Below are 144179 nucleotides of genomic sequence, written 5' to 3'. Positions count from 1 at the left end.
AGCATCTGAATGCAGAGTTTCAAAGAATAGCAAGAAGAGATAAGAAAGCCTTCTTCAGTGATCAATGCAAAGAAATAGAGGAAAACAATAGAATGGGAAAGATTTTCTCTTCAAGAAACAAGGGAACATTTCATGCAAAGATGGGCTCGATAAAGGACAGAAATAGTATGGACCTAACAGAAGCAGAAAATATTAAGAAGAGGTGGCAAGAATACACAGAAGAACTGTACAAAAAAGATCTTCATGACCCAGAGAATCACAGTGGTGTGATCACTCACCTAGAGCCAGACATCCTGGAATGTGAAGTCAAGTGGGCCTTAGGAAGCATCACTATGAACAAAGCTAGTGGAGGTGATGGAAATCCAGTTGAGCTATTTCAAATCCTGAAAGATGATGCTGTGAAAGTGCTGCACTCAATATGCCAGCAAATTTGGAAAACTCAGCAGTGGCCACAGGACTGGAAAAGGTCAGTTTTCATTCCAATATCAAAGAAAGTCAATGCCAAAGAATGTTCAAACTACAGCACAATTGCACTCATCTCAGATGTTAGTAAAGTAATGCTCAAAATTCTCCAAGCCAGGCTTCAGCAATACGTGAACCGTGAACTTCCAGATGTTCAAGCTGGTTTTAGAAAAGGCAGAGGAACCAGAGATCAAATTGCCAACATCTGCTGGATCATGGAAAAAGCAAGAGAGTTTCAGAAAAACATCTATTTCTGCTTTATTGAATATGCCAAAGCCTTTGACTGTGTGCATCACAATAAACTGTGGAAAATTCTGAAAGAGATGGGAATACCAGACCACCTGACCTGCTTCCTGAGAAACCTGTATGCAGGTCAGGAAGCAACAGTTAGAACTGGACATGGAACAACAGACTGGTTCCAAATAGGAAAAGGAGTATGTCAAGGCTGTATATTGTCACCCTGTTTATTTAACTTATATGCATAGTACATCATGAGAAACACTGGGCTTGGAAGAAGCACAAGCTGGAATCAAGATTCCCGGGAGAAACATCAATAACCTCAGATATGCAGATGACGCCACCTTCACGGCAGAAAGTGAAGAGGAACTAAAAAGCCTCTTGATGAAAGTGAAAGAGGGGAGTGAAAAAGTTGGCTTAAAGCTCAACATTCAGAAAACGAAGATCATGGCATCCGGTCCCATCACTTCATGGCAAATAGATGGGGAAACAGTGGAAACAGTGGCTGACTTTATATTTTTTGGCTCCAAAATCACTGCAGATGGTGATTGCAGCCATGAAATTAAGAGACGCTTACTCCTTGGAAGGAAAGTTATGACCAACCTAGATGGCATATTAAAAAGCAGAGATATTACTTTGCCAACAAAGGTCTGTCTAGTCAAGGCTGTGGTTTTTCCAGTGGTCATGTATGCATGTGAGAGTTGGACTGTGAAGAAGGCTTGGCGCCGAAGAATTGATGCTTTTGAACTGTGGTGTGGACAAGACTCTTGAGAGTCCCTTGGACTGCAGGGAGATCCAACCAGTCCATCCTAAAGGAGATCAGTCCTGGGATTTCTTTGGAAGGACTGATGCTGAAGCTGAAACTCCAATACTTTGGCCACCTCATGAGAAGAGCTGACTCATTGGAAAAGACTCTGATGCTGGGAGGGATTGGGGGCAAGAGGAGAAGGGGACTACAGAAGATGAGACGGCTGGATGGCATCACTGACTCGATGGACGTGAGTCTGAGTGAACTCCGGGAGTTGGTGATGGACAGGGAGGCCCGGCGTGCTGCAGTTCATGGAGTCGCAAAGAGTCGGACATGACTGAGCGACTGAACTAAACTTAACTGAACTGAACCAATGCAGGGAAGACAGGTTCAATCCTTGGTTCAAGAAGACCCCCCTTGGATGCAGGACAACTAAGCCTGTGCACCACAACTCTTGAGCCTGTGCTCAGAGCCCGGGATCCACAACTACTGAGCCACGTGCCTAGAGCTTGTGCTCTGCAGCAGGAGAAGCCACTGCAACGAGAAGCCCGTCCATTGCAACTAGAGAGTAGCCCTGCTAGCCGCAACTAGAGAAAAACCTGTGCGGCAATGAAGATACAGAGAAGCCAAAAAAAAAAAAAACCAACTAAAACAAAGACTGTAATAAGAGACAGACACAGCATTGCTTAGGTATCACTGACACACAATAAACTGCACAGACCTAAAGCGTAGAATTTAAAGTGTAAACATGTTTTGACCTATGTCAGTTCCACTCGCACTCTGAGACAGGTGAGACTGAAATCAGCCCTCAGGCAGCCTCCTGAAAAGTATGAGTGTCATCTGTGTGTTTAGGTCTTCTCTTTCTCTCCTCAGGGATAAGCCAGGAGCTGAGTCTTCCTGATTGGGCTGTGCTGAGTCAGGGTTAGGGAATCTGTTGGTGGAGGACATGCTAATTCAGACTTCTGCCTTATTCTCAGCAGCCTCTAGGCTTTGAGAGTACACTGGCTCTCATCAGCGCTCCGAGACAAGCAAGACAGAAGGCTGTCCCTTGGGAAGCCCCCATCTCTTTCTCTCTCTCTCTCCCTCCCCAGGGAGAAGCTAGGATAGGAGGATTTCCATTTGCTCACCCTACACGAAGCCAGGAGGATGATTGATGCCAAATGCCTGCCGGCTTGTACAAGCTGTTGTCTTTGTTCTCTGTGTCTCTAGATCTGGCATCCCCTGCTGTCCAGGCTTAGATTCAGATAAGACAAAATAAAGTGCCTTGGGCAGTCTCCAGAACAACCAACATGTTGGCTGTAACATCCATTCCTTTCCTTCCGTCCCCAAGGAGAAGCTGGGAGCTGAGAGTGTCCTCCCAATTCATAAAAAAGAAATAGGAGGGGGAAGGCGCCAAGATGGCGGAGGAGTAGGACGGGGAAAACACTTTCTCCCCCACAAATTCATCAAAAGAGCATTTAAACGCCGAGTAAATTCCACAAAACAACTTCTGAATGCCGGCAGAGGACATCAGGCACCCAGAAAAGCAACCCAATTCCTTGAAAGGAGGTAGGAAAAAATATTAAAGACAATAAAAGAGACAAAAGAGGGAGGGACGGAGTTCCGTCCCGGGAAGGGAGTCTTAAAAAGAGAGAAGTTTCCAAACACCAGGAAACCTTCTCACTGCCGAATCCGTGCCGAGCTTTGGAAGCACAGAGGACAACATAACAGGGAGAAAAAATAAATAAACAATTAAAACTCGCAGATTGCGAGCCCTACGGTAACTCCTCCAGCGGAGAAGCAGCGCAGACGCCTGCATCCGCCATTAGCAAGCGGGGGCTGGGCAGGGAGGCGCGGCACGGGCTGCATCGCTTAGAGTAAGAATCTGGCCCGAATACCCTGAGCGCTATCTGAGCGAAATAATTTGGGCTAGCAAACCAGACTGTGGGATATCTACCATGCGAAAAGCCAGCCCTAACCTAAGACACCGCCAGCCCGCGTACGGAACAAAGGACTAAACAGAGGTAGCCGGCTGCAAACCTTCCCCCTCCGCTGACAGGCAGCCAGAGCCGGAAGGGGGCAATCGCAGCCCCAGAGAGACATTATCTATAAAACTGGCTTCTTTGCTAACTAAAACTTATTGGGGGTCTGGACGGTCAACATCTGCCTGAGAAGGTGCGCCGGTTTTACACCCAGATAACCAAGTGGCGGGGAGGCGATAAGTCGCAGCATTGGCGCTCGCCAAACACCTCATCACCTGAGCTGCTCGGACCTGGGAAGAGCACAAAACGCAGCCCCAGCTGAGTCTGCGCCTCTGAGGACTACCTGAGTGCCTGAACCTGAGCGGCTTGGACCTGGGAGGTGCATGCAACCCAGGGCCAGCCTCGGATTGTTCCCGGCGGAACAACCTAGAGCCTGAGCAGTGTGGGCAGGGAGGCTACACGCGCCGTGAGCGGGGGCAGACCCAGTGTGGCTGAGGCACTGCGAGCGCACGCCAGTGTCATTTGTTAGCAGCATCCCTCCCTCCCTCCCCATAGCGCGACTGAACAAAGAGAAGAAATACAGCTCCACCCACCAGAACACCGACACAAGCTTCCCTAACCAGGAAACCTTGACAAGCCACCTCTACATACCCACACACAGCGAGGAAACGCCACAGTAAAGAGAACTCCACAAACTGCCAGAATACAGAAAGGACTCCCAAACTCAGCAATTTAAACAAGATGAAGAGACAGAGGAATACCCAGCAGATAAAGGAACAGGATAAATGCCCACCAAACCAAACAAAGGAGGAAGAGATAGGGAATCTACCTGATAAAGAATTCCAAATAATGATAGTGAAATTGATCCAAAATCTTGAAATTAAAATGGAATCACAGATAAATAGCCTGGAGACAAGGATTGAGAAGATGCAAGAAAGGTTTAACAAGGACCTAGAAGAAATAAAAAAGAGTCAATATATAATGAATAATGCAATAAATGAAATTAAAAACACTCTGGAGCCAACAAATAGTAGAATAACAGAGGCAGAAGATAGGATTAGTGAATTAGAAGATAGAATGGTAGAAATAAATGAATCAGAGAGGATAAAAGAAAAACGAATTAAAAGAAATGAGGACAATCTCAGAGACCTCCAGGACAATATTAAACGCTACAACATTCGAATCATAGGGGTTCCAGAAGAAGAAGACAAAAAGAAAGACCATGAGAAAATACTTGAGGAGATAATAGTTGAAAACTTCCCTAAAATGGGGAAGGAAATAATCACCCAAGTCCAAGAAACCCAGAGAGTCCCAAACAGGATAAACCCAAGGAGAAACACCCCAAGACACATATTAATCAAATTAACAAAGATCAAACACAAAGAACAAATATTAAAAGCAGCAAGGGAAAAACAACAAATAACACACAAGGGAATTCCCATAAGGATAACAGCTGATCTTTCAATAGAAACTCTTCAAGCCAGGAGGGAATGGCAAGACATACTTAAAATGATGAAAGAAAATAACCTACAGCCCAGATTATTGTACCCAGCAAGGATCTCATTCAAGTATGAAGGAGAAATCAAAAGCTTTTCAGACAAGCAAAAGCTGAGAGAATTCTGCACCACCAAACCAGCTCTCCAACAAATACTAAAGGATATTCTCTAGACAGGAAACACAAAAATGGTGTATAAACTCGAACCTAAAACAATAAAGTAAATGGCAACGGGATCATACTTATTAGTAATTACCTTAAACGTAAATGGGTTGAATGCCCCAACCAAAAGACAAAGACTGGCTGAATGGATACAAAAACAAGACCCCTACATATGTTGTCTACAAGAGACCCACCTCAAAACAGGGGACACATACAGACTGAAAGTGAAGGGCTGGAAAAAGATTTTCCATGCAAATTGGGACCAAAAGAAAGCAGGAGTCACAATACTCGTATCAGATAAATTAGACTTTAAAACAAAGGCTGTGAAAAGAGACAAAGAAGGTCACTACATAATGATCAAAGGATCAATCCAAGAAGAAGATATAACAATTATAAATATATATCCACCCAACATGGGAGCACCGCAGTATGTAAGACAAATCCTAACAAGTATGAAAGGAGAAATTAACAATAACACAATAATAGTGGGAGACTTTAATACCCCACTCACACTTATGGATAGATCAACTAAACAGAAAATTAACAAGGAAAAAAAAAAAAAAAACATGTATCTATAAAGCTCACTAAAGCAAAGCACAGTAAAATGAGGTATGGCAATAAAAGGCATTAAATTTATCAAATAAAAAAATAAATAAATAAAGTGCTGAAAAATTAAAAAAATAAATAAAATAAAAAAAAAAAAAGAAAGGGAAAAAAAAAAAAAAAAAAAAAAGAAATAGGAGGGATAAACCAAAACCTCTATCCCAGGGGATAGTCTGGGATGGAGTGTAAAAAATGTAGGAATTGGAGCAAGGTAGAAGGGAAGGGTGGAGAAGGCGATGGCACACCACTCCAGTACTCTTGCCTGGAAAATCCCATGGACGGAGGAGCCTGGAGGGCTGCAGTCCATGACACGACTGAGCGACTTCACTTCCACTTTCATGCATTGGAGAAGGAAATGGCAACCCGCTCCAGTGTTCTTTCCTGGAGAATCCCAGGGACAGGGGAGCCTGGTGGGCTGCCGTTTATGGGGTTGCATAGAGTCGGACACGACTGAAGTGACTTAGCAGCAGCAGCAGCAGAAGGGAAGGGACGGCTTTCCTGGTGGTTCAACCGGTAAAGGATCTGCCTGCAATGCAGGAGACCCGGGTTTGATTCCTGGGTAGGGAATATCCCCTGGAAAGGAAATGGCAACCCACTCCAGGATTCTTGCCTGGAAAATCCCATGGACAGAGAGGCTGGTGGGTTACAGTTCATGGGGTCGCAAAGAGTTGGACACGACTGAGTGACTAACCCACACACCAGAAGGGAAGGGAGGCTAGGTGTGACATTTCTCTGGGTATAACATTCTATGCCCTGAACTTTAGAACCAAATTAAGGTTTCATCTACTCAGAAAATATATATAATTTACAAACCAGGATTAGGGATGCAGGACAGACTAAAACCAGAATAACAACTAGCAATATAAGCAGTATAACCTACATGTGGATTTGGAATCAGTTTCTTTATTTGAAAATTTAAAATAACAACAGTTTCCTTGAAGCACTGTCTTGAGAATTAAATGAGCTAATGGGTTCATTGATTCAAGGACATGAGTTTGAGCAAACTTCAGGAGGTAGAGAAGGACAGGGAAGCCTGGCATGCTGCTGTCCATGGAGTCGAAAAGAGCTGAATATCACTGAGCAACTGAATAACAACAGTAACAACAAAATGCATATAAAGCTATTTATCATGCTACCTGCCCAGTAAATGTTACCTATTATTATTTTTGTTATTGTAATTATGTTGTCAGAAGGCTAGGTTTTGCAACTAAATATCAAAGTATATATATTCAATATGGAAATAAGTATAAAGTAATACAGCTGTCTTTGACCTTCAAGTTTGACTAGTGCTTCAGTTATTCACTTACTCATTCATAAAGAAACATATGTATCAGGAACTTTGTTAGACCTTGCTGCTGCTGCTGCTGCTGCTAAGTCGCTTCAGTCATGTCCGACTCTGTGCAACCCCATAGACAGCAGCCCACCAGGGTCCTCTGTCCCTGGGATTCTCCAGGCAAGAACACTGGAGTGGGTTGCCATTTCCTTCTCCAATGCATGAAAGTGAAAAGTGAAAGTGAAGTCACTCAGTCGTGCCTGACTCTTAGCGACCCCATGGACTGGAGCCTACCAGGCTCCTCCGTCCATGGGATTTTCCAGGCAAGAGTACTGGAGTGGGGTGCCATTGCCTTCTCTGACCTTCGAGATTACAAAGAAGAATAAGGCAAAATCTCTGTTTTCAATGGTCTCACAGTCTTAGGGAAGTTAAGGGATAACCACGTAACTATAATACACTGTGGTAAGTGTAGTGACTGATAAACACAGGGTACTTTGGGAAGTTCCAAGAAGGAAGTATCTAGCTTGGGATGAAGTGAGTCAAAGAAATCTTCCTAGTTGAGGTGAACTTGAGCTAATTCTTAAAATGAATAGCTGGGAGCAGAAGAAAGAGAGGAGGCAGACAGGGGAAAGGTTTTGAAGCTCCTCTGTCTACACAATTCAACTCAAAAGCAAGAGAATTACATGCTTTAATTAATTAAAAAAAAAAAGGTAGGGCTTCCCTGGTGGCTCAGTGGTAAAGAATGCCATGCTTTAATTAATTAAAAAAAAAAGGTAGGGCTTCCCTGGTGGCTCAGTGGTAAAGAATGCATCTGCCAATGCAGGAGACACAAGTTCGATTCCTGGCCTGGGAAGACCTCGCATGCCACGGAGGAATGAAGTCTATGCACCACAACTATTGAGCCTGTGTGCCTGAGAGCCTGTGCTCTGCACCAAGAGAAGCCCTTGCACAGCAACTAGAGTAGCCCCCACTCTCTGCAACTAGAGAAAAGCCTGAGCAGCAGCGATATCCAGTACAGCCAAAAATAAAGAAATAATTATATTTTTTTTAAATTTAAAATGGACTGTCAGCTACAGCCCATGGGGTCTCAAAGAGTAGGACATGACTGAGTGACTAACAATCTCTTACGGACTGGTTCAATTTAAAAACAGGAGATGAAAATAAAAGTGACAATGCATTCACGTAGAATAAAAATAGGAAAGTCATGCAAACTGAAACACTCGTGTTGTCATGACTGGTACATGTGCTCCATATAGGCAGGCTGAACAGTTGTCTTGAGAGCCTGAAGTCAGAGCAAAAGGAATTAGCTAGAACAGGCAGCTGCTTGGTTGAGAATGTGGGCCTGATTTCCTGTTCTTAATCTATATGATTCACTGGATTTAAAAGTCCTCAGGACTATGGTTATGTGAAAGATGAGCTTGGGAAACAGGGCCAGGTCTCAGACTGATAAGCATCAAATGAGAATGTCTTTTGGAACTGGCACAAATAGTACCTGCTGAGCAAGCATCATGAGCTGAGGTCATGTTAAGACTTCAGGGGAAAGAAATTAGCATGGGAACATACACCTGCCAAATTATTAGCGTAACACTGGCTGTGAAATTGGGGTGTCTCTGAACCTTTGAGAGTTAGATAAACCATATTAACACAAACTCAGAGTATTATGCAAATTGGGCTTCCCAGCTGGTGCATTGGTAAAGAATCCACCTGTCAATGCAGGAGACACAAGAGACATGGGTTCCATCGCTGGGTTGAGAAGATCCCCTAGAGGAAGAAATGGCAACCCTCTCCATTATTCTTGCCTGGAAAATTCCATGGACAGAGGGGACTGGCAGGCTACAGTCCATGGAATAAAAAAGAGTTGGATACAACTGAGCACTAATGCATGCATGTATTGGGCATATCATCCACTTAAATAAAATAATTGCGTGTACATGCATAGATGCATAAGTATGGATGTGTATATAAAATATTATGAGTGGTTTTCCTACATAAAGAAACCTAGGTGGAAGCATGGGGTATTCTTTATTTTCTTTTCACTTTATCTGTAATTTCAATTTTTTTTAGAATAAAAATGCACTACTTATACAATAAGTATGTTGTATAAGAAAGCTTGAAAAATTAGCATCAGAGAAAAAAGACTGTCTTCTACATTCACTGGAACGACTAAGAGTGGTGCAGCCTGGATGGTGTTAGATGTGAACAGGTTAAGATCGTAGGGAACACTGAGGAGAGTGGCACATAGCGAGGGCCGTGTGCTGCACAAAAAGGAATTTCTTTTTGGTTTGGACTAAAAAACAGGGAAGGACTATTTTTGGTAGGAGTGTTTTAAATGCCCCTCCCACTGGCACAACTGGCACAAAAATATTTATCTTGCATAAAGAATGCACACATTATTTTTCGAGCACACTCATGTCATTTATGTTCTAGGCTATAAAGCAAGTATCCACAACTTAAAAAAAGTTAATGGTATATACATCACAATTAAATGAAAACAGAATCAATTAGATAAAGGTAACAAAATACTCCCCCAAACATTTAAAAATTTTAAAAATACACATTTAAGTAATTCAGGGATGACAGAATAAATCATGAGGGAACTTTGACAACACTTAGAACTCATAATACTGAAAATGCTGCTTCTTACCACCTGTGGGATGCGACCTTTTATTATGTGTGTTTCCCTTAGGGAAGCTGTGGGGTGGCGCTTCCAGTGTGCCCTTCAGTCCAGTTCAGTTCAGTCACCCAGTCATATCCTATTCTTTGCGACTCCATGGACTGCAGCACTCCAGGCTTCCCTGTCCATCACCAACTCCCGGAGTTTACTCAAACTCATGTCCATCGAGTCACTGATGCCATCCAACCATCTCATCCTCTGTCATCCCTGTCTCTTCCTGCCTTCAATCTTTCCCAGCATCAGGGTCTTTTCTAATGAGTCAGTTCTTCACATCAGATGGCCAAAGTATTGGGGCTTCAGCTTCAGCACCAATCCTTCCAATGAATATCCAGGACTGATGTCCTTTAGCATTGACTGGTTGGATCTCCGTGCAGTCCAAAGGACTCTCAAGAGTCTTCTCCAACACCACAGTTCAAAAGTATCAATTCTTTGGCACTCAGCTTTCTTCATGGGGCTTCCCTAACAGCTCAGTTGGTAAAGAATCCGCCTGCAATGCAGGAGACCCCAGTTCGATTCCTGGGTCAGGAAGACCCTCTGGAGACTGGAGGCTACCCACTCCAATATTCTTGGGCTTCCCTTGTCACACAGCTGGTAAAGAATCTGCCTGCAATGCAGGAGACCTGGGTTCAATCCCTGGGTTGGGAAGATCCCCTGGAGAAGGGAAAGGCTACCCACTCCAGTATTCTGACCTGGAGAATTCCATGGACTGTATAGTCTACAGGGTCACAAAGGGTCAGACACGACTGAGTGACTTTCACTTTCACTTTCTTTATAGTCCAACTCTCACATCCGTACATGACTACTGGGAAAACTATAGCTTTGTTGGCAAAGTAATGTCTCTGCTTTTTAATATGCTGTCTGTGTTGGTCATAACTTTTCTTCCAAGGAGCAAGTGTCTTTTAATTCCATGGCTCCAATCACCATCTGCAGTGATTTTGGACCCCAAGAAAATAAAATCTGTCACTGTTATTATTGTTTACCCATCTATTTGCCATGAAGTGATGGGACCAGATGCCATGATCTTAGTTTTCTGAATGTTGAGTTTTAAGCCAACTTTTTCACTCTCCTCTTTCACTTTCATCAAGAGGCTCTTTAGTTCTTCACTTTCTGCCATTAGGGTGGTGTCATCTGCATATCTGAGGTTATTGATGTTTTCCCAGCAATCTTGATTCCAGCTTGTGCTTCATCTAGTCCAGCATTTTGCATGATGTACTCTGCATATAAGTTAAATAAGCAGGGTGACAATATACAGCTTTCACGAACTCCTTTTCCTATTTGGAACCAGTCTGTTGTTCCATGTCCAGTTCTAACTGTTGCTTCCTGACCTGAATACAAATTTCTCAAGAGGCAGGTCAGGTGGTCTGGTATTCCCATCTCTTTCAGAATTTTCCACAGTTTGTTGTGATCCACATAGTCAAAGGCTTTGCAATAGTCAATAAAGCAGAAATAGATGTTTTTTCTGGAATTCTCTTGCTTTCCCAATGATCCAGAGGATGTTGGCAATTTGATCTCTGGTTCCTCTGCCTTTTTTAAAACCAGCTTGAACATCTGGAAGTTCACGGTTCATGTACTGTTGAAGCCTGGCTTGGAAAATTTTGAGCATTACCTTACTAGCGTATGAGATGAGTGCAATTGTGTGGTAGTTTGAACATTCTTTGGCATTGACTTTCTTTGGGATTGGAATGAAAACTGACCTTTTCCAGTCCTGTGGCCACTGCTGAGTTTTCCAAATTTGCTGGCATATTGAGTGCAGCACTTTCACAGCATCATCTTTCAGGATTTGAAATAGCTCAACTGGAATTCCATCACCTCCACTAGCTTTGTTCATAGTGATGCTTCCTAAGGCCCACTTGACTTCACATTCCAGGATGTCTGGCTTTAGGTCAGTGATCAAACCATCGTGGTTATCTGGATCATGAAGATCTTTTTTGTATAGTTCTTCTGTGTATTCTTGCCACCTCTTCTTAATATCTTCTGCTTGCCCATATTTGTATAAAATGTTCCCTTCGTATCTCTAATTTCCTTGAGGAGATCTCTAGTCTTTCCCATTCTATTGTTTTCCTCTATTTCTTTGCACTGATCACTGAGGAAGGCTTTCTTATCTCTCCTTGCTATTCTTTGGAACTCTGCATTCAAATGGGTATATCTTTCCTTTTCTCCTTTGCCTTTAGCTTCTCTTCTTTTCTTAGCTATTTGTAAGGCCTCCTCAAACAACCATTTTGCCTTTTTCCATTTCTTTTTCTTGGGAATGGTCTTGATCACTGTTTCCTGTACAAGTCACAAACCTCTGTCCATAATTTCTCAGGCACTCTGTCTATCAGATCTAATCCCTTGAATCTATTTGTCATTTTCACTGATTTAGGTCATACCTGAATGGTCTGGTGGTTTTCCCTACTTTCTTCAATTTAAGTCTGAATTTGGCAAGCATTCAAATTAGGGCACATCAATTTCATTTTCTACAGTATTTACATTTAGTATGAAGTGGAACCTAGTATCTACTGCTTTGCCAAGTTAAAAAATGAATTTTAGAGACTTCCCTGGTCCAGTGGTTAAGATTCCTGTCTTCCACTGCAGGGGCATGGGTTTCATTGCTGGTGGGGGAACTCAGATCCCACAAGCTGTGTGGCATGGCCAAAAAACAAAAATAATTTTAATTTAAGGGCCAATTTACAGATGTTAGTTTGATTTCAGTTAGAAGTTGTATGACAATTAGGTAACTGTTGAAGTTTTTCATGAGGAGTCAGGGTGGGGGTGAGTATTCCCTTAGGACTCATTTCTAAAGGAGTATAGAAGCCTAGCTGGAGTGAGTGAGCACGACTGTATCTCAGACATCTTTCAGAATTTTTCAACAGGATTCCTTGAGAAAATCTAGCCCTAAATGGCCAAAGACATCCTTTGTATGTAACGAGTTAATCTCTTTTATGCATGTAGACTAGAGTTAGTTATGTACATCTTTGGGGGAATTAAGAAAATAGTCAAATAATTTTCTGCATCCTGTGATTTAGATGAGGAAGCCAGGCTGTAAAAGGCTGTGCAGTGTCACGGTCTTTGTAGATTGGGACCTGGGGATTGGAGTTGATGAGAAGAGGGATGCAGGGGACCCAAGTCTCGAGTGAAACAAGGGTGCTTTATTTGCAGAAACACATGTTTATATATCTTCATACAAGGCAGCTTTAGGCAGTAAAAAAATTGAACAAAAACAAAGCCAAGCAAATAACAATCTTCAAAGGGCCAGAAAGCATTCAATATCCTGCATAAGAAGGGCATAACTGAAAAGGTCACTGAAGGGGGTCACTGAAAGGAATCCAAACAGGTGAGATCTCATGATCTCAGTCCTGACAGCTGCGTGCAGCTCTGCTCGTTCCTGTTTGCCAGGAACTGATAAGGAATAGAGAGTCCTTGAGAAACAGCACACAAAAGAAGAACATAATTGATCCCTTACAGTTGAATGTCCCCTGACAGTGTGGCAGCGGAATAAATCCTGCACTGGACCTTCTGGGCCCTGATACCTGGGGTCAGCCCAGGGGATCCTCATCCTGGTGAAAAGGCAGGCGACCAGATAGTCAAGGGGAGTTAGGAGGAACGTTTACACCCTGGGCTGATGGAACTCATGCTGGACAGATGTATCTTTGAGCTCATGCTTGAGATATTTCCCTTGTCCTTAAAGCCATCCTGTGTTCTCCTTTAAAATCCTATCCTTGGCTTTGGAGCCAAGTGAAAATAATCCAGTTGCCTTGAATAAAAAAAGAGGACTCTACAGGACATAGGAAAGAATGATCACTGAACTAAGATCGAAACTGTAGCAAGAAAATAGAAGCTTAGACACAACTCTCAGGGTATGTGTCATTTTAAACATAAGAATCATTAGGAAATTTCTGATCGTGTCACAAATATCAGTTCTAACAACCACCAGCATCACAATCACCTGAGATCCTTATAAAAAACGCAGAGTCCTATGTACACACTGCTATATTTAAAATGGATAATCAAGAACAACCTACTATATAGCACAGGAAACTCTGCTCAGTGTTATGTGGCAGCCTGGATGGAAGGGGAGTTTGAGGGAGAATGGATACATGTGTATGTATGACGAATCCCTTCACTGTTCACAGGAAACTGTCACAGCACTGTTTATTGTCTATACCCCAATACAAAATAAAAAGTTTAAAAATACATATATATATTTCAAAAACTTTATAAAATACAGAGTCCTGGTCTCTATGACATCAGAATTTCTACAGCAGGGCTTGGGAATCTGATTAAATATGAAGACTCACTGACTTAAGATTTGTTGGGCACATAGCCTTTACTCAATGTGGCTCAGACGGCAAAGAATCTACCCGCAATGTGGGAGACCAGGGTTTGACCCTTGGGTTGGGAAGATCCCCTGGAGAAGGGAATGGTTACCCACTCCAGTACTCTTACCTGGAGAATTCCATGGGCAGAGGAGCCTGGCGGGCTACAGTCCATGGGGTCACAAAGAGTGGGACACGACTGACCAACTAACAGTTTCACTTCTACTCCATGTAAGATCTTAATTAGGAAGATCCAAAATGGTTTCCTTTTATATACAGAAGACCTCTGTTATTTGTGGATTTTGTAGTCACAGTTTAAATGATCAAAGAGAGGTCCTAAGTATGCATGACATGTAGCCGTTAGGAGTTTCCATGAGGCACAAAGCCTACATCAAATGAAATGAGGTCAGCAGATGACCCCAAAGACACAGCCTCATAGCATGAATTTGTGATTCTCTTCACCAGCCTGCATTCTGCAAGAGAAATTATTTGCTAAAATTGAAATTATATTAATAACATTCATAGGTTATATAATATATTATATAACCTTAGGTTATGTAATATATAATATAACCTAAGGTTGATCATCACTTATTTAACAATGTCTCTCATATAATTTAATATGCCAAATAAGCCTAATTAGTGTAACATCTCTCATTTTATAAAGAGAAAGAATTAATCTTTTGAAATGTTCTCACATGGGTTTTTCTATGTTTGCAGCCAGGACAAACAATACATATTTCTAGCAGAATTAAACAACTTCATGGACCCAGAGGTATCTTCAAAGAGAGCGAAAAAGTTACTACCTTCTCAAGATCAGAGTCATTCCCAAAGATAGCCAAAAGAAGGAACCAACAGCCTGCCTGTCCCAAGGAAGCAGAAAGTCAAGCCAAGCTATTACTTTAAAGGTAACTGTTTAATAGTCTTTTCAGTGTAGAAAGGCAATTCAGACAGAGGATTGTTAGAATAAGTACTCAAAGGAGCATAGAGGGGAGCAGTAGGAATTATATCAGTCCTAAGATCTTTTGTTTTAGGTACCTTTTATGTCCTTAGTGTTTTCATTCTGGCCTTTTACAATGAATCTTCTAATGAGCTTTTTTGGAATTTTGAAACATTTTGGAGGCTTCTTCCTACCAATTAAAATATGTACCCCTTGTGTTTTAATACACTTCTTAAATAATATTATCCAACTGGAACATTCCTCATAATGGTCACTACTAAGTTCCCTGAGTGCTGGTAGCAGTTTGGCAGGACACTTACCAAATAAGTTCAACCCACATTTCTGTCCAGCCACATCTGGCCACAGATTCATGCAATCCAGACTTCTGTCTGGCAATATTTTGAGGCCCTCTAACCTGATCAGTCCTAAAGGAAATCAACCCCAAATATTCATTGGAAGGACCGATGCTGAAGCTCCAATACTTTGACCACCTGATGTGTAGAGATGACTCATTGGAAAAGACCCTGATGCTGGGGAATATTGAATACAGGACAAAAAGGGGGTGACAGAGGATGAGATGGTTGGATAGCATCACCAACTAAATGGAGATGCATTTGAGCAAACTCCAGGAGATAGTGAAGGACAGGGAAGCCTGGAGTGCTGCATCTCACAGGGTCCCAAAGAGTTGGACAAACTTAGCGACTGAATCTACTACTGCAGGAAGGAATCCCTCAGAAGAAATGGAGTAGCCATCATGGTCAACAAAAGAGTCCGAAATGCAGTACTTGGATGCAATCTCAAAAACGACAGAATGATCTCTGTTCATTTCCAAGGCAAACCATTCAATATCACAGTAATCCAAGTCTATGCCCCAACCAGTAACGCTGAAGAAGCTGAAGTTGAACGGTTCTATGAAGACCTACAAGACCTTTTAGAACTAACACCCAAAAAAGATGTCCTTTTCATTATAGGGGACTGGAATGCAAAAGTAGGAAGTCAAGAAACACCTGGAGTAACAGGCAAATTTGGCCTTGGAATACAGAATGAAGCAGGGCAAAGACTAATAGAGTTTTGCCAAGAAAATGCACTGGTCATAGCAAACACCCTTTTCCAACAACACAAGAGAAGGCTCTACACATGGACATCACCAGACGGTCAACACCGAAATCAGATTGATTATATTCTTTGCACCCAAAGATGGAGGAGCTCTGTAAAGTCAACAAAAACAAGACTGGGAGCTGACTGTGGCTCAGACCATGAACTCCTGATTACCAAATTCAGACTTAAATTGAAGAAAGTAGGGAAAACCACTAGACCATTCATGTATGACCTAAATCAAATCCCTTATGATTTTACAGTGGAAGTGATAAATAGATTTAAGGGACTAGGTCTGATAGAGTGCCTGATGAACTATGGGATGAGGTTCATGACATTGTATAGGAGACAGGGATCAAGACCATCCCCATGGAAAAGAAATGCAAAAAAGCAAAATGGCTGTCTGGGAAGGCCTTACAAATAGCTGTGAAAAGAAGAGAAGCAAAAAGCAAAGGAGAAAAGGAAAGATATAAGCATCTGAATGCAGAGCTCCAAAGAATAGCAAGGAGAGATAAGAAAGCCTTCCTCAATGATCAATGCAAAGAAATAGAGGAAAACAACAGAATGGGAAAGACTAGAGATCTCTTCAAGAAAATCAGAGATACAAAGGAACATTTCATGCAAAGATGGGCTCGATAAAGGACAGAAATGGTACAGACCTAACAGAAGCAAAAGATATCAAGAAGAGATGGCAAGAATACACAGAAGAACTGTACAAAAAAGATCTTCATGACCCAGATAATCACAATGGTGTGATCACTCACCTAGAGCCAGACATCCTGGAATGTGAAGTCAAGTGGGCCTTAGAAAGCATCACTATGAACAAAGCTAGTGGAAGTGATGGAATTCCAGTTGAGCTATTTTAAATCCTAAAAGATAATGCTGTGAAAGTGCTGCACTCAATATGCCAGCGAATTTGGAAAACTCAGCAGTGGCCACAGGACTGGAAAAGGTCAGTTTTCATTCCAATCCCAAAGAAAGGCAATGCCAAAGAATGCTCAAACTACCACACAATTGCACTCATCTCACATGCTAGTAAAGTAATGCTTAAAATTCTCCAAGCCAGGCTTCAGCAATACGTGAACTGTGAACTTCCTGATGTGCAAGCTGGTTTTAGAAAAGGCAGAGGAACCAGAGATCAAATTGCCAACATCTGCTGGATCATGGAAAAAGCAAGAGAGTTCCAGAAAAACATCTATTTCTGCTTTATTGACTATGCCAAAGCCTTTGACTGTGTGGATCACAATAAACTGTGGGGAATCCTGAAACAGATGGGAATATCAGACCACCTGACCTACCTCTTGAGAAATCTGTATGCAGGTCAGGAAGCAACAGTTAGAACTGGACATGGAACAACAGACTGGTTCCAAATAGGAAATACGTCAAGGCTATATATTGCCACCCTGCTTATTTAACTTATATGCAGAGTATCATTGAAATGCTGGATTGGAAGAAGCACAAGCTGGAATCAAGATTCCCGGGAGAAATATCAATAACCTCAGATATGCAGATGACGCCACCCTTATGGCAGAAAGTGAAGAGGAACTAAAAAGCCTCTTGAAGAAAGTGAAAGTGGAGAGTAAAAAAGTTGGCTTAAAGCTCAACATTCAGAAAACGAAGATCATGGCATCCGGTCCCACCACTTCATGGGAAATAGATGGGGAAACAGTGGAAACAGTGGCTGGCTTTATTTTTTGGGGCTCCAAAATCACTGCAGATGGTGACTGCAGCCGTGAAATTAAAAGACGCTTACTCCTTGGAAGGAATGTTATGACCAACCTAGATAGCATATTAAAAAGCAGAGACGTTACTTTGGCAACAAAAGTCCATCTGGTCAAGGCTATGGTTTTTCCTGTGGTCATGTATGGATGTGAGAGTTGGACTGTGAAGAAGGCTGAGTGCAGAAAAATTGATGCTTTTGAACTGTGGTGTTGGAGAAGACTCTTGAGAGTCCCTTGCACTGCAAGGAGATCCAACCAGTCCATTCTGAAGGAGATCAGCCCTGGGATTTCTTTGGAGGGAATAATGCTGAAGCTGAAACTCCAGTACTTTGGCCACCTCATGTGAAGAGTTGACTCATTGGAAAAGACTCTGATGCTGGGAGGGATTGGGGGCAGGAGGAGAAGGGGACGACAGAGGATGAGATGGCTTGATGGCATCACTGACCCGATGGACGTGAGTCTCAGTGAACTGCAGGAGTTGGTGATGGACAGGGAGGCCTTGTGTGCTGCGATTCATGGGGTCGCAAAGAGTTGGACATGACTGAGCGACTGAACTGACTGAACTGAACTGAGCGACTGAATAACAATGAACCTGATGGTTACCAAGGCAAGTTCTCAAGACACAAAATTTAGGTTGCCTTTAGTAAGATTTTGACCACATTTGGTAGATAATTACAGCTTCTAGGACCATAGCTTTTAAGCAGGTGTGCTGGAAGGTGGCATGCTTAACTATTTGGATTTTTAAGGATTCCATTGTTATTATTATTTTAGAGAAGGTTTTGGGTTTCTCAGGGCCAAAATAATTCCTAAAAGGAATATACTGTTGGATTGGGAACTGTGTGGTGTTTTGCAGGGTACCTCACTGCACTGATAGCTCAGTTGGTAAAGAATCCGCCTGCAGTGCAGGAAACCCTGGTTCAATTCCTGGGCTGGGAAGATCCACTGCAGAAGGGATAGGCTACCCTCTCCAGTATTCTTGGGCTTCCCTTGTGGCTCAGCTGGTAAAGAATATGCCTGCAATGTGGAAGACCTAGGTTTGATCCCTGGGTTGGGAAGATCCCCTGGAAAAGGGAAAGGCTACCCACTCTAGTATTCTGGCCTGGAGAATTCCACGGATTGTATAGTCCATGGGGACATGACTGAACAACTTTGACTTTCACCGCACAGAAGTCTTCTTGAGGTTGTCAGGTAACCGAGTGCTGATCTATCCCCTTTTGTGACCAAACCGTCCTAACACCAGACTCTTGGGTTACGTGGTGAATATTCTAACAGCTTTTAAATGCGCTTCCCACACCCACCAATTTTGTGACTTTTCTCTTCTGAGATTCCTAATACCAATAGCCTTTACATAAAATCTATCCACTCAAGGCCTCACACTTGAACCCAGTCCAGTTTAAATCAGACCTAGTCTGAATCCAGACCAAGCCTGGTTTTTAAAAGTCTGACCCAGTCCAACTCTGGTCAATAACCACCCATAGTTTGATGTGGAATCTGGGGATCTGGGGACAAAACCAAGGGCTGGGGTTTCCAATCAAATAAGTAACTATGGAAATCTAAATAGATCAGCAGCTCAGTGCAAAGAGGGCAGAGCTGAGAACCAAGAAGGGACTTACCCATGGGCCTCAGAAATAGTGAGAAAGACAGTGAACTCAGGCAGCTCACAGGGCACCACACCTGTGTCTCTTACTGTCTTCGAAGTTGTCGAAAGTCTTCAGTCCTGATGCTGCCATCACACTGTTAAATAACAAAAATTCAACTGAGTAAATTTAAGGATCAAATCTGCTTTCTTAAACAATTAATGAATTGAGCAGTATCCATCCTTGAAAATAGAAGGGACCTCTTCTAAGGCATAAAAAAGAAAAGACCTTTAAATAGGCAGAAAGAAGGCAGAAAAGGGAAATTATTAGCAAATAAAACATTATTTCAGGCAAGATTATCCTCCGAAAGGGAATGAAAGAGCCTACAGGGCAGATTATCTCAGTGCTGACCAGGTAATTCCGGGTTGACTGGTTGAAGATTCCTCAGGGGTTGGGGCTATAATTAGGATATATATTTAGTTTCACTTTGGTGTACATGGGCTTAGAACAAGTGACTCCACTTTGGGTCTGTTGTTTCTTTTAAAAAAGCAGAGACATCACTATGATGACAAAGGTCAATTTAGTCAAAACTATGGTTTTTCCAGTAGTCATGTACAGATGTGAGAGCTGGATCATGAAGAAGGCTGAGAGCCGAAGAATTAATGTGTTTGAATTGTGGTGCTGGAGAAGACTCTTGAGAGTCCCTTTGAACAGCAAGGAGAGCAAACCAGTCAATCCTAAAGGAAATCAACCCTGAGTGTTCATTGGAAGGACTGATGCTGAAGCTCCAACACTTTGGCCCCTGATGCAAAGAGCTGACTCATAGGAAAAGGCCTTGATACTGGGAAAGATCTCTAGTCTTTCCCCTTTTATTCAAATGGGTATATCTTTCCTTTTCTCCTTTGCTTTTCATATTTCTTTTTTTCACAGCTATTTGTAAGGCTTTCTCAGATAGCCATTTGCTTTTTTGCGTTTCTTTTTCTTGGGGATGGTATTGATCCCTGTCTGCTGTACAATGTCATGAACCTCCGTCCATAGTTCATCAGGCACTGTGTCGATCAGATCTATCCCTTAAATCTATTTATCACTTCCACTGTATAATCATAAGGGATTTGATTTAGGTCATACCTGAATGGTCTAGTGGTTTTCCCCACTTTCTTCAATTTAAGTCTGAATTTGGCAATAAGGAGTTCATGATCTGAGCCACAGTCAGCTCCTGGTCTTGTTTTTGCTGACTGTATACAGCTTCTCCATCTGTGGCTGCAAAGTCTGATTTCGCTGTTAGCAATCTGGTGATGTCCATGTGTAGAGTCTTCTCTTGTGTTGTTGGAAGAGGGTGTTGGCTAAGAAGACCAGTGTGTTCTCTTGGCAAAACTCTATTAGCCTGTGCCCTGCTTCATTCTGTACTCCAAGGCCAAATTTACCTGTTGATCCAGGTATCTCTTGACTTCCTACTTTTGCATTCCAGTTCCTTATGATGAAAAGGACATCCTTTCTGGGTGTTAGTTCTAGAAGGTCTTGTAAGTCTTCATAGAACCATTCAACTTCAGCTTCTTCAGCATTACTGGTTGGGGCATAGACTTGGATTACTGTGATATTGAATGATTTGCCTTGGAAATGAACAGAGACCATTCTGTCATTTTTGAATAGGAAGGAGAGATAAGAAAGCCTTCCTCAGTGATCAATGCAAAGAAATAGAGGAAAGCAGTAGAATGGGAAAGATTAGAGATCTCTTCAAGAAAATTAGATATACCAAGGGAACATTTGATGCAAAGATGGGATCAATAAAGGACAGAAGTTGTATGGACCTAACAGAAGCAGAATACATTAAGAAGAAGTGGCAAGAATACACAGGAGAACTGTACAAAAGAGATCTTCACGACCCAGATAATCACAATGGTGTGATCACTCACCTAGAGCCACCCTGGAATGTGAAGTCAAGTGGGCCTTAGGAAGCATCACTATGAACAAAGCTAGTGGAGGTGATGGAATTCCAGTTGAGCTATTTCAAATCCTGAAAGATGATGCTGTGAAAGTGCTGCACTCAATATGCCACCAAATTTGGAAAACCCAGCAGTGGCCACAGGACTGGAAAAAGTCACTTATCATTCCAATCCCAAAGAAAGGCAATGTGAAAGAATGCTCAAACTACCACACAATTGCACGCATCTCACACGCTAGTAAAGTAATGCTCAAAATTCTCCAAGCCAGTCTTCACCAATATGTGAACCGTGAACTTCCAGATATTCAAACTGGTTTTAGGGAAGGCAGAGGAACCAGAGATCAAATTGACAACATCCTCTGGATCATTGGGAAAGCAAGAGAATTCCAGACAAAACATCTATTTCTGCTTTATTGACTATGCCAAAGCCTTTGACTGTGTGGATCACAATAAACTGTGGAAAATTCTGAAATAGATGGGAATACCAGACCACCTGACCTACCTTTTGAGAAACCTGTATGCAGGTCAGGAAGCAACAGTTAGAACTGGACATGGAACAACAGACTGGTTCCAAATAGGAAAAGGAGTACATCAAGGCTGTATATTGTCACCCTGCTTATTTAACTTATATGCAGAGTACATCATGAGAAACACTGGGCTGGAAGAAGCACAAGCTGGAATCAAGATTGCCGGGAGAAATATCAACAACCTCAGATATGCAGATGACACCACCCTTATGGCAGAAAGTGAAGAAGAACTAAAGAGCCTTCTGATGAAAGTCAAAGAGGAGAGTGAGAAAGTTGGCTTAAAGCTCAATATTCAGAAAAGTAAGATCATGGCATCTGGTCCCATCACTTCATGGGAAATAGATGGGGAAACAGTAGAAACAGTGGCTGACTTTATTATTTTGGGCTCCAAAGCCACTGCAGATGGTGATTAAAGCCATGAAATTAAAAGACACTTACTCCTTGGAAGGAAAGTTATGACCAACCTAGACAACATATTAAAAAGCAGAGACATTACTTTGCCAACAAAGGTCTGTCTAGTCAAGGTTATGGTTTTTCCAGTGGTCATGTATGGATGTGAGAGTTGGACTATAAAGAAAGCTGAGTGCTGAAGAATTGATGCTTTTGAACTATGGCATTGGAGAAGACTCCTGAGAGTCCCTTGGACTGCAAGGAGATGGAATCAGTCCATCCTACAGGAGATTAGTCCTGGGTGTTCATTGGAAGGACTGATGTTGAAGCTAAAACTCCAATACTCTGGCCACCTGATGCGAAGATCTGACTCATTTGAAAAGACCCTGATGCTGGGAAAGATTGAGGGCAGGAGGAGAAGGGGACAACAGAGGATGAGATGGTTGGATGGCATCACTGACTCAATGGACATGAGTTTGGGTAAACTCTGGGAGTTGGTGAGGGACAGGGAAGCCTCGCATGCTACAGTCCATGGTGTCACAAAGAATCAGATATGACTGAACCACAACAATAAGAACAAAACATAAGTGTTTTCTCAAGTTCTGTGAATTGCCCTAGCAAATTATTGATCCTGAGGAGAGGGCCATGGGAACCTCTGGATTGTAGCCATTTGGTCAGATGTACTGGTGGCCCTCTGGGACTTAAGACTCCATCTGTAGAGAAGGCAGTCTTGTGAGAGTGAACCCTTAACCTGTGGAAAGTGAAAGTGAAGTTGCTCGGTCATGTTTGACCCATTTCAACCCCTATCAGGCTCCTCCATCCATGGAGTTTTCCTGGCAAGAGTACTGGAGTGGGTTGCCATTTCCTGATAAACTCCTTACTTTTAAACTAGCTGGAGCCGACTTTCTTGTCTGTAGCTGGGAAAGGGCCTTCTTACTGGGGAAGACAAAGGTCTGTCTAGTCAAAGTTATGGTGTTTCCAGTAGTCATGTATGGATGTGAGAGTTGGACTATAAAGAAAGCTGAGCGCCAAAGAATTGATGCTTTTGAACTGTGGTGTGGAGAAGACTCTTGAGAGTCCCTTGAACTGCCAGGAGATCAAACCAGTCAATCATAAAGGAAATCAGTTCTGAATATTCATTGGAAGGACTGATGCTGAAGTTAAAGCTCCAATACTTTGGCCACCTGATGCAAAGAACTGACTCAGTGGAAAAGACCCTGATGTTGGGAAAGATTGAAGGCAGGAGGAGAAAGGGACAGCAGAGGATGAGATCATTGGATGGCATCACTGATTCAATGGACATGAATTTGAGCAAGCTCTGAGAGTTGGTGGTAGACACGGAAGCCTGGCATACTGCAGTCCATGGGGTTGCAAAGAGTCAGACACGACTGAGCAACTGAACTAAACTAGGGAAGAAGTGTACAAGCAACAAGGCAGAATCAAGACAGGAAACTGTGCTTTTGGAGGAGATGGAGGACCTCACAGAGGGGACTAGGTGGTGGAATGTGGGACTTCTTGTTCCCATGGTAACACTGAGTCCTGTCCCCAACTTGCTGCTTAGGATATATGTTCTTTTCCAAGTGGAACTTGTAAGTTTCCAAGAGCAGCCTTTGTTTTTATCAGTCACCATAGACCTCATGGAGCGGAGCCAAGAGTCAGGATAAAACATGGGTCCTGTACAATCTATTCTATGTGTGTGCTCAGTTGCTTCAGTTGTGTCCAACTCTTTGCAAACCTATGGACTGTAGCTTGTGAGTCCACTCTATTCATGGGATTCTCCAGGCAAGAATACTGAAGTGGGTTGCCATGCCCTTCTCCAGGGGATCTTCTTGACCCAGGGAATGAACCTGCATCTCCTACATTGTCAAGCAGATTCTTTACCCAGTGAGATACTACACTGTATCAACAGACTGTCCACATCTCTTGCTTTATTTAAACAAATGCATCAGTACACAGAATGGTTAAAGTTTAAAGTACTATAAAGATCATCTCCAACTCTCTTTGGGTCACATTAAAACTGAGGTCCAGAGAGGTTAAGAAGATAACTAATATGATTATAGGGGCTTCCCTGGTGGCTCAGATGGTAGAGCGTCTGCCTGCAATATGGGAGGCCCAGGTTCAATCCCTGGGTTGGGAAGATCCCCTGGAGAAGGAAATGGCAACCCACTCCAGTACTCTTGCCTGGAAAATGGATAGAGGAGGACAGAGGAGCCTTGTAGGCTACAGTCCACGAGGTCACAAGGAGTCGAACATGACTGAGCGACTTCACATCACTTCAATATGATTATGGTTCTCTGCTCTTTACAAAGCTTTGTGTCTATAAAAACTTTGGTTCTTGCAGAAGCCCTGTGAGGTTAAGTGACTGGTCCAAAGGCTCTTGGATTAGCCTGTAGCAAAGCTGAGACTGAAATCTGCACTTCAGGGGCTCTGCAGGCCAGTCCTGGCTTGCAATGGCAGCTGAACTGTTGCCACATCTAAACATAGGCTTCTGTGTTTTATAAAAGTATCATTCTGAGATCACATTAAAATGAAACAAAAAAAATCTTCAATCGCAGAGTGAAAAATACTGCTTTTTGTAATTTTTGTTTCTCCACAGAAAGGATGACTAAGTAATCTAGGATCTCCTTAGAAGTTGCAGAAGGTTCTGGTGCAATTCCCACTCTTACAAAACATCTATCTTATCACAAACCACAAAATCTGATTATTTATTTCAAAAGAAATACAGAACTGGAAGTGATAACTCATGTTTTTTCTAACAAATGTGGACTCTGAGTCATGATCTGTCCAAATATTAGGACACAAACCAAGAGTGTGGCACTGGTTTCTCTGCTGGGAGCTCTATTTCCCTGTGGTCAGATTAAACAATTTGGCGGAATAATCTACACGATGTTAAATTGCAATTAAAGGTGCTAGATAAGATGTGTTTTAACTGGGGTTGCCTTGTGCAATATATGTGTAAACATATGCACAAAGTTTTACATTCTATAAAAATACAGAAAAAAAGATAATGCCATTTTTAGCAAACATGAAAACAGTGTGCTGTTGCTGCAAATACAAAGTGTCCATGAGAATTCTAGGCTGGAAAGTCTTCTATTTCTATAATGGTTAACTTATAATCACTTAATAGAACAAGGTCATTTTCAGAACACATCATCCAACATCTGGTCTACCATCTGCTGGCTGAATAAAAATTCACATGACTCAGGCGCACAAGGAGCAATTTCCTACCTCATTTCAGTTTTTATTCTTCTCTCAGTTACAAAAACAAAGGCTATATGATCATTTAAAAGACGCTCTTGGAAAGACAATTGAACTTCATTTTGTGCAAAAGTAGGTTCCTGAAAAAAATTGCATGAATTATTTTTTCCCTGTTTTATTGAACCTCATTTCCTTCACATGGGAAATGTCCAAATTTTAAATAAGTTTTATTCTGAATCTTTTAAAAACATAGGAGTTCAAATTTTTATGGAATACTGTTATTTTTGCATTATTTTAAATTTATTCTTTGTTGAAATAGTTGGTATATAACATTATATGTCACAGGTGTATAATATAGGGATTTATCATTTTTAAAGGTTATACTCCAATTATAGTTATTATAAAATATTAGTTATATTCCCAAAATATATAACTAATAGTTCACATCTCAATCCTTTGCCCCTATGTTGCCCCACGCTGTTATTTATTTTTTTAAATAATCTAATTGAAGAAAGTGGGAGAAACCACTAGACCATTCAGGTATGACCTAAATCAAATCCCTTATGATTACACAGTGGAAGTGAGAAATACATTTAAGGGACTAGATCTGATATACGAGTGCCTGATGAAATACGGACAGAGGTTTGTGATACTGAACAGGAGACAGGGAGTAGGACCATCCCCAAGAAAAAGAAATGCAAAAAGCAAAATGGCTGTCTGAGGAGGCCTTACAAATAGCTAAGAAAAGAAGAGAAGTGAAAAGCAAAGGAGAAAAGGAAACATATACCCATTTGAATGCAGAGTTCTAAAGAATAGCAAGGAGAGATAAGAAAGCCTTCCTCAGTGATCAATGTAAAGAAATACAAGAAAACAGTAGAATCGGAAAGACTAGAGATCTCTTCAAGAAAATTAGAGATACCAAGGGAACATTTCATGCAAAGATGGGCACAATAAAGGACAGAATGGTATGGACCTAACAGAAGCAGAAGATATTAACAAGAGGTGACAAGAATATACAGAAGAACTGTACAAAAAGATCTTCATGACCCAGATAATCACGACAGTGTGATCATTCACCTAGAGCCAGACATCCTGGAATGTGAAGTCAAGTAGGTCTTAGGAACCATCACTATGAACAAAGCCTAGCGGAGGTGATGGAATTCCAGTTGAGCTATTTCAAATCCTGAAAGATGATGCTGTGAAAGTGCTGCACTTAATATGTCAGCAAATTTGGAAAACTCAGCAGTGACCACAGGACTGGAAAAGGTCAGTTTCCATTCCAATTCCAATGCTAAAGAATGCTCAAACTACAGCACAACTGCACTCATCTCACATGCTAGAAAAGTAATGCTCAAAATTCTCCAAGCCAGGCTTCACCAATACGTGAATCATGAACTTCCAGATATTCAAGCTGGTTTTAAAAAAGGCAGAGGAACCAGAGATCAAATTGCCAACAGCCTCTGGATCATCGGGAAAGCAAGAGAGTTCCAGAAAAAAACATCTATTTCTGCTCTATTGACTATGCCAAAGCCTTTGACTGTGTGGATCACAATAAACTGTGGAAAATTCTTCAAAAGATGGGAATACCAGACCACCTGACCTGCCTCTTGAGAAACCTGTATGCAGGTCAGGAAGCAACAGTTAGAACTGGACATGGAACAACAGACTGGTTCCAAATAGGAAAAGGAGTACGTCAAGGCTGTATATTGTCACCCTGCTTATTTAACTTATATGCAGAGTACATCATGAGAAATGCTGGGCTGGAGGAAGCACAAGCTGGAATCAAGATTGCCGGGAGAAATATCAATAACCTCAGATATGCAGATGACACCACCCTTATGGCAGAAAGTGAAGAAGAACTAAAGAGCCTCTTGATGAAAGTCAAAGAGGAGAGTAAAAAAGTTGGCTTAGCTCAACATTCAGAAAACAAAGATCATAGCACCTGGTCCCATCACTTCATGGGAAATAGATGGGGAAACAGTGGAAACAGTGGCTGGCTTTATTTTGGGGGGCTCCAAAATCACTGCAGATGGTGATTAAAGCCATGAAATTAAAAGACGCTTACTCCTTGGAAGAAAAGTTATGACCAACCTAGACAGTATATTAAAAAGAGGAGACATTACTTTACCAACAAAGTTCTGCCCAGTCAAGGCTATGGTTTTTCCAGTAGTCATGTACGGATGTGAGAGTTGGACTATAAAGAAAGCTGAGCACCGAAGAATTGATGCTTTTGAACTGTGGTGTTGGAGAAGACTCTTGAGAGTCCCTTGGACTGCAAGGAGATGGAATCAGTCCATCCTAAAGGAGATCAGTCCTGGGTGTTCATTGGAAGGACTGATGTTGAAGCTGAGGCTCCAATATTTTCGCCACCTGATGCGAAGAGCTGCTCATTTGAAAAGACCTTGATGTTAGAAAAGATTGAAGGCAGGAGGAGAAGGGGACGACAGAGGATGAGATTGTTAGATGGCATCACTGACTCAATGGACACGAGTTTGGTTAAACTCCAGGAGTTGGTGATGGACAGGGAGGCCTGGCATGCTGGGGTCGCAAAGAGCTGGACATGACTGAGCAACTGAACTCAACTGAATGGATCTTGCCTGAAAAATTATTAGTCTGGTGTTCCCATAGTCATTTTCTTTTTCCTTCATTTTTCTACATTTCTCAGATTATTCTATAAGGAAGTGTTGTCTCACCTCCAATATTTATTCATATATTTAATTATACCTCCTTTTTATGGAATCATGGGTAATTTTATTATTTATCAGTAATTACCTTCCAGCTGAAACCATTGGGAGTTCTTTCAAGTTGGCTTCTGTGTCATTTTGATATGTTCCATATTTTTTTTTTTTTTTTTTTTTGCTTATTTTTGAGTACTTACTTCATTACTTTCTGTGAACACAAGATGCTCCAGGTTTCTTTTGTATTTTCCCTTCCCTAGTCTTAAAGTCAATCACTTCTGCAGAGTCCTCAGTCTTTTTGACAATGGTATTTAGAAGCCATGATCTGGACACTAGTTCTGTTCATTGCTATTTGGCTGTCATGACTTCTAATTACTACTAGTGGGTTAGTATATAGACACATGTACATTTATGTCTTTCTATCTATCCTGTTTCAAAGTCCACTTTGATATGAGTATCTGTCCCAAACTTTCTTTTCATTTCCATTTGTATGGAATATATTTTTTTAATCCTTTCAATTTCAGTCTGTATGTATCTTTAGCTGTGAAATGAGTCTCCTATAGGCAGCATATAGATGGGTCCATTTTTTAAAATCCAATTAACCACCTTATGTCTTTTGATTAGAGCATACAGTCTGTTAACATTTAAAATAATTTTTGATAGGAATGCACTTATAGCCATTTTGCTACTTGTTTTCTCATTGTTTTTGCAGTTCTCTGTTTTCCTCTTCTTTTAGTTTCTTCCTTTGTGGTTTGTTGATTCTCTTCAGTGTTGTGCTTGTGTTCACATGTCTATGACAGGTTTTTAATTTGTGGTTCCTGTGGTGTTCATATACATTGAACTATATCTACTAGTTGTAAAATGGTAGGCATTGAAGTTCAAACACATTTTAACAGAGGTACATTTTTAACTCCCTCTCCCCATGTTATGTGTTTTTGGTATCATATTTCACATTTTCATGCTTGTGTGCTCGGTCGCTAAGTCATGTCCTACTCCGTGACCCCATGGACTGCAGTGCTCCAGGGCTTCCCTGTCTATGGGATTTTCCTGGCAAGAATACTGGAGTGTGTTGCCATTTCCTCCTCTAGGATTTTACATTTTCATGTTTATTCCTTATTTCTTGTAGTTATAGTTGATTAAAAATTTTTTTAACCTTCATACTCGCTTATTTAAGTGGTTGATCCCCAGACTCTATTATATACTTGCCTTTACCAGTGGATTTTTCCTTGCCCATAATTTCTTATTTCTTATTGTAGCCTTTTCCTTTTTCACTTAAAGAGGACCCTTTAATGCTTCTTGTGAGGTTGGTTTAGTACTAATGAACTCTTTCAGTTTTTGCTTTTCAGAGAAATTCCTTGTCTCTCCTTCAATTCTGAATGACAACCTCAAGTTGTACATTTTCTCTTTTAAAACTTTAAATACGTCATGCCACTCCCTTCTGGCCTGCAAAGTCTCTGCAGAAAAACCAGTTGTTAGCCTTATGGGGCTACCTTACACGTGACTCTTGGTTTTTCTCTTGCTGCCTTTAAAATTCTCTTTAACTTTTGTCATTTTAATTAAGAGATGTCTCTGTATGGGTCTCTTTGGGCTCATTTTGCTTGATGACTCTGTGTTTCCAGTACCTGGAAATCTATGTCCTTCCTCAGGTTGAGAGAGAGTTTTCAGCCACAATTTTATTAAGTACACTTTCTATCTCTTGCTCACTCGTCTCTCCTTCTGGGGCCCCTATATTGCTAATGTTGGTAAGATTGATGTTGTCCTAGAAGTACTGAGGCTGTTCTTATCTATCCTCTTTTTAAATTTGTTTTTCTTTTTGTATTCTGAGTGGATGATTTCCATTATTCAGTCTTCTAGGTCACTTATGTGTTCTTCTGTATCAACTAATCTGCTGTTAATTCCTTCCGGTGTATTTTTCGTTTTAGCTATTGTATTCTTCAGCAATGACTGGTTCCTTTTTATATTTTCCAGTTTCTTGTCAAAAATTTCACGCTATTCGTCTATTCTTTCCCCAGGTTTCAGTTAGCATTCTTACTACAGATGCTTTGAACTCTTTATCTGGTAACTTATTTATCTCTGCTTCATTTGGGTTTCTTTTTTTTGTTGTTCTTGTTCTTTCATTTTAAACAAATTCCTCTGTCTTCTCAATTTAACTTTCTCTGCCCCATGCAATTAGGTGAAACAGTTACCTGTTATGGTCTTGAAGGCCAGTCTTTGTGTAAAGCATCCTGAGCAGTCTGCGGCGCCCAGTGGTTCTGCTGGGAGAGCTGGATCTGAAGTGAGCATGTCTTCCCCTTGGTGTGCTGGCAGCCTCCACCTCGGTGGGAGGTGAGGCCAGAGCTGGAGTCGCTTAAGCCAGAGCCAGGGACAAACTGGAGCTTCTCCTATGATCAATGGCTGTTATCACCCTGACAGAGGTGGAGATGGGGCCCAAGAGGCTGTAGCAGGAGCCCTGAGGGAGTTGAGTTTCTCCCCGATATGTGATTGTTGTGATGGTGGTTTCTACCTTGGTGTGCATCATAGCCAGGGCCTGAGGCCCTGCTTGGTGCTTCACTTTTGTGCTGGTTTCACCTTTTCCCTGGTACACGTGACTTGGTTAGAGGCTGGATCAGGGTCTGAGGGGCTATTGCCACACTACTCAGCTGGTTTTGCTCTCATTAGTTATGGTGGTCTCCACCCCGGAGCTAATTCCACTCCTCCCAAGTGTGGGCAGGGAGGCGCATGCTGACAATGGCTGCCTCAGTCTCCCTCAGAGGCAGAGGCAGGGACCAAGCTGGCTTCATTCCCCTAAGTGTGTGCATGCTCATGGGCAATGGTAGCCTCCACCCTAGTGCAGGTTAGCTCTAAGACCCTCTCTTCCCACTCTGTCTGCTCCTTCTGAGCTTGGAGCTCCCCCAGGTCCCATCCTACCTTTTCCCAGCAGTCCTCTTCTCCAACTGCTTTGGGCTACTCTTCCTTGGTTTAGTCTGATCCCATTTGTTTTTCTTTCAGAACTGACTCATAATTTCTATTTCACTACGGATATTCTTTCCTGTTTCCCAATTCTTTATATAAAACTTTTCTGTCATTTTGGGGGCATGAAGTGGGAGTGGGCGATTAAAACTTGCACCAAATGTGGCATTATAATCTAGTCTGATTATAATCAGATCAGTATTGATCATTGGAGCTGGATCTCAGTGTATTATTCTCCACATCTAAATTCTCCTTTAGGAGACTGGCTACATAAATTATCTTGGGAAAGTATTAAACTCACCTCTAATTATCTTCTGGATCTAACTACCAAATTCCAAGAAATATGGAAAATACAACAAATTAAATAAAACCGTGTGTAATCAATCAGCTAAATTCATTAAGGAATTATGTAGGAAAAATGACTCAATTTCAACAAATCAATGTCATAGGAAAAAAGTGTGTACGGGTGAAGCAGTATAGGTTAAGAGACAAGAGGGACATTTCAAGCTCATGCAAACGTGGACCTTTTTGGATCCAGCTTTGAACAGACCAATTAAAAAAATTTTTTGAAACAATCAGGGAAATCATTTAATAAATATAAAGCTATTATTAGTTAATATTAAGGAATTATCATTCATTTCATTGGATATGATAAGGGTATTTTAGTTATGTTTTTAAAAATTCATTAAATAAAAAAAAAATGCTTATCTGCTAGAACAGGGGTAAGCAAAAAAAAAAAACATGTGCTTAGTCACTCAGTCATGTCTGATTCTTTGCAACCCCATGGACTGTAACCTGCCAGGCTCCTCTGTCCATGGTGATTCTCCAAGCAGAAATACTGGAATAGGTTACCATACCCTCCTCCACGGGATCTTCCCGACCAAGGGATCGATACCAGGTCTCCTGCATTGCAGGCGGATTCTTTACTGTCTGAGTCACCAGGGAAGCAAACGATAGTCACAAATAAAAATAAACTTTGATTGGAACACATTCTACCCACTGCCATTGTCTATGGATGCGTTCCTGATATGACAGCAGAGATGAGTAGCTGCGATGGAGACGGGGCAGCCTGCACAACATAAACTATTTACTATCTGGTCCTTTACAGAAGCTGTTTGTCAACTGGCTAGTAGGGGAGAGGAATAAACAAGTAGTTTGAGATAAACCGACATATACTACTATATATAAAATAGATAAATGACAAGGATCTATGGCACAGGGAACCATATTCAATATCTTGTAGCAACCTACAAAGGCAAAGATCTGAAAAAGAATACATATATATATATGATACCTAATCACTTTACTGTACACCTGAAACTAACACAACATTGTAAATCAACTATACTTCAACTGAAAACATCATTATAGCAACTCCTTGAGGTGGATATTATGAAGGCTGATTTATTAATGAAACATTAGGGGCTTGGACACATTAATTAATTTATAGCTAGGAAAGAGCAAAGAATTTGCCTGCTACTGTCCTTAGTCACTGTCATCACTGATATGACATATCCACACTGTTAAGTGGACAAGCCAAGGCCACACATCTGTTTAAAGGTCAAGAAATATTTCACGAGCATGTAGAGTCTATAAAAGAACACGAACACTGGCGCCTTCAGCTGAGAAGCTTTTCATCAATCTCTTCCCTAGTGGCTCAGCTGGTAAAGAATCCACCTGGAATGTAGGAGACCTGGGTTTGATCCCTAGGTTAGGAAGATCCCCTGGAGAAGGGAACAGCTACCCACTCTGGTATTCTGGCTTGGAGAATTCCTTGGACTGTATAGTCCATGGGGTCGCAAAGAGTCTGACATGACTGAGTGGCTTTCACTTCATTTCATGAGCCTTAAAAGACTGATTTTCTGGTGGGGCTTAGAGTTGCTAAGTTTGCCTGTTTGTCAAGGTAGATGTTTGGTCTTCACACCCATTTATCACTTTACATTTCTCTCTCCTGTAAAATTCAAGGCTTGGTAGAGACCATATCTATACCGTGTACACTAAGCCCAGCTCCTGGAATAAGAAGAGCAGCTCAAATATGTTTCCTGAATGAATGACCAAAAACGTCCACATCACAACCTCATCCCTGAGTGTCAAGTCTCCTTGTGCTGGACGCAGAGGCACAAACAGATCATAAAGCTCCAGGCACCAAGAAAGACTCTTGTTGCACATTAAGTGCTCAGCCTGTACACCAGAAGATCATTTATTATTGTTTGAGAGTCTGCTTTTCTAGGTGACGGAGAAGATGTAACCTACTTCTTAACCTCTAGAGTGGTTTTCGTGGCAGAGGCCTGGGGAGGCATACTCTGGTTGGAGCAATTGTTTTAGTTGTGAAGGTCAATGCCGGGGTGTGACATGCCTGTTCTTGTCTGTGCTGATATTAGTCTACTCAACCTGGCTCTGTCCTTTTCCAGAGATTTCAAGCGAATGAATCATGCTTGGCTGCCATTAAAAGGGGAACGAGATAACTGCTGGATGTGAGGGGGGATATTTGCAGAGTCTGGAGTAAGGTGTCTTTACAGATAGACAGGATGTGAATTTAGCACCTGAAGAGCCCCTATGGTAGAGAACTAGACACAAAATCCCCCCATGCACACAGGTGATGCTGAATGTCAAGGTTTGGACCTCTGAGCAATAATACTAGCTTTGCCCTTCTTCAGTGCAGGGGTATTAAGTCAGTTTTTCAACCAGCACAAGGCAATGGCTGGTGCATTCCAGGAAAATGGGTGCAAGAGAGAGAAACACATCCACAGACCCAGGAAATGTTTAATTTTTATTCCTGCCTCATATACAGCATATTGTCTGCCAAAATTAGGAGTTAAATATAATTTAATGGAGATAAAATACTGAAAATATCATTGGGACAATTAAAAAAAATGTTATCATGAATACAGAAAGAAAAAGAGCCAGTAAACAAAGCTGAAACAGGTGAAATAAGAACAAAATCTCTCCAGCTCTGAGATAGTGCATATTCATTTCTCTTCTTTCCCAGGTTGAAGTTTCCTGGAGCAGCTATTGAGATCAGGCCGCAGAGTAGAAGGTAATTATTGCACTGAGAGTGTACGTGATTCACGGAAGCAAGCCTATGTCCCAGACAGGGAAGCCCAGGCTATTGGAGACTGCATCTAAGTCTTCTTCTGCTTTACTGAGGTCTCAGAGAAGCGGAAGCTTCAGGACACTTGTGGTCATTGCCCCAGGTGTGGCCGGACTTAGTCTTGCCTGAGTCCTTAGCTCTTACCGAGGTTTAAAAATGGGTGCTCTCATTGTCTGTGGTGTTCAGCTGCAAATACTCCAGGGTGCCCTTCTTGTAGCTGGCCACCCGGGTTGGTTTTCGGTTCCTTATCCCCAAGGCCTGTCTTTTCTGTAAAGAGCTGGCGATCATGTCAGCGAACTCAGCTTGCAAGCGCTGTTGATTCTCCCTGGAGAGACAGAGTATGGAGGGAAAAGGGAACTTCTCAGCCATTCAAATAGACTAGCCCTCAGCTCCAGAACCGCCTGTTTCGTTCACTGATATCTTGTTGAATGCCTACTCTGTGCTGCACGCAGGAAGTCCAGAGAACACAGAACGACCCTTGGCTTCCACCGATGAGCCTAAAGAACTGTCACCCTTGCTCTGTGTAGTTGTAGGGAAAGCAGAATATACTTCAAGCAGGAAATTATATTTCGATTTCCAAGTGAGACACCACAATGTGGAATTCAGAGGTGAGGTTAGGTTTACACATACCACTGGAGCGAGAGGAACAGAAGCCAAGAGGGTGCTAAGCCCTAGTGTGTGTGCTACGTAGCTTCAGTCGTGTCCGACTCTTTGCGACCCCATGGACAGTAGCCTGCCAGACTCCTCTGTCCATGGGGTTCTCCAGGCAACAATACTGGAGTGGATAGCCATTTCCTACTCCAGGGGATCTTCCTGACCAGGGATCGAACCCGCATCTCTTATGTCTCCTGCATTGGCAGGCAGTGCCACCTGGGAAGGCCACTGAAGTGTCAGTCGCTCTACTAACACTTGGAGAGTTGTGTTCTACTCTTTGCAACCCCATGGACTGTAGCCTGCCAGGGTCCTCTGTCCCTGGAATTCTCCAGGCAAGAATACTGGAGTGGATTGCCATTCCCTTCTCCAGGGGCGCTTTCTGACCCAGGGATCAAACCTGGGTCTCCTGCATTGCAGGCAGATTCTTTACCATTTGAGTCACCAGTCTCCACAAAACTCTGAAACGTGGTCCCACACTTTCCTAGGAATGTGAGTCTTGTCTGGGGAGGGCTCTGAATGAGTGGAGGGTTTTAAGAGATTAGAATGGACCTGGGGTGCTCTTAGTAAGGGGCCAGGTCCCCCCATGCCATACGGATGGTCTGCATTGTTTTGGCATCTCTATGGTGTTGCCATCTGTCTGGGTCCCGCATCCAGGTGTCTGCACGACAGGGTTTCTCTACCACAGCAAAAGCCATTCCAATGGCCACATGACTCACTGCAGTGGCCCAAATGCAACTGGAAGACCATTTGAGTCACCTTTAGGGAAACTGAAACCGGTTAATTAGACCTGCAGCCTGTTTTACTCATCTCAGGGAGAACACACTCCGTGCGGAGATCCCAAACCACAGTCCTGGTGCTGGGAGTTCCTGTTTCATCAGGTGACTCAGCAGAGAGCTGAGAGCAGGGGTGGAAATGCACTGGTCTCTTGTCCCTAGGGTGCTCTACTCTTGACCACATGTGCAGGGGGTGAGCCCTAAACTTTCCTCTGGTCTCCTGAGCGAGCCTGAAACACTCCAGCAGCCAGAGAAGAGGGTTTCCAAGCCTTTCAATGTGTGTTGTCTCTCACCTTGGATTCAATGCCTCATTGCCACTGGCAAAGCCCTCGCCAACAGTTAAACCGCCTGCACACAGTATAAGATACAAAGCCAAGACCTCCACTTCCCGGCTCCTCCCCGCCCAGCCAGCAGCTTACGCGGTTGGAGGGGTCGGCAGGTTGTAATCCTGGTCCTTCACCCCGGTCAGCCAGTAGGTGGTCTCGGTTCCTCTCCCCTAGAGAGACAAGAAAGGTGTGGACCATGGAGGCCAACGAGGCAGTCGGCTCTAACCCACCGTTCTGACAAGTATCAGCTTCCAAGAGACGTTTCCCCTCTGAGTTTGTCATCAGAGCCTATATTTCAATACAGCACCTGTTCCTGGTATCATCTGTGTTATCTCCAGACCAATCTCTATTTCTAAGCATCTTCAAAAAAGTATCTCATCCACCAGACTTTTTTTTTTTCAAACTAGAATTTTCTTTTATTCCCCAGAAGACATTTCCAAATATCACCTTAGCAACAGCACAAAAACTCTAAATGAAGAAGGAAGAAAATTCATTTATGATCCTGCTACTCCAATGAATCCAACTGGTTTCACAGCTGGAAATGTCACATTTTATTCTGGCCGTTTTTGCCACGAAACTTTTGCCACAGTTTCCCCACCTGAAGTGTGTAAATTACAAACATACGTGCCTCATAATAAACACTCACTAACTGACATTTGCTGGGTACATCTGCAGGCTGTAAAATAAATGGCAGCAACAGGAAATTCAGTTTTTGGCTGTAGGTTGTGTTTGAAAAGCAGACTGGATAGTTATATTTTTAAAAACCACTCATTCAAAAAAAATTAGTGATTTGGGGCTGTGTTTGGACTGAAATATTTGAACTTCCCAAGTGGCGCCAATGGTAAAGAACCTGCTTGCCAATGGAGGATATGCAAGAGGCTTGAGTTCAATCCCAGGGTTCAATCCCCGGAAGTAGGAAATGGCAACCCACTCCAGTATTCTTGACTAGAAAACCCCACGGACAGAGGAACCCTGCGGGTTACAGTCATGGGGTTGCAGAGCCAGACACCACTGAGCCCATATGCCTAACCACTTGCACTGTAATAATCCACACACCACTTCTGTTTTGGAGGGAACACTGCAGAGAATGTGTTCACAGAGAATTAAAATAGCCAGCGTGTTGTTCGGACACAACTACCTATAGGAGGCTCTTTCAAGTTGCCGTCAGTGTAAGGGCCAGTGCTGCTATGGCTGGTGGGGGCAGATGGTCTTAGCCGATCACTGGCTTCAGATCTGTTGTGAGTTTGGTCACCTTCAACAGACAGCCTTCGGGCCACCTGGTGGCTCCGAAAGGCGGTTGCTCTAAATGTGTGGGATGGCAAGGCGTGTCTAGAACAGGGACTCCCACTCTTCTCTATGCATCACAGTCACTTGATTTAAATACAGATCTCTGATCTATACCCAGAGACAGTTGGACTCAGCAGGTCTGGTGGGGCGTCTGTGCTTAACTGCTAAGTCATGTCCAACTCTTTGCAATCCTGTGAACTGTAGCCCGCCAGAGTCCTCTGTCCATGGGATTTTCCAGGCAAGAATACTGGAGTGGGTTGCCATGCCCTCCTCCAGGGGATCTTCCCAACCCAGGAATCGAACCCACCTCTCTTATGTCCCATGCATTGGCAGGCAGGTTCTTTACCACTAGCGCCACCCGGTGGCGCTATTAGGTGGCACTATTAATCTCGATGGGTTCCTTACCTTTAAGTAGGTTTCTCCTCTTACTTCATAGAGAAACTGGCACTCCGTCCTCTTCAGGATGGCTATGGTGGAGCCGCTGACATGGATTCTCAAGGCTGGAAATGCAAAATAGATCAATGAAAACCGTGTCCGTTTTGAATGCTATCATAGGGCCCCGTTTGTTTCCCCTTGAGCCAGAATATTTATTATGGGTGCTCTTGACAGCTTAGATATTGTCATTAAAAAAAAAAAAAAAAACTTTAGAATAGCATCGGTGAGATGAGAACTATTACCAGACACGGGGAGAGGGTCTGGTGCTGGTTTTCAGGGTCCTGAGTAAGGAGGCTCTCTAGATTAAGCCCTGGAGCTTCTCATTCCAGCTCAGAGAGGGGAGCCCCGGGGCCTGGGTTTGGATTTTACTTTGTGGTGCTGAGCTAAAAAGCTGAAATTTGGTTTGGGGTCTCCATGTAAATGGCAACCCACTCCAGTATTCTTGCCTGGAGAATTCCATGGACCAAGGAGCCTGGTGGGCTATAGTCCGTGGGGTTGCAAAGAGTTGGAATAAGCAGCTAACACTTTCTCTTTTACATGGATCTAAGAGTATTCCAGGTAGAGCATGCCTGAATGCACTGCAAACGAACCCAGACTAATAAGAACAGTCAAACTGAGCCATAAAGGAAGAAAAAAATTATGATCAGTAAATGGCAATATGTAGCAAGGACTGGACTGACCCAGGCTCACAGTCAGTCAATGTGAAGAGTCATGCTTCACCTCACTGGCAGTATTATGCATTTTTATCCTACAGTTCCCCTTGGTTGGGAGACAGAATCTTTGTCCTCTACGAAAAGTCCTCTCCTTTCTTACGGAGGCCAGTGGATTCCATCCGAGAGGCTGTGTTGACTGTATCTCCAAACAGGCAATAACGAGGCATCTTGATCCCCACGACTCCAGCAGCGCAGGGACCTGTGAGGGACAGAAAGCAAGAAGGTGGAGGCCACGGAAGTCATAGAGTGGTGTTAAGGTGGGTGAGCCTCTTCTCAAGATCACAACGCTCAATGCCTCATTAGATGGGAGAAGTGGTTTAAAGGGTAAAATGTGAGCTGTGACCTTGGCTCTAACTGAATGTATTTGTTAGGGGATAGCATCATTATCCAAATCACACTTTCAGGAAGTGTTTTGCTCTAGCATAGAAAAGCACATGTTCGAGAAACAAGAAGACATATTGAGATCAGCATGCAAAGGTGAAAAATGTTCCTTAATACATTACACAGAAGGCTCTCAAGAAGAATGGAGACCATCTCACCACCACCTTGCTGTGCCAGCCACACAGCCCAGAGCTCGGAACCATTGGTGGGCACAGTGCACTTGAAGGCTCAATGGCCCGTCTGTTTTATTTTTGGGTTTCCTTGGTAGCTCAGCTGGTAAAGAATCCGCCTGCAATGCAGGAGACCCCCAGTTCGATTTCTGGGTCAAGAAGAATCCCTGAAGAAGGGATAGGCTACCCTCTCCACTATTCTTGGGCTTCGCTGGTGGCTCAGACAGCAAAGAATCTGCCTGCAATGTGGGAGACCTGGGTTTGACCCTGGGTTGGGATGATCCCCTGGAGAAGGGTATGGCAACCCCTCTAGTACTCTTGCCTGGAGAATCCCCATGGACAGAGGACTCTGGCAAACTGCAGTCCATGAGGTTGCAAAGAGTCCCACATGACTGAGTGACTAAGCATGGCACAGCGCAGCATTTTAGGGATTTGTGGCCTGATGATGGAAGACCCAGATGACAAGGACTTGGAATCTTATTCCCTGCACTTTTCATGTACCACGTGAATGCAGCAGGAAAGGGGAGCCTACAACACAAGGATACCCCAAAAGGCAGAACAAAAGCCAAGGCCAGATGATGCACAGGGGCATATTAGATCGGGAAGAAGGGCTGCTCAAGCAAGTATTTGTGTGGAAAGACTGAATGCAAGGAGTTAAAATTTGTAGAAGTTAAAGATTAACTCAGAAACTGCAAAACCAGGTTTTGTGTAGAGGCAACTACTGATTTTCTGGTTTGTTTATCAGGTTTTGATCTATATGAGTTTCTTTATAGATTTGTCCTTTGAACACTGTGTTTACAGACACTGAAAAAATAGAACATTAAGTTGTACATTGCTTATGTACACTTGAAAAAAAAATACTGAGTAATGAATCTTCCCTGTTAGACTCAATGCAAAAATACAAAACAGAAACAAACAGAAGCAGCAGCAGCTACTTGATTAGATCTCTGAGGAAGCTAAAATATGACACAGATAAACTTATCTACAAAACATATTCACAGACATAGAGAAAAGACTTGTGGTTACCAGGGGGTAAGGGAGGGAGGGATTGGGAGTTTGAGATTAGCAGATGCAAGCTATTTTATATATATGTATAACCAAATCACTCTGCTGTACACCAGAAACTAACACAATATTGTAAATCAGCTACACTCCAATTTTTTAAAAAAAGTCTCTAAAACTTCTCAATCACATCAGAAAGATAATAAAATCCATTTAAAATACTGTAATATTTTACTGAAAAAAAATTTACAGAAGTCAGAGATGGGGAGAGGGAGGGAATGGGGAAGAGATAAATAGTAAACATGCTGCGCTGTGTCCAGCGCATTTGCGTCCAACTTTGGAGAAGGAAATGGCAACCTGCTCCAGTGTTCTTGCCTGGAGAATCCCAGGGACGGCGGAGCCTGATGAGCTGCCGTCTATGAAGTCGCACAGAGTCGGACACGGCTGAAGTGACTTAGCAGCAGCAGCAGCTTTGCTACCACATAGAATGTAGCCTGCCAGGCTCCTCTGTCCATGGGGATTCTCCAGGCAAGCATACTGGAGTGGGTTGCCATGCCCTCCTCCAGGGGATCTTCCCAACTCAGGGATGGAAGGCAAGTCTCCTGCATTGCAGGCGGATTCTTTACCATCTGAGCCACCAGGGAATAGGGTGACTTAAATAGGAGGTCTGGAGCTTGTTATTTCAGTTTTTGGTTGGTGTTTATCATTCCATGAGTGCTGTCGTGACTGTTGTTTCCTAGAACTCTCCAGACACTTATTATAGGTCTAATTATGTCAGGATGTGTAACTGGACCTCGTATTTGGCAGGCGGATTCAAGAGTAAGCCTCATGTGAAAACTGATCTCGTCTGAGGATCCTTCAACCTTTCTAATTTAGTTGGTGTGCAGAGGGACACACGGTTCCCGACTGCTACAGTGCTCAGCTGCGTACCAGAGTGAATTCCAATCCGAATCCATATTGGGAGGCCAGGAAGATGCTCCAGCTCAAAGGTCCCCACGAAGCTGAGGAGGTCCAAGGCCATCTTGGCAATGTCTATTGCATGCCGGTTGCCGTTTCTCTTAGGCAAACCACTGGCCACCATGTAGGCATCACCAATGGTTTCCACCTGTGGAAGTGGTTTCTCATCAGTGAATCTGTCCCTTCTAAAGGCACCAGAAAGTAAACAGAAGCAGTTCATTGCACATCAAATTCAGAAATGTTCGAGAACTCATATGCGCATAGCCCTGCACACTTATGCTGGGACTAGTTCAAGACCAGTACTATGCTAATTTCTTCAGGGTTTTTATAGCTTAGTTAGGATGTGGTGTGTGCATGCTCAGCCATGTCCAATTCTCTGTGACCCTATGGACTGTAGCCTGCCAGGCTGTGTGGTTGAAATTTTCCATGAAATTTCCAAGCAAGAATATGGGAGCAGATTGTCATTTCCTTCTCTAGAGGATCTCTGACCCAGGGATCAAACCCGCATCACCTGCGTCTCCTGCATGGGCAGGCAGATTCTTTACCACTTCGCCACCTAGAAAGCCATAGCCTAGTTAAAAAGTTGATAAAACAACTATAAAGGATTTTAACTGAGTGAAGTACTTTATAATAATGTAAGTCATGAAGATATGGTGACAATTCTATAGTGTTGAAACAATCTGAATGGCTTTATGGAATTTTAGGAAACCATCTCTAATTACCAGAAAAGTCATGTTTAGCATTTTACTTTTCAAAAACCATTTGATAAAAAAATAATTGTAGGTTCCTCTAGGACATAAAGGGGCTTCCCTGGTGGCTCAGGTGGTAAAAAATCTGCCTGCAAGGCAGAAGACCTGGGTTTGACCCCTGGGTTGGGAAGATCTCCTGGAGAAGGGCATGGAAAGCCACTCCAGTATTCTAGCCTGGAGAGTCCCATGGACAGAGGAGGCTGGTGGATTACAGTCCTGCTGCTGCTGCTGCTAAGTCACTTCAGTCATGTCCGACTCTGTGCGATCCCATAGACAGCAGCCCACCAGGCTCCTCCGTCCCTGGGATTCTCCAGGCAAGAACACTGGAGTGGGTTGCCATTTCCTTCTCCAATGCAGGAAAGTGAAAAGTGAAAGTGAAGTCGCTCAGTCGTGTCCAACTCTGTGCAACCCCATAGAGGGCAGCCCACCAAGCTCCTCCGTCCATGGGATCTTCCAGGCAAGAGTACTGGAGTGGGCTGCCATTGCCTTCTCCAGGGCTACAGTCCACAGGGTTGCAAAGAGTGGGATATGACTGAGCGATTTTTGTTTTCACTTCACTAAAGACATAATACACATTCTTGTACCGGATGCTTCTGAACACTTTTCTTGTAATAGGAAGTAGACTTATATTAACATTATTCTTTGATATTCTCCCTTTTAATTTCATTTTCATAATCATATGCATGGTTCAAATGTGTTGGTTAGTTAATTTCTTCTTTCTCAATATCTCTAAAATGCATAATCACTTTCTATTCGACCGGAACTCTTGTTAGTAAGACTTTCTGATCTACACAGGGTGAGAATTTCAACTTCTGACCACTCTTACTCTCCCACTTCACTTGTCGCTCAGACTCAACCACTAATTTACTAACTCTTAAATGACAAAGGAAAAGACCTGAGTAAAGTCAGCTCTCTGAATCTATAGGTTCCACACTGTGGATTCAATGAACCATGATTCAAAAATATTTAAACAAAACTGTCGAAAGTTCCAAAAAGTAAAACTTGAATTTGCCACAACTCCAACAACTATTTTACTTAGCCTTTACATTGTATTAGGTATTATAAGTAATCTAGAAATGATTTAAGAGTACATGGGTATGTAGGTTGTATGCAAATACTGTATTATTTTACACCAGGGACTTGAGCACCTGGGGATTTGGGGATCCATGACAATCCTGGAAGCATCCTGAGGCAGAGGTGGTAGGGGCAGCGAAGGAGAACTGTAGTAACAGAAACAGCCAATTCTGGCTCTGCTGACCTGGGGCCAAACCATCATTCAGCCGGTTAGGTGGAGCGGTTACCTTGTACACGTCGTGGTGGTCCAGAATGTGGTCAAAGTTCTTGTAGATGTCATTGAGCATGTCCACCACTTCCATGGGGGTACTGTACTTACAGATGGTAGTGAACCCGACAATGTCACTGAAGTAGACAGTGACTTCCTCATAGAGCTCAGGCTCCACGAAGCCTTTCTCCTTCAGAGACTTGACCACCAGCCTAGATGAGAAGGAAAAAACAGGGCCTTCAATTTCAGTAAATTCCTTCTTCCTCTACGGAAATCTTTGAGACAGTACTAACTGTTCACCAGGAATTCTAGAACTGAGGATTTCCAGTGAGTCGTGTGGTGAGGAACCAAAGACAGCTTGCAGATACCAAGTCTAGGAACATAGCACACACACAGAGCACATGTATGTGGCCTCAGATGAATAGGAGGTTCAGTATTAATTTAATACCTGATTATAACGCTAATAAAGGTGAGTGTTCAGTTGTTCAGTCGTGTCTGACTCTACGCGACCCCATGGACTGCAGCCTGCCAGGCTCCTCTGTCCATGGAGTTTTCCAGGCAAGAATACTGGAGTGGGTTGCCATTTCCTCCTCTAGGGGATCTTCCCCACCCAGGGATTGAATCCGGTCTCCCACATTGCAGGTGGATTCTTTACCATCTGAGCCACCAGGGAAGCCTTCCTCCACTAAAGATGGCTCTTATTTTATTTTTAATTAATTTTTACGGGAGCATAGTTGCTTTATTAATAAATATAATGTGTTAGCTTCTACTGTATAGCAAAGTGAATCAGCTGTACATATATGTATATCCCCTCCACTTTGGACTTCCTTCCAGTTTAGGTCACCACAGAGCAGTAAATAGAGTTCCCTGTGCTATTCAGTCGATTCTCAGTAGTTACCTATTTTATGTGTGTGTGTACATGTTAGTCGTTAAGTTGTGTCCGACTCTTCTGTGACACAGTGGACTGCAGCCCAACAAGCTCCTCTGTCCATGGGATTTCACAAGGAGGAATACTGGAGTCAGTAGCAATTCCCTTCCCTAGGGGATCTTCCCAGTGCAGGGACCAAACCTGGGTCTCCTGCATTGCAGGCAGATTCTTTACCGTCTGAATCACCAGGGAAGCCCCAGCATCTATTTTATACATCATTGTATCAACAGTGTGAATCTGCCAATTCCAATCTCCCTATTTCTTCCACCCACCCCTTTCCCACTCGCTGTCCATACATTTGTTTTCTATATCTTTGTCTCTCTTTCTGCTTTGCAAATAAGCTCATCTATATAATTTCTTGTAATAGGGCCTCTACTATGAGGCTGAAAGAAGATGGCAAAGAAATTAATGCTTTAATTTTCATTTTTATATGAAGGAGAGACAGTGACTGGCCTAAGGTCTCAGACTCAGTAACAGTGGCCAACAGGTGCTGGAACATAGGTGACTCTAACTCTGCCATCCATGCTCCTCCCATGGCACTGGAAAACAATCTCTTTCTTTTAGCAATTTAGACAGTGCAAACCAGGACAAAGCTTAGGAAGAACGTGCATCTTTAAACACAATGATCTGATGAAGAAAATGCAAAAGGGAACAATCCTATACAAATGTAGAGAAGGGACTTCCCTGGCAGTCCAGTAACTAAGACTCTGCACTCCCAATGCAGGGGACCCAGGTTCGATCCCTGCTCTGGGAACTAGATGTCACATGCCCTAACTAAAATTTCACATGCTGCAAATAAAGATCCCCTGTGCCGCAACTAAGATCCAGCACAGCCAAATAAATACATAAAAATAAATAAAGTAAGAAAAGTACAGAGAAAACCAATGCTAGACAAATATGCTTTGGCTTTCCGCCTTAAGGGCTGAGGCACAACCTGGAGTCCTGTATAGTCACATCCGTAGAAGGACTTCCTTACCTTGGGAGCAACATGAAATTAAGTTGGTCAGCCCTGTCCCTCTCTGCTTTGTACAGCTGTGTCCTTTCCTCCACCAGATGTTCCAGGTTCCGGGAATACAGCTGTAGACGTCGGATCAAGGTATCCATGTAACTTTCATTTTTTTGGTCATGGAAAAGGCTGTATGTAGAAACAGATAAAGAGCTCTCCATATTATTAAGAAAACATAAATATTTATTAAAGCAATAGGCAGACATTATGAACAGGTAATTAAATAAAGAATAAAAATGGCCAACAAATATGGCAAAAAAATTTAATCTCAGGAAGGATCAAAGAAATAGAAAAGACATTAAAAAAAAGAAAAACAAATGTTAGCACAATGGCAATCAATGTAAGATGGAGGAAAAAATACATTATAGTCTTCCTGGCGGAAATACAGCAAAATGCATCATAAATCTTAAGAATGCTTATGTGGACCAGCCTCTCAATTCTACTTAGAATTATTCAAAGGAAACTATCACGAATGTGCTGTAAGTGAACTATAAAGAAAGTAGCAGTTATTCCTCACAAACAATCATTTAAAAATTACCCTAAATGTGTAACAAAAAGTAATCAAATTATTATGAGATGATGGACTATCAAATACAAATTAAAATCGCAAAGTACACAGAAAGATACTTCCTTTACATTATTTAAGTGAAAAAAGCCAGTTTATGTAACAGCAAACATTACCATCTCATTTTTAATTTTTGAAAACTGGTCATTACCTGTTGAAAAATAGGTGATGTTTTTACTTTCTTGTTTGCTTATTCATATCTTTTAAAGTTTTAATAAGGAACAACTTGCAATAAAAGGAAATATAAGAAAAGAACCTCGTATGGCAGAAATCATCACAATATTATAGAGCAATTTTCCTTCAATTAAAAAATAAATTAAAAAAGGAAAGAACCAAGTAAAGTAAATCTGAGCCTTTTATTATCCCTCAGAATAGAGAGTCAGGGTCCTAAAGCAAAAGCCCTAATAAGTCTATTTTGTTAGATTGAGATGACTTAGATGAGATGCCAGCTCTTCGTGACCCTGTGACCCGCCTGGGTGCAGACCCCAGTCGGAAATTACAACTGTTGTGAGAACTGGAGACAATGTTCATGACACAACCCAAGGGATGAATAAATTCTACTGTTTCATCATCATAACAACAATTAAACTTGCCATTTCTGTGCTCAAAAAGACAGACTATGTTGTAATCCCCTTGGTATGGGGTGGGATGTTTGTTAAAAGTTTAATACATTTCCTACTATGTCGTTAAAAAAAAAAACAAACCCCAAACAGGAAATTAACATGTGGACTTCCCTCGAAGCTCAGTCAGTAAAGAATCAACCTGCAATGCAGGACACCCAAGTTTGATTCCTGGGTCAGGAAGATCCCCTGGAGAAGGAAATGGCAACCCACTCTGGTATTCTTGCCTGGAGAATCCCATGGACAGAGGAGCCTGGAGGGCTACAGTCCATGGGGCTGCAGGAATTGGGCACAGCTGAGCGACTAAAGCACCACCACCACCACCACAGTATTATTAGTTAATGTATAGATTTTGTTCAAATTTCACAAAATTTTATGCTAGTATCCATTATTTGTTTTTATACCTTATTCAAGATTTCACATTGTATTTAGCTGCACTGAGCAGCTTCAGCAGCATGCAACAAATTCTGGTAAATTCTCTCTTGTTTTTATTCTAAGTATTCTCTAATTTTCCTTGTTATACCTTCTTAGATACACCCATCATTTAAAAGTGGACATTTAATTTCCAAATACATGGGGTTTTTAAAATATCTTTGATTTTCATTTCTCATTTAAATGATTTCTTCTCTGCAATCACTGTGTTTTTTCATTTTTCTGACTTTATTGAGGCTTTCGATGGCTATGTCTCTCTTGGTAAATGCCACATTTGGACTTGAAAATATGTGGGTATCTTCAAGTATCTTTTGATATTGATTTCTAACATAATTTCACAATGATAAGGAAACATACTTTGTATGATTTCAATATTAGATCGTGAAAGGAGAAGGCAATGGCACCCCACTCCAGTACTCTTGCCTGGAGAGTCCCATGGACGGAGGAGCCTGGTGGGCTGCAGTTCACAGGGTCTCAAAGAGTCGGACACAACTGAGCGACTTCACTTTCACTTTTCACTTTCCACTTTCATGCATTGGAGAAGGAAATGGCAACTCACTCCAGTGTTCTTGCCTGGAGAATCCCAGGAACAGAGGAGCCTGGTGGGCTGCCGTCTATGGGGTCGCACAGAGTCAGACACGACTGAAGCGACTTATCAGCAGCAGCAGCAGACCATGAAATGTTTGCACCTTGTTTTATGTCCCTGGATATGTTCCAGAGACTCCTAGTTTATAGTCTATGGGAACCTGAAAAGAATTTGTATCCTACTGTTGTATGAAAATTGTATAAATCTTAATTGTATTGAATTGGTTCATGGTGCTTTTCAGGTCTACTATATCCTTCTACTTTTCTGTATGTTCATTCTATTAACTTTTGAGAGTTTGACATTGAAACTCCAACTAAAAATCTTAATTTATCTGCTTAAAAAATAATCGTACTATATAGTGGAACTATATGTAACTTTGTTCTGTATTTTCCAAGTCTCCTGTAAATGTGTTATCATACTTTCATAATTTAAAAAAATAAAAAAGAAAGAGAAAAAAATCATACATTTCTGAGTTCTATCACAGACCTGTTACAACTGGAAACTGCTAGCTTTGGGAAGAAGAGAAATTTTTAACAAGGTCCCCAGGAAATTCTCACCAGAAACCATAAAGAAATCTAGCTGGGTAGAAAGAATGAGGGAGCAGGTGGAAAGGATGAAGATGGATAATCTGATTTCATGATGAATTGATTCAATTAAAACAGTTTCCTCAACCTTGGCTGTGTATTTTAATCACCTGAGGAGCTTATTTAAACTCCTGATGACACCCTGCACCCAGATCAATTACATCAGACTCTCTCGGGTAGGACTTCAGCATCACTAGTTTGCAAAAATCCCCAGGTGATTTCAATGTGCAGCCAAGTAGAGAACCACCACATTAAAGGCTAAATACCAGGGGCCTAGTTTTATCTTCATGAGCTCACATTTCATCTGTCACATATACAGTTTCATCTGCTCTTAGTAATAGATCTGGGAAGGAATGAAAAAGGGCAAGATTGAAATCATTTATTATTTCCTGCTCTTTTCCCACATTGGCTGGTTTAGATCAAGCAATCAGTGGCCACACTTTCATTATCTTCACTCTACCCCAGAGGTCCCCAACATTTTTGGCACCAGGGACTGGTTTCATGGAAGATAACTTTTCCATGGACTGGGCGGGGGTGGGGGTGGGGGAGGGTATGGTTTCGAGATGATTCAACAACGGTACATTTACTGTGCACTATATTTCTATTTCAGAGAAGGCAATGGCACCTCCGTCCATGGGAAAATCCCATGGACGGAGGAGCCTGGTGGGCTGCAATCCATGGGGTCTCGAAGAGTCGGGCACGACTGAGCAACTTCACTTTCACTTTTCATTTTCATGCATTGGAGAAGGAAATGGCAACCCACTCCAGTGTTCTTGCCTGGAGAATCCCAGGGACGGGGGAGCCTGGTGGGCTGCTGTCTATGGGGTCACCCAGACTCGGACACGACTGAAGCAACTTAGCAGCATATTTCTATTTTGTGGCAATCTCAGGATACTCTGCCCTGACTTTAGGGTTAGGGTTCACGCTTCTATGAGAATTGAATGCTGCTGTGGATTTGAAAGGAGGCAGAACTTGGGTGGTAACGTGAGCAAGGAGGAACGGCTGATGAAGCTTTGCTAGCTGCCCCCCAACCCTGCCTCACCTGCTGCTGTGTGGCCTGGTGTGGGGGGTTTGGGACCACTACTCCACCCCATCTTAGTCCTGGGCTTTATTTAGCCTCACTAAGTGTCTGAGTCCTCGACTTAACGAAACTACAGAAAGAGCTAGAAGGAACTGCAGGAATCATCTACAGAAAATTCATTCCAATTTTACGAGCAACAAAATTGGTAACCATAACTAGCTATTATTAGATCCTAGCCTAGAAACTGGATCTCCGAGAGCTATTTTTCTCACTCTACATTGTATCTACCTCCAAACATGGGAAATCTAAAATTCAATCTTACTGGGTAACTGTATGTTACTTTTCTCTTGATCCTGAATTATACTCTGATTTAGCCAAAGTTCATGATCTTACGATTTTTAAAACTCTAAGGAACTTGCTGATGTTAAGAATTATCCAGGGGTTTTAAGATCCTCAGGATTCTCCTAGACTTCTAAATCCTAATTACCTGCAGAAGAGTACAGGAACTATATTTTTTTAACAGATATGATCAGTCAGAATCTATTTTCTAATCAGGCTCATTTTGCCCTTGAACACAGTACTTAGCTTTTCAAATTGATTATTTCTCGAAAAAATGGTCTGTTCATCTCCATATCATTTTAATTTTTTGGAGTCAGGTATTATAGTCTGTGATTTTTCATTAGAAAAGGCATTCTCATACTTAGCTACCACTGATGTCAACTATTATTAGAAAAAACTGAAGTTAGTGGGGAAAAGTAAAAATGTCCACCATACCCAAATATCTTGGCCAGCGTATTCTCAATTTTCTTGAAATCTGGCCTCTTTTCTGGATCTTCCTCCCAGCAGCTTTTGACAAGTAGATAGACCTGGAAGAAAGAAGAGAGCAAACTGAAGTAACTCAGCAAAAGACAAATGCCATATGGTGTCAGTCATATGTGAAGTCTAAAATATGACACAATGAACCTATCTATGAAAGAGGAAGACTCACGGGCTTAGAGGACACAGCTGTGGTTGCCAAAGGAGCAGGGAGAGGGAAGGACTGGGAGTGTGGGGTTGGTAGATGCAAACTATTACCTTTAAAACAGATAAAAACAAGGTCTTATATAGATAGCAGAGGGAACTATAGCCAATCCCCTTGGGATAAACTATAATAGAAAAGAATATGAAAAAGAATGTATAAATGAGTCACTTTGTTGTACAGCAGAGATTGGCACAAGATTGCAGATCAGCTGTACTTCAAATAAGTAAATAAGAGGTGGATTAGCTTAGAGGGTGGTATCCTATACTATTCTGTTCCGTGATGTAAGCAACTGAAGCAGGGAATATTTTTAAAACATCTCAACTCTCACGAGTATGAAATGGCCCAGGTCCCTGCGGTCATCATTGCCTACACTACTTGGCCACACCCTTTCTTTCCATAGTAGGCTAAGGAAAAATGGCAATATTGATTTGGAGGAGGTGGGATGGGAGAGACAAAACGCCTTACAGACATTTGCGGGGTTTGTGCTGGGGACGGGGATAAATAGCTGGGCTTGGTGAGTAGGAGGCGACTCTAACATGAGAGTGAAGCTCTATGACATTAGTTTTCAACTGTGCCTGACCGTGGGATTGTCTGGGGAGCATTCACAAAATTTCTTAGGACTTCAGGAGCTTCTGAATTAATTGGTTTGTGAAGGGACCTTTTAGGGTTCTCAGATATAGCAAAAAAAAAAAAAGAGCAAAGTTTAACAGGACACCCAGCTAAACTTGAATTTCAGATTTAAAAAATTAATAATTTTCTTAGCACAAGTATGTCCCAGGTATGACATGGGCAGAGGACATTAATGTATGTACGTTTGTAAGTTTCCCAGCTGCAGTGAAGAGAAACGAGGAAGGGGGGCGGCGGGGGTGGGGAAGTGGGGATGGGAGGTGGGAGGATGGGAGGGATGGGAGGTGGGAGGATGGGAGGGATGGGAGGGTGTGTGTGGGAGGGATGGGAGGGTGTGTGTGGGAGGGATGGGAGGGTGTGTGTGGGAGGGATGGGAGGGTGTGTGTGGGAGGGATGGGAGGGTGTGTGTGGGAGGGATGGGAGGGTGTGTGTGGGGGGGGATGGATACAGAGGAAGAGGGAAAGGACAGGAAGCCCATGGAACCGTCATCTCATTTGATACCGCTTGTTTGCAGCTTTTGTGGAATCAAAAAGCATGCTGAAGACCATTTGCTTTAAGTTTGTTCTTCACTCTGAACACAAACAGGATCACAAATGGTACTAGATGCAGTCCCTGTCTGCATTCTTTTGCTTTACCGAAGAGTCCCCGGGGAAGGAGAGGACCACGGTATAGAACTGTAGTTGTCCGTATTCACCACTAGGTGGTACCCCTGCCTGGGAAAAAGATCCGCTGGCTGACTGCCTTAGAGGAAGGGACAAAAGCGCCGACAAGGGAGCTGATACAGCGAGCATGCGTGCCTAGTTGCTTCAGTCGTGTCCGACTCTGCAATCCCATGGACCGTAGCCCACCAGGCTCCTCGGTCAACAGCACATGCTCTTTAGGCCAAGTCTTGGAGTTTCAGACCTGTATTCTATTGGAACCAGCTACTAGAAGACGGAATCGAATTCCTCATTTCCAATTCCAGAACCATCCAGTCGCACGAGTCAATGGACAAGGAGGCAGCTTTGGTGAAAGCTGTTTTAAACATGAGGATATACTCAGACTAGAAAAGAGGGTTTGAGAGGAGAGATGCTGATGTGCGGAGAGGAATTCCAGGATCCAGAAAAGCAGCAGGAAGGGAAGCGATGAGGACAAGGCAAGATAGGAGTGGGTGTAGCTCAGAACACCTTGGGGTACAACCTGCCTTTCATGTTGAAAAAACAGAAAGAAATAAAAAAGGCCCGTTCATGCTCAGTAGACTCTGACCATAAACCTCATCTAGCAGGTCACTTGCAAACTGAAACAAAATGTTTTTATCTTTATCCTGCAAGGAACAAAAGTTTTTAAAAATTTCTTTAACAACCATAAATATTTAACATTTACTTACCATATGCTGGATTATAAAAGCTCAGATAAAATTCTAAAGAAAAAATTAGAAATTTTTTCCCCCACAAGCCTTAAAGGCCTTTGTGAGGGATTATAAAACAAGCAAATACAGAACGTCTCCATTTTCTTTGGAGGAAGGATAGAAAGAGTGAATGTACATTTCTTTATTGTTTCTAGATATTGACATATTTATTTTATAATCAGGAGGTAGTTTTATAAGCCTAATAACTGTATCACACAGACATCTGCTCTTCTAGCTCCTAAATACTGAGAACGTGATGTGTGCTGGAGGAGCTCTTTTGTGAGTTGGGAGGATGACAGGCTGATAATGGCTCCCAAGGATGTGTCCCAACCCCTGGAACCAGTGAATGCTACCTTACTTGGAAAAAGTAAGTCTTTAATCACACCTGCAAAAACCTGTCTTTGCAGGTGTGATTAAGGATCTTGCAATGGGAAGATAATTCTGGATTATCCTTTTAAATAAAGTTTTTTTTAAAAACCCAAGATTCCTTAGAAAACTGGAAATAGAACTGCCTTATGACCCAGCAATCCCACTGCTGGGCATACACACTGAGGAAACCAGAATTGAAAGAGACACGTGTACCCCAATGTTCATCACAGCACTGTTTATAATAGCCAGGACATGGAAGCAACCTAGATGCCCATCAGCAGATGAATGGATAAGAAAGCTGTGGTACATATACACAATGGAGTATTATTCAACCATTAAAAAGAATACATTTGAATCAGTTCTAATGAGGTGGATGAAACTGGAGCCTATTATACAAAGTGAAGTAAGCCAGTAAGAAAAACACCAATACAGTATACTAACACATATATATGTAATTTAGAAAGATGGTAACGATAACCCTGTATGTGTGACAGCAAAAGAGACACAGATGTATAGAACAGTCTTTTGGACGCTGGGAGAGGATGATTTGGGAGAATGGCATTGAAACATGTATAATATCATATAAGAAATGAATCACCAGTCCAGGTTCAACGCAGGATACAGGATGCTTGGGGCTGGCGCACTGGGATGACCCAGAGGGATGGTACGGGGAGGGAGGTGGGAGGGGGGTTCAGGATGGGGAACACGTGTACACCCGTGGTGGATTCATGTTGATGTATGGCAAAACCAATACAATATTGAAAGTAATTAGCCTCCAATTAAAATAAATTTAAATTAAAAAAATAAAAATTCAATTTTATTTTATTTTTTTAAACCTTTTTGGCTACATGGTATGTGGTATCTTAGTTCCCTGAGAAGGGACTGAACCATGCCTCCTGCATTGGAAGTATGTAGTCTTAAACACTGAACCACCAGGGAAGTCCCTGGACTGAAACTTCAGTACTTTGGCCACCTGATGTGAAGAGCCGGCTCATCGGAAAAGACTGATTCTGGGACAGATTGAGGACAAAAGGAGAAGAGCGTGGCAGAGGATGAGATGGTTAGATCGCATCACTGACTCAATGGCCATGAATGAGTTTCAGCAAACTTTGGGAGACAGTAGTGAAGGACAGGGAAGCCTGGAGTCCTGCAGTCCATGGGGTCACAAAGAACTGGACACGACTTAGCAACTAAATGAGAGCAACAGTCACATGTATCCTCATATAGGAGAGAAGTAGAAGGAGATTAGACAGAAATGGAGAATGTGGCCTGGAGGCAGAGATTAGAGTGTTGTGGCCACAAGCCAAGGCATGTCAAGAGCCACCAGAAGCTCCTGGGAGAAGTGAGGAATGGATTCTCCTGTAGAGCCTCTGGAGGAGGCATGGCCTCTGACTGCCGGGAGCCAGCATATTGCATATTGAGTGCATATTGCATATTGAGTGCAGCACTTTCCACAGCATCATCTTTCAGGATCTGGAATAGCTCAACTGGAATTCTATCACTGCCAGTAGCCAGTGTGAGGAACTCCGCCCATGACAAAGGTCATGAGGAAGGAGGCTCGACATACGCAAAGGTGGGATCGAGCCTCAGGAGTCCCCCTGGAAATCCTCGAGCGTCTACCCCCATAACCAGAGCCTGCCTACTTTACTACTTTGTGCTCTTACCTACACCTCTGACTTTATGGGGGGCTGTCCCCCACGACCTCTTTCGGAGAAGGAGTTAACCTAGAGCTCCAGTTAATAATAATTCCTGGGCGTGATAAGAGTGTTTTAACCTACAAACTCCTCTGAAGGTTCTCTAGCCTGCCTGACAGGCTTGTCCGGCCACATGCGATTGCTCACAGCCTCCCAACCGTGAGAGGCACGAGATGCTTTAAACCTTCTAAAAACAGGTTCCTTAGAAAAGTTAGAAAACTATTAGTATAAGTACAATGGGCTGATTAGAAATTGTATTGGTGAAGGGTTTTTCATTTGTTGAGCCAATGTTTGTTGCTAAGTCTCCACATCCCCTGCCCTTACACACATTAATGAATATATAGAAGAAATAAGTATTAACCTTTGATATTAATCACAGACCTTAGGCTAAGTAAATTCTTTCCTTAACTAAAACTCACTACACCCTCACCCTATAGGAATGTAACTTTATTTGGGTGGTGTCTGTTTTAAGAATAATCACCCCTGGAGAAATAAGTGTCCTGGTTGACTGACCGTTGTCACAGGGAGAGGGTCATAAATTGTCAGCAGGCCCCCCTGGCCAGAAGATGATGTAACACCCCTAAGACCTCTGTATATATTTGTATGAAGCACCTGACTTTGATAAAAGTCAGGACTGCTGACCCCACGTGACTTTTGCATAACATCTCAGTGTATAAAAGTAGACCATGGAAAATAAAGAATTGGGATCAGTTTGTCGCTCTCTCTCCCACTCTGGCTGAGTCTCCATCTGGAGCGCGGAACCCACCATGCTTACTAATTATGCCTGGGCTTCTAAGATCCGACCGGGGAGGCCTCAGTGTCTCCTCTCCTTCGGGAGAACGGAAGGACGCCTGTGGCCTACCTAAGTGGTGCAAACTTCTTGTCTTGAAGTTTTATTGGTCTCCCGCGTAAACCAAGCCACTCAGCCTCTTTTCTCCACTGAATTTTCCTACTGAGCTATCCTCATTCTATTACTCTTTATATCCTTAATTAACATTTATTTAAGCAATTGTTTCCTGATCTTCGCCTACGCTGTCTCTCCTTCGAATACCCTGGATCAGCCGGGGCTGGTCCTCGGCATCTGACAACTCATTTCAGACTTTTGGCCTGCAGAACTATAAGTGGATACATTTCCTTGGTGTTCATCCACCGAGTCTGTGCTCCTTTGCTGCTGCAACCCCAAAGAAACTCATGTGGGAGACATACTCACTTCCAGCTCTTTTTCCTCTGCTGTTTCCAGGAACAGATCGGGGCGGAAGGGTTTCACTCCATTGCAATTCTCCACTCTGAAAATCTTCTCTGATGGGACGAGAACCATTCGAATTATAAGAAAGAATGCAGTGTGAAGAAATTTAGGCAGCAGCCTTCAGACTGAATGGGTTCCCAGACCTGGATGGGGAGCCGGTGGGAGTGTGGCAGAGCCTAGGCTAGCACTCAACAAACAGATGTGAATGAATGGATGAGCCACCAGGGGAAGGGGGCTTAGGCCCTCTTACACCCAGGGAGTACTTCAATTAAAGCTACAGACCTTTTAAAACTTAACTCAAAGACCACTGTCTTAGGGAGGTTTCCTCTGACCGAGATGCTAGCCTGTCCTACCTACACCCTTCAGCTATCTTCATCCTCCATACTGGTAAGAGCTGGTGCACAGTAAGTACTCAGTGAATCGAGAATTGGATAAATGGAATGAAACATTTCCCCCTAACAAGGACCTACTGTATAGCACAGAGAACTCTGCTCAACGTTATGTGGCAGCCTGGATGGGAGGGGAGTCTGGGAGAGAATGGATACATGTATGTGGATGGCTTAGTCACTTCGCTGTCCACCTAAAACTATCACAACATTGTTAATCGGCTATACTCCAATACAAAATACAAAGTTTAAAAAAAGAATAGTCAAGTTTAATATTCCATGGGGAGTCAGTATAATCTCCAAATCAAAATTTAATAATTAAAAAAAGAACAGTCAAGTTTAATATTCCATGGGGAGTCAGTATAATCTCCAAATCAACTTTCTAGAATTTGATAAACTATGCTACCCCCCAACACACACACACACATACATATACACATGAGATGGATAGCATCACGGACTCAATGGACATGAACTTGAGCAAACTCTGGGAGACAGTGGAGGATGGGGAGAGCTCGGCATGCTGCAGTCCATGAGGGTCACAGAGTTAGACACGACAGCGACTGAACAACAGCAACAAACCCCCCAACATACACACAAGAGGACATGTGACAAAACTACTATAGATACTCTCTTAGTAAGACCTCAAGGATGTATGCGGTCCTGTTAGTGATCTAGTTCAGGTGTTAAAGACGCATATCTCTTAACGGAATCAGAGGGAAAGCAGGAAATTTTAAGGCCCAGCTCTTTAATTCAGTATTGCTGAGTGGTGGCGGCTGGCAGTAGGGTGTTGTCCTGTGTTTTTCAGAGCCCTCTGACATTCATACCGTTATTGAATCCCTCCAACCATCCTGTGCAGTGTGGAGCGCGGGAGTGACACTGCTCTCGCTGACAAGGGGACTGAGACGTGGTCACAGAATTCCTGCTGGCTCCCAGAGAAGGTCCTCACCTTTCTGGTCCCGACAGCTGAGCGTGTAGAAGGTTTCTCTTCGCTGGATGATCTCCTGGGCGATGATGCCGTAGCTGTACACGTCTCCTTTCTGCGAAACGCTGGCTACGCGGAGATGCTCTGGGGCCGTCCACAAGTCTGTGTGTTCAGCATTGAGACTTTGACTTTAAGGGGTTGAGTAGCCCAGAGATCCCCGACGCGCTTTTAAGTCCCTCCACCACACTAATGCTGGTGATGGGGGCAGAATACACACTTGCCTTCCAAGCTAACTAGGTAATGCCAGAATCTGGGTGAGGAAACATGGAATGCCTTCCCTAAAACTGCCTGGGTCATAGTCCTGAAAACCCTCAAGGTCTACCTAGAACAGCGCCTAGGGTACAGGGAGTGCCCAGTAAATATTTGCGGGGTGAATTCAGTAGAATGTAAGAGGCCGAGGATTCAATAGTTTATGGAACTATTTATGCAGCATAAAACTATGAAAGCCTTTATAAATATTTTAAAATTATATATTTAATGTAATATAAAACATTGTGTGCATGCTCAGTCACTCAGTCATATCTGACTCTTTGTGACGCCATGGACTGCTACCCACCAGGCTCCTCTGTCCATGGGCTCTCCCAGGCAAGAATACCGGCATGGGTTGCCATTTCCTTGTCCAGGGGATCTTCCTGACCCAGAAATCAAACCCAGGTCTCTTGCATTGCAGGCAGATTCTTTATCACTAAGCCACCTGGGAAGCCCATATAAAACACTGCTGCTGCTGCTGCTGCTGCTAAGTCGCTTCAGTCGTGTCCGACTCTGTGCGACCCCATAGACGGCAGCCCACCAGGCTCCCCCGTCCCTGGGATTCTCCAGGCAAGAACACTGGAGTGGGTTGCCATTTCCTTCTCCAATGCGTGAAAGTGAAGTCACTCAGTCGTGTCCAACTCTTAGTGACCCCATGGATTGCAGCCCACCAGGCTCCTCCATCCATGGGGTTTTCCAGGCAAGAGTACTGGAGTGGGGTGCCATTGCCTTCTCCATATAAAACACTACATATATATAAATATTTAATAAATATATACTTACAAATTTTATGTAATATAAAACATGTTTCTTTTAGTAAATATAAATGTATTTACTATATATATGTTTGGTGGTGGTGGCTTAGTCCCTAAGTCACGTCTGACCCTTTTGCAATGTAGTGGACTGTAGCCCACCAGGCTCCTCTGTCCATGGGATTCTCCAGCCAAGAATACTGGAGTGGGTAGCCATTCCCTTCTTCAGGGGATTGAACCCCTCCTGCATTGCAGGTGAATTCTTTACTGACTGAGCCACCAGGGGATCACCATATATGTACAGTTACTAAAAGGAAATAATGGGCTTTCCAGGTAGCTCAGATGGTAACAAATCTGCCTGCAGTGCAGGAGACACGGGCTCAATCCCTGGGTAGGAAAGATCCCCTGGAGAAGTGAATGGCAACCCACAACAGTATTTTTACTAAAAGAAAATAAAGACAGCACACTTAAACAGAGAGACAGTCACTGATAGTTTCCAGATGTGATACAGTAGCAGCCACGAGGTCAGCTATTACACAGATGCGCTTTCTTTGGTTTCTGTGGTATTCTTTTTTAAAAAAAGCATCGGTTTACTCACATTTTGCTAGCATGCAAGCTATTACTAGTGCTTCGCATCAAGTTTATTTCAAGAGTGAAGCACTCCTGTGTCTGGCTCCTACAGCCACTTGGGTTTGGGAACCCCCATTACATATCTTATTTTTAATAATGGGGGCATACAATTAATTATTCTCCAACATCCCTTGGGAGTTTTCCAGGATCACCTAGCTCCCTGTAGACTTCTTAAGATTTCTACCTTAAGCAGTTTCAATTAAATAAATCAACAGATTCGTGTGTTTAGGTATAGTGAGATGCTTATGATAAAGCACACTTTCCTCATTTGGCTTTCCATCCAAGTGTTCACTGCCTTTTCAGATTTATGTCTTGTGAATTGATGTGGCTTGTGATTCATTAAAAATGGATCCTAATGGTTGGGCTTGTAGGAGAGGGAAGTAAATTTACTTATGCTAAGATTTCAGGTAACCGACCCCACAGATAGGCTCATATAACTGGATGTTCAGGAGGGTAGGCTGGGATCTGCAAGTCATCTGATTTTGTGTCCTGGTGAGTCATTTCACGAAGGGGCTTTGCTCTCTCCACGATGAACCTGGGCACACGGCAGGTTCTCAGTAAGCACTAACCGGATTTAGTCCAATGTCTTAGCATCCCTGACATAGCTAAAGAAGTGGGTGCAGGATTGTAAGTTTTCGTCTATTATGGAAAACTAAAAGGAGTGCAAAAATAGGATTAGAGGTAGAATTTAGTTTTTGAGGAATTTAGTGGTATTTTGAGGCATATATGAGTCCTAGCCCTCTAAGGCTGTTTAACCCTGAGCTCTAATAAAGGACGGCAAACGTTCAACATGAAAAGCCCTTGATACTTTACAAATAGTTTTTTTTGACCCCCATCACCACTCCTGAAAGGGATAAATAAGAATATATTTTACCGATAAGACTTTTTTCTAAGCATCATCATTTCTTATCATTACCACAGATAAATGAATGATGTCTAGAATTTGGAAAGGGGTCTTCAGTCTTATACTCTATTTTTTTGGGCAATTCTCTTAGCCTCTCTGAACTTTAGTTCTGTCTTCTATAAAAGAGGACAAAATTGAACAATAAGGGGATTTCTGATGTCTCCTATGGCTCTAACTTTCTGTATTTTTCCACACAGTCCTGCCTCCACAAGCCAATAACTCCTTCATGATTTCTCCGTTAAATCAAGGGACACACAGATGAAGGAAACCCACAGAGGAGATCTGTTCAACTTGACAAGCACATGCTGAACACGAGAACGAGGTAATGCTGGGAAATGAGCCAGCTACTGCCTCTTACGGAAGTGTTTTTTCTGGTCAGTATCACCATTTCCTGAACACTTTACATGGACTTTTGCAAAAATTAAAAAAGAAAAGTGTTTAAGTGGGAAACTAGTGAAAATTTCATTCATGACAGACCTTTTCTTGGAGGCAAAATGGAATTGCAGCCAAAATCGGTGATCTTCACCACCATTCTACTGTCCACCACGCAGTTGGTCGATTTCAGACGGCCGTGGACTTCTGTCTTACTGGAGTGCAGATATGACATTCCCTGTAGTTTTTCAGATGACAGGAAAACAAAGAGATATGACATTGCTCAGCTGCTCTGTCCTTTTCAGGAAAGAGATGGCTTGGTGAAATCATTTCGACATGTGGACAGAATCACCGTCGAGTTTTAAATTTAACTCCATTAACTTTATAAAATACTGTTAAAGCCCTAATATTTGCCTAAGTACTGCATACAGTTTTGAAGGTCTAAAGACTCTGATTAAGTAGCTGCAGACAATATGAAGCAAAGATTGATCGTTTTTTGTTTTTTTTTTAAGTGTTTTTGCTTACCACTTATTCAGTCTGTGACCTTGGGTATGTCTCTGGTTCTCTGCTACCTCAATATGAATATGAAAATAATATGAATAATAAGGCTTTGCCTTCCTGAAGGGAGAGGTTAGGTTAGATTATTTCTTAAAATCTAATTGCTTTCAATCTATTTTGAAACAATTTTTCATTCAGTTTTGAAAGAGGAAGTTCTTTTTTGGCTGTTGTGTCTCCCCCTGGCGGCCAGAGGTGGTGGTACTGCAGACACTAGTGTTCAGCCTTGGTCCTGGGAGTGAACTGAGGCAAATAACATATAGTACTACGTTTTCTTCCCCAACTGATTCCGATGCTATGTGTCTTTCAGATGATTTAAGACTGTATCAGATACCTCACTCCTGGGACTGGTTTTTCTTCATTGTTGAATGGGGCCCTAGTTACTGGTATCCACTTCCTTTTCATAGCATGTCTAGGAAATATACATGTCCAAATCTTTTATTACCTCATGCAAGACGAATGCCTGCCCTTATATTTTCTCTTACATTAAGGTGAAGATTCAGTTATCTTCCCTGAAACTTTATGTGATTTTTTTTTTTTACTTCCAGCAAATCTATGAAAATGTGTGCCTGCAACTCAGTGTAGAAAGAATTTAATAATAAAAATAATAAGTCAGTATATATATATTGAATACTTGCTTGTCAGGCCTTATACAAAGCCCATGTGTTGTTTCGTAAAATCTTCACAAAAACCCCATGACACAGGCACTCTTTCATTATCATTTTACAGATGAAGAAACCGACGCGATAGCTGGCTAGGTCTGTTTTCCAGATTTAACTTTCATAAATATCTTTCGTGTCTGTGGGTCTCTTACCTTAGCAATGTCATACAAGACAGAGATCTTAAACTCCCAGTCCATGAATGTACCATCAGGGTAAGAAATTGTGTCATTTAAAACTTCCTGAGCAGGAGAAAAAGAAAAGGAAGATGAGTCGTCTAAAGGATACCACTGTGGAGAGATTCTTACAGGCAAATAATGATCTTCTTTTGTTTTTTATTTTTTAACATTTTGATCACACCCCAAGGCATGTGGGATCTTAGTTGCCCAATCAGGGACTGAACTCATGCCCGCTGTGGTAGAAGCGTGAAGTATTAACTAGTGGGCCACCAGGGAAGTTCCAATAATGATCTTCTAATCATGAATTCTTGGGCTCAGGAACAAGCTGGAACTCCATTCTCCTGGTTTTCTTGAACATATGTTTCTTTTCTCTCTAAGAAACACTGGGTGGTTCTTTATCACAAGGAGATGAGCACGAGATGCCCACAGATCCCAAATCCTGGTTCTTCACCAGAGAGCGGTAAAGGAATGAGCAGGTACCTGCCAGGAGAGTGGGCTGGTGAGCCTGATTCACAAGTGCCTGGGTTGCAGGCTCTGTATCATCAAAATTACACTAGTGTTTTCCAACAAGGAATTGCTATCAGAAAATCCCTCAGGCAGGATTTCATTTTTACTTAGAAGGCCAATTGCATCAATTGGTTTAATAGCTCTAAGTGTTCCGTCCGTTTATTAAGTCCTCTGTCATTAAGACAGAGCTCTTGAATTTCTGCATTAACTATATGACCTAGAGTTTTGAACTCATAGTATTAACATGGTGATGGTTGTATCAAAATGCAGGGTATTTAAACTAAGCTAATTGTTCACAGTAAAACTCTAAGCAGGACCCTAACTGAAAACCTAACAACAGTTTCTTGTCTGGGGAAAAAGCCCAATTTTAACTTAGGTACTATACCAGTAATTTCCAAAAAAGGGCCCAAAGTCATTGTTGTTTCAGATGAGGTTGCTGAAGCAGTGGGTAACCAGTCAGTTTAAGGGAGGGGAGTTATAAGCAGACAGACTCTTCCCTTAGCACCTGATATATGGCTTTTGTTTATTTGTTTATCTCTTCTCCTTATGAAAATGTCCTCTGTGATAATCTTCACTTACTGGTGTATCTAAATATTTTGTCACGTTGAAACCAAATGATTCAGATATGGTCTAGCCCTCATATAGAAAGTATTTCTAATTTTGAGAGACTTGAAATTATTATTATTAGGAATGTGTGTTTGTTTTATTGTATCAGCAGCAATTTAAATGAACATTTTCAGCACCAATTAAAATGATCTTATATAGCCTTTCTTCAAAGACCTTTTGATATGATGCATTAGAGTAATATTTTTTCCATTCATAGAACTAACCACATCTAACTGTATTATGCTTTTCATATATGACTTGGCTTAGAGTTACCTGTATTGCGTTTATAATTTTTCCATTTATATTGATAAATGACATTAGTCTTTAATCACACTTTAGTATCAACTTTATGCTAGCCTTGTTGAATGTTAAATGAATTTAGAAGATGTTCATGTTTTTCTTTAACGTTAGAACAGTGTTTATATAGACAATGAGAATTATTCATGAAGTTTAGAAAAATTAAACTGAATCTGGTTTTCTTTGTAACGGAAATGTTAATGTTTTCTACCGTTATTGACGTCCTTAAGTTTTTACTTGAGTCAAGTTTTCATAATTATATTGTTTCTGAAATTTTTCCCTTTTTTAGACTTTATAATTTAATAGTCATGATATATTCTTTCATAATTGAAAGCATCTTTTTCATAGCTTTATTTTTTATTTTCATTTTATTTTTATGCTTGCTTTAAAGATTTAATTAAAAGTATAAGAGGCTTGTACATTTTGTAGTTTTTAAAAAGTAACTCAAGAATGCACTTTAAAATTTTATCAGTTTTATAATAATTGAATTGTGGTTTCCTTTCCTTTAGGCCATAGTCATATTTAGATTAGTTTTTAAAAGAGAGAACAGCATTTAAGGCTATGATTTTTTTCCCTTGAGGATACATTTGAGTTTATGCCATACATACATTTTTAAATCTACATTTTTTTTCTAATAACCATCCAGTTTTCTCTTAATACAAAAGCAAATATGCAAGTAAAATAAAATGAATGGAGAGGCAATCACTTTTCCACATTTCCACATTTGTTCTTTGTTTTTTCAAGTCTACACTCCTGAATATTTTTTAGCTAGTTAGCTCAGCTGGTAAAGAATCCGCCTGCAATGCAGGAGACCCCAGTTCAATTCCTGGGTCAAGAAGATGCCCTGGAGAAGGGACAGGCTACCCACTCTAGTATTCTTGAGCTTCCCTGGTAGCTCAGCTGGTAAAGAATCCGCCTGTAATGTGAGAGTCCTGGGTTCGACCCCTAGGTTGGGAAGATTCCCTGGAGAAGGGAACAGCTACCCACTCCAGTATTCTGGCCTAGAGAATTCCATGGACAGAGGAGCCTGGCAGGCTACAGTCCACTGGGTCCCAAAGAGTTGGACACAACTGAGTGACTTTCATTTCACTTATAATGATATAATAGGAATAAATGGACAAAATCTGAGTGATCTAGTTTGATAAGTATATGGGCCCATACATTTTTCCTGATAACTCTCTGCTGTTATTATTTCACTGAGTGAGCATTTAAAATTTCTACTACACATTTTTTTTTTTTTTGCACATGGTTGGCTGGCTAGGAAATTGGAAATGATTCTGGTTTCTTACCCGGAGGGATCCTCTCTCGCAGTACTCAGTCACCCCAAAGATCGTGGAATCAAGCTTCACTGTGCCGTAGAACTTGGTTAGGTTGTAATAGTCAATCTGAAGCAACTAAGACATACCACACTCATTTACAAAGCAGCTCAGCCAGAAAAGAGCACCTGATTAAAAACTAATAATATACTAATAAAACATGCCGTGTCTCAGATCTCTGGGAAGATATACTACTGCTCTTGATACAGTGAAGCATCGGTGTGTCTCCTTCTGCACTTGGCATTAATCTGACCTCATGGCCTTTCTTTTGTCAGCAAGAGGACCTGGATACAAACCTTTGACTACTCTCCCATCACATCAGGACCACTTTCTAGGATATGCAAACATGTTCTGTACCATCAAACATCTTTGACAAAATTTGGGGGGGAGAATTTTCAACAAGAAGTATGGTCACCCATTCCTGGTCTGCAGGCTTCTCTGTCAGGACTCCCTAATAACACCTTGCTCCACCAGGGACCTCAATGCTTGGGGAAAACGGAGTAAAGTTATTTCTCACTTAAAGGTCTTAAGTAAGCATACCTTGTTCAATTCTATCTTCTGTTTCTCAGTGAAGTTGCCATCATTGTGCTTGAGATCCTTTAGAATCACTCGCTGCAAAGATCAATTGAATTAAGGAGATAGTGTAGGATGACCGCTGTATGCATGTTATAATCATCTGCTCACATGACTATCTTCCCACTCTACTGTAAGCTCTTGAAAGCAGTAACATTCTTTAACTGCTGCTTATATCCCTGGTGCCTAGTGCCTGGGATGTGGCAGGCTCATATGAGAATGTTTCTTTAAAATGATTAAGTGAAAAAAGGAGGGAGGAAGGTAGGAAAGAAGGGAGGGAAGGAGGAAGGAGGGGAGACACAAAACCCTGCTATGGGATTGTCACATCCCTACCGCAGTGATTCAAAATACAAAACAGGGTTGCCTGGACTGCTCTGAATCTATTCTTTTTCCTTTTCCTTCCTACACTCTCCCCCTCTTAAAAATTTTATTTTTTCTTCAGTATACCCAGGACTTGAGAATATTGTAAGTGGTGAAGCAGAGCCCTGCCCAGCCCTGTGAAAGGCTCTAACAGCACCCCTTGGGTCAGCCCTGGGACCCCGGCCATCACACCGCTGACATCAGAGCTGGGGCCACAACGAGTCAGAAGGCCCAGCACGTACGTATCCCTGATTGGCTGTTTAGAAAAGCAGAGGAGACTAGTCACCTTTTTGTCGTATTTGCACTGTCGCAGTCTCTGGATTGTGTCTCGCCTCTTGTCATCATCAATCTGGCACAAGAACAAGCTAATTATTCCAGAGGTTCCATGTCTTGGCTCCCCACCTGCCGGTCAAAGGCTGAGAGAGACTGCCTGTGTCTACTGCAGTTGGTTCACAGCATGCCAGGCAGGCTCAGAAAAACTGTTATAATTGTCCTATGTCCCCTCTCATGCTCCCCTCCCCCCTCCAACGGTACCTTCCTTCCAAGTATCCACCAGCCGCACACTTAACTCGGTTTTCTCCCCCTTCTTCTCGTAGCCTATTTCAGCCAGAACTTCCTTTGCTTCCTTCCTGCCCAGCCTCCCAGACTATTGGGAACCACTGCCTATAGCTACGGACAGATGCTCTCAGGGAATCATGTTTGGCATCTGAGTTGTGAACTCATGCCTCAAGGCCCAAGTAGCAGTGCAAGTGAGGACACCTTGCTGGGGCTTAAGGAGGCAGCCACATCAGCTCGGGGTTCAGCCTGGAGTTGCAAGATCAGCTGGTTTGTCAACAGAAGCCAGTCATTTATTTGGCGGTGCTGGTCTTAGTTGCAGCATGGGGGATCTAGTTCTAGGCGTGGCCTGTGGGATCTAGTTCTCTGGCCAGGTATTGAACCTAGGACCCCTGTATTGGGAGCTCAGAGTCTTAGCCCCAGGACCATAAGGGAAATCCCAGTAATTAATTTGAAAAGAAGTTAAATATTGACTGAAACACAAAACTCACACTCACACACCCTTGAGGCTCTTGGTCTGCTACTCGAAAGGCAAAAAAGATTATGAACCATTGCATCTTTCCATTCAATTCTTATAAAAACCTGTGATGTATTTTGTTTGTTAAAAGTTACCTCATAGGGATATTTTGAAAATGTGAGTGAAATAAGTAATATCCAATTCCATGCATGACTCCTGGCACAGCGCAGATTAATAAACATCACTTGTCTCCCCTTCTCCTGTTTCTCATTTTATTTGTGAGGTACAAAGGGTTACATGGCACCATGTGTCACCCGAGAATGTATGGAACCTGAGTGTGACTTCTCATCCAGTGTTCTTTTTACCCTCTCAAGCCTTGATTGTGTCATTTAAACCATTTGAACCTCAGTCCCTTATTTGGGCAATCCTAACTTACAGGGATACTTCGGGATCAAATGAGACCAAGGTGGTGACACTTTCTTACAAGCAAAGGTGTTTTATCCTCAAATGAATCCTCTGCATCTTTATCATTATTTTCTGTCTGCTGCCTTCCCCTCGAACTTTGCCGACATCTCTCCCTCTGGCTGCTTGGTTTGCTGACCCTCTCCATTCTAGCTTGGGATACGTTCTTCATGATCTCGCCCCTGACTCTTGCTTCCTGACCCAGAGCTCGAACCATTGCCTGTCCAGTCACGTGGCATTTTCCCCTCTCCTGACTCTGGTCGATCCCTGTGGGTCTTCTTCCAGTCCTGTCTCATTCTCAGCACTGGTAAACCTCTTCTTACAGCTAATCCCTGGTCGCCTGCTCCCCAGCTGGTCTGTAACTCGGCATAACAATGACTCCCCATGCTCTGAATCACTTCTAACCTTCCTCCTCATGGCAACTTGTCCCAAAGACCTCCTCCTTAGCCAGGTGAGTGGCTAATGATGAATTAACTCATAAAAATTCTGTCATATCCAACAAGGGGTAGATGAGTTATACTCTTAGGAGTATATTTACATTTTAATAAAACACATAGCAACACAATGTTTTAGGCTTAACTCAAAAGAACAAAGTGTAGTACAGGGTTCTAAGGCGGTGGGGGAGGCTTGTGAGGGGTGGAGCCGTGGTGGGACCTGGGCAGAAGTGGGTGGGAGCCCAAACTGGAGTCACACCAGAGACGGGGACCGTTCACTCCTTCTAGAGGTCTCCTCCTCCCTTCCTAGGGTACTGCCATTAAGTCATTCAGGTCGATGAATTCTCTCTTTGAAAATCCAATGATCTTACAATCGTTTACAATTACAGTCATAGGTTTTGATGAGAATCAAATGGAAAGATGCAATGTGAAATGTAAATGACTGTAAGATTATTGGATTTTCAAAGAGAGTATTTATTGATTTCTTCCTGACACGTGCCTGAAATAGATCTTTTCTTAATTTTAATATTTTAAAAAATTAATTATTTTTTTGGTCACACTGCAAAGCATGGGGGAATCTTAGTTTCCTGACTGGGACCCAAACCTGTGCCCACTGCAGTGGAAGTGTGGAGTCCTAACCACTGGACTGCTGGGGAAGTTCCTGGTCCTTGTCAATAGCATTTTTATTTTTGTGGCTCAGGATGTAATAGGAGTGTTACTTTGGTGCATGGACCATTTCTGGAGGAAAGGGAGGCCTAGTCCTCACGCAAATCCGTGTGCAGGATTTGGGGTGGGGTGCCCAGAGAGGTGGTGGAAAGGCTCCAAACACAAACCTGACTCATGTGGCAATTTTATTTTTGCTGATTCTAAGGAGGGAGGTGTCTCAAGTCATGCTGTCCTGTCGGCTTGGCCCTATTCCAAGGGACCCCGCTCATTCCTTCATGGGGAGGTTCTGGGACTCCACCCCCTAGTTTGCTTTGGTATAAAACCACTGGGATTTCCCTAGTGGTCCAGTAGTTGAGAATCTGCCCTGCCAATGCAGGGAACACGGGTTTGATGCCTGGTCTGGGAGGATCTCACATGCCATGGAGCAACTAAGCCTGGGTGCCCCAACTACTGAGCCTGTGCCTGAGAGCCTGTGCTCTGTGACAAGAGAAGCCACCGCAATGAGAAGCCCGAGCACCGCAACTAGAGGGTAGCCCTCGCTCGCTGCAACTAGAAAAAGCCCGCGAGCAGCAGCGAAGACCCAGGGCGGTCAAAAATAAATTAAAATCCGAAAAAAAACCAGAAAAACCTCTGATGGTTAAGTGTTAGTGTCACACTTACAGAGGGTGGGTTCAGACTGTGCCCCATTCTTGAAATTCTAGCCCCGTTGCCTCAAAGAGCTCAGAAACAATGAAACAGGTCCAGGCATCAGGCACATGAGAAATGCTCAGAAGAGCTGGCGGGTTACATCTGCAGTAACCTGATTCCCTAGTGTGTGTGACCGGGCCCCGCTGCTCGACTCTTTGTCCTTCATTTTCCTCATCAGCAAAGTTAGGGTGATAAAGTTCATCTCCTGAGGTCCTGGTGAGGAGGAGATAAGTCCACTCAGGTCCTGAATTAACCCCCGCCCATGGGAGGCAGTGTTGCTGGTGGCTGCTGAGCCTTCCAGGCTGAGCGCAAGTGTGGGCAAAGGATTCTTTCTTCAGCAGGGAGAAAGTGAGTCACATGTCCTGAGTGTGAGAGAGTAGTTCCCCAAGGTTTAGGGGAACTCGGATGCCCTACCCATTCCTACATCCCTTCCATGACAAATCCTCCCTGTCTGCACTCCTATTCTGGGTCACATGCAAAAAACGAGTAACACACCATACCACAGCCTCCACCAAAGTGTTCACTGGATCAAGTAGCACCATGAAGAATCAAGGGAAAGGCAGGAAGCTGAGGATTCTAACATCTAGGTCTTGGATTCTGAAACAAATGACCCTGCCTGGCACGTTCTGTACCATGGACCAAAGTCTCCTCAGATCCCTGGGGAGTTGCGCCAGCCCGCGCATTCTTGCCCAGGTCAGGGGCGCCTTACCTTTAGGCTAACGTGGTTGGTCTCGTTGGACTCCAGGGGAAAAATGTCTTCAGGAGGAATGTGGGACCACTTCTTCTGACGAAGCGCGTGTTCTCTCTTATATTTTCTGTGAAAGGAACACAACCAACCCACAGGCTTTTATGATGCTCTTTTATTATGTCATTCCATTTCTGACCATTAGTTGACATCTACAGCTCTGATGGGGGGGCTTCCCTGATGGCCCAGCAGATAAAGAATCTGCCTGCAATGCAGGAAACATGGGAGACTCAGTTTGATTCCTGGGTTGGGAAGATCCCCTGGAGGAGAACATGCAACCCACTCCAGTATTCTTGCCTGGAAAATCCCACAGCCAGAGGAGCCTGGTGGACTACAGTCCACGGGGTTGCAAAAAGATTCAGTCAGGACTTAACAACACAGCTTCTTCAGCCTGAAAATATGTAATACTTAACTAAATGCTTAACAACAACAACAACACTTAAATATTTAACTAAACAACGACAACAGTACTTAACTAAATACTTAACTAAACAACAACAAAGCCTCTTCAGCCTGAAAGTACGTAATAGAGCGACTTTGAAATTTCCCATAATGTATTAATAAAAGAGCAGGCATAGCTATTTCCACCTACAGAATGCTAATTCTATGGTCATTATACAGACTTTATTTCAATTCCCCACAATAGTTCAGATGAGGATACTGAAGCCAAGTAACATGTTTAAGTTGCTAATAACACAATTAAGATCACACAACTGGTTAATCTCAGAACTGAGATTTGAGTTCACGTGTCTCAGGAAGACTCCCTGGAGGAGGGCATGGCAACCCACTCCAGTATTCCTGCTTGGAGAAACCCATGGACAGAGGAGCCTGGTGGGCTACAGTCCATAGGGACGCAAAGAGTTGGACATGACTCAAGCAACTTAGCACAAACACATGCATGTCTCTGATGGCAAGCTCTAATTCATCCGCTCAGTAGTCGTCTGCCTTAGATAGACTTTTCGATGCAGAATGCCTTTATAATCTTAGCTCTGTCCAGAGACTTCCTGTGAATGTATACTATCAACAGGCATCAGATGCCCCGCTCTCACCCACCCCTCCGCCTGAGAGATGAGCACCGCAGGTTAGCCGGCAGGTACCTGAGCACCAGGAGAGCGATGAGAAGCAGCAGGACCACTGTCCCCGCGAGCGTGAAGACGGCAATCATCAGCATTTGAGGGCCTGTGGCAGAAAAGACGGTGAAAACTACGCTAGGAAGGACCCCTGAAAAGAGAACAAATGCATTTCACAAGATTCTAGTTGTATAGGACAATTTCAGCAAGTGGAAAAGGAGAGATCTTTTAAGATACCTGTTTCTTAGAGAAAGACAAATGTCATATGATAACACTTGTATTTGTAATCTAAAAAAGCCAAAATGATACACGGACTTCCCTAGTGACCCAGTGGTGAAGTGGAAGACTTCACCTTCCAATGTAGGGGATGTGGGTTTGATCCCTGGTTGGAGAGCTAAGATCCCATATGCCTCGTGGCCAAAACCCAAAACATAAAATTTAAGTAATATATTAAAAAATTCAATAAAGACTTTAAAAATGGTCCACATCAAAATGATCTTGAGAAAAAAAATTTTAAAATGATACAAATGAACTTATTTACAAAATAGAAACAGACTCACAGACCCAGAAAGCAAACTTACAGTTACCAAAGGGGAAAGGTGGGAGGGAAGGATAAATGAGAATGAACATATACACAATACTATATATAAAACAGATAATCCACAAGGACCTACTGTATAACACAGGGAACTCAATGTTCTGTAATAACCTACATGGGTGAAGAATCTGAAGAAGAATGGATATATGTATATGTACAACTGAATCATTTTACTGCACCCCTGAAACTAACACAATATTGTAAATCAACTATATGCCAGTATAAAATAAAAATTAAATTTAGGGGTGGGTTGGGATAGGGTGTGGGAAGGAGGTTCAAGATGGGTGGCACATATATCTACTTATGGCTGATTCACTTTGTTGTGTGGCAGGAACCAATACAACACTGTAAAGCAATTATCCGCCAATTAAAAATGAAAAATTTTTTAAAAGTAGGAAAAGTAGGAAGTACTTCAAAAGTAGGAAGTCAAGACATACCTGGAGTAACAGGCAAATTTGGCCTTGGAGTACAAAACGAAGCAAGTCAAAGGCTAACAGAGTTTTGCCAAGAGAATGCACTGGTCATAGCAAACACCCTCTTCCAACAATACAAGAGAAGACTCTACACATGGACATCACCAGATGGTCAATACCAAAATCAGACTGATTATATTCTTTGCAGCCAAAGACGAAGAAGCTCTATACAGTCAGCAAAAACAAGACTGGGAGTGGACTGTGGCTCAGATCATGAACTCTTTATTGTCAAATTCAGACTTAAATTGAAGAAAGTAGGGAAAAACACTAGACCATTCAGCTATGCAAGCTGCGCAGTTAGTCACTCAGTCGTGTCTGACTCTTGCGACCCCATAGAAGGTAGCCTGCCAGGCTCCTCTGTCCATGAGATTCTCCAGGCAAGAATACTGAAGTGGGTTGCCATCTCCTTCTCCAGGGGATCTTCCCGACCCAAGGATCGAACCCAGGTCCCCTGCATTGCAGTCAGACTCTCCAACTGAGCTACCAGGGAAGCCCCCATTCTGGTATGACCTAAATCAAATCCCTTACAATTATACAATGGAAGTGACAAATAGATTCAAGGGATTAGGTCTGAAGGACAGACTGCCTGAAGAACTATGGATGGAGGTTTGTAACATTGTACAGGAGGCAGGGATCAAGACCATCCCCAAGAAAAATAAATGCAAAAAGGCAAAATGGTTGCCTCAGGAGGTCTTACAAATAGCTAAGAAAAGAAGAAAAGCTGAAGGCAAAGGAGAAAAGGAAAGATATACTCATTCGAATGCAGAGTTCCAAAGAATAGCAAGGAGAGATAAGAAAGCCTTCTTCAGTGATCAGTGTAAAGAAATAGAGGAAAACAATAGAATGGGAAAGACTAGAGATCGCTTCAAGAAAATTAGAGATACCAAGGGAACATTTCATGCAAAGATGGGCACAATTAAAGACAGAAATGGTACAGACCTAACAGAAGCAGAAGATTTTAATGGCAAGACTACACAGAAGAACTATACAAAAAAGATCTTCATGACCCAGATAATCACGATGGTGTGATCACTCACCTAGAGCCAGACATCCTGGAATGCAAAGTCAAGTGGGCCTTAGGAAGCATCACCATGAACAAAGCTATGGAGGTGATGGAATTCCAGTTGAGCTATTTCAAATCCTAAAAGATGATGCTGTGGAAGTGCTGCACTCAATATGCCAGCAAATTTGGAAAACTCAGCAGTGGTCACAGGACTGGAAAAAGTCAGTGTTCATTCCAATCCCAAAGAAAAGTAATGCCAAAGAATGCTCAAACTACCACACGATTGCACTCATCTAATATGCTAGCAAAGTGATGCTAAAAATTCTCCAAGCCAGGCTTCGATAGTACGTTAACTGTGAACTTCCAAGTGTTCAAGCTGGTTTTAGAAAAAGCAGAGGAATCGGAGATCAAATTGCCAACATCTGCTGGATCATCAAAAAAGCAAGAGAACTCCAGAAAAACATCTACTTCTGCTTTATTGACTATGCCAAAGCCTTTAACTGTGTGGATCACAACGAACTGTGGAAAATTCTGAAAGAGATGGGCATACCGGACCACCTGACCTGCCTCCTGAGAAATCTGTATGCAGGTCAAGAAGCAACAGTTAGAACTGGACATGGAACAACAGACTGGTTCCAAATTGGTAAAGGAGTATGTCAAGGCTGTATATTGTCACCCTGCTTATTTAACTTATATGAAGAGTACATATGTGAAATGCCAGGCTGAATTAAATACAAGCTGGAATCAAGATTCCTGGGAGAAATATCAATAACCTCAGATATGCAGATGACACCACTCTCATGCCAGAAAGCGAAGAAGAACTAAAGAGCCTCTTGATAAAAGTGAAAGAGGAGAGTGAAAAAGCTGGCTTAAAACTCAACATTCAGAAAACTAAGATCATGGCATCCGGTCCCATCACTTCCTGGCAAACAGATAGGGAAACAATGGAAACAGTGGCTGACTTGATTTTTTGGGGGCTCCAAAATCACTGCAGATGGTGATTGCACCCATGAAATTAAAAGATGCTTGCTCCTTGGAAGAAAAGCTATGACCAACCTAATAGCATATTAAAAAGCAGAGACATTACTTTGCAACAAAGGTCTGTCTAGTCAAAGCTATGGTTTTTCCAATAGTCATGTATGGATGTAAGAGTTGGACTATAAAGAAAGCCGGGCACTAAAGAATCGATGCTTTTGAACTGTGGTGTTGGAGACAACTCTTGAGAGTCCCTTGGACTGCAAGGAGATCCAACCAGTCCATCCTAAAGGAAATCAGTCCTGAATATTCATTGGAAGGACTGATGCTAAAGCTGAAACTCCAATAATTTGGCCACCTGATGCGAAGAACTAACTCACTTGAAAAGACCCTGATGCTGGGAAAGACTGACAACAGAGGGTGAGATGGTTGGATGGCATCACCGACTTGATGGACATGAGTTTGAGTAAGCTCTGGGAGTTGGTCGTGAACAGGGAATCCTGGCATGCTGCAGTCCATGGGGTCACAAAGAGTCGGACACGACTGAGTGACTGAACTGAACTGATGGAAAAATGAAAATAAATTTTAAAAATTAAATTTAGAAAAGATATCCTTCTTTTTTAATTTCTTCATTGGTAATAGAGATGCTGCATCTTTGTTCTGTGAAGAAAATTGTTTGGAATGTGCCTCCAAAGCGGCATTATTTCAGTTACCCTTATAGTTTATACATTTTTTTCTTATGGGAGGGCTTCACTGGTGGCTCAGATGGTAAAGAATCTGCCTGCAATGCAGGAGACCAGGGTTCGATCCCTGGGTTGGGAAGAACTACTGGAGATGGGAATGGCAACCCACTCTAGCATTCTTGCCTGGAGAATGCCATGGACAGAGGAGCCTGGTGGGCTATAGTCCATGGGGTCGCAAAGAGTTGGAAATGACTGAGCAACTGACACTTTCTAATGGGAATCATCGAATGTTAGAAGATAAAATAGTTTCCAGCACAGAATTTGGATGGGAAGACTATCTGATGTCTTTGAAACTGATATACCTAAGGAGGATTCATAAAGGAAGAAACTGACAACTGGTTTTCAATTCAGAGAACAAATCAGAGGAAAAGTAGGTCAGTGTGGAATGCACAGTAAATGACAGAGTTGCCTGCTGGTCCTTTCCAAGCTCAACCCCGTCATTGAGGGAAGTTAATGGGAAGTGTAAGGAATTTGATTTTTCAGTATGTAGGTGAAGCTGTATAGATGAAGGAGTTTGAGAGATTCACAGAAGAGTAAGTAAATTCAGGAAAATGTGGATTCAACCCAATGAAGCATTGAAGCAGAGTTCTGCATGGGCAGAGGACTAGAATGAGAAGGACAACAATAATAAAACTGTATAAGAAGGTCATTGTTCACACATGCCTCACAGGCTGCCTCTTGAATCCTCTAACTTCCTATTCTATTCAGAAGGCAGAGGGTTCAAGAAGAAGAAATAGGATGGACTCCAAGCAATAGACAGTGTATAAGAAGCTAGACGATAATAGCAATATGGTGAAGAAGACAGGTATTTTTCTTATAGCAAAAATATGAAAGATAGTCAAACTCCAAGGATAAATGTTCAAGGAAGGTGTAGTCTAAAAATAAAACTGTAAAATATTTCGAGAATTTGGCATTTAAAAAATCCATTTGTGTGCACGTGTGTCACAAAGGAGAGACATTGGAGCTACACAGAGAAATGTTATTCTGACACACTGTTGGGCCTTAGAAAAATAATAATAATGAAAATATTTAATGATTTTCAATTTAAAGAATCAACTTACAGGTAAATGACAGAAGGCTTCCTGTGGCTAGCAAATAAATATTATCAGCCCTGACAAATAAAAGAAAAATACAGGAGAATTTGGGAGGTGAGAAGGAGGTAGAAGGAAGGATAGAGACATGAACATCTTCATCTTACAACTTTGGGAAGCAAGAAGCTTTATACATGTTTGATAGAACTCCAGGCTTATGCATATTAATTAAAATTACAAATGTAAAATTATAAACACTAAATGTATTGACAAAAAGACAGAACTATATTGAGAAAAGCTTAGAGAAAAGTATGCCTAATGAAAATGAACTAAATTTTAATTTATCAATACAAGAAATAGGTAACATCTAAATCTCATAAATCAAGAAACACATGCATATAATTTAGAAATATGCAAAAAACTAAGCAGAACGGACAAGACCAGGGATGCACAGAGGCGGGACTAGGTACACTCACTTTCTGTTATGAATATTTCTACTCTCAGATTTTAAAATCATGTGCATGAATTTTTCTACAATAAAAATAAAACGAAAAAAGTCATTTTATTAGTAGTGTTCACATCTTTTTTTTTTTTTTTGCATCTTTGAACATAAATATTTGTTCAAATTAAAACTTTTTTCCCTAAAAATTGATTAGTAATGTGGAATTACTTACTATTCATTGCGGAAAGCCTTGGCCAAGCCAGCTGAGGGCAGAGCGTCCTGAGACTGTCGCTCAGGAGACACTTGGCTGGCCTGTCTAGTGATAGTCAGGGTTATACACAGTTGTACTTCAAGTTGCACGGATGAAGGTCTGGCCCTGTCAGGGCTTTCATGACATGATGGGACCTCACCTCAGGTAGGTAGGTAACCATCATTATGACCCAAGCATGTGTGCTCTAAGGCAAAAGGGGAGAATTTAGAGGTCAAGCTCACTGACCACCCCTCAGCCTGATGACATCAAGTATTCCTTGCTTGAAACACACTGAATACATTCCTTGAGTTTCCTGTAGTAAAATGTAAATGGAATAAGACTACTGTCTCTGTGTTCATTCTGCCAATTGCCAAACCTAGTTTTCTATAGGAAAATTTATGTCAAAGGGTGGATAGAACACATATTAAGGATAGGTGTAGCTAAAATAGAATGGAATATTTTCAGTGTTTTATCAGAACTGTAATATCATTCACTGGGCAGAGAAGTAAAGTCCATATTTACAAATCTGGCACATCTTATTCAGACAATAAGTAAAACAAAACAAAACTAAACTAAATAAAACCACAAGCTAATTGCATAAACCATAGAATTTACTCTCCTCCAAAAAACAACTTCAGGGAAAGGAAATTCACGAAGGATCTCTTACCCTGGCCTGGAATATCATTAGGAAGTTTGTGGTTCTTCCAGATGAAGGTGGGGCTCTTATCCACAGGGCTAGTCTGGTTCACACGGGTGTCATAGGTCAAAAGAACCTTGTACTGTGTCGGGGCATGAAAGAGAAGAAGGGTGAACAGATAAAGACACTTTAGAATGACTTCTGATGAGATTCACCATCCTTCTCAGTGACATTTGAATTTTTTTTAATTAATTTTTATTGGAGCATAGTTGCTTCACAATGGCGTGTTAGTTTCCACTGTACAGCACAGTGAATCTGCCATATCTATTTCTCAGTGAAACAAGACAAATGATACACAGCTGGGAACTAGTTAGGATCTACTTGGTTCTCATCATGAACACTATTAGGCCGAATAGTTTTCTGTTTTTAATGACCATACATTATGCTTGCCCAGTAGACATTCTCTGGGTCTTTAGAGAACTCAAGTCTTTCATTTTACAAATGTGAAAACAGAGGCAAGAAAAATTAAATGGCTAGCTCTAAGTCACATGACAAGGGAGGCACCAGTGTTTTCCACAATATTAAACTGCTATTAAAAACGATGGCTTGAGAAAATACACCATAGTTAAAATTCATTATATTTATACATGTCAAGGGGCTGCTAGAGAATTCTACATTCCTTAAGTTCTATCAATTACATGATTTTTGAATCTCTTCTATCTCTATGCTGTAATGTGCTTTCTTATAAAAAGTTTCTTTTTGAGGCAAGGTGACAATAGAAATATTAATATATCCTTAAATTACTGCTGCATATATTGAGTCAGTTTTGTAAGAGACATCTCCAAAATGATCATCCTTCTAAAATTCACCACTGCTCCCTCAAAACATGCTGGACCAAAGTTTTACATTCTCAAAACTACACTCTTAACTTGACAGCAGAATATAAACTATATTACATAGTAATATAATAATATGTATTATAGTCACACACAATACTATACCAGATGTATATATAGTGTGTGAATATAAAGCATAACATTACACGGCTATTTTTATGTGCCTGAAGGATCAAACAATTAACGATTCTCATGAGATTGCAGAGGGAGAGAACAGGGAATGTTTCATTGAAATTTTTAGTTTTGGAAATGAATAAACAATTCTTAGAAAAAAAAAACAACCACCAAAAAGAAAACCTGTAATTTTCTCATTGGTACCCCATCAATAGTCTGGTCTTCATATCAGTGTTTTCTGGGTGGGTATATTTTATATAGTAAATAGAGTGGCTATTCTGAATAAGAAGTTCTACGGGAGAAAATGTTTAAGGAATATGGCCCATAGAGGGGCATAATTGTAAATCTGAAATTAACTTGTAGATTCTAAATATAACTTCTCCTAGTCCTTCTCTATGACTTGCCTTTCAGGATAACCCTCCTCACCCAGTCACCTAATCCCAAGTTCTTGATAAGAACATACTTTGCTGGTGTCCACAGAGGTGTACAGAAGGTACATGGTATTGTCAATATCCCCACAGGCATCCAGAGTCACAGGACCCACATGCCCTAAGGCAAAATCAGAAACAGTTAGAGACCATCACTGACGTCCTGACTGAAAGACCAGTTACATCCTGACACGGGGCATAAAGCAGATTCCGATTGTTCTATTTTACTGAAAAATTGTTGACCTTAATGATGTAATTAGAAGGCATTGGTTCTTGGCTCTGAGATCGCTGAAGGATATTTCTATGAGAGACGCTATTTAGAGAGAAGGAGAACTCCCTTTCACTGCATTTAGGATGATGACACTAAATGTAATTAGTCAGGAGATTTCTCCTGATGATCCGAGACAAGTTTTTGCTGAGAGTATTAACTAGTGGCACCGCGTTTAAGTCATTGCACAACCTAAAGTAGATTGCCAAAAGGTCAAAATCCCTTCACTATCACTTAGCTGAACACGCTGAGAAAATTAAGTTCTTGGAGCCTCAGTTTTCTCATCTATGAAATTTTAGCCACATAGCATGAGTCTAGGAAATGGTCGGTTAGGTTAAAAAAAAATTACCAAGTATCAACAATTTCACATGGTTCAAAATAAGAGCTAGTATTGTTTACTGTACCAGGCTCTGTGCTAAGTGCCTTATATGCACTGATCATTTTAATCCTCCTAAAACACCACAACACACAAATTGTTATTATCTCCATTTTACTGATGAGAAATCTGAGGTCAGGGATATTATTTAATTGCTCCAGGTTATAGGTACAGCTAGCAGGTGGCTAATTACTACTAATGATCACAGAGGTGCAAGTAAAAAGGTGGGGGCCACTGTCTTTGCATCTTCTCACCCCTGTCCATTGCTGATATGACTGTCCCCCACTGCCGACGTGACTTTCTAGGAATGTAAAGGGTTGGTGCCCTCTTTGTTTCTCTCTTTTCCCCCTGGAGAGCCAGGCCTTGAAGACTGCAACATTCAATCAACTTCATACACGGGGGAAACTAGAAAGTGACTACACATGCCTAGGGGAAGTCAGAGACTCAGAAAACCTGAGAAGACCTCAGGTTTCCATGTCAGGCTGATCCTCAGCAGAGATGGCCTACAACAATAAAAACAAAAAGCAAAACCAAGTAACAGGAAACCCTGAGAAGGAGAAAATTCACCATTTCCCAGATGATTTTCAGGATTACCACATTATTAGATTTGAATGTCCAGTTTTCAACCAAAATTATAAGTCATATGAAGAAACAGGAAAATATGATTTACTCAATAGAAAAAAATAAATAAACCAATGGAAGCTATCCCTGAGAAAGTGATGGTGGGTCTACTAGAAAAAAGGTTTTAAAACAACTACCTTAATGCTCAAATACCTAAAGGAAGACATGGGTAAAGTCAGGGCAGTGATGTATGAACAAAATGGAAATATTAGCAAAAAGATAGAAATCATAAAAAAATAAATTCTGGAACTCAAAAGTATAGAGGCTAAAATGAAAAATTCAAAGGCATATTTGAGAAGGCAGAAGAATAATTAGTGAACTTGAAGATGAAAAAGAAAGTGAAAGTGTTAGTCACTCAATTGTGTCCGACTCTTTATGACCCCATGGACTATAGCCCAACAGGCTCCTCTGTCCATGGAATTCTCCAGGTTAAAATACTGGAATGGGTAGCCAGTCCTTTCTTTAGGGATCTTCCCAACCCAGTGACTGAATCCGGGTCTCCCTTATTGTGCACAGCTTCTTTGCTGTCTGAGCCCCAGGGAAGCTGGAACTAGAAGAAAGGACAATGGAAATCACCAAATCTGAAGAAAAGAAATAAAAAAGATTGCAGAAAAGTGAACAGACCTTAAAGGACCTGTGGAATACCACTAAGCAGACCAACACATGCATTGTGGAAGCCCCAGAGGGAGAAGAGAAAGAGAGAGAAAATGGTAGAGAAATAATGGCTGAAAATGTCCCAAATCTGATGAAAGATATGAATATAAACATCCAAGAAGCTCAACAAATGCCAAGTAGAATGAATTTAAAGAAATCCATGCCAAGACACATCATAATCAAATCGTCCACAGCCAAAGACACAGAATTTTGAAAGCAGCAGGGAGAGAAGTAATTGATAACATATAAGGCAATGGCACCCCACTCTAGTACTCTTGCCTGGAAAATCCCATGGGTGGAGGAGCGTGGTAGGCTGCAGTCCACGGGGTTGCGAAGAGTTGGACATGACTGAGCAACTTTACTTTCACTTTTCACTTTAATGCTTTGGAGAAGGAAATGGAAACCCACTCCAGTGTTCTTGCCTGGAGAATCCCAGGGACGGGGGAGCTGGTGGGCTGCCGTCTATGGGGTTGCACAGAGTCGGACACAACTGAAGCGACTTAGCAGCAGCAGCAGCAGCAAGAGATATTCAGTAAGATTATAAAGCAGATTTCTCACTGTATATTCTGAAGGTTAGAAGGCAGTGGGCTGATATATTCAAAATGCTAAAAGAAAAAAATATCAACTAAGAATCTGTTATTCAACAAAGCTGTCCTTCAGAAGTGAAAGGAGAGTAAGATATTCTGAAATAAATAAAAGCTGAGAGATTTTTACCAACCAATCTTCCCTGCAAGAAATTCTCAAGGGAGTCTAGGAGGTTAAAATGAAAGAACACTAGATGGTACCTTGAAGCCATAGGAAGAAATAAACATTTCAGTAAAGGTGAATCAGCAAGCGATTACAAAAACTAGTATTATTATAAAAACAATGTGTTATTCCACTTTTTCTTTTCTATATTACTTAAGAAATGAATATGTTTAAAAAAATTAGTCTAAAACTTGTATTATTGTAACTTTGATTTGTAAATCTACCTTTTGTTTTTGACAATCTAGGAGACTAATACTTAAAAAATAATTAGTTTACTATTTGGACACAAAGTATAAGGATGTAGTTCTGCAACACCAATGTCTGAGAGGGATGGGAATGGAGCTATTAAAAGAGCAGAGTTTTTGTATTTATTGAGGTTAAGCCAGTATAAATTCAAATTAGAGGGTTATAATTTTAGGATCTAATCCCCATGGTAACCACAAAGAAAACAGCTAAAGAACACACATGAAAAAAATTTAAACATTTCAGTGTAAAGAAATAAATACAAAAGAAGACAGTAATGGATAAAATGGGGATGAAAAAGCTATGCAGTATATAAAAAATAAATAGCAAAATAACAGAATAAATCTCTTTATCATCAAGGAGATCCAACCAGTCCATCCTAAAGGAAATCAGTCCTGAATATTCATTGGAAGGACTGATGTTGAAGCTGAAACTCCAATACTTTGGCCACCTGATACAAAGAGCTGACTCATTTGAAAAGACCCTGATGCTGGGAAAGACTGAAGGTGGGAGGAGAAGGAGACAACAGAGGATGAGACGGTTGGATGGCATCACTGACTCAATGGACATGAGCTTGAGTAAATCCTGGTAGTTGGTGATGGACAGGGAGGCCTGGCGTGCTGCAGTCCATGGGGTCGCAAAGAGTCGGACACAACTGAGTGACTGAACTGGTCAGTAATTATTTCAAATGTAAATCGATTAAATTCTCCAACCAAAGATAGAAATTGGAAAATTATGAAAAAGTGATCCAACTATTTGATGTCTATAAAGAGATTCACTTTTGATCCCAAGACACAAATAGTTTGAAAGCAAGAGGATGGAGAAGGATATGCCATGCAAGTATTAACCAAGAGAGCAGAGGTGGATATACTGACATCAGATAAAACTGATCAGACTTTTAATCAAAAAAGTTTATAAGAAACAAAGATTTTCACTGTATATATTAATAAAACACTCAATAGAGCAAAAATACATAAACAAGTACAAACATTTATGTACCTAATAACAGACCAACAAAATATATGAAGCAAAAATTGGCACAAAACTGTTCTACAATAGTGGTGCCAGTGGTCACGGATCTGCCTGTCAATGCAAGAGATGCAGGAGACCCAGGTTTGATCCCTGGGTCGGGAAGAGCCCTCAGAGTAGGCAATGGCAACCCACTCCAGTATTCTTGCCTAGAAAATTCCATGGACAGAGGAGCCTGGTGGGCTACAGTCCATGGGATAGCAAAGAGTTGGACACAACTGACCACACATGCACTGCTTTATACAATAATAGTTGGAGATTTTAACACTCCACTTTCTCCAATGAATAGGATAACAAGATAGAAAATATGTTAAAAAATATAGAGGACTTGAACATAACAAGAAACCAACTAGACATAATGACAAATATAGAACATTCTACCCAACAACTGAACTTTTGCACATTTGTTGGCTCCAGTTAAGTTAAAGGTATTTAACGGTTGACCCATCTATTGCCATACCCTCTCTTTACTGTCTACAGGGCGCATATTTGGAGAAACTGTAAGTAAAGTGTAGTTTGCTCTTAGGCAACTGGTACCTTCAAAAGTGATGTTCCTGAAAGCATGAGCAAATTTAGAGGTGGTAACATCTTCTCCATTTTCAAGAAATATCTTCAGCATATGTCCAAAAAGCAAGACTCCATCCAGGTAGGCAGCAGCAAAATCATTTTTTGCCTAAATTAGAAAGGAAAAATCTTAAAATGAGTTCAAAAAAAAAAAAAAAAATAAGATTCTGGTCTTGAACTCCACTCATGTGGAGTCATCCCAACATTGTTGGGGTCAAGCAGGATAACTGGAAAGGTAAAAGAATATTAATGGAATTGCAAGGATGGGATTAAAGCAAATTTTGGAAAAACTTTCCTTGGACCAGGGCTCTTTCTCATCCCCTTATCACAATTCTGTCTTCTCTTGGGATCAATAAACTGTGAACACTGCCTTTAGGGAAGGAACTAAAAGTGGCAGTGCTTCCTCCTTCCCATGATGGTAAAATATTTTATTTCAACCAGGAAGAACAACATACAGCATTTCTCATACACAATTATGAGAATTTTCAATTCTCATAAGGTTTTATATAGAAATAACGTTTTCATTTAAGAATAAAAGAGAACAGCAACAAAAACAACCCCACTGCCTTTGAGTAGCGTGATGCGATAGGAAGAGTTTTGATCGGCTGATACCACTGTATTTGCTTTGGAGAGAGTCCTGGTTGGGTGTTAAGGGCAGACACAAATGTCTGCCCTGGTGAACATAAGAAGGGGTCGGGACTCCTCTGCCTCTGTGGCAGTTGTGTGGTGGTCTTTACAGAATTGGGCTGGATTGAAAGCTCAGTGCCCCTGAGGCCAAATGAGCTCAGACAGTTTGGCCCACCCACCTGTAAAGAATCAGACTTTTGCCTAAGCCTAGCAGCTGTGCAAGTGAAATCTGAACATGACACCCAGAAGTATATTTGTTAGAAAACATGAAAAGGGAAAAAGGAAAACATCTCTCATTGGCTTCAGTGTCTTTTGCTGAAATCATCTTTTCATGAAATGAAAAGCATCAGTTAAGACCCAGCCCCTGAAGGGGTACAGCCCCAAATTTTGGCAGGGTTGCAAAACAGAGGGCTTAGAATTGCCAGTCTAGGCAAAATGGTGATTTTCTCAAAGGTCCCCAACTTTCCTTGCTGCTCTTTGGGCCTCGTCATCCTAAAGTTGTTTGAGGGCTTTGGGACTGACCGCCCCTTACTCCCTCCCTTCTCCAAACCTGCTCTCAACCGTGTGTGAGGCCAGAAAACATCCAGTGACTTCAGCTGCGTTAAACTGCAGTGACCATCAAAATCCAATGTGGTATTAGAGTCTGGGGTTTTGCATTTAATCAAGACATTAATCATTTAATGTCCAATTGGAGGCTCTTTTTCTGGGACAAATGCTAAACCAGATGGGATGCTGGAATAAAAGAAATAAACCAGGCCTCTCCTGTACAAATTCGGATGATAATCAACCTAATGACAATAAAGGACTGCGTCTTAACCCGGGAATATGTATCTTTAGAGGTAGAGCTCTGATACCAGGGCCAGGGACGTGGGGAACTTCATCCATTCTACATTGTCTAATATGTACCTCCCCTAAGTTAGCAGGGCTGCTTCTGATCATCCCGCAACGTCGCTTCTGTTTGGATGTTATAGCAGCCTGCAGTGTGGTGCTGGACTACAGCCTAGCACAGTGACATATAGAAAGAGTTTGATTTTTTGCAAATTTATTGATTTATTTTGGGCTGTGCTGGGTGGGTCTTCATTGCTGTGTGTGGGCTTTCTCTAGTTCTGACACGCGGGAGTGACTCTCTAGTGGCTGTGTGTGGGCTTTCCACTGCGGTGGCTTCTGAGCACGGGCTCTAGAATTGCTGGCTCAGTAGCTGTGGTGCACCTGCCTAGCTTCCCCCATGGCATGTGGAGTCATCCTGGGGCAGGGACTGAACCCGTGTCTCCTGCACGGGTGGCCAGAGTCTTAACCACTGGACCACCAGGGAAGTCCTAGAGTTTTAATAGCAAGAATCCTGCTATTACACATAATTGGCTCAGTTAACATTTGCTGAGTAAACTGGAACCAGTGGAGGAACAATTTGCTCATTTTAGAATCTGGGTCCTAAATGGAAGAATGGTATCTTACCCCTGCCAGAAGAATAAGAGTATATATGTCTATGAAATTTACCAGTGATAGATTTTTGGAGGAGGAACTATTTGAGACGGAGTTTTCCGGAGGCAGGGTCAAAACAAGAACATTTTTCATGTAGTCAGGGGCTGTGACATTGTCCATGAAGTAGTGGTCACTGGAATAAAAAGCACAAGTTTCTCATGAAAATCAGATTGCTGCAAAAAATGGAAATGGAACTCCTACCGATTCGTACATCAGCTTTGAGATAGTTTAAAACATTTTTTTTTCCCCTGCAAAACTTTCTACTTTCCCCAGATAAGTTTATTTTTTTATACACCTGCTGCCTTGAATAGCAGAACTTAGGTGCTGTGGTTAACAAACATAAATGGAAATGGAAGATCATAATACAGATACTTGTTTTTTTTATAAAGTTTATATGAATTTTAATATTTTTAAAATAAATATTTTGATAGGTTATTCTGAAATTAAAATAAACATGATGGATCTAGAATATACTAACAAACAGAGGTTCATTTGTTTCTTTAGCAATTCACTGCAGCTAATTCTTTAAAAAGAAAGAAGATTTTGGGGGAGCCCTGGATATGTAAGCTTGTTTTCAAGGTTTAATGACTCTTGGCTGATACCTGCATTTTCTCTGACACTGTATGCTTCTTAACATTAGCTAACTGGTCCTTGTATTCTCAATTCCTGGGCTTCCCAGTTGGCACTAGTAGTAAAGAAGCCACCTGCCAATGCAGGAGACATAACTCGCTCTTGCAATGTGGGAGACCTGGGTTTGATCCCTGGGTTGTGAAGATCCGCTGGAGAAGGGAAAGGCTACCCACTCCAGTATTCTGGCCTGGAGAATTCCATGGACTGTATAGTCCATGGGGTTGCAAAGAGTTGGACACAACTGAGCGACTTTCACTTTCACGTTTGCTGTTTGGGTTAGAAAGATCCCCTGGAGATCTGGCAACCCACTCCAGTATTCTTGCCTGGAGAATTTCATGAACAGAGGAGCCTGGCAGGCTACAGTCTATGGGGTCATAAAGAGCTGGACACAACTGAAGCAATGCAACAGTACACATCCTCAATTCCTAGACACATCTGGCACATTGAGGACCCTCGATGCTGTATCTATTTATTTTTAAGAAATTTATTTATTCGGCTGTGTTGGGTCTTAGTTGAAGCATGAGGGATCCTCATTGCGTCACATGGATCTCTTGCTGTGAAGCACTGGTTTAGCTGGTCTGAGGCATGTGGGATCTTAGTTCCCAGATCAGAGATCGAACTCGTCTCCCCTGTATTGCAAGGTGGATTCTTAACCACTGGACCACCAGGGAAGTACCTGCTAATCATTTTAATGTTTTAATCTGCAAATAATATAACATACTTGAACTGCTGTTAGCCAGGATGACCATCATTTAATATTCAAATGTAGGTGAATATATCTATGTGCTGAGGACTGTGTTGAAGAGTTTGTTTATATTACCACACCTCATCCTAAAGGACCCTTATAGATATTTTTATTCTCACTTGATAAATGAGAAGACTTAATCTCAAAATGCTAAGTAATACCCAAGAGGCAAACGAAATGAAAGTGTCAGAATTATAATTTGAAATCACAAGTTATGTCTAGTTTCAAATGAATCTCATATGATCTTCCCGAAACACAGCCAGGTGTCCTTAGGGAATAGTGATAAAAGGAGGCCAACACTTTGGCAGTAGATAAGGAGTTTCTAAAAATAAAGTTACACCAAACTGGTTCCACTGAGGCCTCCTTCCAGGAGGCAAAGCAGTCATTGAAAGAGGCTATCAATGTGGTTGCAGGAATAAAGTGTTGATAATTCTGCCCTCTTTCTTGTCTTCTGCAGATAAAAGGCTCAGCTGACTATATTATCTTCAGAAACTAGATATGCCTGCAGTTCCCATGCTTCATCTTTCTCAACACTGAGACAAGTACCTTCAAGGTGTCTGAAATGACTAATCAGATATGATACACTGCGGTAATAGCTTCTGCTCTGAATACAGACAGCAAATGATCAATGATCCAGACAGGTAAGTGAAGTCATATGATTCAGCCGATGGAGCAAGAGACACAAGATATACTAGCAACGCCTTTTTAAAGCTTAATCTGACTCAGATATTACCTTGGCACTTTTTTTTTTTAATGGGTTCTCCATAAAACTGTAACTACATTAGAAGATGAGTGGTAAAAAAGCAGGGATGTGATAAAAGATGCTTTCTGTTCTCCAGAATTTTCTCCCCTTAGTGCCAGTGAAGTGCAGGGGAAAATTACCACCCAGTGACTACACTGCAGAGGGCAAAGAATAATCGCGTCAGTCAAATTCACTTAATGGGAACTTCCCTCTTACCAAAGGTGGCTGAAGGAAAATAATCTAGGACCAAAGGCCACTAGCAATCAAAGGCACAGATACAGCCCATGTTCCCAGACATATGACTGGGATATTAGCTGATCTATTGCTGCCTGGGAAAAAGACCTTATGATCAGGCTGGAGACCAGGATCTTTGTTGAATGGGCATGTGGGTTTAATGTTTTGTTTTGTTTTGTTTTTAAATAAAACTTTTGTATTTATTTACTTATTTTTTAGTTTTTAAAATTTTATATTGGAGTACAGTTGATTAACAACGTTGCGTTAGCCTCAGGTGTACAGCAGTGATTCAGTTATACATACACATGTATCTGTGCTCAGTCGTGTTAGACTCTTTTGTGATCCCAAGACTGCAGCCCACCAGGCTCCTCTGGCCATGGAATTTTTTCAGACAAGAATACTGGAGTGGGCTGCCATTTCCTCCTCCAGGGTATCTTCCCGACCCAGGAATCGAAACAGTCTCTTGTGTCTCCTGCCTTGGCGGGTGGATTCTTTACCACTGCGCCACCTGGGAAGCCCATACGTGTATCTATTCTTCTTCAAATTCCTTTCCCATGTAGGTTGTCACATAATATTGAGCAGAGTTTCCTGTGCCACATGGTAGAAACCTTTCATATGGTCCTTAGACATGATAGCGATATCAAAGGTATACATCTCTGCTAAGGCTATAATGAATTAAATAAGAATGATAAAGAAGAAATTAAACATTGGTTAAAATATTATCTTTATACTGAATCCCATTTAAGGCTATGAAAAACACGAGAAAAGAGAATATCTTTTGGAAATCCTTATTTTCTTTCTGAAAGGAGAGTTCTTCCAAATATTATACCTACTTGAATAAATCCACTAGAATAATGACGATGTCTTCAGCCACTGCCCGGTTACCCCTGAGGTTTTGGATGGTTTCCGGTCTACCACACATAACAATCACTGCAGGAGACAGAGCAAGACAGAGAGAAAAATATACAATAATCTGTTCCCAAGCAAGAAGGGAACCATGTGATTGAATCTGAACCCAGTAAGTCTATGCTACATTCATGTTTTAAGATTAACACCAATTCCTAAAATTTATTCCCCCCACCCCGCCACATTTTTTTTTTTAACGGAGTCAGAGTAGAGCTGCATGGGATCTTAAAAAGGATCATCTAGTCCAGGCTTCCTTGGTGGTCCAGTGGTGAATAATCTGTCTGCCAACTCAGGGGACACAGGTTTGATCCCTGCTCTGGGAAGATCCCACATGCTGCAAGGCAACTAAGCCAGAGGGCTACCACCCCTGAGCCAACGCCCCAGAGGCTGCGAGCCACAACTACTGAAGACTAAGTGTCTACAGCCTGCGCTCTGCAATGAAAGGAATCACCGCAATGAGAAGCCTGTGCCCTGCAACTAGGGAGTAGCTCCTGCTTGCCCCAACTAGAGAAAGCCCATGTACAGCAGTAAAGACCCAAGACAGCCAAAAAATAAACAAATATTAATACATATAACTTTAAAAAAGAATCATCTAGTCCATTTCCTTAATTTTACTGATCTAAGGAAACTATAGCCAAGACGCCAACGAGATAAAAAAAAACTGGTAGACGACAGAAACAGCTCTGATAATCAAGTATTTGCGTCTGTTTAGTGCTTACTCCACTACATAAGGCTGGAGTAGTTACAAAAACTATTTCCATTAATAAATGAAATGCACTACCCACATGTAGGGCTTCCCTGGTGGCTCAGAGGTTAAAGCGTCTGCCTGCAATGCGGGAGACTTGGGTTCGATTCCTGGGTCGGGAAGATCCCCTGGAGAAGGAAATGGCAACCCACTCCAGTATTCTTGCCTGGAGAATCCCATGGATGGAGGAGCTTGGTGGGCTACAGTCCATGGCGTTGCAGAGTCGGACACGACTCTACACTTCACCTTCACTTTCACCCACATATAAAGTTGTTGGAAAATATATAAGTTAGTGTGAGCATTAATAAAATCTTCCTAAGCACCTTTCCTTGGGTTTTGCTTGCAGCTTCTTAACTCAGAACTCAGTGACAGAGTTCCAATCTGACTCTCTAAGCTCTCCAACGCATTGTAACCAGATTTCCGAAATGCATGGCTTGATGCTAAGATGAGTGAGTTGGGAGACACTTCATTAGATCTTTTCCTACACTGTGTTGTCCAGTTGAATTTAAAACATTTCAGGGACATGAATCATTTTATATTTCTTTTTTCCCATGTCTTGTTCAATGTTTTGCAAATGGTAGGTTCTTAATATGGCAAATGCTTGATAATGACAGCAAATGATATTTTGAGGGATACCAGGAAATCCTGCCAAGCAAGAACCTTTCCTGGTAGAAAATTTGACAGTTGATTCCTGATATATCCTTATTTGTAAAAAGAATCCTTAACACATAAGTATTCCGATATATTCTTATTTGTAAAAAGATTTCTGTGGAGGGTGAAATAAATCACTGAATTACTTGGTGAGAATGATTTTATACCATTCACTTTTCATACTTGGTCTATAAATGAGAGATCACTGAGCAAGTGAAATAAAGAGAGAATAAATCCAAGTGAAACAGTCTTGGCCTATCTTATAATTTTGCCTAAGGCTGGATATCAATAAATACGTCCTGTTGGTTACTGGGGAAACAGGATTCAGAATATTTGAGGATTCGTCACAGATTCAACAGTATATTAGATTGTGGCGAACTTTTTTTTTTAATTTTATTTTTTAACTTTACAATATTGTATTGGTTTTGCCATATATCAACATGAATCTGCCACAGGTATACACGAAGCAGTTTATTGGGACTTCCCTGGTGGTCCAGGGGCTAAGACTCCACGCTCCCAACGCAGGGGCCCTGGGTTTGATCCCTGGTCAGGGAACTAGATCTCAAATGCCACAACTAAGATCTGCTGCTGCTGCTGCTAAGTCGCTTGAATCATGTCCGACTCTGTGTGACCCCATAGACGGCAGCCCATCAGGCTCCCTTGACCCTGGGATTCTCCAGGCAAGAATACTGGAGTGGGTTGCCATTTCCTTCTCCAATGCATGAAAGTGAGAAGTGAAAGTGAAGTCGCTCAGTCGTGTTTGACTCTTAGCGACCCCATGGACTGCAGCCTACCAGGCTCCTCCATCCGTGGGCGTTTCCAGGCAAGAGTACTGGAGTGGGTTGCCATTGCCTTCTCCAACTAAGACCAGGCACAGCCAAATAAATAAATGTATTTTTAAAAAGCAGTTCACTGATAGTGTGGATTGTGATATCACTTTGGTTCATAAAAGCTGGCTTTTAGCCTTATCATTACCTTCAAGAAGCTGATATATTTTAAAAATTTATTTATTTATTTATGGCTGCACTGGGTCTTCCACATGGGCTTTCTCTGGTTGTGGTGCAAGGGCTTCTCATTCTGGCAGCTTCTTTTGTTGCATAGCCCAGGCTCTAAGAAGCGTGGGCTTCAGTAGCTGTGGTGCTTGGGCTTAGCTGCCCCATGGCATGTGGAATCTTCCTGGACCAGGGATCGAACCTGTGTCTCCTATTTTAGCAGGCAGACCCCCAACTACTGGACCACAAAGGCAGTCCCATGTTAATATACTACTTTTGCTAATTTCTCCAAGGATAAGGTTTGAATCTGCAAAAGGAACCATATAATGGAGTTGCAAGCAGCTACAGACCTTCCCAAACACACAAAATATACAGTATGATGACAGCTCTGGGGGTAGATTTGTCCAAATCACTCATAGGGAGGCGATGGTTGTGAGGAAGTAGCCGGCAAAAAAACGATCTTGCTTCATGTCCTCTTACCATTGCTTTTCCTGTTCTGATCCATTAAGATGTCCTGAAACTCGGTATCTCCTCTCAACATCTCCTTGAAGCCTAGTTTCTGAGAAAAATAGGAAACTCCAGCCTCCAGAGCATTGAGGTACCTAGAACAGAAACAAAGAGAAACTCTAAGCAATCAGCTTAGTTTCTTCATGGCTTTCCATGTCGTTTGCTCACTGCTTACAGATGTCTCCAGGGGACTTGTTCATCTAAAATCCATTGCCTCTGTTAACACAATGGACAATACACATCACGATCCCAAGGGTTAGGATGAATGTTTCAGGAGGAGTATAGGGACAGTTTCAGGGGATCTTCATGTATTCATACAAACAGGAGGTATTTCCCAGATCCCTTCTAAAGGCTTCTTGCTATTTGCTGAAGGAAGGCTACTCTGTTCTCATCCCATTATCACACAGAAATTGAAACTTTTGAATCTATAGTACAAAAATTCAGAGCTGATAGGAGTAATTTTTCCTCCTGTGTGAAACTGACTTCTGTTCAGTTTCTAAGTTCTGAACTTCAGTTCAATTCAGAAACTTCAGTTCTGAAGTTTCTAAGATGATGCCTTAGTATTGATTCTTACAGTTCCCTAGATGTGTGTTCTCAGGGGTACCCTATTTTAGTCCTCCGCATGCTTTGGTGGAGAGAGACTTCAGGTTCCTTCAAGTCATTCTTTCTGCCACCTTTGCTGGAGATGTGTGAGCTCTGTAGTTTCATTTTAGCAATGGTGCCTGATATTCTGTTCTCTCCAACAGTCTGATTCCTCTGAAAAGCTGTGAGAGAAATGATTTCTAACCTGTTGTGTAGGACAGGCAGAATGCATATTCTCTATCATGTCTGATTTCCATGCTCCTTAAACAGAGATCATGGTACTTGTCCTCTTTTCTACAGAGAGTTTACTGTGGGGAATTGATAAAACTAACATGAAAGTACTTTCAAAACTGCAAAGAGTGTCACACATGCAATGTATGTCGATTATATTAATGACATCATGTTTCTTTCGGCCCCTTTGCCTTTACTTCATCAAAGCTGTATTTATTGCTACTTCACTTATGCCATTTGGAAAGAATTATGAAAATATTTAGTCAATGTATTTACCATTACATAGACACACTTTATGTCAATCACACTGAGGCAAGGAAAACAGATCATTGTTAACTAACAGACTCTATAAGAAAAGGCAACTTTTCAAAAATATGTTCAAAAAACATCTATTCAGAGTTCTCAAGACATATAACACACTCTATACAATTCATTTTTATTATAATGAAACATTAGCTGTTGCTGTTGATTTATTTCTAAGTGAAATTTCAATTTGACCTGAAGTTAAGGGGTACCTACTTCAGAGAACTGTATTTAATAGATCTAGTTCAAACAGGAGTAACAAACAGCCTTATCTAAATATATTTATAGCTTAGGAATGAAATCAGTTAAACATAAACTATGTATCAGTTGCATGTAAGAAAGTGGGTTGGTTTCCATTCCCAACGCTGTTACTTCATGGAACGAGCATCTGATAATAACTAGGGGTCTGCTGAGAGTTTATGGTTTCTCTCCATGGTTTATGGCTAAATGTCAGAAGGATATTAATGGTCTTGCTTACCAGAAACAGTCCTCAGTCTCTGTACTATTCTTGAAAACATACGCAGTGTTCCAGGAAAAAGGTTTGAATTGAAATTTGACTTTCCAAAAGTCAACCAAAAAGTACATCAGCTTCCGAGCTGGAGACATCATCCTGGTTAAGGTTTCTTTGTAGTCACATGACAATCCAAAACTCCCAGCTGAAATCATGGGATAGTTTAAATCTGTGTCAAGGCTGTGCCAAGAGGTGAGAAATAAACCAATATCAGGATTAACTTAAGTAGCACAAGTAAGATCCTTCTTTAAGCTGTTTCAGCATGTGGGTGGAAATGACAAAAATGAAATAGGGTCATTCAAGCAGGTATTCGACTTACATAGGTCCCTCTCACACAAGTGAATTTAAAGAATATTTACTGAACATATGCTACATTCTAAGCATACTCTGGAAGTTGTCTTATATATGTGGCTTGGTTTCCAGGTGGTGCTAGTGGTCACCTCCCAATGCAGGAGACATGAGAGACGTAGGTTCCATTCCTGGTCCCTGGAGAAGGGCATGGCAACTCGCTCCAGAATTCTTGCCTGGAGAATCCCATGGATAGAGGAGACTGGTGGGCTACACTCCATAGGCTTGCAAAGAGTCAGATACGACTGAGGCGACTTAGCCTGCACACACGCACTGCCTTCTCTGGGCTTCCCTGGTGGCTCAGATGGTAAAGAATCTATCTGCAATGAGGGAGACTAGGTTCGATCCCTGGGTCAGAAGATCTCCTGGAGGGTGTGGTAACCCACTTCAGAATTCTTGCCTGGAGAATCCTATGGACAGAGGAGGCTGGTGGGCTACAGTTCATAGAAATGCAGAGTCAGACATGACTGAAGTGACAGCATGCACAGGCACTCACACATGTGGCTTGGTTACTTTGATTTATTCTAAGATGAGTTTCATCAGGTTGCCCTAACATCTAGGCTAGGACATATGGACTTTGGGGCATAGGACTAAGAAAAACAGAAAATGGGCCACCACAGCTACTATAAATGTTGTGAAGCCAAAAAGATGTCCCTGAAATTCCCTTCCATGCACTGCTTTATTTTCAGCTCTTATACCCACTTCAGTATTCCTGCCTGGAAAAATCCCATGCACAAAGGAGCCTGGTGGGCCACAGTCCTCAGGGCCCCAAAGAGTTGGACACAACTTAGCAACTGAGCATGCAGGTGCTTCGGACCACCTTTGAGACAGGCTTCACCGGAGGACTTTATGGTTTTCCTTCTCCTGTTCGGCACATGGATCTACTCGTGGTTCCTTAAACATCAAGTCAGTTCAGTTCAGTCACTCCGTCGTGTCCAATTCCTTGGAACCCCATGGACTGCAGCACACCAGGCCTCCCTGTCCATCACCAACTCCCGGAGTTTACCCAGACTCATCTCCATTGAGTTGGTGACGCCCTTCAACCATCTCATCCCCTGTCATCCCCTTCTCCTCCTGCCCTCAATCTTTCCCAGCATCAGGGTCTTTTCAAATGAGTCAGCTCTTTGCAGCAGGTGGCCAAAGATTTGGAGTTTCAGGTTCAACATCAGTCCTTCCAGTGAACATTCAGGACTGATCTCCTTTAGGATGGACTGGTTGGATTTCCTTGGAGTCCAAGGGACTCTCAAGAGTCTTCTTCAACACCACAGTTCAAAAGCATCAATTCTTCAGTGCTCAACTTTCTTTATAGTCCAACTCTCACATTCATACATGACTACTGGAAAACCCATAGCCTTAGGAGGCGAAGGGGACGACAGAGGATGAGATGCTGGATGGCATCACTGACTCGATGGATGTGAGTCTGAGTGAACTCCGGGAGTTGGTGATGGACAGGGAGGCCTGGCGTGCTGCGATTCATGGGGTCGCAAAGAGTCGGACACGACTGAGGGACTGAACTGAACTGAACTGAACTGACTAGGTGGACCTTTATTGGCAAAGTAATGTCTCTGCTTTCTAATATAGTGTCTAGCTTGGTCATAGCTTTTCTTCCAAGGAGCAAGCGTCTTTTAATTTCATGGCTGCAGTCATGCCTTAAACATATCAAGCTTTATTTTCTATCAGGGTCTTTACAAATGCCAGAAATGCTGTGCCCCTACTTCTTTGCCTGGTTGATTCTTACTGATCCATCAGGTCCTAGATTAAATCTCTTTATCCATCGGGAGAACTTTCTTTGATACCTGACACCAGGTAATCATTTGAGAGAGAATCTGTTTAATCTCTGTCTCATCCACTAGACTGCAAGCACCATGAAGGTGAGGATCACACCTGGCTCATTCACCTCAGTATCTCTGGGCTGCCAAGTTTGTATGAAGATGTTTAATATGTATTTGAGAAAGGAAAACAACATCCCCTTCCATCTTTGGTGGTCTATTAAAGGTTTTCTCTGTGTAGACAAAGAGTGATCTTGATTCAGGGGGAGATGGAACAGAAAGAAAGGCATGTGGGAGGGATTTTTATTGGGGAAGGGTGATTTGGCAGAACGAAGTATTTTGTGGTGGTGAGAATTACACTGCATGAGACAAACAAGAGGGATGGGGGCGATTTTCCAGAAGCCAGAGAAGTACTTTCCCTCTAAAACATACTGGAAGATTTTTTCTTCTAAGTTGGGCACTGTGTAAAGTACTTTAGTATGTTATTCATGTAATCCTCAAATAGCACTATGAAATAAGAATCCTACCACTGTTCCTGTTCTTACAGACCTAAGGATGGAACAGCGCCCTGCCAAGGCCCTAGGGTGCTTTCCTTTGTGTTTGTGTCTGGGAATATTTCATTTATTCAATTTTCAAATTATCCAAGTTCATTATCTTCCCTGTATCTTGCCAGGAGTCTAACTTCATCTCTCATGCTAAGTCAGTTCAGTCATGCCTCTTTGCGACCCCATGGACTCTAGGCTCCTCTGCTCATGGGCTTCTCCAGGCAAGAACACTGGAGCGGGTTGCCATGCCCCTCTCCAGGAGATCTTCCCGACCCAGGGATCAAAACCAGGTCTCCTGCACTGCAGGCAGATTCTTTACAGACTGAGCCACCAGGGAAGCTACAACCTCATCTCTACGGTTTTGGTTCTCATACTCAGATGTTAGTAACTGAACTGGAACAGCTACTGTCATTCGCCCCACATTGAACAAAGGCAGTTACCTGGATGAGGGCATGACAGTTATTAGAGAGGCTGCAGAATACAAGGGCACCAAACTGCTGACTGTATTATCTGAACTAGACTGCTGTTTGATAAATCACTTAAATATTGATGATTTTGTCCTGACTTCAAGTCACAGGGGCGTGAAAACAACAACAAACCAAGCTACTTACTACATTTGGAAGGTGGAATAGGTACACGAGGGCCCCATGAGGACACAGCCCATCTGTTTTTTACTCTGTAGGAGAAAAAAACAAACAAACAACTAATCCCTAAAAATAAAACATGAGTCAGTGCACAGGAAAGAAGCGGGCAAGGGGGAGGCACCGAGAAGGCAGGAAAGTGGGCCTTTCTCTCTCATTCTAACATCTCCGGGATGTCTGAGCTGGGAGAGGCTGTGGAAGGAGGCAAGAGAATCCTGCTGAAGGTGTGCTGCCCGAACATGAACCTGGACTCTCTTATCAAGGGGAGGATGTCCAGTGGCTGAAGAGGCACCGGCAGACTGTAACATCAGCAGTGTCTGTAGGCCACGTGGTGAACAGACTAGATTTGGAGGGGCTGTGGAGAGAGAGGGCAAGTTCCGGTTTTAGGGGAAGCAACAAGCAGGGCTGCAGAGAACAAACTGCAGTGTAACTGCTTTGAAGTCTACAGATATATTCCACCCTTTCTCAAGGGGCACCCGACTAGGAATATTCCATCGATGGTGTTGGAGAACCAGGTTACATCTTCCTCTGGAGAGGTAGAAAGAGGAGACACACCTTCGTAGAACTGCAAAGTGGAGTGTATTCAACTCCTCTTGCTCACTCCACATCCTCCACGATTTAAAACGGCGACTGTAATGAGCCACGCCTCCTGACATGAGTGTGGCCAATCAGGTTGATTCTATGTTATTGATTAGAGCTTCAGAACCATGCTCTGTGCCCACACTCTACTTTATGCAGGGCTTTTTCTTAGGTTTCTGTCGTAGAGGGGCATCTCACAGCCTACTTTCCTCCAGAGAGCTTGGAACACTCTTCAGCTCCGTAAAGCTCTGGTTGGGGTTAGGGCTGGGGTTGGGAGGAGCAAGTAGGCAAGGATCTCTCTCTTCCTATTTCTAGATTTTGACATTATGATTACCAGTTTAAAGTTAGGTTTCAGATTCTGCTCTTAAACAATCCATCTGTGACCATATATACGGTGATGACTTGCAATAGGTTTCTGGTGTAGGGTTTTGGGGGCCTCCCCAGTCGCTCAGCAGTAAAGAATTCGCCTGCAAGGCAGGAGCCACATGTTCAATCCCTGGGTTGGGAAGATCCCCTAGAGGAGGGCATGGCAACCCAGTCCAGTATTCTTGCCTGGAGAATTCCATGGACAGAGGGGCCTGGCAGGCTACAGCCCATGGGGCCCCAGAGAGTTGGCTATGACTGAGCACACATGTTGGAACATATTTTTGTAATAGGGCACCTCAGGTATTTCTTGAGGGGACACAAAGGCATATCAGTTAATACCAACACTGAAATTTTTTTTAGACTTTTGAAAACAAAGTAATCCCCCTCCATACCACTGACTGTGTACAGACAACATAGCTAAGGTGCTCCCTACCTTCCTGGGTTCCTGGAGGGCCCTCTCACTTGGAAAATAGATGGGGAGAGAGTCAGAGCACCCCATCTCCAAATCACTCAGCTGGGTAGCTGGAGGCAACGAGGGAGATGCTGGTGGACAAGGGAAATGCTGGTGGACAGATGGGATGCTGGCGGACAGGGGAGATGCCGGTGGACAGGGGAGATGCTGTTGGACAGCGAAGAAGCTGATGGACAGGTGGGATGCTGGCAGACAGGGGAGATGCCGGTCGACAGGGGAGATGCTGTTGGACAGCGAAGAAGCTGGTGGACAGGTGGGATGCTGGCGGACAGGTGGGATGCTGGCAGACAGGGGAGATGCTGGTGGACAGATGGGATGCTGGCGGACAGGGGAGATGCCGGTGGACAGGGGAGATGCTGTTGGACAGCGGAGAAGCTGGCAGACAGGTGGTATGCTGGCAGACAGCTGGGGTGCTGGCAGACAGGTCAGGGAGCCCAGCCACCATCCCCCCAAGGCAGGAGGGTGAAAGTTGACCCCGCAGAGGCAGGCACTCACTGAAATAGTCCTGAGGAGGTCGAGGCCTTCACAGGTACTGCTCCGGCAGTCACTGGACTTATAAATCACACCTTCTGAATAGATGAAGGTAGCATTCACGGTCACATTGAGGCCTGTTATCCAGAATGAGGGAAAAGAGAAGACTAGTGTTATTTCTCAGTAAGTTTATACTGGCTGTGAGATTTATCTTTTGCCAACTGATCTGGTAGTGGGGGGGAGGTGGAATTGTATATCCAGTTTTAAGCCTAGAAATATTTGAGTTCTGAGTTCTTATGTCACTCCCTGTTACTTCTTTCTTATTATTACTTTAATGACTTTAGCATATTGTTTTTATTTTTATTTTGGGGCCATGCTGTGTAGCATGTGGGATCTTAGTACCCTGACCAAGGACCGAACTTACATCCCCTGCAGTGGAAGTGTGGAGTCTTTAACCATGGGACCATCAGGGAGGCCTCCAATAAACACTTTTTAGACAATGGGATGGGGACTTCAAATTAAAGCTTAACTTATAAGCAGTTCCTCAGGTGTCGTTTCAACCCTATCCTGCTTGCCATCTGCACACCATACCATGAGATCTCAGTGCTGGGAGGGTGAGGGGGATGTTATAGAATACAGGGTGATCTCAGATGCTTTCTCTCCTATAGAGAGCTTTGAGGATGGGATGGGACCAAAGTGAATCTGGATATGGGCTCTGGAGTCTAGGAAAGGGACCCCCTCAGTAGATGAGAGCATGTGGAGGGTATGGACCAGGTGAGGGGTATGGACCAGGGCGGGGGTATGGACCAGGTGGGGGACACATGGAGGGTATGGACCAGGTTGGGGGTATGGACCAGGTTGAGGCCATGGCACATACAACCTTGGGAAGTTGATTTCCTAAGACTGAAGGAATCTTATTTTCAAGTTTTTGACCAAGTCCTGTATATTCTTCCAAACCCACAAAGCTTTCCTAAGTACTTGGGGAAAATATTGCTCTCTTCCACTTGGACATCACCAACATTTGAAATCTTTCTATTGTTCAAGTTAGTCCTTAAGTATATTGTCTTAAATTTTTCCCGAGCATCAGTGCTTAATAAGCTTAGACCATGAATCCATCTTCCCTTCACAAGCTGCATTTCTTGGGTTTACTATGCATGACCATCCATCTGACAAAATGCATCATCAGATGCAGAAATCTGGGCCTCAGCTTACTCTTTCACTTCCCCCTCCTTCAGATCCTCCTCTTACTGAGTCCATGCAAAGGCCTCTCACCATTATTGACTCTATTTTACAAATGAGATGACTGAACTTAGAATCAACAACTTACTCAGTGTCATTCAACTAGTAAATGATGGAGCAGAAGTGCAAATTCGGGTAATATGAGTTCAGAGATCAACATCTGAACAACACACTCTGCTGTTTACTTTATGTGCAGGGTAACTTGTTCTGCTAACAGCAGCAAGAGCGCAGCAGCAACAACATCAATGTCCTTGACAAGAACAACAGTAAGAGTGGCCACAATAAACACAACAGCCATTCAGTGAGTGCACAGTACGGATCAGTCAGTGAATTAAGTGCTTTATGTGAATCTCTTCATTTAATTCACACCATACTCACCGGAGGAAACTATTTACTATGATTTTATAGGTGAAGGAATTGAAGCTCAGAAAATTTAAGTATAACTTGCTCAAGGTCACAGGTTGGATAAAAGGCTGGAACGTGAACCGGCCTCTGTCTGACTCCAAACCTCTACTTCTAACCACAATGTTCCACCACTTTATTTTAATGAGCAAGTTAGTTCATGGTGGGTAAAGCTCTTACAGTGGTGACATGCTACACTCTGTGGAATCAGACAGATACAGATTTGACTCCTACTTCAAACAGACAACTTGTATGACTTCAGCAAAATTATTAAGCCTCTGCTGTGAAACAGTGTCAGCGATGCTGATTGCACAGAGCTGTGGTGAGTAAAAAGATGATATATCTTACCTAGCACCTATATGTGTGTGCTAAGTTGCTTCAGTCGTGTCTGACTCTTTGAGACCCCATGGACTGTAGCCCGCCAGGCTCCTCTGTCCATGGAATTCTCCAGGCAAGAATACTGGAGTGTGTTGCCGTGCCTTCCTCCAGGGGATCCTCCTGACCCAGGGATCGAACCTGCATCTCTTACATCTCCTGCTTTGGCATACAGGTTCTTTACCACTAGAGCCACTTGGGAAGGCCCACCAAGCACCTGACAGGTACTTAAAAAACAAGAACACCGAGCTCAGGTAGATCAAGAGAAATAGGTCACAAAGAGAGAAAGCTCTGGAAAACGGACACCAATTTGGGTCCTCGGACTTCAAATCAAATGTTCTTTCTACTACACCACACTGCCCATAGAAGGGGGTTTTATTAAATGACCTCCTAGTTACGTTATGGCTCTAGATAAGATCCATCCACTTATATATGAATCTGGACTCAGACAGGGTTGAAGCAATGTATATTGTACAGAAGACAGTTATCACACATACATGATATATGACAACTACTGCTGCTATTGACACAGAATTTTAAATAAAGAAAATTGAGACATTCTCTCCTTAGAGGATGTATCCTCATCCATAAATAACCATTAAGTTGTATGAAACAGTCACTGACTCAGTAATTACACTTATGGCAATCTTGTCTCAAAGCACGGGAGGACGGTGAAACAACGTATGTGAAAATGTTTATTGTTGTGAGTGCTAAGTCGCTTCAGTTGTGTCCAACTGTGTGTGACCTTATGGACTGCAGCCCACCAGGCTCCTCGGTCTGTGGGATTCTCCAACTGGAGTGGGTTGCCATGCCCTCCTCCAGGGGATCTTCCCAAACCAGGGATGGAACCCACGTCTCTTACCTCTCCTGCATTGGCAGGCGGGTTGTTTACCACTGAGCCACCTGGGAAGTTATTGCAGTAGCTTTAAAATAATCATAAGAAACCAAAAAACAATGGAATATCCCACTGTAGGGAATTACCAGATGATCTGGAAAGGCATCTAAGAGATACAGGACATCCATTCATATGATATACGAAGATTAAGCAACTCCAGGAAAGCCACTTGTAGAATAATGTGAAATGAAGGTCAGAAAAGTGTTTCTGTGCTGTAGTGACTCCAACGATGTTCTTAACAACAAAAACTTGGAAGCACGTGAAAAGAATCTGGAAATATCCAGGTGACTGGAAATTATCAGGGGTGATGACTTTCTCTTTATCATACATGTTTTACCTAATGCTATAATTTATTTTAAGAATTAAGAGATACACACAACTAGTATAGATAGGATGGGTTAATAACATGGTCCTGCTGTATAGCACAAGGAACTATATTCAGTATCCTCTGACAAACCACAATGGAAAAGAATACGAGAAAGAATATATATATATGAACAACTGAATCATTCTGCTGTACACCAGAAATTAATACAACACTGTAAATCAACTATACTTCAATAAAACATATAAAATAATTTTCCCATCCCCCTAAAACAGCAGTAAAATAAAGGACTGTTACACTGAATTTGGGGCTTCCCTGGTGGCTCAGATAATAAAGAATATGCCTACAATGCAGGAGACCCAGCTTCAGTCCCTGGGTGGGGAAGATCCCCTGGAGAAGGGCATGGAAACCCACTTAAGTATTCTTGCCTGGAGAATCCCCATGGACAGAGGAGCCCGGAAGGCTATAGTCCATGGGGTCACACCAGTCAGACAAACTGAAGGGATTTAGCATGCATACACTGACTTTGCAAATTTATTACATCGACTGCATCTTATAAGAATCACCACCAGAGATGCAGAGAGAGAATAGATGGATTAAAAATCTTCATCAAAGACTGAGCATCTGTAGGAATTTTACTTGATTCATCTTCTTGATAGACAACCCTGTGAAATCTCAAGTCCAGACCAAATTCTGTCTCTGAGATGATGCAGAAGGAAACACAAGGCCCTGACACTCAGTAGTAAATCCAGTTTTATTTGGAGGCATTTCACTGCTGCAAACACCTGGGTCGGACCCATTATTAGAGCAGAGTGTATCATGAGTGAACTCACTGAGGTAGGGCTCAAATCCTTCTTTCTGAAGATCTACTGCCTTGAAAGAGAGAAGGGCCCTTAGAGGAGGTTGGGTGATCAAGCAAAGAACGTGAGGTCTTCACTTAGCAGCCCTCTGGCTGCAGAGGAGGTAACAGGGAGGAGAATTCTGTTACCGTATTCTTACCAGCTTCAAGCAGACGCTGGCTCACGATTTTCACTCCCTCCTTCACCACCTCTTCCAAGCTGTCCAGGGACTCTGGGAAGGCCGAGTTGTTCATCATCAGGACGCTGATCTCGTAGCTGCCATCCTGGCAGTTTCGACTCACGTGGGAGGTCCAGAACGGCAGCCCTGGCCGGAGGATCAGTGACCACAAAGCCAAGGCCAACAGTGGCGTCTTCATGACCTCCCTCACCTCAGCACCATGCTCCTTGGGCTCGCTGGCTTCACTCGGGACTCTCAAGGAGGCAGGAGCTCCAGCCCGACAGCCTGTCGCTGGGTCCCTCAGACTATTCTTCCCCACGATTCTCTCTGGTCACCCCACCGGTCACGTGGACCGTAGGAGACAGCCTGCCTGCCGGTAATTAGCAGCTACATTATAGTGGGAGATAAACCAAAGTTCACTCTGTGTGTTTGCTCACAGAAAGGTCAGAGTTATAAACGGGGAGATTACCTGTGCCTCACCCAATTAAAAAAACATCAATCGGTGACACATCACTGAGAAAAGGGGAAAAGAGGAAGAGGGCGGTATTGTACACACCAAAAACTCTTTGGAAATGGAAAATAAAGGTCAAAGTGTTTAAGGCAAGCACAAATATGATGGGTTATTAGCTTTTAGGTTACAGCTGCGCACTGAAACCAAACTAGGACGATCTGTGTTTCAATCACCTAAGTCAGCAACTATTATTGAGACCTGACTCTCTGTGAGGCATTTTGGCAGGGCACTGGGTGTACAGCCATGAATGATATGGACACATTAATGTCTTCATGGAACCTGCATTCTGGTGGGGAAGACAAACATTAAATAAATCATTATGAATAACTAAACTCGATAATCAAAAACAGTGCAGAGTGCCATGGGAGCACATGACCAGGTGTTGTTGATGTTGTTCAGTCCCTAAGTCCTGTCTGACTTTTTCCATCCCCATGCCAGGCTTCCCTGTCCTTCATTATATCCTGGAGTATGCTCAAACTCATGTCCATTGAGTTGGTGATGCCATCCAACCATCTCATCTTCTGTCACACCCTTCTCCTTCTGACCTCAATCTTTCCCAGCATCAGAGTCTTTTCCAATGAGTCAGCTCTTCGAATCAGGTGGCCAAAGTACTGGAGCTTCAGCATCAGTCCTTCCAATCAATATTCGTGGTTGATTTCCTTTAGGATTGCCTGATTGATCTCCTTGCTGTCCAAAGGACTCTCAAGAATCTTCTCCAGCACTACAGTTTGAAAGCATCAATTCCTTGGTGCTCAGCCTTCTTTATGGTTCAACTCTCACAAGTAGTACAAGACTACTGGAAAAACCATAGCTTTGACTACACGGACCTTTGTTGGCAAAGTGATCTCTCTGCTTTTTAATACACTGTCTAGGTTTGTCATAGCTTTCCTTCCAAGGAGCATCTTTTAATTTCATGGCTGCATGACAGATTAACCTAACCTATTCTGGAGAGTCAAGGATGCTTCCCTGAGGAGGTGTCCTTTGAGTTGAGCCTTGAAGGGTGAACAGGAGTTAGCTGTTCAGGAAGAGATGGAGAGAATGTGGGCAGGGGCAGAACTTGTGCAAAGACCCAGAAGCAAGATGTGGCATGGATGTTTGAGGAACTGAAAGAGATACAGTATGACTGGAGTGAAGAAAGCTGTCCCGTGCAATAAAGAATGCCAGAGGAGTAGGCAAGGGTAAGCCAGGGAGTTTTCTGTAAACCATTAAGACTTTGGAACTTTAATCAACAAGGGAATGGATAAAAAAGAGGTGGTACATATACACAATGGAATGCTACTCAGCCATAAAAAGAAATGAAATTGTACCATTTGTAGAAACATGGATGAACCCAGAGTCCATCATACAGAGTGACGTTAAGTCAGAAAGAGAAAAACAAATATCATATATTAATGCATACATGTGGAATCTAGAAAAATGGTATGTACTCAGTTGTTTCAGCCATGTCCAACTCTTTGTAACCCTATGGACTGTAGCCCGCCAGGCTCCTCTGTCCATGGGATTCTCCAGGCAAGAACACTGGAGTGGGTTGCCATTTCCTCCTCCAGGGGATCTTCCTGACCCAGAGCACAAACTCTAATCTTTTGCATTTCCTGCATTGGCAGGCGGGTTCTTTACCAATACCTCCACCTGGGAAGCTTGAGAAAAACAATACAGATGAACTTATTTGCAAAGCAGAAACAGACACCCAGACGTAGAAAACAAACATATGGATACCAAGGAGGGAAGACAGGTAGCAAAGCCAGTCTCAGACAGTGGGTTGTGGTGAAGGAAAATACAGTGTTTTATTACAGGTGCCATGCAAGAACAACAAGCAGCTAATGCTCAAAGACCAAAACTGCCCGATGGTCTTCAGGGAAAGGATTTTAAAGACAGTGTTGGGGTGAGGGTTGCAGGGTGTGTGATTAGCTCATGGACACTTTTCTGACGGGTAGAAGGTGAGGTGACATGGTGGCATTTCAGGAATCTCAATCATGCATTTTCCAGCTCCAACCAGGCTAGGATCTATATGTTTTGGGTCAGCAGTTTCCACCTAAGTCGGGGGGTGGTCTGGTTTCTCTAAAAAATAACTTAAGGACGTGTGTCAGACACTGTTACATGTTTTTCTAGAAAAGAACTAGGACTTTATGATCCCATGCTTCAGTTTTACTTATTGCTCAAGTTGTTATCACCTTCCTCTCTTGACTGACTCTTCTTAGCTCCCGCTTTTGCCCCTTCTTCAATGATTAGTTGCTTGAGTCTGTTTTCTAAACAGGCCAGGGAAACTAAGGTTTTTTTTTCTAAAGGTAGGAAAGGGGAACACAGAAGGGTCTGCAATGAGGAAGGCGCTGCAAGGCTCTGCTCAGAGTCATATATTCAAGTATATTTCTAGACTTGTGTCTGGAAGATGAGATTGTTTATGTATGATTGTTTAATAATTCTGAAGGAGGTGAGTCATCGGCTGAGAATGAAAGGCGAGCTGGGCTAGTCCCAGGCTTGAGAAGGGAGGGACTTGAAAAGTTACCATGATGAGTGACAGAAGGGACTGATAAGAGGTGTGTCCTAAGGTTGTTTGGCGGCGGTGAGTAGGGAGACGAGGAGCTGAGTGACCAAATCTATGGTGGTCCTACTCAGCCTAGATTTATGATTTTCTCCAGCCATGCTGAGCTGCTCTAGAACAGGCATAGCAAAGTGAATGGCGGGGCTTACTTGGGTCTGGAGTTTTTCCAGGTACGTGCAATGAAAGAACTGCTGCTGCTGCCGCTAAGTCGCTTCAGTCGTCCGACTCTGCGTGACCCCATAGACAGAAGTCCACCAGGCTCCCCCGTCCCTGGGATTCTCCAGGCAAGAACACTGGAGTGGGTTGCCATTTCCTTCTCCAATGCATGAAAGTGAAAAGTGAAAGGGAAGTCGCTCAGTCGTGTCCAACTCTTAGAGACCCCATGGACTGCAGCGCACCAGGCTCCTCCATCCATGGGATTTTCCAGGCAAGAGTACTGGAGTGGGGTGCCATTGCCTTCTCTGGCATGCCATGAGGCAAAGCCAAAAAAAAAAAAAAAACAGAGAGAGAGAGAGAAGGGGCTTGAAGGGTACAGTAGTGAGGAGTGAGGCAGAAGAACAGGTGAAAAGGGGACAACTGAAACAAACATCTGGAAGGGTACAGTCTGCCATTAAAGGGCAGACTTTCTACATTAAAGGGTGGGTTTTCTGCATTACTGATTGGAGCAGTTCAAGGTGGCTGAGAGCAGGGGAGGGAAAATGTCTCTAAACAGAGGAGCTCAAGGAACTCAGAGTCCAGTCTGTTAGACAGTCACCTCCTGGGTATGAAAATCAGCCAGATTGATGGCAGGCCCTTACTGGAGAGGAATCCTCGAGGGAGAACAACCAGGACTTCAGTAACTGACAGTGGTTGACAAAAAGGGAGAGTGTGTGTTGTGGCTGATGATACGGGCCTCAGGGGAACAGAGGTAGGTTTTATTTTTAATTTTAAATTATGAAGTATATCATATATGTAAAGGCATATCTGCAATAAACGTACACCAATTAAAAGAACAATAAAATGAACACTCACTTATATACATTATAGCCTATAAAACATTACTAGAGTCTTTGTACCGCTCTGCACCCCATTCCTAACACATTACCCTCCTTCTCTCAATCTAGCCTGGACATGTACAGAAGAGTTTATGAAGCGATAAAGGGTATTGGGGCACTTATTGATGATGGTGTAGCAATATGGGGATGACAAAATGCTAGGGAAGGTAGGACACCAGGGCTTCCCTGGTGGTCCAGTGGTTAAGAGTCCGCCTTGCAATGCAAGGGACACTGGTTCTATTCCTGGTCCTGGAAGATCCCGCATCTGAGCCCACGTGCCACAAGTACTGAAGCCGAGTGCTTAGAGTCCATGCTCTGTAACAAGAGAGGCCACCGCAGTGAGAAGCCCCCGCTTGCTGCAACTAGAGGAAGCCTGCATGCAGCAACCAAGACCCAGTGCAGCCAAAAATAACCAAATACATAAAAGTTAAGATGCATTATCAGGTGTCCACGTTTGAGGGGATGACTGATGTGGAATAAGGTGGGTTCAATCCTAGTGTCTCCTGGAGGGAGGACGGCAGATGCTCAGACTTCAGAGGAGTCAGCTTTGATTCAGAAGGAAGGCACTGGGGTTGTTTTATAAGGTGGGTGGAGCAGGTGGTAATGAGTGACTGACAGTGGTCAGGAGTAGGCACCCCTGGAGACTTTAAGTGGACCTCAGGAAGAATGGAACAGGAGGCTGCAGAGAGGGCCATCACAAGGCTGATTAACCTTTGCTACAGATAACAATTTTATGTGTTGCACATTGGGTGGCCAAGCATGGACTCAAACCTGGTTGTCTAACTGTTAATATGTTGCTATTCCCATTTCCTGGGGTAGGAGAAAAAGTAGACTGGTTTTTTCTATTTCATCCGCAAATTGCAAATATGAAAAAAAAGCCATTTCGAGGGATGGAGGAAGTAGTAACTGTCAGGTGCTTTTAATTCAGATGTGAAGACAAAAGGCAGATGCAGTTCTGGGAATCCTCTGATTAGAGCATGAAACCAGGAAAACATTTTCAAAAGGGAAGGAACAAGATAACATTCCTTCCTGGATCCTTTAAGGTAAAAATCGTACGTCTTCTCTACATTGCAAAACTACTAGCATGTAGATCATGATTAAAGGGAGGGAGGTTCTGCTGGGAAAGTTTCAAGGGTCAAAAGCAAATACTGAACACCGAGTTGGCAGATTTATGAGATGCACTTTACAGTAGAACACAAAAGCCCTAAAGATATGAGAAAAAAAAAGGGGGGAAACTATTTCACGTGGGAAGGAGCAGCTGAGCAGGTCACTGGCATGTGCCACTCTTTGATTTCTGACAACACTTTGGGGCTCTTTTGTATGTTTCCCATTGAGAGCCCCTGCTCACTCTTGGAACCCTTAGCATCTCTACATTCAGTAGCAGTCCTAGGCTTCCTCTGTCCCTTATTTTAGTGGAGATGCAAAGGTGAGTTGTTCAAAAGGGATTTTACGAGCTAATGTAACTGATGGAACTAAAACATGAAAGCTTTTTTAAAAATAAGCACAAAAGTAAACATTCTGATTTGAACTTGTTGAGGAAAACCGGCTACAGTAAAGTACTTCTCTTTTTTCCAGTGTTATTGAGAAATACTTCACATACATCACTATATAAGTTTAAGGCATACAGCATGATGGTTTGCTTTATGTATGTTGTGAAATGATTATAATAGGTTTAACTAATACCCATCTTGTCATATACAATGAAAAGAGTAAAATAATGAAAACATTCTCCTCGTGACGAGAACCCTTAGAATTTACTCTCTTAACAGCCTTCCTGTACATCATACAGCAGTGGTAGCTGTGGTCATCAAGTTGTACATGAGAGCATTTCTGAACCTATGATTTAACAGACTCACCAGATTAGCTGAAATACACCCCAAATGCCTGCAGCCACTGGACATGTGTACTTCTGCTTCCTCCAATCAAGTCATTTGTTTACCAAGGGTCCGTTGTGTTTGTGCCCAAATTTGCCAAAGTGATAAAGACTCCACCTGCTAATGCAGGAGACATGGGTTCGATCCCTGGGTCAGGAAAATCTCCTGGAGGAGGAAATGGCAACCCACTCCAGTATTCTTGCCTGGGAAATCCCATGGACAGAGGAGCCTGGCAGGTTACAGTCCATGGGGTTGCAAAACAGTGGGATGTGACCTATCGACAACAACAACAAACCTGATAAAATAATTTAAAAACTGTTGAAAATTTTAAACAAAGACAAAGTACTAAGAAGATAGCTGTGGAAAGACTGCTATAAAACACTGTTATTTATAAAATAACAAAGAAACCTAACAAACACTTTGTCCTTGGAGAGCTTGTCAATTACCTTAAAACATGTAATACCAAAAGTAGTATTAAGATGCATTTTGCTTAAGAAATCTGATATCGCGGGGAGGGAAAAATAGGGAATTTGAGATTAACAGATACATACTATTATATATGAAATAAAACAACGAGGACCCACTGTATAGTACAGGGAACTACATTCAATATCTTACAATAACATAATGGAAAAGAATCTGAAAAAAAATATATATATACACACACATATATATACACACACACATAACTGAATCACTTTTATGCAAAGCTACTATACTTTAATTTAAAAAAAAAGCAAGAAAGCTGATACAGAGGTTCAATCTAAGTACTAATGTTCAAAGAAAATTACCTGGCCTATATCAACCAGTGGGAGAATAAATAAACATGAATATGTTTTGAGATTTAAAAAAAAAACTTTTAAGGTATAAATAATTTTAAATGATTTCTACTTTACTGTCTTTCCTGTGGAGGAAATACTTACTGGTCCTATTCACACAGGATAACATGATGCCAGATGGGTTCAGGTAACTAAAAGTCTACATGGTTTTGTTGAGGACTCAAGACTTAAGGTAGCTCAGATGGTAAAGGATCTGCCTGCCATGCAGGAGACCTGGGTTTGACCCCTGGTTTCGGAAGATCCCTTGGAGAAGTGAATGGCAATCCACTCCAGTATTCTTGCCTGGAGAATTCCATGGACAGAGGAGCCTGACAGTTCACAGGGTTGCAAAGAGTTGGACACGATAGAGAGACTAACATTTTCACTTAAGTGTGTTTGGTTATGCAAACCTTCTGAGTTAGGCACAGAGAAACATAAACTGCTTGATATAATAAAATGAGGAAATGTGAAGTTCCCAGGGCTAATCCAGGAACAAGGGAATGAGGAGGAGAGATGGAAGAGATAAAAGGAAAGAAATGGGAGTTATGCATTGCGTTGGCCAAAAAGTTCATTTGGGTTTTAAGTAACACTGTACAGAAAAATCTGAACAAAACTTTTGGTCAACTCAATAGAAAGAACTGGCCAACGTGATGGGGACTGAAGACTCTTGAGAACAAGGATATATAAAATACATAAGAGGTGGCAGGTTGCTTTTCCTTGAGGAAAAGATGCCTAACTCCATCCATACGATAGATTATTGAGCCCCCTAAACCGTCTCAGCATTGGAGTTACACAAATGAACCCCAAATTCCCTAGAGGGAATTTAAAACTGGTAAAACTGGGTGAAAGTTCCTCAGTTATGTCTGACTCTTTGGGACCCATGGCCTGTAGCCTGCCAGGCTCCTCTGTCCATGGTATTTTCCAGGCAAGAATACTGGAGTGATTTGCCATGCCCTGCTCCAGGGGATCTTTCCAACCCAGGGATCGAACTCAGGTATCCCACATTGTAGGCAGATTCTTTACCATCTGAGCCACCAGGCAAGCCCACTGGGTAACTCTTCCCAAACCTTCAGTCAAGTCTGTGGCAGATACCACTTGCCTAACCTCTGGGAATTATGGACAAGTGCTCACATCTGTGTCTAGATGGATGGGGCAAGAACAGGAACAGGATGGCTAGGTGATTCTCAGAAGTAGCAGTCTCAAGTCAGAGATGACCACGGTAGTTTAAATCTTCAGGGCTTGATGAAATACTGGGGAGTGTTTTTGGACTTTCTACAAGGATGAGATGAGAGTCAAAGTCATCTTATGTAGATTTCTAGGTCGGGTAACCCAACTGACACTCAAATCACTACTGTACACTAGGGCTGAATAGCTAAATTCAGCACCAGTGCCTGGGCGCTTCAGGCTGATAAATTTGTTTTTTCCTGGTTCCCGTTCCAAAAGAAACTCTATTTAATCCTTGAACAGTGTTTTCCTCGGGGCTTCCCAGGTGGTGCTAGTGGTAAAGAGCCCACCTGCCAATGTAGGTAGACGTAAGAGACACTAGTTCCATCCCTGGGTCGGGAAGATCTCCTGGAGGAGAGCATGGCAACCTACTCTAGTATTCTTGTCTGGAGAATCCCATGGACAGAGGAGCCTGGAGGGCTACAGTCTACAGGGTCACAAACAGTCAGACACGACTGAGCAACTTAGCACACACAGTCTTCTCCCTCCTTCCCCAGCCCATTTTGTACAGTCTTCTTATATGCTCAGGAAAGGCTGGAGTAGATAATTGTTATATATATGCAGGGGCAGCTGGAATTCTGTTCAGTTTCCCAGCGACTCTTGCATTACCTCCTGGGTCCAGGTGGCTATGTTTACATACTAAGGGAAATATGCGTTGGAGACAGCAGTAATGCATTTCAACTGTCATAAAGATCCCCGTGCTCTGGAAATAAATTTGTTTATTTTCTCTTACCTCCAACACACGGAAGGAAACAGACCCTAGGCTGCCAAAGAGTGGATATGGGGTTGACAAGTCAATTCTGAAAAAGGAACTCTGTATTCTCCTGTAGAGAAGTCAGAGGTTACTCTTCCCCACCCCTACCCACCCCCTACTCCCTCCCTTCAAGGGCAGCTGAAGAATTACTTCCTCATAATTATATGGGTTAAAATAATAGCTTGGGAAAGAAGGAAAAAAAAAAAACTGATCAGTTCCTTGAAGTGTAAACTTCTTACAAATAGAGTAATTGCCAGTTTTGTTTACTGATGCTTCTCTAGGTAGTAGGAAATGTCGGGCAAGCATTTAAACAACAGAATTGTGTATCTAGAGGTAAAGAAGAGCTTCTTTGAGTCTCAGGAGGCAGTTTGATATTCTTAAACAAAAAATCCAAACCCAAAAAACTTGAAGCTGGATTTGAATCATGTCTCAGACCTTTGTTAAGCATATGAACTTGGGCAGACTACTTACATTTGCTTATCTTCAGTTTTCTTTATTATAAGATAAATTTTATTTCTATTCTAGCCAAGAAGCCTGAGCTGTGACCCTTGGTGGCGTCTGGACGTGGATAGGTGTGTCAGGTGATGGATGGGATTTGTCCAGACAATATTCACTCACCTGGAGTTCAACAGTCACACTATAGGTGATTCGTTCTCAGGGAAACAGCCAAACAACAGTTGCCAGATTATTCAAGACCATCTTCAATCCAGTCCGTACATGCAGACCTTAGTTCAGAAGAGAAAAAGACCTGGAATACAAAACTAAAACCACCTGATACACAGCTCAGTAGAATACTCAGTCACAGATATAACTGCTCAGGGGCTCTCTAACAGGCTCCCTCACACAAAGCAGAGGAATGTTGTTCTTCACTTGATCAAAAATTGGCAGCCTGGTTCTGGAGCTTTGCGAATCCTCGAGGAATGCCTGGGGCTATGGGAGCTGTTGCTGCACCCACTGGGGGACTTCAGTGAATGAGCAGACTGTAGCCACCAGGGGGCAGAATCCGCTGCAGACCCTCATGTCCATAGGACAAATAGACTTACTGGACAAAATTCAGGACATGCCTGGCAAGTTCCAGAAATACTCACAAGAGCTCCAACAAATGAAAATTAAGTTTCTACTAACTATTCTGTTAAGTTTCTAGTAACTACTGTTATTATGAACTTTGCAGATTCTTGTATGGGGAAGTTTGGTTTAATTAAAGCAGAAAATGATGTTATAAAGTTCCTGGCACCTAGTTGGCTTCCCTGGTGGCTTAGCTGATCAAGAATCGGCCTGCAATGCAGGAGACCCCAGTTCAATTCCTGGGTTGGGAAGGTTCCCTGGAGAAGGGATAGGCTACCCACTCCAGTATTCTTGGGCCTCCCTGGTAACTCAGAGGGTAACTTAGTTAGTGATTGTTATTCCTGGATGCCATTCTCTAAACGGCAGGATCAACGGCTTCTTCCTTTGTGCTATTTTTGTGCATAGTAGGAATATCTTCTCTAATTTTAACTGAAATTAATTGAAATGAAAAAGCTAAGAATATGACAACTTCACTTTATTAGAAAAGAGTGGTAGTGGAAAGAAATTTAAGTTGTATTCAAGAAATAACTGTGTAACTAGATGTGATTAGAACATTATCCCAAAAACAAATATTTGGAATCTACCACAGGAACAGAAACTTATGTTTATTTAGATAAACTTTTTTATTATTTGAAATATATTTACACTGCATTAGCAGGATATATTTGAGAGAAAGAACAGAAATTCTGAAATGTAGAATGGCAGATATTCCTTTTCACGTTATGTATCAGATTAGGAAAAGCAAATCTGTTGAATGTTTAAAACTTGGCAAAATTATTTGAAGAAGGAGCAAGTGCCTGGCGAAATAGGATTAGATGGAAAGGGATAAGAAGGTCAAGGGGAGAAAACTTAGTAATCCTTCAAGATTGAAGAAACTGGTTGCCTAAAGACATATCATATCAAATGTATCAGACATGGCTACATTTAACACATTCTGTTTAAAAAAAGGTCTGTAAAAAATTGAAAGGAGTCTTACAGTTTTGCTACTGGATTTGAGCAAACTCTGGGAGATAGTGGAGGACAGAGGAGCCTGGTATGTGCTGTAGTCCATGGGGTCGCAAAAGGTCAGACACAAATCAACTAAATGACAACAAGTTGGAATAATATACCAGTTTTTTGTTTTTTGTGTTCTTTTTTTTTTTTTGTATTTGGAGCCAAGACTTCTTTCTTTTAGGTCTCAAACACCTTTATAGACTTTTGAGATCTAGACAGTGATAGACTGTCCCTAACAAGTAAGGATGTAAAAACAGACTGTGAGAAAGAAACCAAACCCATTTACAGCTGGCACTCATAACATCCCTGTGAAATAGAAGGAGAGTATTTAAATTAAGGTGTGTGTCAGAGAAATGGAGGCCAAGAGCCAACAAGACAGAGTACAAAACTGTAAATTTGTCAGGGAAGAAAATATAGTCATATGAGGATGTGACTGTAGGGACGAGTAAGAATTTCTGGCATAAATTTCAAGAGCAAGCTCCATGAGCAGTCTGAAACACAAACCTGAAATCAGCAGGAACGATAATGATGCCGGTTTGGATTTTGCTATTGAACCAAACTCGGGTCCACCCCCACCCACATATGGCCACTGACTGGATTGTGATGAAGGAAAGTGCAGTTTTTATTACAGGCACCAGACAAAAAGTCTGGGACAGCTAAGGCTCTAAAAACCCAGATTCCCAATGGGTTTCAGGGAGGCATTCTTAAAGACCAAGGGAGGCAGGGGAGTCCCAGGGTATGTGACCCGCTCCTGCAGTTCTCTGATTGGTTGGTGATGAGGTGACAGTGCAGTGCACAGGGGTTAATACCATCAAGGCTCAGGCTCCACTATGTCTGACAGCTAATGGTCATCAAATAGTTCATTTCTTCCATTTGGTGGGGATTTTAGCTTCTGTAAAACAACTCAGGAAATGTGCATCAGATACTGTTAGCTAGGTACTTCACAGAGGAGCTAGAGCAGAGGACCTGGGGATGGGGTCCATCCCTGGATGGCTCCATATGGTCCTGCTATATTACAACTTTATCATGAAAAAATGGAGGAAGTTGGATCAAGAAATTCCTGGTATCGAATATCTTGTGTATGGTTGCTAAGTATGCTTAGTCACTCAGTCGTGTCCAACCTTTGTGACCCCCACAGACTATAGCCTGCCAGGCTCCTCTGTCCACAGGGTTCTCCTGGCAAGAATACTGGAGTGGGTTGCCATTTCCTCCTGCAGTTTATGCTTGCTACTCAGGGTATACAGTGCTACTAATGGAGAATTTCTGCATGATTACAGAAGAACTAGAGGCTTAAAAAACAACAACAATAAAAAACAGGCTATGTGTTTCCTCCTGAAAGAAGGATGGTTAAGACAGATGGTTAGGAATAACAAAACATTTTCACAGCTTGGTTTTAAGTTGAATAAAGTAGGACAAAGTAGACAAAAATTGAGATAAATTTCAAATTCCCTCTTTCAAGTAGAGGACTTCTAGAAAAGGCATCTTCAGATGAAGAGAAAACAATCCCTAAATCAGAACATGCAAAAAGCATGGAATAATAGACTGGTTCAAAACTGGGAAAGGAGTTGGACAAGGTTGTATATTTTCACCCTGCTTATTACTTAGTTCACATGCAGAGTACATCATGAGAAATGCTGGACTGGATGACTCACAAGCTGGAATCAAGATTGCCAGGAGATGCTGCAGAAAAGTCGGCACAACTCTCCTCTTGGTCCTGAGGACTGAGGTCCTGAGGTTCCAAATGGTCCAAGGGACTCTACATATTGCCAGCCCATGTTTGGCCTTGACAGTTCATGCACAGTTCCAGCTAAATTCCTCTTACCAGTGTCAAGGTTTGCTTGTTCCAGAGATCAAGCCCTGAGCCTTTGGAGTGGAAGCACTGACTCCAAGACCCTAGACTACCAGAGAACTAACCTTAGGGAGTATCAAATAGTGAGAACTCACAAAAAGGAAACCACTTGAATACAAGACCAGGCATCGCCCAACCACCAGTAGCACCCTGTGTAGGACACCTCATCTAAAAAACAAACAAAACAAAAATACAAACCAAATCATCAGCAGACAGGATTACCACCTCACTCAGCCTTGCCCATCAGAGGAAAAACAAACAAACAAAAAACTCAGCACAAATCTCACTCTATAGGAAACTTATACAAATCACTGGACTAAACTTAGGAAAGCAGAAAGGAAGAAAGGAAGATAGATTTCAACCTTGAAGCCTGGGGAAAGGAGACCTCAAACACAGTAAGTTAAAAAAAAAAATTTTTTAAGGCAGAGAAATACTGTACAAATGAAGGAACAAACTAGAAACAAAGAAGTCAAAATAAATGAACAGGAAATACTCAAACTACATGAAAAAAAAATTCAGAATAATGATAGTAAAGATGATTAAAAATATTGAAAACAAAATGGAAAAAAATGCAAGAATAAATTAAAGACTTAGAAGAATTAAAGAATAAACATAAAAACAACACAGTTACTGAAATTAAAAATACTCTAGAAGGAATCAATAGCAGAATATCTGAAACAGAGGAACGAATTGGTGAGCTGGAAGATACAATGGTGGAAATAACTTCTGAAGAGCAGAAAAAAGTAAAAAGAATGAAAAGAACTGAGAATAGTCTCAGAGACCTCTGGGACAATATCAAATGCACCAACATTCGAATCATAGGGATCCCAGAAGAGGAAGAGAAAAAGAAAGGGTATGAGAAAATTTTTGAAGAGCTTATAGCTGAAAATTTCCCCAACATGGAAAAGGAAATAGTCAATCAAGTCCAAGAGGTGCAAAGAGTCCCACACAGGATAAACCCAAGGAGAAACACGCCAAGAAACATAATATTCAAACTAACAAAGACTAAACACAAAGAGAGAATATTAAAAGCAGCAAGGCAAAAGCAACAAGTAACATACAAGTGAAACCCCATATGCTTAACAGCTGATCTTTCAGCAGAAACTCTGCAGGCCAGAGGGGAATGGAAGGATATATTTAAAGTACTGAAAGGGAAAAATCTATAACCAAGATCACTGTACCTCGTAAGGATCTCATTCAAAATTGATGGAGAAATAAAAAGCATTTCAGACAAGCAAAAGTTAAGTGAATTCAATACCACCAAACCAGCTTTATAATAAATGGTAAAGGGACTTATATAGTCAAGAAATACAAGAGAAGAAAAAAGATCTACAAAATCAACCCCAAACAATTAAGAAAATGGCAATAAGAACATGTGTATCAATAATTACTTTAAATGTACATGGATTAAATGTTCCACCCAAAAGACACAGACTGACTGAATGGATAAAAAAACAAAAAGTACCATATATATGCTGTCTACAAGAAATCCACTTCAGACCTAAAGACACATATGGCATGAAAGTGAGAGGATAGAAAAGTATATTCCATGCAAATGGGAAGCAAAAGAAAGCTGGAGTAGCAATCCTCATATCAGACAAAATAGACCTTAAAATAAAGAATATTACAAGAGATAAGGAAGGACACTACATAATGATCAAGGGATCAGTCCAAGAGGAAGACATAACAATTGTAAATATCTATGTACCCAACATAGGAACACTTCAGTTCATAAGACAAATGCTAACAGACATAAAAGGAGAAATTGACAGTAACACAATAATAGTAGGGGCCTTTAACAACCCACTCACACCAATGGAAAGATCATCAAAACAGAAAATTAATAAGAAAACACAAGTCTTAAATGATACACCAGATGAGACAGATCTCATTGATATCTTCAGGACATTCCATCCAAATGCAGAAGAATATACCTTCTTCTCAAGTGCACATGGAACATTCTCCAGGATAGATCACATCTTGGGTCACAAATCAAACCTCAGTAAATTTAACAAAATTGAAATCATATCAAGCATCTTGTCTGACCACAATGCTATAAGACCAGATATCAATTACAAGAAAAAAAACTGCAAAAAACACAAACACATGGAGATTAAACAATACATTTCTAAATAACCAACAGGTTATTGAAGAAATCAAAAGGGAAATCAAAAAATTTCTAGAAACAAATGACAATGAAAACATGACAACTCAAAACCTATGCAATGCAGCAAAAACAGTTTTAAGAGGTAAGTTTATAGCAATACAATCCTGCCTCAAGAAACAAGAAAAGCATTGAATAGACAACCTAACTTTACACCCGAAACAGCTGGAAAAAGAGAACAAAAAAACCCCCAAAATTAGTGAAGGAAAGAAATCATAAAGATCACAGCAGAGATAAGTGAAAAAGAAATGAAAGAAATGATAGTAAAGATTAATAAAACTAAAAGCTGGTTCTTTGAGAATATAAACAAAATCAACAAGCCTTTAGCCAGACTCACCAAGGAAAATAAGAGAAAAGAATCAAATCAACAAAATTAGAAATGAAAAAGAAGAGGTTACAACAGACAATGCAGAAATACAAAGGATTATAAGATACTATTATGAACAACTATATGGCAATAAAATAGATTACTTGGAAGAAATGAACAGATTCTTAGAAAAGTTTAATCTTCCAAGACTGAATCAGGAAAAAATAGAAATTATGAACAACCCCATTACAAGCACTGAAATTAAAGCTGCAATCAAAAAACTCCCAAAAAACAAAAGCCCAGGACCAGGTGGCTTCACAGAATTCTATCAAACATTTAGAGAGGAGCTAATATCTATCCTTCAGCAAAATGTGAACCGTGAAATTCCAGATGTTCAAGCTGGTTTTAGAAAAGTCAGAGGAACCAGAGATCAAATTGCCAACATCTGCTGGATCATCGAAAAAGCAAGAGAATTCCAGAAAAACATCTATTTCTGCCTTACTGACTATGCCAAAGCCTTTGACTGTGTGGATCACAATAAACTGTGGAAAATTCTGAAAGAGAAGGGAATACCAGACCACTGGACCTGCCTCTTGAGAAATCTGTATGAAGGTCAGGAAGCAACAGTTAGAACTGGACATGAAACAACAGACTGGTTCCAAATTGGGAAAGGAGTTCGTCAAGGCTGTATATTGTCACTCTGCTTAGTTAACTTATATGGAGAGTACATCATGAGAAATGCTGGGCTGGATGAAGCACAAGCTGGAATCAAGATTACTGGGAGAACTAACAATAACTTGAGACATGCAGATGACACCACCCTTATGGCAGAAAGTGAAGAATTAAAGAGCCTCTTGATGAAAGTCAAAGAGGAGATGAGAAAGTTGGCTTAAAGCTCAACATTCAGAAAACTAAGATCATGGCATCCTCTCCCATCACTTCAAGGCAAATAGATGGGGAAACAGTGGAAGACTTTATTTTTGGAGCTCCAAAATCACTGCAGATGGTGACTGCAGCCATGAAATTAAAAGATGCTTACTCCTTGGAAAGAAAGTTATAACCAACCTAGATAGCAAATTCAAAAGCAGAGACATTACTTTGCCAACAAAGGTCTGTCTAGTCAAGGCTATGGTTTTTCCAGTAGTCATGTATGGATGTGAGAGTTGGACTACAAAGAAACCTGAGCACCGAAGACTTGATGCTTTTGAACTGTGGTGTTGGAGAAGACTTTTGAGAGTCCCTTGGACTGCAAGGAGATCCAACCAGTCCATCCTAAAGGAGATCACATCTGAGTGTTCATTGGAATGACTGATGTTGAAGCTGGAACTCCAATACTTTGGCCACCTGATGCAAAGAGCTGACTCATTTGAAAAGATCCTGATGCTGGGAAAGATTTAAGGCAGGAGGAGAAGGGGACAACAGAGGATGAGATGGCTGGATGACATCACTGAGTCAATGGACATGAGTTTGGGTAAACTCTGGGAGCTGGCGATGGACAGGGAGGCCTGGCATGCTGCAATCCATGGGGTTGCAAAGAGTTGGACACGACTGAGAGACTGAACTGAACTGGATATCTATCCTTCTAAAACTCTTTCAAAAAACTTCCCAGGAAGGAACACTTCCAAACTGATTCCATGATGCCACCATCACCCAGATACCAAAACCAGACAAAGAAAACACAAAAAAAGAAAACTACACGACAATATCACTGATGAATATAGATGCAAAACTCCTCAACATTCTTCGGCATTGTCCTTCTTTGGGAATGGGATGAAAACTGACCTTTTCCAGTCTTGTGGCCACTGCTGAATTTTCCAAATTTGCTGACATATTGAGTGCAGCACTTTCACAGCATCATCTTTTAGGATTTGAAAAAGTTCAGCTGGAACTCCATCACCTCCACTAGCTTTGTAGTGATGCTTCCTAAGGCCCACTTGACTTCACACTCCAAAATGTCTAGCTTTAGGTGAGTGACCAACCACATCATCATGGTTTTCTGGGTCATTAAGACCTTTTTTTTGTATAGTTCTTCTTTGTTTTCTTGCCACCTCTTTCTTAATCTCTTCTGCTTCTGTTATACACACTTAGTCGCTCAGTCATGTCTGACTCTTTGCAACCTCATGGACTGTAGCCTGCCATGCTCTTCTATCCATGGAATATTCCAGGCAAAAATATTGGAGTGGGTAGCCATTCCCTTTTCCAGGCGATCTTAGCGACCCAGTGATCAAACCAATGTCTCCTGCATTGCAGGCAGATTCTTTACCATCTGGATCTTCCTTTGTGGCTCAGCTGGTAAAGAATCTGCCTGCATTGAGGTTGACCTAGGTTCAATCCCTGGGTTGGGAAGATCCCCTGGAGAAGGGAAAGGCTACCCACTCCAGTATTCTGGCCTGGAGAATTCCATGGACTGTATAGTCCAGGGGATTGCAAAGAGTCGGACACGATTGAGTGACTTTCAGTTTTCCACTTTCTTTACCATCTGAGCCACAAGGGATGCCCCTGCTTCTGTTAGGTCCTTACCATTTTTGTCCTTTATCATGTCCATCTTTGCATGAAATGTTCCCTTAATGTCTCCAATTTTCTTGAAGACATCTGTGGTCTTTCCCATTCCTCTATTCTTTGCGTTGTTCAAGTAAGAAGGCTTTCTTATCTCTCTTTGCTCTTCTCTGGAACTTTGCATTTAGTCAGGTATATTTTTCCCTTTCTCCCTTACCTTTTGCTTCTCTTTTCTCATCTATTTGTAAAGGCAAATATCATGCTAGTATTCTGAAAGTAGTTTAACTCTGCTGACCCTTTAAAGTGTCTTGAGGACCTTCACCTGAGGAGTCTACAGACTATGCTTTGAGAACTACTACTTTACATGGTAGTTATCTTATCACGTTGTAGGTCTCCTCACCTATCCTTCTCTGCCTTGCTAAACTGCACTCACTTGAGGACGGTTGCATCAACTGTTCCCCGGCTGGGAACGCTCTACCACTGGTATCTTTATTACCAGTTTTCAACTCAATGGCACCTCCTAGAGACACCAGTTGTGGTTAACCAGTTTAAAGAACACCTCTCTCCCCTAGTCACTCTCTTTTATGTTACTTCACATTACTTTCTTTATGAGAGTTATCATCATTTGATACTATCTTGTTTGTTAATTAATATGCCTCCCTTATTAGAATTTAAGTGTGGTAATTTGAGGAACTGAGTTGTCTTATTTCTGTACCTCCAGCTCCCAGAAGACTGCAGTCAAAATTCAATAAATATTTTAAAAGACCTTGAGGAATTAAAAGAAAAAGTAGATACTGCAGCAATTTGAAAAGCACAAAGCCTTATAAGGCAGTTTATTATAGTTTTCAGTATTAATATTCCAAGGACTACTATCTCATGACATTTCTTCATTGTTCTCTCCACAACAGTATAGAACTCGCATTGTTCTGTTTTCCATTTCCCATTATTACACTTGGATGGAATGTAAAATACTTTAGGGCATAGACAAAGAAGCTAGAAAGGCACATAAAATATCCTTCTACTTAAAAAAAAGTAATTCTTTTCCGTAGTATTTTTAGAGTATAGTGTATGTAAAGGTTAACATTTATGAGCAGGATCAATTTGGGATATTTGACACCTTTGTGTTTTGAGTTTTCTTATTCAGGAACATGGTCTGTCCCTTTACTCACATCTTTATTGATGCATCTAAATGAAGTTTTACTATTTTCTATATAAGTATACTGTATATTATTTATTAGAATTATTCGTAACTATGTATTAACACTTTTGTTGTTCTTGTAAGTCAATTGTAAGTTGTATTTTTAAAATCTTACTGTTTATGTATAGAAATTTAAAACTTCTTGTATTGATCTTGTATCTGGCAATCTTGCTAAGCTTTTATTGCACACTAACAATTTGTATGGAGAAGGCAATGGCACCCCACTCCAGTACTCTTGCCTGGAAAATCCCATGGACAGAGGAGCCTGGTAGGCTGCAGTCCATGGGGTCACTAGGAGTCAGACACAACTGAGCAACTTCACTTTCACTTTTCACTTTCATGCATTGGAGAAGGAAATGGCAACCCACTCCAGTGTTCTTGCCTGGAGGATCCCAGGGATGGGGGAGCCGGTGGGCTGCCGTCTATGGGGTCGCACAGGGTCGGACATGACTGAAGTGACTTAGCAGCAGCAGCAGCAGCAGCAATAATTTGTAAATCAGTTTTTTTGTATATAAAAGCACATCATTTACTAAGCGACATTTTTTTTCTCTTTTTATTATATCGCTCCAAATAGAAACCAGGAGACTACGCATCTTAATTTGCCTAGGTGGGTTGGTAAGATTGCTTTTATATCCTTATTTTCCCCTTTTCTAACGTACTGCTTTCACCTAACAGTATATATCTTGCTGTATTTCCTATTTTAAAGATGATGACATCTAACATTTCACCAAGAAATTCACTGTAGGAATTCAGTTTCTATTTTTTCAGATTATTTTATCATGTTAATGACATTTCCTTCAATTTGTAGGTTCCAAGTTTCTAAACATAAACAATGTTTTAGTTGTATTGTTTTCTCTATTGATATGATCAAATGTTTTTTCTACTTTTATTTTTTCATGAGGAAATGATATCAGTATATTTATCATACTGAACTATTGCTGGAATAGTTGCATCCTGAAATAAACTCCACTTGGTCATGATATATACTTATTTTCTTATTTATACATTGCTAGATTTGGTTTGCTATTATTTTATTTGGACTTTTACATCTATGTCTTGAGTGATATTTATCCATAATGTACATTTATAACATGAGAAAGTACTGCCTATGTCAGGCTTTGGGGTCAAGGTTGTACCAATCTCATAATATATGTTGGGAGCATTGTTTCTTTTTTCTATTCTTTGGAAGAGTCTGTATAAGATTAGAATAATCTGCTGAATATTCAGGGAGGGTGAGATGTTTTAGGACAACAAGAAAAAGTGAAAATCACAAAGGAAAAGCTAGGTTTTTTTTCTCCTACATTAGAATTATGAACTTCTATTCATCAAGTGCACTATAAAAAATGAAAATACAAGAGAAAATTGTAGTATGAACAACACCAAAGGGTTAATATACACATATTACCGTAAGACACCTACAAGTCAGTAAGAAACAATCAAATGTAAAAATGATGTACGTAATTTCATTCTAATCACTGTCCCCTGTATCCTGTTCTTCCGACCTTATGTAGGTAACAGTTTTTACTAATTTCATTTTAAATCATTCCAGCTTTTTAAAAGCATAGAGGAATATATATTCTTTAACTTTCTTTCTTGTCTACTGACATCATTTAAAGGCAAAAGTTCCTAGAACTATGCTCACATCTGTACAGAGATTTTCCTTCTTATTTTTCAAATAACTGCACAATATTTCATCATGCAGCTGCTTTTTATTGTTTATTTAGGCAGTCTTATTTTATTGAACATGAATTTTTCCCAATCCTTGGGTACAAATATTGCTGCAATGGGTAATCTGTGCATGATTTATACTTGGGATTTAATGTGGCATGATTTTGAAATTAACCTCCAACTAGAACCATAGCCCTCCATTGGTTTTTCTGGGCAACAATCTCTTTGGTTGGTGACTACAACAAATTTTACTGAAAATCCCAAACCCACCATACACCAGGAATTAGTGTGGGTCTGAATATATATGGCTTAACCAGAGACAAGGGCTTTTTGATAAGACATAAAGAGACTGAAGTTTCTGTACTGGGTTGTGTCTCTCCCACTGGAGATAATAAGTGAAAGTTGCTCAGTCGTGTCCAACTCTTTGTGACCCCATGGAGTACACAGTCCATGGAATTCTCCAGGCCAGAATACTGGAGTGGATAGCCGCTCCCTTCTCCAGGGGATCTTTCCAACCCAGGGATTGAACCCAGGTCTCCTGTATTGCAGATGAATTCTTTACTAGCTGGGCCACAAAGATACTGAAATATTAATATGCACTGGTAGACATAATTAAATGACCAAGAAGAAATTACAATTCCTTGTAAACAGTTTACAGACAACAATAAAAGGGAGATGTTAATGCTTCAGGCTAATTACAATATTAATCTCACTCAAATTATAAATTGCTGTTTCTCAAAATGGATCTTAAAAAAAATTTTTTTAAGTAATATAAGTGAATGATATCAAATCAAATAGAAAAAAATCTTGTGATGTCCTTACAGATATGTCAGCCCCACTTCACATAGGAAATTTTAAGTCTGACTCCTGGTTTTTTAAGTTTGAATATTATTGCTTCTATCAATTGCCTCTATGGTTCCTGCATATCTTTCACTTCAACAGTGTAAAAGTTTTATTGCCAGAAGGAACAGTATCATATCTAAAGCCCTGATAGCATATTTACATGGCAAGCAGATGTATTAGATGGATGCTACCTTTGCATAAAACAAAAAATATTCAAGTTACCTAGCCATAGTAGTGTCATATATACATAACTGACATATGTATATAGGTTTCTCTGGTGGCTCAGATAGTAAAAAATTTGCCTGCAATGCAGGAGACATGGGTTCTATCCTTGGATCGGGAAGATTCCCTGGAGAAGGGAATGGAAACCCACTCCAGTATTCTTGTCTGGAAAATTCCATGGACGGAGGAACCTGGTGGACTGTAGTTCATGGGGTCACAAAGAGTCAGACATGACTGAGCGACTAATATATAAGCACAATAAATGAAGAAGGTATTTTAGATCATTTTGAAGTGTACTAGTAAATTACTGGCTTGCCAAAATAATGAATCTATGTTAAAAACAAGTTCATAATTAAAAAAAGGAAGATAACAATAATGACTCAAAAAAATGTTTCAAGGAAAGCCAAATAGTTAACAATAAGCAAAATATACTTTTGCTTTTTAAGACATAGTTTAAGCAAAACATCATTATCAATTATATTAGATTTTATAATAACATACTGATTTATAGGTTTCTGTTAAGTAATTTATAAAGTCTGCTTTCACAGTGTCTTTAATATGAACTGTAAGCATGAACAGTAAGCATCTGCTATACTTTGACATTTAAGTAACATAAAAATCAAAATGTCTTAAACTAATACAAGAAGTCTGTAAGACAGTTTTCCCTTCACTCAAATTTGAGAAAGGGCTTCCTCAGTGGTTCACTGGTAAAGAACCTGCCTGCAATGCAGGAGACGATCCCTGGGTGAAGATCCCCTAGTGGAGAACACCGTAGCCCACACCAGTATTTTTGCCTGGAGAATCCCATGGACAGGGGATGCTGGTGGGCTACAGTTCATGGGGTTGCAAAGAGTCGGGCATGACTGAGCAACTAACACACAGAACAGGCTGGTATAGTTTTTAACAAAAATAGAGACAAGTGGATGATCAGAAACAAGGAAAACCTTGAAAGAAGATCAAGAAGTATCTCAAGTCAACGACCTAACTTTAAAGCTCAAGAACCTAGAAAAAGGAACTAGATTGCTGGTGTATTAAGAATTGCAGGTGACAAAACAGCACATCAGATGAGGCAAAATAATAATAAATAAATGGAATTCAAGTTCATTGATACCCAAAGGCCAAAAAAATAAAATTAAACCAAAAGAGTTACTCAGAGGGATAAAAGGTAACAACCTATAAAGAAGGTATGGCAGTCATGAAGTTTAAATACCAAATCAGAAAAAAGAATTCTGTAAAATAAATACTATTCAAAATATGAGGATAAATTGAAAGAAACAGAAACATAGGTGACAACAAGATACTATCAGGAGCAATATGTATTGAGTAGATAAAAATAGCCATAGAGTCTATTTTGAAAATATAATAATTAGCAATATTGAATAAATAGATATAAACTGAGTTGTCATATTTTAAAACACATGTTATGCCTCCTTGTCCAAGATCCAGAAGACATTGTCAAAACTAGTCATATATGAAATTTCAATAATTTCCAAAAAGAAGAAATTACAGAGCTCACAAATTTCTAGCCCAAATTAATAACTAGAAATTAATACTGATAACTGAAACAAGAAAACATTACAACTATGGGTAAAATTTTAACCTCTTTAATAATTAGGTTAGGATGAGATGATATAAAAGTAAAACTTTATTATTATGACAAATAATAAAATATACTATAACATTTCAAAAGTTTGATATTTGTCCAAAGCTGTAACAGAAATAAATCCAAAGTCATAACTTACACGTTTATTTTAAAAATTAAAAATCTAAAATGCACTGGGAATAACAGGTTTTGGAGAAGTGGTAAAAAATGATATTAAGGAAATTACAAAACATAATATAAATAAAAGTTGTTTAAAGTTTTTAAAAAGATAAATTATTTTTGAAGATAACAATAAACAGATTTCTGAAAAATATCAGAAAAAAGATAACACAAAGTCAATGTGTTGACTTTAACATGAATGTGTTGACTTTAAAATGAAGTGGTCTCCTTGCTTATTACTCCATCATCTTGGGAAGACGTGAACGTGAAGTCGCTCAGTCGTGTCCGACTCTTTGCAATCCCATGGACTGTAGCCTACCAGGCTCCTCTGTCCATGGGATTTTCCAGGCAATAGTACTGGAGTGGGTTGCCATTTCCTTCTCCAAGGGATCTTCCCAACCCAGGGATCGAACCCGGGTCTCCCACATCGTAGACAGACACTTTACCATCTGAGCCACGGAAGACACATGTACCTTAATGTCCACTTCAGAGCTATTTACAATAGCTAGGACATGGAAGAAACCTAGATGGCCATTGGCAAATGAATGGATAAGGAAGTTGTGGTACATATACACAATGGAATATTCAGTTCAGTTCAGTTGCTCAGTCGTGTCCAACTCTTTGAGACTCCATGAATTGCAGCACGCCAGGCCTCCCTGTCCATCACCAACTCCTGGAGTTCACTCAAACTCAAGTCCATCGAGTCGGTGATGCTATCCAGCCATCTCATCCTCTGTCGTCCCCTTCTCCTCCTGCCTCCAATCTCTCCCAGCATCAGAGTCTTTTCCAATGAGTCAACTCTTTGCATGAGGTGGCCAAAGTACTGGAGTTTCAGCTTTAGCATCATTCCTTCCAAAGAACACCCAGGACTGATCTCCTTTAGGATGGACTGGCTGGATCTCCTTGCAGTCCAAAGGACTCTCAAGAGTCTTCTCCAACACCACAGTTCAAAAGTATCAATTCTTCGGCACTCAGCTTTCTTCACAGTCCAACTCTCACATCCATACATGACTACTGGAAAAACCATAGCCTTTACTAGATGGACCTTTGTTGGCAAAGTAATGTCTCTGCTTTTGCATATGCTATCTAGATTGGTCATAACTTTCCTTCCAAGGAGTAAGTGTCTTTTAATTTCATGGCTGCAGTCACCATCTGCAGTGATTTTGGAGCCCCAAAAAATAAAGTCTGTCACTGTTTCCCCATCTATTTCCCATGAAGTGATGGGACCGGATGCCATGATCTTCGTTTTCTGAATGTTGAGCTTTAAGCCAACTTTTTCACTCTCCTCTTTCACTTTCATCAAGAGGCTTTTTAGTTCCTCTTCACTTTCTGCCATAAGGATGGTGTCATCTGCGTATCTGAGGTTATTGATACTTCTCCCGGCAATCTTGATTCCAACTTGTGCTTCTTCTAACCCAGCATTTCTTATGATGTACTCTGCATATAAGTTAAATAAGCAGGGTGACAATATACAGCCTTGACATACTCCTTTTCCTATTTGGAACCAGTCTGTTGTTCAATGTCCAGTTCTAACTGTTGCTTCCTGACCTGCATATAGGTTTCTCAAGAGGCAGGTCAGGTGGTCTGGTATTCCCATCTCTTTCAGAATTTTCCACAGCTTACTGTGATGTACACAGTCAAAGGCTTTGGCATAGTCAATAAAGGAGAAATAGATGTTTTTCTGGAACTCTCTTGCTTTTTTGATGATCCAGCGGATGTTGGCAATTTGATCTCTGGTTCCTCTGCCTTTTCTAAAACTGGCTTGAACATCTGGAAGTTCACGTTTCACGTATTGTTGAAGCCTGCTGCTAAGTCGCTTCAGTCATGTCTGACTCTGTGCGACCCCATAGATGGCAGCCCACCAGGCTCCCCCGTCCCTGGGATTTTCCAGGCAAGAACACGAGTGGGTTGCCATTTCCTTCTCCAATGCATGAAAGTGAAAAGTGAAAGTGAAGTTGCTCAGTCGTATCCTACTCTTCGCAACCCCATGGACTGCAGCCTACCAGGCTCCTCCGTCCGTGGGATTTTCCAGGCAAGAGTGCTGGAGTGGGGTGCCATTGCCTTCTCCGTTGTTGAAGCCTACTCAGCTACAAAAATGAACACAGTTGAGTCAGTTCTAATGAGGTGGATGGTCCTAGAGCTTATTATACAGAATGAAGTAAGTCAGAAAGAGAAAGACAAATATCATATATTAATGCATATATATGGAATCTATAAAGATGGTACTGACAACCTTACGTACAGGGCAGCAAAGGAGACATAGATGTAAAGAATAGACTTTTGGTCTCAGTGGGAGCAAAGTATTCTTACCTTGAGAACCTCATGAACAGTATGAAAAGGCAAAAAGGTATGACACTGAAAGATGAACTCCCCAGGTTGGTACGTGCCCAATGTTACTGGAGAAGAGTGGAGAAATAACTCCAGAAAGACTGAAGAGATGAAGCCAAAGCAAAAACAACGCCCAGTTGTAAATGTGACGGGTGATGGAAGTAGTCTGATGCTGCAAAGAGCAATACTGCATAGGAACCTGGAATGTTAGGTCCACAAATCAAGGCAAATTGGGAGGTCAAATAGGAAATGGCAAGAGTGAACGTTGACATTTTAGGAATCGGTGAACTAAAATGGACTGGAATGGGTGAATTTAACTCAGATGACCATTATATCTACTACTGTGGGCAGGAATCCCTTAGAAGAAGTGAAGTAGCCATCATAGGCAATAAAGAGTCTGAAATGCAGTACTTGAATGCAATCTCAAAAACGACAGGATGATCTCTGTTCATTTTCAAGGCAAACCATTCGATATCACAGTAATCCAGGTCTATGCCACAACCAGTAATGCTGAAGAAGCTAAAATTGAACACCTCTATGAAGACCTACAAGACCTTCTAGAACTAACACCAAAAAAGATGTCCTCTTCATTGTAGGAGACTGGAATCCAAAAGTAGGAAGTCAAGAAACACCTGGAGTAACAGGCAAATTTGGCCTTGGAGTACAAAACAAAGATCAAAGACTAATAGAGTTTTGCTAAGAGAATGCACTGGTCATAGCAAACACCCTCTTCCAACAACACAAGAGAAGACTCTACACATGGACATCACCAGATGGCCAACACCAAATCAGATTGATTATATTCCTTGCAGCCAAAGATGGAGAAGCTGTATACTGTCAGCAAAAAAACAAGACCAGGAGCTGACTGTGGCTCGGATCACGAACTCCTTATTGCCAAATTCAGACTTAAATTGATGAAAGTAGGGAAAACCACTAGATCATTCAAGTATGACCTAAATCAAATACCTTACAATTATACAGTGGAAGTGACAAATAGATTGAAGGGATTATATCTGATAAAGTGCCTGAAGAACTATGGATGGAGGTTCATGACATTGTATAGGAAGCAGTGATCAAGACCATCCCCAAGGAAAACAAATGGAAAACGGGAAAATGGTTACCTGCGGAGGCTTTACAAATAGCTGAGAAAAGAAGAGAAGCTAAAGGCAAAGGAGAAAAGGAAAGATATACCCATTTGAATGCAGAGTTCAGAGAATAGCAAGGATAGATAAGAAAGCCCTCCTCAGTGATCAGTGCAAAGAAATAGAGGAAAATAATAGACTGGGAAAGACTAGAGATCTCAAGAAAACTGACATACCAAGGGAACATTTCATGCAAAGATGGGCATAATTAAGGACAGAAAGGTATGGACCTAAAAGCAGCAGAAGATGTTAAGAATACATGGCAAGAATACACAAGAGAACTATATAAAAAAGATCTTCCCGACCCAGATAATCATGATGGTATGATTACTCACCTAGAGCCAGACATCCTGGAATGTGAAGTCAAGTGGGCCTTACAAAGCATCACTACGTACAAAGCTAGTGGAGATGATAGAATTCCAGTTGAGCTATTCCATATCCTGAAAGATGATGCTGTGAAAGCGCTGCACTCAATATGCCAGCAAATTTGGAAAACTCAGCAGTGACCACAGGACCGGAAAAGGTCAGTTTTCATTCCAATCCCAGAGAAAGGCAATGCCAAAGAATGCTCAAACTACCGCATAACTGCACTCCTTCCACACGCTAGTAAAGTAATGCTCAAAATTCTCCAAGCCAGGCTTCAGCAATACTGAACCGTGAACTTCGAGATGTTCATGCCGGTTTTAGAAAAGGCAGAGGAACCAGAGATCAAATTGCCAACATCCGCTGGATCATTGAAAAAGCAAAAGAGTTCCAGAAAAACATCTATTTCTGCTTTATTGACTATGCCAAAGCCTTTGACTGCGTGGATCACAACAAACTGTGGAAAATTCTGAAAGAGATGGGAATACAAGACCACCTGACACACCTCATGAGAAATCTGTATGCAGGTCAGGAAGCAACCGTTGGAACTGGACATGGAACAACAGACTGGTTCCAAATAGAGAAAGGAGTACGACAAGGCTGTATATTATCACCCTGTTTAACTTATATGAAGAGTATATCCTGGGAAATGCTGGGCTGGAGGAAGCACAAGCTGGAATCAAGATTGCCAGGAGAAACATCAATAACCCCAGATATGCAAATGACACCATCCTTATGGCAGAAAGTGAAGAACTAAAGAGCCTCTTGATGAAAATGAAAGAGGAGAGTGAAAAAGTTGGCTTAAAGCTCAACATTCAAAAAACTAAGATCATGGTATCCGGTCCCATCACTTCATGGCAAATAGATAGAGAAACAGTGGAAACAGTGGCAGACTTTATTTTTGGGGGCTCCAAAATCACTGCAGATGGTGACTGCAGCCATGAAATTAAAAGACGCTTACTCCTTGAAGGAAAGTTATGACCAACCTAGATAGCATATTAAAAAGCAGAGACATTACTTTGCCAACAAAGGTCTGTCTAGTCAAGGCTATGGTTTTTCCAGCAGTCATGTATGGATGTGAGTTGGATTATAAAGAAAGCTGAGTGCCGAAGAATTGATGCTTTTGAACTGTGGTGTTGGAGAAGACTCTTGAGAGTCCCTTGGACTGCAAGGAGATCCAACCAGTCCATCCTAAAGGAAATTAGTCCTGAATATTCATTGGAAGGACTGATGTTGAAACTGAAGCTCCAGTACTTTGGCCACCTGATGTGAAGAACTGACTCATCTGAAAAGACCTTGATGCTGGGAAAGACTGAAGGCCGGAGGAGAAGGGGACAACAGAGGATGAGATGGTTGGATGGCATCACCGCCTGACATGAATTTCAGTAAGTTCCGGGAGTTGGTGTTGGACAGGGAGGCCTGGCATGCTGTAGTCCATGGGGTTGCAAAGAGTCAGACACAACTGAGCAACTGAACTCAACTGATGGCTTATTTATCTCTGAATCTTCAAGTTAACAGTTCTTGGGATAAAAGAGGCATTAAATGTTCAAACTAGAAGAGATCTAGTTTGCTACAGGATCTAATTTCAACAGGACTTCATTCCATATTGCAAGAAAAGCATTTTGGAAGCAGTTTAAATTCTTTATTTAACAAACATGTATAGTAATGCATTCTACATTTTCTGAAGTTAACTCCCGAAAATCTCAGTTCTAATTTCAGATAACTTGTGTTCTCAAATTATGTGACCCCCTTTTGGTTTGGAAAATCATTTCTTCAGGACTGGATACTACCATGGGACTCAAACAGAAACAAAGACTTCTCATGTTCAAATAATTTGGTATTATTTTATAAAATACATAAAACATAAACAAAAATATGCTGTGCTTACAAGGGAAAATTTAGTTCTACTCAGTTCAGTTCAGTCATTCAGTCTTGTCCGACTCTTTGCCACCCCATGAATCGCAGCATGCCAGGCCTCCCTGTCCATCACTAACTCCCGGAGTTCACTCAGACTCACGTCCATCGAGTCGGTGATGCCATCCAGCCATCTCATCCTCTGTCGTCCCCTTCTCTTCCTGCCCCCAATCCCTCCCAGCATCAGGGTCTTTTCCAATGAGTCAACTCTTCGCATGAGGTGGCCAAAGTACTGGAGTTTCAGCTTCAGCATCATTCCTTCCAAAGAACACCCAGCCCTTTAGAATGGACTGGCTGGATCCCTTTGCAGTCCAAAGGACTCTCAAGAGTCTTCTTCAACACCACAGTTCAAAAGTTCTACTAGACAGGTTCAAAAAATATTGATGCTACCATCAAAAATATAAACAAAAAATAATCCCAAGTAACTTAAATACTTAAGGAATAGATATTTTAAATTACCATACGAATACTTATTTTCATGCTCCACTGCAGTCCCACCTTCATTCTCAATAATCTGATTCACACTAAATTGGGGGTTTAATAGGTACATTAACTATCTATTCAAATTCACACATTCACTCCCTCAACAAATATAAACGTACTCAAGTGTGCCATACCCTGATGCTTCTTTTAGGTAACTTAAGGGTTTTCTTCCTTTGAACTAAAGAAAGTTGAGCTTCTGGAACTGTCTCACTGCCTAGAAATTTAAGACATAACCAGCACCACAGATACGTTTGAGTATGGAGAAGAAAGTACCAAGAAGTGAAATGTCAGCAAATGGGGGATGGGGGCTCCCTGGAAGCGGCAGTGGCACATAAGGGTTAAGAACAGTGCTGGGTTCAAATCCTGATTCCAGTACTTTCCCCCTGTATCCGTTACCTCGTCTATAAAATGGTAATTAATAATAAATAATTCATAGATTTGCTGGAGAATCGAATGCAAAAATGGAATACAATGTGTTCCAAAGTGGCTGATATTCATTAAACGGTATGATGCCAGTCTCTGCTGCGGTAACAAGGGAAATGTTTTCCTGGCTAGAGTTCATCTCGGATATATACGGCTTAAAATGAAATGTACATACATCACTGTCAAGGCTGGGAAACTACCCCACAGCCAATCCAGACAACCAGTCCATGAAGCTAAGTGATTTCACGATGTCCAGACAAGCCAGAGCTAGGAGAGATTAGTCAGGGTTCATGGGATCACACTGCATTTTGGTGTTCTAAGCCCCTTCCCAATTTCCATCACACAGACAAGCTGGTGAGGAAGGACACAGCCAGAAGTCAAGCACGGCCCTTAAAGGACTTCGGCTCCAGCCTCGCCCTTGCCGGCAGCACGCAGGTGGAGCCCCCTGTCTTCAGTCCCGCCTTTGACACCAGGAAAAGCCCGCAAACCGGCCCTCCTTACTCGGTCTCCTGGGCAGGACAAATGGGTAGGACTTCATGACTATACAGCTCTCTCGCTACATCATTTTCACCGAACTCTTTAGACTACAACCCGCCGCCCCACTCCTTCCCGCAGCCCCGGGCCGGGCGGTTCTGAACAGGACCGTCACTTAGAAAGCCAGGGTTTATCTCCTAGGGGCGACCGGGTCACAAGACCCTCTCTCTCCCGGGCAACAGTACTGCCTGCGCCCTGGCAGCGCTGCCGGTTAACTCCTGGATTCCCACGCCCCGGGGCTTGAGCACCGCCGCTGGGCAGTCGGGGGTTGGGATGCTCACCAGCTCGGCGCGACCACCTTTGTGCAGCCGACCCATGAGTAGCGCAGGTGCCGACGGTTTAGGCCTGGCCTTGCACTCGCCCACACGCGGCAGCCCTACATTCCGCGTCGAAGTTGGATTAATTCTCGCTCAAACATTCCGTCAATATATAAAATATTAACGCTTGGCAAGACCCCTGCGCGCAACTCTAGGCCTGCACCTCGCGCTTTCCTATTGGATACTACAATAGGTCTCAGAGGTGGGGCCGGCCCCATCGGCGAGAACCACTCCCTCTGATACCTCCCGTCCAATCGGAGGCAGGGAGCCGCACTTGCCTTATTTGCATACAAGTTACTCTACATAAGCTCAGATCCCGAGGCATTCGCTCCGAAAACACCTATTTCTAAGTTGACGATACCTGTTTCCCAAACGGAGTCCAAACTCAGCACTTCAGCGTCTGAAACAAAGGGGAAGATCACTTACTGCCCTGCGATGCATTTCCTAAGCTACGTCCCTAGCGCGGGCCCCGGGCTCCCCACTTCGAGCTTTGCTGCTCACACCTCCCCCAGCCTCAAGCCTAACCCCGAATCATCCGTCCGAACAACTGCAATTGTAAAGCTTCCTCTGAAGCACCTATTAGCACATTCACCATGAAACTTAAGCGTGATCAACCCTTTTTTTGAGGTTTTGGTGGCCCTAAAAAGGGCCTTTTGGAATCTGATGATAAGCCGCAGGCAGAGCTCAGCCACCGAAGCCGTAGAGGGTGCGGCCCTGGCGTTTCAGAGCGTACACCACATCCATGGCCGTGACCGTCTTGCGCTTGGCGTGCTCCGTGTACGTCACTGCATCGCGGATCACGTTTTCCAAGAACACTTTGAGCACTCCACGGGTCTCCTCGTAGATGAGCCCTGAGATGCGCTTGACACCACCACGGCGGGCAAGACGGCGAATTGCGGGCTTCGTAATGCCCTGGATGTTGTCCCGTAAGACCTTCCGGTGACGCTTGGCACCTCCCTTACCTAGCCCTTTTCCTCCTTTGCCCCTGCCAGACATTTTCAACAAGAAAGAGACGACAATCGTATTAAGCAAGCTCGTAACAGTTCGGGAAGCTAAGAACCTGAGCTAATATATCCTTATAGCGGACCTGGTTGAAAACCTCAAGATAGTGGGCGGAGCTAAGTCCCCAAAAGGTTTTTTTTTTTTTTTAATCCCCTCCCTACAAAATTTTTCGGTTGCTTATTTGGGAAAACTTCTTGTTATTTTTGCCATGAAATTGAGGAAAGACTAGACAGAAATTATATTGCCGTTTCTCCATACTTAAAAAACGGTAGGCCAGATCCAGTGAGCGCTGAGTTTCCCTTGTCTCTTTCCTCCACCTTGTCCGCCCCCGCCTCTCTCTAGCGCGGGAATTCTAATTTTATAGTTTTCCAACGAAATGCACACTTTTATAATACTATTCTTAGACTAATTTGAAACTGAGTAGGAAGTGGGAATGCTTTACTACTTTTAAATTTCAAAGCAGTTGCTTTACACCTGTGGGTCTTTTTAAGTCACCAGTTGGGGTAGAGGAAATCTTTCAATCGTTCTTTTTCTCTTTTGTGGCCCCGCGAAGAAAAAATTAAATTTTCAAAAAGAGTCTAACCTTACCCCTTACTCCCCGCCCCCACCCCCGACTTTTCTCTTGCAGCTTCTTCTGCACAATTTGTAGATTTTACTGCTTCCTCCGTCCCCCACCCCCAGCCCAAGCACGGGGTTTTGCTTCTCAAACGACAATTTCTGTGATTCGTTAAAATAATGTAACATTCTTATTTCATTAAAACTCTAAGTTCTTGTGAAATTCCAGTATTCTTGCCTAGAGAATCCCAGGGATGGGGGAGCCTGGTGGGCTGTCGTCTATGGGGTCGCACAGGGTCGGACACGACTGAAGCGACTTGGCAGCAGCAGCATGATCATGGCTTTAAATCAGACGGTTCTCATTTAAGAAATTCCTTGAGAAAAACGGAACTTTGAGTAGTGTCACCACTCTAGGAGACAGGACTGTTTCCCCAAAAGGTTCATACTACGAAAAAAGGCAGCAGTAACACCATGAGGAATGAATATTTTGGTAAATTGTGCTTCCTGCACCTAGTCCTGACGAATAAGCCTTTCCAGTAAGAAAGCTTTATGGCAAATATTTGCTTATTATGTATCTATCCTCATCCATCTCTATAGCACAAAAAAGATATTTTTGTTGTTAAAGCAGAATTAAAAGAACCCTCAGAGCACTGGATGACTGGAGCTGGGGTGGGGAGTGCTAAATAGTCACATTGTACCGCATGCTTTTAATGCTTGATTCCAAAGAAAGTTTGGAAGAATCAGGATTCTTGTAATGGCAAAATAGGTGTGTGTGTGTGTGTGTGTGTGTGTGTGTGTGTGTTTTGTTTGTTTTTTAGTATTTACTAAAAAATCAAGGTTAGAATATTTTCAAGTTAGAGATCTCTTGCTTACAAGGATTTTTTTTTTTAGTGTCAATAATAAAGGTAATGTGTCAAAAATTTCAGGCATTCTCAACCAGAACTGCTAGAGGCATTTCTTGCTTGAGTGCTTAGTATTTGTTGACTAAGTTAACTAAGGAGAAGGGGTAACTCTCTTTCCTGATTTTTCTGTTTCTTACCTCGGTTCCTTAATTCTTAAGACATTCTTTTCCTGAGAGCGAAAGAGGACGTTGAAATCTCAGAATCTGCCAAATTCAACCGAACTCAATATATTCAACAGAACCCCAACCGCGGAGCAAGCGCACCTAGATATTCATATGAGCGGTTATGTAAATGAGGACTTAGCAGTTTGCTCTTTTGATTGGAGAGAGTTGGAGAAGGCCGTCCTTCTGCCAGCGTGCTAATTGGGAGCAGAGCCTGCCTGTCATTGGTCACTGGAGCCAAGGATGTTGCGGAGCCCAATGGGAAGGCGCTGCCTAGTGTCAGCAAAGTGTTGGTAGAGGCAGTTCCGGTGTGGTACGTTGCATTCTTGTACTAGGAACCGGATCGCTGGGTTTTTCCTTCTCGCTGGAGTTGTAAGCGAGAGACAAACATGTCTGGTCGCGGAAAGCAGGGCGGCAAAGTGCGGGCAAAGGCCAAGTCCAGGTCCTCCCGCGCGGGCCTGCAGTTCCCAGTGGGCCGAGTGCACAGACTGCTGCGCAAGGGTAACTACGCGGAGCGAGTGGGCGCCGGGGCGCCGGTGTACCTGGCGGCGGTGTTGGAATACCTGACGGCGGAGATCCTGGAGTTGGCTGGCAACGCCGCGCGGGACAACAAGAAGACCAGGATAATCCCTCGCCACCTGCAGCTCGCCATCCGCAACGACGAAGAACTAAACAAGCTTCTGGGGAAAGTGACCATCGCTCAGGGCGGCGTCCTGCCCAACATCCAGGCCGTGCTGCTGCCCAAGAAGACGGAGAGTCAGAAGACGAAGAGCAAATGACCCTGATGCTGCCACAGGGGATCCGGCTTCCCCAGCAAGGGCTGTCTCCAGAGCCGCCCCGCCCGCAGTGTTTTTGAATATGCTTGATGTTATGGAGGGCCGGAGCCATCTAGTGGGGAGGTGGGCGGCGAGGAGACCAACTGGGTCGCGGGCCCAATAAAGTCGGTGAAAATCGTCTGGTCGAGAGAGCTGTGTAGTCGCGGGGCCCTGCCGGGAGACCCAGGGGCGACCGGGAGACCTTTGGAAGAGGTACTGGTGGGTCGGCTTGAGCCACTTTCTGGGCAGGTTTGTTCCGCAATCACCCTCGAGGCGCTACGGGCGGATAAAGGGAGACCAGAAGGGACCCACTGGCGTGAAGGTGGGCAGAGTCGGGGGCTCTCCCTGCTCGCCCGGAAGCAGAGGCGACGCAGAGTAGGTGCGGATGAGGCTGGGCGAGTTGTTTTTACATCCGCCTTCTAGGGCCTGTGCTCCCCTGCCCTGTTAGGGCAGTTCCGGAACCAGTTCTAGGAAAGAGATAGTGATGACGTTGTGGTCTTGGGCAGGAGGTTGTCTGTCCGGCCACACTTTTCAGAAGGGAGAATAACTTTACATCTTGGAAGGGTAGCTTTGACGACACAGTGTCAATTTAACAGATTTTTCTTGGCCTGACAGCTGTTGTGTTTTCTTGTTTGGGGTGTCAGATATTTTTGTGTGCACGCTTATGTTCACATTTCTTTAAAATGAAGGAACCATCCAGTAATATGTGTAGCACAGAAGCCTGAATCATGAAGTTGGAAATTTGTTGCGCTGACACTCATGTTGTGTAATAGTGCAGGGCCTTTAATCATGAGTTACCTATACCCGAGTAGCTTTTAAAATGACTTTCTCAAGTTTCTAGCTTCATAGTGGTCTTATCTCCACAATATCATAGCCCTTTGGAAAGGTAATTGATTTGATTTTGCTTTATAACAACAAATCCCCCTCTTAAGGTCCCTTACGTTCTACCACTGGGCCTGAGGTAATGACTGCATTCCAACAACACCTATTGTGTTTGTGTTGCTTAATGGCACAGTAAGGCTTTCATAAATATGTGAGATGTGAGAAAAGGCAAGGACAGATGGTATGGAGAGAAACATTTCTGCTCAAGAGTTTACATTTAAAAGTTACACAGTAACAACCTTGGTCTGTCCTAGATTGACCCTTCCATTTCCCCCTTTTCTACAAGCTTCCTCCTGTCCTACAAAAAAGATCCTCGTTTATTTAGATTTCACATATTTGCATTCACCTTTTCCTTAAGTCAGAGTTGATGTCATTCTAGGGAAAAGAAAAGGATATGCCTTCCACCATCAATGGCAGTAGTTGGCCTGTTTTCTCAGCATGGACTTTTATTTTTTCCCCAGTATTTACTGAGAACCTCTTGTATGCTATGCACAGTACTGTGTAATGGGCTGCTGTGGCCAGCACAGCAAGTAGGGATCGAAAGTGGTCAACCGCACAGTTTGGGAAAAAGAAACTAGAGACAGAATTAAAGTTTTAAAGATGGGACTGGGGGACTCAAGACCTCTTGGGTCAACAGCCCTGTTCCTCAGAGCCACATCACTTTTATTTAGTGTCTTGGCAAGCAGAAAGTTTCTGTTGTGCTACGATGAAGTCAGCCTCCTGTGTCCCCAGTCACGTCTCCCATTTTATTGATTACTTTAAACTATCTTTGTTATTTTCTTCTACAAAGGCTGTCACCTAGCTGGAGGCCATAGACCCGTATATGCCTTGGGAAAACATCTTAGTGTGTGCACAAGCAGCGTTCTGAACTTGCGCTGGCCCAGTGTTCCAAGGTCCACACTATGTTTTTCCTTAGCTTAGCAGGGCATGACAACCCCAACTGATCAACCCAATGTACTTTTATTTAGGTTGTGCTACATTGCTATACTTTGCTTTTATTCTTTTCCCATGGTGATTTTCTCATGGCTTAGCCAGAGCAATAGGTGGCTATTAACCCCTGCAGCAGGTGATGAGGATACCCTGGCCTATGAGACCAACTAGATTTCCACTCCTGAAACTCACTTTTTTTTTCTGGGTAACTGAAGACCGGAAAATAAACAAATAAGTGACCATCAAAGAAAGGATTCCCTTTCAGCTTCTGCTACTACTAGTGTCTCTCTATTGCTTGTGGAATGGATGTCAGGATTACTTCTCCCATGTGATCAAGTTTGAAGTATATACAAAGGTCAGGCCTCAAGTACCCCTTTTAGGAGGCAGATTATTGCCCCCTATGTCCTAAAGAGAATAGACCCCAAGGGTACGTACCTTGGGCAGTTTCCAAGACGTCCGACTGTTAATTCCACTTCCCGCCTATTCAGAAGTCTTCCTTGTGTAAAATAGTCACAATAGTTATTTTGATAACCGAGATTGTTCCTTTATTCCATGCCAGCTATTGTTCAGTTCAGTCACTCAGTTGTGTCCGACTCTTTGCGACCTCCATGAACCGCAGCATGCCAGGCCTCCCTGTCCATCACCCACTCCCGGAGTCTACCCAAACCCATGTCCATTGAGTCGATGATGCCATCCAATCATCTCATCCTCTGTCGTCCCGTTCTCCTCCTGCCCTTAATATTTCCCAGCATCAGGGTCTTTTCCAATGAATCAGCTCTTCGCATCAGGTGGCCAAAGTATTGGAGTTTCAGCTTCAACATCAGTCCGTCCAATGAACACCCAGGACTGATCTCCTTTAGGATGGACTAGTTGGATCTCCTTGCAGTCCAAGGGACTCTCAAGAGTCTTCAACACCAGAGTTCAAAAGCATCAATTCTACGCTCAGCTTTCTTTATAATCCAACTCTCACATCCATACACAACCACTGGAAAAACCATAGCCTTGACTAGACGGATCTTTGTTGGCAAAGTAATGTCTCTGTTTTTTAATATGCTGTCTAGGTTGGTCATAAAAGTTTCCTTCCAAGAAGTAAGCGTCTTTTAATTTCATGGCTGCAATCACCATCTGTAGTGATTTTGGAGCCCAGAAGAATAAAGTCAGCCACTGTTTCCACTGTTTCTATTTTCCATGAAGTGATAGGACCAGATGCCATCATGTTAGTTTCCTGAATGTTGAGCTTTAAGCCAACGTTTTCCACTCTCCTCTTTCACTTTCATCAAGAGGCTCTTTAGTGCTTCTTCACTTTCTGCCATAAGGATGGTGTCATCTGCATATCTGAGGTTATTGATATTTCTCCCAGCAATCTTGATTCCAGCTTGTGCTTCTTCCAGCCCAGCGTTTCTCATGATGTACTCTGCATATAAGTTAAATAAGCAGGGTGACAGTATACAGCCTTGACGAACTCCTTTACCTATTTGGAACCAGTCTGTTGTTCAATGTCCAGTTCTAACTGTTGCTTCCTGAACTGTATACAAGTTTCTCAAGAGGCAGTTCAAGTGATCTGGTATTCCCATCTTTTTCAGAATTTTCCAGTTTATTGTGATCCACACAGTCAAAGGCTTAGGAATAGTCAATAAAACAGAAATAGATGTTTTTCTGGAACTCTCTTGCTTTTTCGATGCCAGCTATTGTATGCTCAGTAAATAGAATTACAAGTTTCTACGGGGATATGGGCTTACCTTTATAGGTTAAAGTAGAGGTAACTAATGAATATTTTGTTGTTTTTAATGCCCAGTTGTTAGGAATAGTTCTCGTTATTACTGCCTTGTGGCATGGTGAGCAGTGGAGAAGAAAAAAGTGTATCAGTTGCTGGTTTTGACATATTCGTCTTAATTTCCTAAATAATTTGAGGCATCTCAAAGATTAAAACCAAACGGTAAGGAAATAAGGGTATGACATTTATAAAAAAAAAAAAAAAAAACCTTTTCTCTCTAAAGTTTCACAGGAGTCTAACCCTGTTACCTGAAGATAAAAACAGGCAAGATTCACAGATGTCAGTACACTGATGACCCCAATCTCACCCTATCTCAACCACCACTGTCCCAGAGATTCATAGGCTCCCCTCAAATACTTGCCCTGCTACAAGATTCAGTCAGTCCATTTTAACCTCACCATTTCCGTTTTTGAGAGCTTTTTAAACCTGAATACTTTATTAGCAGTTAAAAATGCATTTGTTGTTTTTGTTCAGTTGCCCAGTCATGTCTGGCTCTTTAGGACCCATGGACTGAAGTGTGCCAGGCCTCCCTGTCCCTCACCATCTCCTGGAGCTTGCCCAGGTTCATGTCCATTTCATTAGTGATGCCATCCACCCATCTCATCCTCTGAGGAGGATACCCCTTGCCAAATCAATTCAGCTTGTGAATCTTCTATGCACAAACAGTTCTTGCCAATATATGATTATTAACTTAAAAGGTCCATGTTTTTTTCAAGCATGAGACCCAATAGAAAAAGATTCAGGATAGAAACTGGTGAGACCTGAATTCTGGTCTTCAGTAGATTTCTAATCCATAGCTGTGTGTGTAGACACACACGTGCTTTCCCATGGAGATAAGCCATACAGTGTGGCATGTTGTGACTTGGCCAGGATTTGTTCCTTCTTTGCTTTTCCTGCAGGGCCAGTCTTTGTGTCTCTGAGAACTGGTCTGCTTAGTTTTATCTGCCTGGAATCAAAAGGTTTAGTCTGGCCCCATAATTGGTGATGACTATATGCAAACTCTTCACAAATTTATTTCCAATGGTTGAAAGGTCATATACCACAACATTTAAGAACTTACTCTCTTGGGATGAGACTTGGGTTCAAATCCACTCATCTCCTCAGTAGCTGAATGATTTTGGAAATGCTATTCAATTTCTTTAAAGGTCAGTTTCATCTGTTAACTGGGCATAATAGTAGAGTTACATCAGTAAGTTTGGAGGAAGATTAGAGATAATGTGAACGAAGGCACTGAGTTTCCCATATAGAAATGCACTCAACGAATAGTAACTAACAGTATGTGAAACTGGATTTAGAGCAAGTGGCAGTCGTGATGGGACCTACTGAAGTTAGTAAACATCTGGAATTCTAGTAATTCTGTGATTTTTCAGATCAGATCAGATCAGTTGCTCAGCCATGTCCGACTTTGCGACCCTATGAATCGCAGCACGCCAGGTCTCCCTGTCCATCACCAACTCCTGGAGTTCACTCAGACTCACGTCCATCGAGTCAGTGATGCCATCCAGCCATCTCATCCTCTGTCGTCCCCTTCTCCTCCTGCCCCCAATCCCTCCCAACATCAGAGTCTTTTCCAATGAGTCAACTCTTCGCATGAGGTGGCCAAAGTACTGGAGTTTCAGCTTGAGCATCATTCCTTCCAAAGAAATCCCAGGGCTGATCTCCTTCAGAATGGACAGGTTGGATCTCCTTGCAGTCCAAGGGACTCTCAAGAGTCTTCTCCAACACCACAGTTCAAAAGCATCAATTCTTCAGCGCTCAGCCTTCTTCACAGTCCCACTCTCACATCCATACATGACCACAGGAAAAACCATAGCCTTGACTAGACGGACCTTTGTTGGCAAAGTAACGTCTGCTTTTGAATATGCTATCTAGGTTGGTCATAACTTTCCTTCCAAGGAGTAAGCGTCTTTTAGTTTCATGGCTGCAGTCACCATCTGCAGTGATTTTGGAGCCCCCCAAAATAAAGTCTGCCACTGTTTCCACTGTTTCCCCATCTATTTCCCATGAAGTGATGGGACCAGATGCCATGATCTTCGTTTTCTGAATATTGAGCTTTAAGCCCACTTTTTCACTCTCCACTTTCACTTTCATCAAGAGGTTTTTTAGTTCCTCTTCACTTTCTGCCGTAAGGGTGGTGTCATCTGCATATCTGAGGTTATTGATATTTCTCCCGGCAATCTCGATTCCCGCTTGTGTTTCTTCCAGTCCAGCGTTTCTCATGATGTACTCTGCATAGAAGTTAAATAAGCAGGGTGACAATATACAGCCTGGACGAACTCCTTTTCCTATTTGGAACCAGTCTGTTGTTCCATGTCCAGTTCTAACTGTTGCTTCCTGACCTGCATACAAATTTCTCAAGAGGCAGATCAGGTGGTCTGGTATTCCCATCTCTTGAAGAATTTTCCACAGTTTATTGTGATCCACACAGTCAAAGGCTTTGGCATAGTCATCTCACCATAAAAACTAACTTAGTTCAGTTCAGTCGCTCAGTCGTGTCCAACTCTTTGCAACCCCATGAATTGCAGCACACCAGGCCTCCTTATCCATCACCAACTCCCGGAGTTCACCCAAACTCATGTCCATCGAGTCGGTGATGCCATCCAGCCATCTCATCCTCTGTCATGCGCTTCTCCTCCTGCCCCCAATCCCTCCCAGCATCAGAGTGTTTTCCAATGAGTCAACTCTTTGCATGAGGTAGCCAAAGTATTGGAGTTTCAGCTTTAGCATCAGTACTTCCAAAGAACATCCAGGGCTGATCTCTTTTGGAATGAACTGGTTGGATCTCCTTGCAGTCCAAGGGACTCTCAAGAGTCTTCTCCAACACCACAGTTCAAAAGCATCAATTCTTTGGCGCTCAGCTTTCTTTACAGTCCAACTCTCACATCCATACACGACCACTGGAAAAACCATAGCCTTGACTAGATGGACCTTTGTTGGCAAAGTAATGTCTCTGCTTTTGAATATGCTATCTAGGTTGATCATAACTTTCCTTCCAAGGAGTAAGCATCTTTTAATTTCATGGCTGCAATCACCATCTGCAGTGATATTGGAGCCCCCCAGAATAAAATCTGACACAGTTTGTATTGTTTCCCCATCTATTTCCCATGAAGTGATGGGACCAGATGCCATGATCTTAGTTTTCTGAATATTGAGCTTTAAGCCAACTTTTTCAACTAGCTTAGTGGCTGTTTACTAATTATAGAACATCTACAACTCAGTCTAGAACAGAAAAGAGTCATAAATAGCAAAATTAACTTTGTGAACCTGAATTTGTATCTCCTGCTCCAAAGACAACCTAGTTTGGAATTAATAGGTTAAGTCTACCCACTCAGATTAAAAACGGAACCCATTTGTTCAACAGTTTATTGAGTGTAGATTACATGTTATACCCATGATTGATAATCCACTGTCAAGAAAAATGATGACAATGTAATCAGAAAGATGATCTAGCAGACCACATGTTAAGAAAAGGAGATGCTCAGGGTGTTACAGGTACAGGGAAGAGGCACCTGTGTCCCTCAGCCTGGTAGGGAGGGTGGCGCCTGAGATGGGTCCAGTGCAAGAGTGTGTCTGACGTGACAGGGTGTGCTAGGAAGACAGCATGCATGGAAGTACAGGAGTCAACAGAGAGTACCTGTGGCCAGATGTAAGCGTAACCAGAGGAAAAGTTCTGGCCTGGAGATAAGAATATGGGAATCATAATTAACAATGATCTGCGTGGGTAAAATCATCCAGAGGGAATACAGATCTAGAGAGTATATGTAGCGAGATGTATCAGTGAATCTCTAGGAAACAGCAGACAGGGCAAGTGAGGATGGGTGAGGTCTAATCCATTGTCAAGGAAGAGGAGCCATTCAGAGATGAGAGGACGTGGCCTGGAGAAAGCATCAAGGGACAGAGATTTTTCACAATTTGGATCTATCACTGTGCTCCCCGACTCTACCTAAGTTGCCTTTACTTTTACATATAACTGGGATATGTTCTATAAAAGTTACTACATTTTCCTACCCAGGAGCTTCCCTGGTGACTCAGCAATAAAGAATCCACCTGCCAATGCAAGAGATGTGGGTTTGATTCCTGGGTCAGGGAGATCCCCTGGAGGAGGAAATGGCAACCTGCTCCCCTCTTCTTGTCTGGGAAATTCCATGAACAGAGGAGCCTTGGCCAAGGGCTACAGTCCATGAGGTCACAAAAGAGTCGGACATGACTTAGAGACTAAACAAGAATTACCCAGTGAATGCTGGCCAGTTGGCTTACTTTACCAGTGGCCCTGGAATGGCAATGTACTTTTCCCCTTTGCATTTTCACACTGCACATACAGAAATTAAAGGTATATATCTGTGGTGACAAAAAACCATTTTTTTAAAAAAAGCCCAGAAGAATATTGGCAAAGAAGCATTACAAAATACATCTTTTGTTATCATCCCATTTATTTAAATAGCTTTTTACATATTTTAACTTTAATCAGTGTTTTAATTGTTTTCATCTTAAAGAAGTTATAGTAACAGTGGCAACTTATTTTTTTATTGATGTAGTTGATTTACAGTATTATGTTAGAGCAACTTATTAATTCATAAAGCCAGTGTAGGTATTTTAGAATGATTAAAGCGTGAGAAATTTGACCCTGACAAACTTAATTCGTTGATGTTTAAATGTTTAGTTTGCCATGAGAGGGAAATGGAGAGTAAGAGAAAAAAAACAAAACTTAAAAAAGGAAACCAGCTGGCTTCAGGAAGATATGAAATTATCACTGTAAGGCTGTATTTTGCTTTCTCTACAGGGAGAGAAAAAAGAGTTTATAGGTGTTGAAAAACACATTTTAATATATGTGTGCATGTTGGTCGCTCAGTAGTGTCCAATTCTTTGCAACCCCATGGACTGTAGCCTGCCAGTCTCCTCTGTCCATGGAGATTTTCCAGCAAGAATGCTGGAGTAGGTTAGGAAGTTAGGGGATCTTCGTAACCCAGGGATCAAATCCTGGTCTCCTGCATTGCAGGCAGATTCTTTACCATCTGAACCACCAGGGAAGCCCCATTTTAACATGTGTGTGTGTATATATATATATATATATATATATATATATGTATATACATGTATATATATTTTATGTGTGTGTGTATATATATATATATATATATATATACAGGGAAAATTCTTAAAGAGATGGGAATACCAGACCACCTTACCTATCTTCTGAAAAACCTGTATGCAGGATAAGAAGCAATAGTAGTAACTGGGGTCTTTGATAATTTTATCAAGCCATGCAATTAAAAAGTCAGCACTACTTAGCTCCAAATTATGGAAACAAAGGAGGGATAAGCCCTACATTAAACAATATTATCTTTCTTTTAGGCAAACCAGACAAGCAATCTGCTTATGAAGGTTTATTTGCTTTCTGTCTTAAAGTATTAATGCATCTCAAATGAGCTATCTTCATGTCAAAAGTCCAAGTGGTCACTGCTGCTCTAAAATATTCCTGATGAAATTGAGTCTATTAGAGAGGTCAGTGTACAAATTATTCTTACTAATGAGAAGACACAAAAGAAGCAGGTGTATGGCCTGGAGGAGGTGCGGTTTTGGATTGTGACAACGGACAAGGAGGAATAGAATGGTTTGTAAATATGTGTAACTTCTGATCCCCAGAACCTGACCAATGGCCAGTCATTACCAGTT

At 42.1% G+C, this 144179-nt stretch overlaps 3 protein-coding genes across 5 annotated transcripts; 1 reads left to right on the top strand and 2 right to left on the bottom strand.

Annotated features, from left to right (window-relative positions):
- Nucleotides 1–33684: 33684 nt before the first annotated feature.
- On the bottom strand, nt 33685–134669 carry GUCY2C (guanylate cyclase 2C). 3 transcript variants are annotated; one of them, XM_086401913.1, is made up of 29 exons: nt 134082–134669; nt 131847–131885; nt 110033–110139; nt 96432–96544; nt 94490–94554; nt 91184–91396; nt 89563–89684; nt 86622–86718; nt 83453–83570; nt 81305–81440; nt 76865–76950; nt 75422–75533; nt 69267–69348; nt 68134–68239; nt 64450–64512; nt 63771–63842; nt 63204–63308; nt 60481–60567; nt 59217–59349; nt 56169–56306; nt 54798–54886; nt 49264–49355; nt 44652–44810; nt 42767–42959; nt 40690–40864; nt 38307–38405; nt 37464–37558; nt 35865–35941; nt 33685–34343 (listed from the first exon to the last, which is right to left on the bottom strand). In XM_086401913.1, the coding sequence occupies exons 5-29, from the start codon at nt 94540–94542 to the stop codon at nt 34169–34171; spliced, it is 2877 nt and encodes a 958-aa protein (XP_086258039.1). In that variant the 5' UTR covers nt 94543–94554; nt 96432–96544; nt 110033–110139; nt 131847–131885; nt 134082–134669; the 3' UTR covers nt 33685–34168. The 3 variants fall into 3 exon arrangements, with proteins under 3 accessions (XP_086258039.1, XP_086258038.1, XP_086258037.1); XM_086401912.1 differs by lacking the exons at nt 131847–131885; nt 134082–134669 and adding an exon at nt 131450–131673; XM_086401911.1 differs by lacking the exons at nt 110033–110139; nt 131847–131885; nt 134082–134669 and adding an exon at nt 100643–101674.
- H4C16 (H4 histone 16) lies at nt 123808–132671 on the bottom strand. The gene is made up of 2 exons (XM_086401926.1): nt 131847–132671; nt 123808–126068 (listed from the first exon to the last, which is right to left on the bottom strand). The coding sequence occupies exon 1, from the start codon at nt 132479–132481 to the stop codon at nt 132170–132172; it is 312 nt and encodes a 103-aa protein (XP_086258052.1). The 5' UTR covers nt 132482–132671; the 3' UTR covers nt 123808–126068; nt 131847–132169.
- H2AJ (H2A.J histone) lies at nt 134162–135061 on the top strand. The gene has a single exon (XM_086401924.1). The coding sequence runs from the start codon at nt 134495–134497 to the stop codon at nt 134882–134884; it is 390 nt and encodes a 129-aa protein (XP_086258050.1). The 5' UTR covers nt 134162–134494; the 3' UTR covers nt 134885–135061.
- The last annotated feature ends 9118 nt before the right edge of the window (nt 135062–144179 follow it).

This window comes from Bos grunniens, chromosome 5 (assembly GCF_055505025.1).
Source record: "Bos grunniens cultivar Pamir isolate PY7600 chromosome 5, Bosgru_T2T1.0, whole genome shotgun sequence".
NCBI lineage: Eukaryota > Metazoa > Chordata > Mammalia > Artiodactyla > Bovidae > Bos > Bos grunniens.
Note: the sequence above shows the minus strand (reverse complement) of the source record. Positions and strands in the feature narration are given on the sequence as shown.

What these genes read in the sequence shown, in the direction of transcription:
- GUCY2C (XM_086401911.1), bottom strand. Translation starts at nt 100,859, where the DNA reads ATGAAGACGCCACTGTTGGCCTTGGCTTTGTGGTCACTGATCCTCCGG. An exon ending in GATGGAATCCACTGGCCTCC is followed by an intron (nt 37,559 to 38,306) that starts GTAAGAAAGGAG and finishes TTGCATTTCCAG; the next exon opens with CCTTGAGAATCCATGTCAGC. An exon ending in GAGGAGAAACCTACTTAAAG is followed by an intron (nt 35,942 to 37,463) that starts GTAAGGAACCCA and finishes TTGTCTCTCTAG; the next exon opens with GGGAGAGGAACCGAGACCAC.
- H4C16 (XM_086401926.1), bottom strand. Translation starts at nt 132,481, where the DNA reads ATGTCTGGCAGGGGCAAAGGAGGAAAAGGGCTAGGTAAGGGAGGTGCC.
- H2AJ (XM_086401924.1), top strand. Translation starts at nt 134,495, where the DNA reads ATGTCTGGTCGCGGAAAGCAGGGCGGCAAAGTGCGGGCAAAGGCCAAG.